This window comes from Poecile atricapillus, chromosome 1, assembly GCF_030490865.1.
Source record: "Poecile atricapillus isolate bPoeAtr1 chromosome 1, bPoeAtr1.hap1, whole genome shotgun sequence".
Classification (NCBI taxonomy): domain Eukaryota; kingdom Metazoa; phylum Chordata; class Aves; order Passeriformes; family Paridae; genus Poecile; species Poecile atricapillus.
The window spans coordinates 90,686,746-90,800,764 of record NC_081249.1 but is presented as its reverse complement, the minus strand read 5'-3'; the positions used below and the strand labels follow the sequence as shown (position 1 = coordinate 90,800,764).

Genomic DNA, 114,019 nt, shown 5'->3' with positions numbered 1-114,019 from the left:
ATCACTGCCCTGGTCCTGCTGGGCATACTAGGACACAAACCACAATGCTCTGGGCCTTCTTAGTAGAGGCATCCACAGGCTATGCAGTTTTCAGGTGGTGGCTGCTGGTCTCCGCACAGAAAAGCAACGACCTCAAATTTCAGCAGTGAGTTTCCAAACAAACTCTCAGTTCAAAGTCCTCTGGAGGGTTTTTCCGCATTCACTAGTGGCTTTAAAGTTAATTTTTATATCAGCTGCTTCCAGGTGGGTTCATGGTTGATCATTTCCTTTGACTGTGCTGCAGTATTTCCCAGCCCCAGAGCAAAGTGTTATTCTAAACACGTTTTGGGGGTGGGGAGAGGTTTTGACCCATATTTAATAGGTTCCCTAGAGCGTGCTTGTCTCCCCCCTTGTCCCAGCGTGTAGATGCCGTGGGATGTACTCGGTGTTTGCCGGCACACCCGGCGTGGCAGCAGCAACACCTGCTGCGAGAGCTGCAGAACTGCAGGCGGCTGGCAGGCGATGGGGACGGAGATCCCGAGTCCCACTGCAGGGAGCCACCGGGCTCCCGAGTTTGCCCTGCACAGGCAGGGGACCCTCCCAGCCAGTGCGTTTCTCCCAGGCCAGAGCCGTAAGTGGTCAGAAAAAAAAAAAAAATAAATAAATAAAAAAAAAAATATATATATATATAAATATAAAATTACACTTTGTTTGGGGTGTTTCCATTTTAAAAGCAAACGGGGCTGTGGGAATATTGCTCCTCATAAGGTTACTGAGTTTGGTGATTTGCCCTACATGCAAACTTGGAAAACTGCAAAGGCAACAGGAGAAAAAAAGGTGGCACCAGTGAAGGGAAAGAGAAGTGAGGGGTTTCACCATCATAAAGGGTAATGGAAAGAGCAGTGCTAACACTGCTTCCTTCAAAACCAGCTCTGGGATTCCTCTGACACCTGCTCTTTTAATCAAGCTTTTCTCCAGAAGGTTTATATTGCACTGGGCATCAGGTCTCAGCATCCTGAACTCCTGTGGAGGCAACGATAAGCTCAAATGCCATGATAAATACCCCCAAAAAGGCACACACACACTGGATTTACTGTTCTTGGTGTTTCTAAGATAAAAATTAAACAGAGCATATTAATTCAAACAAACCTTATTCCAGACTACATCATCCATACAAAGACGGACAGAAGGGCACAAGACCCAGAAATCAAGGTAAAAAAATAAACCCCTTTTCAGATCCTCCTTTACAATGGCTGGCTTGTCTTTCCCTTCAGTTCTGACCTGAGTCTACCCTACAACGATGCTCCTGAAAAACACAAAATGCAAAGACACCTCCACGGACATGACCTTTGGACTCCATTTTCTCATTTGGATGCTACAAGAAACCCACTGAAACCCAAAAGTTTGCTGTGCACACCCCGTTCCAAAGTCCTTGCTTTGCCTGGAAGCAGCAAACCCCAGGTGAGTGGCAGCCTGCAACTGCTTCTGGCGTCTGTCTCCCATCCCCAGCTGGGGGTGATGCAGTGGGATGCTCTCTCTGCTTGAGCAGCCTCAGGGGAAGGAGGCCTCTGTTGGTCCATATGGAGTGGTGTGCAGGAAGCAGTGGCTGTTTCTGAGGCAGGATACTGCTCCCTGCCAGTAGGAATCACACAGGTCTCACAGGAAAAGCTCTCTGAGGAGATGAAGTTTGGGCTCTCCCAGACCCCCAGCCCCAGTTTTGCCACTGCTGGCACCAGGATGGACAGAACTGCTGGTTACCTGTGGGACACAGAGTAGCCAGGACAAGGCCACCACCACCTCCCTGAGTGCTGCCAACCCCTTCTCAGCCAAACTCAGGCTGCAGTCACAGCTGACCAGGATGGGGCTGACACTGCAAATCAGAACGGGGCAAGGTTTATTCCCAATCCCCAAATTCCAGAACACGGCACATTCCCCAGAGGGACGTGTGGGCTTTAGCATTGCTGAAAACACTCAGTGTTTCAGGGGAGAAGGGCACTTGCTTTTGGGGTAGGGGTGCTTCCAGTCACACAAAAGTGGGTTTCAGATCGTCTTTGAAATTCACCACAGGCTGGGGCCCACCGTGGTGCTCTGTCTGGTGATCCTCGCAGTCACTGGGCTCTGTGTCCGTGTCCGTGCTGCTGCTGTCCAGGGAGCCACGTGGGCTCTGGAAGCAAACCTCGCAGCAGGGTCGGTGGCAGCCATGAAACATCTCCTCAGAGCTGCTGCTGCTGCTGGAGTCAGAGTCTGGGTAATAGTACAGTGAGCGCAGGGAGGGCTCAGCGGGTCCCCTCGGGGTGCCCTGCCACCGCCGCTGCTCCTGCGCGATGCACGATGAAGCACCCTGGGACTCGGACCATCCCAGCCACTCCTCTGGCTGGAGGCTGGCCTCCCTTGGGATGGCTGGAGGGGATGGTGCTGGGGGGTAAGGGAGCCTTCTGCCAGCCATCTCCCCTCCCTTTCCCAGGGAGTTATGGGCTGACTCCCCACGGCCCCAGCTGCCCACCTCCTTCACCCTGCTGCTGGCACGAGGTGATACGTGTCCGGGGAAGCGTGTGGAGGCAGGGGGTAATGGGATCCTCTGACGATGCCTTGCCAGGTAGGGGCTGAGGGGTGTCTGGATGCCTGGGTAGCCCTCCTGGCCCACCTGTGTTTCTCCCTGCTTGCCTGAGGTGCCCCGGTTGCCAAGCAGAGGTCCTGCAGATAAGGCTGGGCTGTAGTTTTTGCCATCTAGGCTTAACTCTTGCAAGATTTCCCACAGCTTCTCGCTGTTTACATAGCTGACTTTGGGGGACGACTCCCAGGCTACACCAGCTGAGTTGTCCTGGCCTGGCAGCTGCTCCGGAGGCTGCCCCTGCACTGCAGGTGTCCCACACTCCTGGACATCTCTCAGGCCATGTTCAGTGCTGTCCCCTGTATTAAAAAGCAGCACCTGAGAGTGAACAGGCTCCTGGGTTTCAGGCTTCTGGAGGGTCTGAGCATTGCTGCCAAGAGGCGATGTACTCAGCAAGCAGGGCAGCTGCCACCCATCCCTCTCTGTATCCAGGGGGCAGCAGTCCCCTGGTGCATCCCCAGGCTGCTCTGAGCTCCAGGTGCAGGGAGCTGCTGGCAGCGCATGGGGCTCGCAGCCACTCTCCGCAGACATCAGCCTCATCAGCTTCTCCTTGGCGCTGCTCACTTGCTCCTGCAGGCTTTCAATCACGGCGTTTTTCTGTGTCAAACAAATAAGCCTGTCAAGTGTGGGGCGGGCAGAGAGCAGGAAAACACTGCCAATTTGGAAGCAGGCACTGCCAGAAAACAAATCGCCCCTCTCTGCCTGGCAAGAGCCACACCGGCAGCATGTGTGACCTCAGCCTCCCCTGCAGCCCCCCAGACGTGTGTGTGGGAAGGGGCTCACTGGGCGGGCAGCTCTTCAGGCTGGGGTGCTCCTGCCCATGCAGTGCAGGTGAGGGAGCAGGAGGCTGGGGGCTCTTCTGAGACAGAGCATCTCCCCTCTAAATTAACCATGTTTGACAAGGCTGTGGGAACCAAGCTCTCTTGCACTCCTCCCTACAGAATTTTTTTAAGCCCTCCAAATTATGCCTAAATTGTGGTGCTTTGGAGTGCAACAAAACAAAGCAGCTCTTTCCCTCAGGAAGGAAGAGGCTGGTGAGGGATCACCAGTGTGGACAGGGGTGTAAAGAAGGGCTTCCCACCCTGCAAAGCCTTCAGCCCACAAAAGGGAAGGAGAGAAGCTGGAGGAGGGGGGCCGGCAGAGCCCCGTACCTCGGTGAGCAACCGCTTCATAGAGTTTTTCTCCCCTATGAGCTGGTAGAGTTGCTCCTCGCTGTACATTGAGCGGCAGCTCCTGCTCGGGCTGGTGAAATATTTTGCCATGTAGCTCATGGTTTGGCTTTCTTCTTCAAAGGCTTTCCACTGCTTGAGCTGGGGAGTAGAAGAGGGTGTTATCCACAGAGCCCCAGCCGACACAGCGGGAGGCAGACACAGCTTAAGCGCGGAGGAGACAAAGGGATGGAGAGGGGGAGACAAAGGCAGGGTGTGACCGGGGAGCTGAGACAGCCAGCTAGAGATGGCTGGGCGAGGGGCTGCAGTGTCACTTGGAGCCTCCCACCCATCTGAGCCCTACCCAGGCTCCAGCTTTTAATGCAGGAGAGCGTCAGTGCCTGGCTGCACTGAGACTGCTGAGCACACTGTAAACGCCCCCTCCCTCCCTCTTCTCCCCACTCCCTGACAAAGACAGTGCCATGCATGCCCCCTTATCCCTGAATCACTGGTGACAAGCTGAAAACCAGCAATGTTTAGTATCTCTTTTCTCATCTAGTGTCTGCCTAGAAGCTTTTGTGCAGCCCAGCTCCAGCTGTTTATCGATCTCAGATGAGCCACAGAAAAGCAAGCCCATTAGGAAAAACAAGGTAATGAATTAAAATATCCAAGTTAAATAAAATGTTCAAGGGCCCCAGGCTCCCACAGAAGAATGGTGCAGGCAGAATACAAGTACAGCTCATCAGCTTCTCCACCCTCAGTCCTAGAGACCTGAAGCTTGGCAGAACATGGCCAGCAGGCCTGATGCTCACCAGAGGAGGTTTGGATCCCTGCTCCCAAAGGCTGCTCATCTAAGGGTCTGGGGCTCTGCAGTTACACTGTCTCAACTGAGACAGGAAGGGATCTCTGGAAATCATCCCAACTCATTGCTCAAGCAATGTCAGATGGAGCAACCTGCTCACAACTTTGTCCAGCTGGGCCTTGAGTATCTCCAAGGATGGAGACTCCACAACCTCTCTGGGCATTCTGCTGCAATGCTTTACAACTTCAGCCAAAAAAACTCCAGCCATTTCCTTATGTTTAAATAGAATTTCCTGTGTTTCAGTTTGTGCCCATTGTCCCCTGTCCTGTCAGTGGATACCACTGAGAAGAGCCTTGCTCCCCCATCGATATTTATATACATTGCTGAGATCCCCTGAGCCCTCCCTTGCACAGATGTGCTTTCGTCAGCTTCACCTCTTCCTCCCTTTCTCACCTCACGTCCTTGAGCCCAAACATCCCTCCAAACATTCAATTAAGTAAATAACTGTTTCCTCTCCCTCTAACAATGGGAGCATTATTCCCACTAACGTGATGGCCAGGCACACCAGGCTGCTCCTGGAGGACACAGGAAGCAGAAGCGCCTCACCTAACCACAAAAGGCTTCCTTTAAACACCTCCACCTCCTCCTCCTCGCCTGTGGCAAAGCTCAGCTTCCTTCTCCAAAAGTGCAGAGGAGGACAGCCTCCCCTGGGGACCACCAACAGCAAAGAAGTCTCTGAGAGTGGCTGGGCTATCTGGATGGTCTGTGCCCAGCTCCATCCCTACCAGTGGCAGAAGCTCCTGGTGTGAGTGGCCATGTGAGGTAAGAGGAATGGACAACTGCACAAAGGACACATCCCAGCACCTGCATGGAGCAGGAGGCCGGTGGCTGCCTCATCTCATGTGTGCTGTGTGGCTGTCACCTGTGGCACGCTCCTGCAGGAGGGTTTCTGAGCAGCAGTGCTGCACTCCTTGGAGACTTTCCAGGACATAAAGGGGACAAGGGACAAGAAAGCTGGAGATGGACATTTTACAAGGACATAGTGATAGGACAAAGCAGAATGATTTTAAACTGAAAGAGGGTAGGTTTAGATTAGACATAAGGAAGAAATTCTTCACTGCAAGAGTGGTGAGACCTTGGAACAGGCTTTCCCAGGGAAGTTGTGTATGGCCCAATCCCTGAAAATGTTTAAGGGCAGGCTGAACAGCACTTCAAGCAACCTGGTCTGGTGGAAGCTTCCCTGCCCACAGCAAGGGTGTTGGAACTAAATGATCTTTAGGTCCCTTCCAATACAAACAATTCCGTGATTCTTTGAGACTCAGGGAACTTGCTTGGGGAAGCAGAACCACCAGGGTGGGGTGGGGTGGGGCTTGGAGAACGAGCTGTGCAGGTGAGTCCAAACATTTGGGGGAAAAAAGCAGGAAAGTGAGTGCATTGACACCCATGGCTGATGTTGTTAAACTCGGAAAATGTGCCCGATTCCAGCCAAGTGACAGGACAGAGGTGGCAGCATACCTGTGGCACAAAGATGAAGCAGTTGATCGTGGTTGTACACACAAAGATGCCTCCAGAGGTAAAACCAAATAGCAAATTGTGCCAAGTATGGAAGAAACGGTGAACTAAGCAGATGGTGCCAGCAGCCAGGAAAACGAGGTTGACCCCGACGATGAGTGTCAAGGACTGGTTGACTGGTGAGGAGCTGACATTGTCGGTCAGACCGGCCAAGTAGGTCCCATATAGCAGGAGGATACTCTGGAAGCAGAAAAAAGAGGTTTCCAGAGTGTGGAAAATTACAGCCTGATGGTGTCAACCCCCACCTCGCACCAAGCCCGGTGAGCTCAGATACACTCAGCGCAATCCTAATTAATGCTCTTTGATCTATAATGCAGACCTGGAGCATGCGGTGGTGATGCTGCGGCGAACACCCAGCACACTGCTGCAGGCCAGGAGCAGGGCTGGGGACACAGGGCAGGAGTGAGGCCACTGGTGGGCACAGGTGGTCCCAACCAAAGGGTGTGAAGAGCCAGGAGTCAAAGGTCAGCAGGTGCTGCCACAGAGCAGGGGATGGCTGGGAGAAATTGTGAAAACCGCCCCTTGGGCAGCCTGGAGCAGGAGAAGCAAAGGCAGGCAGACAGGAGGCAGAGGTCCCTGCAGGGATGCAGCAGTGGGCGCCATAAAGGAGCAACAGCATACCTCTGAAGGAGCAGGAAAAATATACAGAAGGAATTCAAAGAGGAAAGCAAGGAGAAATGGAAGTTTAGACCAGAGGGAAGAGGATGTACTTGGTGCCTCTTTAAATAGCAATAATTCAGGAAACTACCAGGTGCAATTCTTTTCCCTTCCCTTTGCTGTTTCCTGACGCCAGCAGCAGGGAAGGGCACTACAGAAGTGCTCTGTACACAGAGGCTCTCCCTCCCCCTGAGCAGAGCAGGCTGTCTCACCACCTTGCTCCTCAAGGGTCTCATACACGCGCTTTTCTAGTATGCTCAGGATAAAACTATCCAGCAGGATAAGCCACTCCTTCCCTAGGTGACACTAGCAGGAAACATCAAGTATTTTTTGCCTGCCTCCATAGAGCTGAGCATGGTCTGCCATCAGGATCATTTGGAAATACCATCTAACAAAGTCCCAGCTCTTGCAAGGACCTGGAATACAGGGAATATGACCTACATTATTCTTGTGCTACTCAGTAAGTGTCAGCCTTTTACTAAGAGTCATTGTTTTTTGGGTCTCAAGAAGTGCTTTGTGGCATGAGATGCAGATGTTTTTTAGACCCTTCTGAACCCCTCTGTGCTGTGGCTGTTTGATGACTGGGATGGCCACTGCCAGGGTTAAGGTCTGGAGGGACACAGACAAGAGAGGTTTATGTCCAGATTTCTGATGAGACTCCCAATTTCAGAGCAGTACAAAGTCTCAAGGTGTGGTTGTAAGAGTGAAACCTGCTTTGCTGGGAACTGGGCTGGCACCTGACCCTGCTTTGTAGAATCTTCACTGGAACATAATTGTGTCCACCATGGGGCACCTCAAAACAGCCCAAAGGCAAGCCAACCTCTAATCCCTAAGCAGGAAAAAACCAGTACCAAAGTCCCATTTAAATTCATACAGTCTATCTGGGACACAAACAACAGCGCTGCCATCTCATAAACTAGGACTCTCAGTAAGCACAGGAATAAGTGGCTTGTTTGTTTGTTTGTTTTAAACTTGAGCAGAGGACTTTGCTCCTAATTCCAGGCATGTCCTTGGCAAGTCATTTCTGTTCATTGCTCTGTGCCAGTAAAACCAGGATAATACACCGAGTGTCTTCCCAAAGGGCTGAGCACATTAATACTGTGGATGCTAAGAAGTGCTATGTACGCAGAGATAAAGCCTACTCTCACATTAGTGTAAATCCAGACTAACTCCAGAGAAACCACCAAGGAAGTACTCTATGACCCCAATAAGTAGGAAGGAACAGGGCCAGATTCAATGCAACATTAAAAAGATTACCTGAAACTGATAATGGGGATGTTTTATTTCCAAAAGGATTTTGTAAAGGCTGCAAGCAGAGACATTACCTCTCTAAACCCTAACACAAACTGCAAACAAAATCAGAGGTGAAGACACAGCACTTAAAGCCCAGGTAATGCCTAACACCATTCCCTAACACCAAAGGACTTTTAAGGACACTCTAGATTAATGTCTTTGAAATTAAATGTAGAAGGACTTGTCTGTGTTGAGGTCCCTTTCTGCTCTTTTTCCTATGATTCTGGGTAGATGGTCAGTGAGTATAACATTACAGTGAATCACAAAGGAGCTGCCTGTGCTGCACACAGAGATTAAGCCATTCCCAAAAAAAGGCTGTGATCTCAGAAGCTTCATCAACATCAGCTTTCTGAAATGTGTCCAGCCTCTGCCACACCAGAGACACATGAGACCACAGATAATTGCAGTGGTAATTATACCAACATAGTTACATCAGTATAACTAACACTGCTGGAAAAAGACTGGCCATGTGCAGAGATTCACCAGTGAAAGTGCACCTCAGAGGTATAATTAACCTGATAAGCATCCTGTAAAGGTGGGGACCAAGCACTTGTCATCAGCACCGCCTTGGTTTGAAGTCACAGGACTCAGGGCAGAGCCACCTGGTGTGCCTTGGCAGTGGCCTTTCACTGGAGTCTTTAGGGAATGAGTGTGACATAAAGAACAGCAAGGTGTGAGTTTCAAGGAGTGAGATGGATGAAGCTCAGGGGGTTGCTGGGAGAGATCAAGAGAGACTGACTGTATGTGCATAGTGTACATAAAGGAGATGGTGAGGCAAGGAGAAAGCAGCTAGCAGAGCTTTCACCCTTCCCAAGATGGGAAGGGCTGGAAATAGGAGGGTTTACGCAATGAACAGGAGTAGCTGGGATCTGCAATGGGCATGCAGCTTGAGAGGGCAGTGAAATCACAAATGCTGTGAAACAGTTTAGACTGAAAGACAGGGAGAAGGTGACATACAATGCAAGAAACAGTCAAGAGGTTACTTACCTTAAACCCTAAAATGAGAATGAGCCAGAGATCTGAATAGAGAGACGCGCAGGACTGTACCCGGCTCACGGAGCACGTCATGCCTTTCTCTGTCGCCTACAAGGCAAGGGAAAGGCAGAAGTGAAGGCTGCAGCCTGGCACAGACCAACGGCAAGATGCACCTAAGCTGGTCTCTTCTGTAAATTTCTGAAAGGAGAGGTCAAAGCTGGTGCTCTTAGGGGCAGAAGCTTCAAGTGAGAAGATTCTGGCCTCCTGCTGCCAACAGGGTTGGTTTAAGATTTCTCTAAAGCAGATGCCTTGGAGCCCTCCTGTGTCATGCAAGTGATCTCCACACACCTGGAAATTTTGCAGTGGACTCTGGCCTCTGTAATAGACCAAACATAAACCAAATCCAGTGTGCCCAGAAGGTTTTCTACCTCATTTTTCTTTCTGTTGTTTCTCAAAGACCACCTCAAATTGCCCAGCCCCCCACCAACTCTGTCCACGGAGTTCAGATAGGACATAGCAAAACCCTGCACTGGCCCTCCTCATCCTTTTACCCGCAGTGAGACGCTGAGGCTTCGGAAGCACTGGACTGGGTCAGAGAACACCCATGTCAAGAGCAAGACAGTGTCTGCCAGCACCAATGCTGCCACCATCGCCAGCAATTGCAGGTCTTTGATAATCTGCAAACACACAAGACGTGAAAGTTACTATGGGGAACAAATGGGCACCAATGACCTTCATCCCTCTTGGGTCCCTTTCTGTGGTTTCTTTCAAGTGACATGTCCATCCTAGTACTTCACCCTACATTTCACCTACATTTGAGTTGGCCACAAGATCTCTGTCTTCAACTCCCAAATTCTTGGAGACCTATACCAAGAGACCTGTCTTGAGACCAGGTATAAACCCTGCCTGATGGTGTGGATAGTAGGTAAATGCTATGAGAGAAAACAGTTCTTCCACAACTGTCATCCCTTATGACCATATCACATGCAGAGACAAAAAGGGTGGAGATAAACACCTGGTAGGATCATAATTTTGCCAGTTTAACACAGACCCCAGTGTGAAACAGAAGTCCTTGCTGGTCCCCAGTTCCCCTGCAAACCCTCTTGTCCCATCTTTCATCTGAGACCTACTTTTTTCACTGCTGAAAGTGACCACTGAAAGTTTTAAGTGCACCTTTTTGTGCACAAATTTTCCATTTCCCTCCCAGGTGCTGAATCCCCGTCCTTAAGTGCTGCAGAGGAGTGCCCAGCGCTCCCTTCCTGCCTTCAAGAGCAGATGGGATCCATCTGGGAATGGCCCCACATCAGATGCTTTTGAGGACACCTGGTTTACTTTCATCCCACAAAAACAATCAGCGCAGACCTGAATACAAACACTGGTGTGTAGAGTAATGAAGGCATGTGGCCAATGTAAAATGAGAGCATTTCTCAGTGATGGGGCTGGGACTCCACTGGGGAAGAGGCAGCCTGGCAGGGCACCCAGTTGCCTGTAGAGTGGGAAATCTCCAGCCTCATTGTGCAGGAATAAATGGCCATAAACACCATGCCCAGCCAGGTGTGAAACCAGGCCTGTGATTGTGGCATCCATCCCTGTCATATGCCATTTTTATCTGCTATCCCACACTGGTCTGTGACTTGCTGGTGTTTTCCCCCCATGGAAAGCCTCCCTTCCCACCTCAGATGCTGGTTACTCACCACCCGCTTGTCCGGCACCCGCTGGGTGAACACCTTGTAGAGCCGCCAGCTCTTCCCCAGGACAGGACCGAACACCAGGGAGGTCCCCACACACAGCAGGCACAGCCTCACCTGCCAGGGGTCAGAGCAAGGGGGCTGAAAGGGGCTCACAGGGACACCACACACCCTTCCGGCCTGGGCTGCAGTAAGGATGGCTGGGGACATGTCTACACTCTTCTGACTTCTGGAGGTGGATATCAGATACAAGAAAGCTGACCACAGGATGAAATAAATTCAAAGGCAAGTACTCCTCTGTAGGCATGCCTGCTGCCTACCTTTTCCTCCCCATCCCTAGACACTCTCATTGGAAGGACAGGCAGGGAGAGACAGGCAGCTTGTGAGCAGCAGGGGCACAGAAAGTCCCAGCACCCATAAATCACTTGCTGGCATCTCCGTTAATTATCCTCAGCCCAGTGGCTGAGCAGGATGCAGGGTGTGCACTGTCCCATGTCCCACTCCCCCACATGGATGCATGCTCAGTCTGGCAGGGTGGCTGCCCCAGGCCAGGACATGGGGGCTCATTACACAGGTGAGCATTTTAATGAAGATCTGCTCTGCAGCCAAAAAAACACGTGCGCTGTGTCAGGCAGTGGTGGCTGTGTGGAGGATCCCATCTCCCTTTGTGCTCCCCTCTGCCTGCTGCATTTCTACAGGCCCAGCAGCCTGCCTGTGGGACCTGTCCCCCGGGGGACCTGCCTCGAATCCCTTCCTCGGTGCAGATGTGGTTTGCAAAACAGCGAAGGCCATTCAGACAGAAAGTGTCTGGTTGCCATTTGCGTATGTGAAAGCCACAGCCCAGTTGAGCAACGTGGTGGTGACAGCCTGTGGCTGGGACAGAGCACGTACAGGTGACAGCTGGCTGGGAGAGAGCACATACTAACAGGCCTGTACATGTATCAAGGTGCCCATCCCAGCAAAAACCCCACTCACCTGAATAAGCTTTTCCATTGAGTCTCCAGATGGCAGGCTCTGCTCCTGAATCCCAAAGAGGTAAGCACTTGTGTAAGTCAAGCCACTGCCCAGCAGGGTCACAATGTTGAGATTGGGGCTGGACATCTTCACAATCCTTCAGGAAACAAAGCAGGGAATTTGGTGACAGTTACTGAGCACCATGACCTGGCAGCACAGGGGTGAGGTCCCCTTACAGGGATGATGACGGTCACACGGGATGCTGACACACTGTCCACCCCCAGCCTGCTCCAAAATTCAGCCACTACTCTATGGTCCCATCCTCTCCCCTTTCCTGCTGGAGTGCTTCACAATCCTTCAAGCATTCATTTAGCCCTATGCCAACACTTCTGCTGCAGAGGGGCACAGGTGGAAAACCACACCAACACAGCCCAGGGTGACTGTCCCCAGCAGTAAGCTTTGGGTACAAGAGCTACGTGTGCCCCCAGGAACATCCCTGTCCCACTGCTCCTTCCTCTGAGGAGATACCTCCACACTCAGCACAGTCTCAACTTCAGGAAGCTGCCAGCAACGTTCAGGTTACAGTCTCCCCTCTGTAATTTCACCTCATCACTCATAATCCTGTAACTGTATTCAGGGATGGGAGAATCAACCCACTGATCTCTCATGGCCTGTCACCCTTCCCCAGAAAGCCCATCGAGTGAAAGCTGTACCTCCTGCTATCCCGCCCAATAGCTCTGCCCTTCTGACCTGCTGCCAAGTCATTACTTTTCTCTCTCCTTGAGCTCCTTCCTGGCTTGCTGTCTTGCAGTCACAAAGCCTGGGGTTCAACCTGTCTCTCTCCTTCCTCACCATGTCTCAGCCCTTGGAGAAAGATATTCACCAGCTCATGCTCTCAGTTGCAGCTGAGAAAGGTCTCCTCTGCCCTGCCAGCTTCAGGAGGCAGACCAGTATTTATTTACAGCAGAGCAAATAAATAACACACATTCATTACAGCACGTTCTGAGAACATCAATTCAAGTGGCCAGCACCACTCAGTAAATAAAGCGCTTCAGACTGGGAAGCAGTTGGGATGCAGGTCATGCAGCTGCTGCAGCACAGCAGGCACAGGGCCCTCAACACAAGCCCTTATGGGCAGGACCCTCCCGACTGCACAGTGGTCGTCAGGAGCATTAAATTCCTTAAAGCCACCAGAGAAGTCAAACAACATCAGTCCAGGCTGCACTCAGATGCACACCTCTGTGAAACAATGGCACATTGAGAGCAAAGGCCTTGCCAGGTGAAGCCTGGGAGAGGGATGTATCCCTGGAGGAGGAAGCAGCTGAGATACCAAGGGACCAATGGGGCAGAGAAGGTGGTAGAGGAAGCAGAGACATCCAGAATTGCTGAGGAAGGCTCAGGACTAGCTGAGACACGTTGAGCTATGAGGAACTGCTGAGCCTTCTGCTGGATTTATGCTGCCTTCAGGGGAGCAGGACTTTTAATCTCCTCTGTACAGACTGAACAGCACCAAAAAAAGTCTACGCTTCTACAGCTTCTCTCACCAATGGAGATCACGTTCCCCAGCAATACGAGCAATCACCAAGAACAAAAAGGGTTATCAATATCTTCAAAGTATGAGTGGCCCAACAGCAGGAAGGACATGGCACACAGTGGGAAGTATGATGACCTTGCTATGGAGCTGTGCTGCTCAGAGCAATGCTCTCAAGCATGTGGAGCAGAAATGAGCTCTCTTTTTCCCCACTCCTGTTGATGATTTTATTGAGTAGCACCTCCAGGATGAGACCATGCATCACTGTCTGTGCCAGAGGGCACCCATAGAGTCACACAATCATTAAGTTTGGAAAAGACCTCAAAGACTATCAAGTGCAACCTTCAACCAAACACCACCATAAGAACTAAGCACACAGCACTAAGTGCCAGTCTTGAACACTTCCAGAAATGGTTACTCTACCACTTCCCTGGGCAGCCTGTTCCAATTCTTGACAACCTTTACAGTGAAAAAATTATTCCTGGTTCCCAACCTGAACCTCCCCTGATGCCATTTCCTGAGGCCATTTCCTTTCATCCTGTCTACAGCTCCATGCCTTAAGAAGGAAAGGAGCAGTCCGAACAGGACTGTCTCCAGCAGTGATCAAATCTCTGTGTGATGGAAAAAGCTGCAACATCCCTGGCACTACCCTTGCTTGCCCTGTCCTGCTTATTCAGGCTTACACCCTCCTGATCCTTAGCTGATCAACTCAGAGCTTGGTCCTGAAGGAGCCTGACTCCATTACTCCAGCTCAGGGAAAAACTCCCAAGAGAAGAGGGATGCCCTTACCTGTTTTTCCTGAAGCGAATTGTGAAGATGAGAAAGAAGAGTGCTAGCAGGACTCCTCCAGTCAGGAATGTCCACACAACTCCCAGGAGCCCAGCAGAGAAGGATGGGGAGCTCTTCACACTGCGGTCAAAAGATGTCTGTGGGAGGCAAAAGGGATAAGGAAGAAGAGGACATTGCTAGGACTGTCAGCAAAGGAGGTCCCTACTCCAGCATGATCACTCCCACAGTTATCCTGCTCAGCCAGAAACTACAGATCCCAGTAAGACACCAGACCAAGTAATGCAGGTAGGGCCGCTGAGATGTATGGGGACAGGATGTGTGCTCTGTCACTTGCTGAGTGCTCAGGAGAACACGGCAGTCCAAGAGCTCTCTTCTTATGGCCAACTAGCCAAATCCATAACGAAGTGATTCACAAACCTCAGGCAGCCCTGCCTCTGGGACACAGGAACACAGACAACAGTTCCCCACTGTCTTCTGGAAAAGAATCTTTGAAGAAAGGCCCCATGGGGCCCCAGTTGGTATCATGCTTCTCTAGATACTTCCTGGCTCTCACCCTTACCCCTCCCCGCAGCAGACAACTGATCCACTGGTGGACGTGACTGGAGCCAGCAGCAGAGCTGCCAGTCAGTGCAGGAGCACAGCAAAGGGAGTGTGACAGCGTTTTTCAGAGGTGGTGACACACCGAGCGGGAATCCACCCGTCTCCCAGCTGGCTGGAAACTAACTTGGTCCCAGGCACACATCAGCTGAGAACTGGCTTCTGAGGGACACTCCCAAAGTGGGAATGATGGAGGCACCTCTCTCCTTACACACAAACCACCCTATGGGTTTAAATCTCCATTTAAAAATATTCTCTGCTATCTCCTTATTAACATAAAACGGATAAAATGATCCTACGCGAAATAAGAAACCTACTTCCGCTGCTGATCTAAAATGCTCCAGCATTTTTAACAGGGTGTGCATGTGTGGGTTACCAACTTTTTTTTTTTTTCCTTGAAAAAAGCATCACTTTAATAAAAGTGCTGGCACATCCCCTTTAAGGGGGGAGGGAGAAAAATGGGGTTTGAGCTGGGATCACACACCTCCTCACTAACTTCTCTGGTGCTGACTCTTTCTCAGATATTCCTGCATCCAATTTCTATTGCAGAAGACTGTTTTTCCTGACAGTTGACACTGCCCCAAACTGCCAATTTTTACTTCAAGGTCTGAGCTGCTTCCAACCTTGCTAGAAATAAATCTTCAGGCAGAAGAAAGGTATTTGTTTAGAGCCAATGCCTCATGTCCCTCTTCCCCAGCCAGGCTTCATCTCCTCTGGGCGAGCAAGAACAACGCACAGCTTGCAGAATTAAAGCCACCACATAATTCTTGAAACAAAAACGTGTCACTGCCACACGAGCACAGCTGATCTGCAGGCTCCTGGCAGCTCACATGCTGGTGCCACGCTGGTCACAGGGCAACTGGGAAAGGCAAACCCCTGCCTGGGAGAGACATCCAGCTGAGAGCTGCTGCTGCTGGGATACAGCTGCGTGCACATCTCAGCCTCACTTTGCAGCAGTGTGGAGGGATCCCTGGGGGGATACTCATCTCCCTCCTGAAAACTGCTTCCCACCTCCTCTTCCCTCTTGCTATTCCCTGGGGAATCTTTTGCCTCTCTGGGAAATGAAAACCACACCAGATGGTAGAGATGGTCAGCCAGGTCAGTCCCCACTTACACCAGGACTCTCTGTGTAAAAACCCCATCATTCAGCACAGATCAGGCCCATCCTCCCCCTTTCCTGGAGCTGACAGGGCTGCTACAAGGCTGTAAGGATGTAAGGATATCTTGATCCAGACATTCTATTTCTGTGTCCTACCTGCTTGAGCCCAAGGGTAACACCTGGCTTCAGCCACTGAGGTGAGCAGGGCAAACTCAGCATTCTGGGGCTTCTGCACTTCACTCTCAGGTGCACCCACCAACAAAATCTTTTCACATCTGGCTACTGTCAAAAGTATTACTGCACCCTATTCCCAGCAACCACCCAGGGATCAGAAACACCCCTATGATCTCCACTTTTTCTCTCCCACACACCCTCCCACCTGACTGCTGTTTCCCTGGATGTTGATGCTACTTGATGGAGCGCTTTGCTGGCTGCTGAGCGGAGTAAATCCTGGTCCTGGCAGGGGGAATATTAATTGTAAGCCGGCTGCCAGAGCCAGAGGAGCCAAGCAGCTTACAGTCTTTTAATTAAAGGCCCATGGTCGTGCAGGACGTGAGGGAGAGCCGAGTGGGCCAAGCCTCGCCGCTCCGTCCAGCAGCCTCACGTGGTGCCAGCTGCAATTGAGTGCATCCCAGCGTCATTTCTACCGCCTTACTGGTGGAGGGGGGAAGGTACCATTTATTACAGATGATGACTTTTAATTAAATCCTGCTCTACTCATATTTGAAAAGCACTTTGAAGTTACAGGGGACAGGAAAGGTCAAGGGCAGATGGGGCCATCTCAGAACAATCCTGAGCAGCTGGCTGACAAGTGGCAAGGCTGCTTGACATGACTTGGCTGTCATGGATGCTTTCTCTCCACCTGGATAACTGCTGGGTGTCACCTAGACTGGGCATGTCTTGGGGTCCAACCAGGTCAGTGACAGTGTACTGCCTTCAGCTAGACTGGGACTGCTTGACAGCTGCAACCCCCTCATCTTCCCTCCCCCAAATCTACCTCTGCAGAGCAAACCTCGTACCCCAGCACACTCCCCTGCATCTACACACCCCGCTGCACCCATACATACCACTGTCACAGTGCAGAGCTCCTGCAGTGCCCGCTGCTGCTGCTCCTGGCTGCCAAAACTGGAGCTGCCGTCGCAGAGCTCAGAGCAGTTGAATCCCGGCTCCATAGCACATCCTCAGCCGTCATCCAGCCGTACCTTTGCCCTGCTGGAAGGATGAGCGTTGGTCTCCTCCAGTGAGAAGAAACCTCTGGCACACACCGCATCCTCCCTGTCAGCAGGGCAGGGTCTGAGGGCAGCCCGGGGCTGAGCTTACCCAAACTGATGTGATGCACATCCAGAGCCAGGACAGGGAGTACCCCCTACCAGTGTCCCTCGGGGTGTCCTCTGCAGCGAGGGGAGTCAGCTCGGGACCTGGCCTCCCATGGAGCACGGTGGCATCCCCAGCACTGCTACACCACCCTGCAAAACAGCACCTGTGGAGGGTCACAGTGGCCCCCAGCCCCTATATCCCATCTGGGAGCTGAAATGAGGTGCTGTGCTAGGCATGGCACCCTGAACCCCTGCATCTTTCCTTTGCCAATACATTGTCCTGCACTGGAGCAATTTCAGGGTCATTTTGGAAGTACCCTCCTTGTGCCAGAAGTGACTGCTGGTTTCATGGAACATCCCTTTCTTCCAGCAAAGAAACAGCCAGTGAAGACAACAACGAACAGCAACACATGTTGCCATCACTTAACAGGACCTACACCCAGGCCTGGTGCAAGAAGAGGGGGAAGGTGCTTGAACCCAGTGTTTTGGCTGACTCGGCCCGATGTTGCTACCTGAAGAGCCGGCTGTTTATTAAGGAGATTTAGAAGCCTGGCATCTCCATGCTCTCCCTCCCTCCCAGTGCTCTGGCTGCCAGGTATTGTCCCTGCCTGGTCCTGCTCCTTTTGCACCACCTTTGCCTCTGTTCCCCCTTTCATTTCTCCTTTTGGTGTGGATTTTAATAGGCCTCATTACCATTTTAGACATGAGGTCATACTTATCCTCAAGCATCCTTACTCAATTACCATTGTCACCAGGTTTAATTAGCTTCCAGTGCACGACCATAAGCAAGTCTCCCGTCGTTAGCAGCTGGGGAGGAGGCGCAATAGCTCGCTCCCTATTTGCTCCTAACAACAGGTGGGAGGAAAAAATTATCCCTATCGTGCTCCTCGGGGCTGCTCCCTGGCTGAGCATCCCCTGTGCCTGACTGGTGCTCCATCCCTCCCTGTCACTGCTCCTGACACTTTGATGCCCTCTGCTTCCAAGTCCTTTCTTTGGAAAAACTCCTGTCATTATGTGAGCAAAGAAAGAGTAAATTAAAAAGAAGCACAGTCGCTGGGACCTAGTCTGAAACTTGATGTTCATCACAGGGCACAATTGGGATTCAAATGACAGAAAAGCTACAGGTGTTGTTCTCAGCTCGAGTGTACACTGATTTTTCAGCTTTAGAGTAGTTGCTTACAAGTCCCAGCCCGAGCACATCAAAGAAAGAAGGCTACTTGTCCAAAATTAGCAGACCCACCTCTGAAGCAATAACCCCAGCTCTCCCGCTGGCAGAAGCCTTCATGTACTGCAGGTCCGGGCACCGTCCTGCCCCTGCCAGAACTTCACCCAGCGTGAGATCAGCTCGCTCTGTCCTACAAACACAGTATCACACTTCAGCCAGACTGAAGATTTTACACACATGGTGTGTAAAGACGTGTTTTTCAAGAGTGCTGACACCACCCAACTCCATCAAGCCTCCTTCCCTCTAGCTTGTAGCAAACCATGGTGGTGTTTCCCCACTCCAGCAGGATCATCCTCTGGGAGTTCGTATGCCCTCCATAGCTCAGGCTCAGTGACTGGAAAAGAGCCATGGCTGCAGGAGATATCCAGCCGCTGCAGTGAATGCCAGGATTGCTACAATGCTGGAAATGCAATGGAAAGGAGGAGACAGGCTCCAGCTGAACAATTCAGAGACCGATGGACAGTGTGGAGGGACTGGGTGGGGATGGGGGTAGGAGAGGGGCACTGAACCTTTGATGCTGGCAAGATCTGAAGGTGAGCACTGCCCAGCCTCCAAGGGGCTCAGCTCCTCCCCATGCCCCTAGGTGGGTTTAAAGACAAAAACCCCTATAATTCCTTGTAACCTTCTGCCATGTCAGAGGGGGAACACACCTGGCAGGTGGACCACTACCAAGGTGGGCATGAGGCCAGCAGGCACAGCCTTCCTGTGGCTCACAAATGGAGGTGCTACCACAAGGAATTCAGCCCTCATCCACCCAGGAGGCCACTCCGAGAAGGGCAGAAGCCCCTTGGGGTCTCCCCAACCCCCACCCCTGCATTCTGCAAACGGCTCCCACACCATGCTGATAACAAGCCAAGGCCAATTAGTGTTCATTAGTATGCAACAAAGCAAGCACCAGTGCAGTTGTCGCTGAAAGGCAACAGGCATTTCCAGCCCAGCTCCTGCCTCCTGTGAGAGCTGGCAGGAATGCTTCTCTGTAGGCTGGAGAGGATCCAAGGGGGACCAGCACTTTGGGGGGGTCACTGACCTTCAGGGTGAGGCTAGGTAATGTTTGTCAGGACAGGCAACAACACAGGTAAAACCCCACATCCTTAAAACAGAAGGATCTGTTGAGAACAGAGACTTGTGGGGTATGGTTTTTTGGGGGTGTTTTTAAGACCAAAATGCCAACCAGTTCCCATGGATGACTTGCAGAGCAGAATCACAGAACAGCTTGGGTTGGAAGGACCCAACAGCTCTGCTTGCCTTGCTTTCCCCTTGCTGCCCTCGGTCTCTGTGGCCTTGCACCTGCTGCCTGTTTGGGACATGGTGAAGAGTATTTGGCCACAGAGGAACACCGGCTTGTACACAGACATGATCCACAAAGACAAAACTCAATAGGAAACAAGTGACTGGACCACGTGAAAAATATTAGCACCATCATCTTCTAAGATAAAAGGGAAGCACTGACTGCTAGAAACAGTATTTGGATAAAAGCAATTTGTTGTCACCTCAATGGTTGATCTCCAGGCCTGGAAAACCTGTTTCCTTAGATCTGTTGAGACCCAGGAATACTTAGCATAAAATCATTTAGTTTGGAAAAGAGTTCCTAGATCATCAAGTCCAACAATTAACCCAACACTGCCAACCCCTCCACTAAACCATGTCCTTATGCATGGCATCTACATGTCTGCTGAACACTTCCAGGGACAGATACAGAATCATAGAATCACTAAGGCCGGAAAATACCTGGAAGATCCAGAGTCCAATATCTAACAATGCTGAATAACTGCAGACTAATGCATAAATAGCCCTCAAAATAGTTGCAGTTGATGTCATCTCAATGCACATCTTGACTCTCTCAAAGTTTCTTCTTCCCTTTCAAAACATTTCTTTTGGAAAAAAACACAGAGGGAAAAGAAACCTTTAAAGAAGCTGAAAAATTGGCACAGCATGTATAGACCCACAGCGCGCAGAATGAACTTTTCACCCCACCAGGTTCATTTTGATGTAGTGTTGAAAGAGAGGCTTCTTCCCAAGGGTGACATCACTGCTCGGTGAATCAAAAGGTGGAAAACAGAAGATGCCAAATCACAGACAACAGAACAATTGCATTCAGAAATGTGCCAGTCTTCATGAGCTCTGCAATCCTGTCTGGTCACACCAGCCTTGACAGAGAAAGTGTACATGCACACCTCTCTAAGGAGCACATCTGGAGAAACATCTGCTGAGAAGACCTTTTGGGATGGTGGCTGTGTGGCCAGAGGTAGAGAAGAGCAATTGGGGAGAAGGAGCAATGCGCAAAGGGCAGAGCCATTCCTGCTGCCTCAGGAGGGGAGCAGGAGACCTTGGCTCACCCACGATGACTCTGTGCTCCTACTGCCAGTCCTGGTGGGAGATGGAGCTCTGCTGGTGCGGAGCAGCCTCGGCTGACAGGACACCGGGCTGCACACTGACAGTGGGAAATCATCCGGATAACTGTTCCGCCAACACGAACACCGTGGAATGGGGTTTTGCAATTCAGAAATCTGTTGCTTCCGAGACAGGCTCCTGCTTTTTCCTTCTGCTTTTCTTGTCCAACAAGATCCCTTCTTGTCTGGCCTGAGAAACCTGCAATATTGCCATCCCCAAGGCGATCAAAAAAGTCACAAGCCAGACTTACTGCAACACCCCCTGCAATGAAGCTACTTTAAAACTGTGAGTTAAAACACACAGCATATATGAAGATTATTTTTAATTTGTATTTAAAACTTCCACACTGACATTTTCATGCTTTCTCCTACAAACACAAAAGGAAAAAGAAAGAAAACCAAGAAACCCTGCTTATCACATCATCCTAAAACCTAGGTTTCAAAGGCTCAATCTCCAGGAACACTGGGGAGCTACAAAGTTGTCACCCTTCTTCTCAGGGAATGCCCTGTGCTCCTGCTTCATTCTGCTCCTGTCACTGGGATTTCCAAAGCCACTTCCAGGCCCCTGATATCTTCATACCTCACCGACAGCAAGCTCAGTGAGGATAACCACCAGGAGCTGCAGGACCCACTGCACACAAAGGAGGGAGGTGCAGGACAAGGTGCTTCTGATTCTGCATGCATGGGGAGCACGCTGTGTGACTGAAACCTGAAAATTTGGCTGAAGCTAGGTGTGATTTTCAAGCCTCCTACCATTTTGAAAAGCATGTCCCAATATCACAAAGGCAGTAATTTCTGAATGCTGATCTTACTGCTTGTCTGTCCACTGTAGCTCCGTCAGCTACGTGGAGGATGGCATGAGGCTGGCACATTTAGCTCTGCCTCTAGACTATTTAACTTTAGAACTGCAGGTTGAATACCCACATGGCTTTTTTCAGTTCCATGGTTTACATTTTGAATTAAAGAAACCCCCATGCAAAAAAAAAAAAACAAAACCCCACATTACTTATTTTGAACCACCACACAGTCCTGCAATGAGCTGACTCACACTTCCCCCACTAAGGAGCTGATAAGGCTTTTAACTCTCTAACCATAATTGCTATACAATGATAGGCATGTGAGAAACAGAGACAAAAGAGATTGGAGATGCTCAAAGGAAGGAAAATTAGGAGGGAATACCAAGAGGCATAGGGAGCATGCCACAGATGAGGCCAATATGACCAGAGCTGATGGGGGGGTAAACCAAATCCTTGGAGCTGCCAAGGAGCAACTTCGTGCCACTCAAAGATCTGAGCCCTCCCTCGTGTCCAGCTGCAGCAGCTGCTGAGCAGCATGTGAATGAAATGAGCAGAAACCTCCAGGTTTCTGCCTCCTCAAAATGGCTGGGAGCCCACCGCCCCTCGTGCTGAGCTCATCCCTGCTTGGCCGGGTGGCCTGGCAGGCTCTTCACACAGAGCCAAGCGACAGCAGGAAACAGCCAGAAATTTAGTGACACCATGGTACCCCCAGGTGGAAGCTCACCTTCCTGCAGCCAGTGAGGGAAGCAGTGGGATCTCTGCTGTGAAACAGCAGCCCCACCACTTGGGGCCAAGGAGGGCACGGCTGCCTCCCCCAGAAACAGGCAGAGGACAGACCCAAGCACCATTCTGAGAAGGAGCAGTGCTGCTGCCATGCCCTTCCCATGCCCAAGCCTCTGCCCACAGCTGGGGGCTGGGGTGCATGATGCTCCAGCAGCTGTGCTGCATGGACAGGAAGGACACGCAGAGGCTTTTCACCACTTCGGGAAAAATCCTGGGTTGTCATTACTCTGTAACAACTTCATCAATTATTTCATTTATTAGTGGGAGACCACACCTGTAGGTGTTGTTCTGCCTCCATGGGACAACCTCTGCTTGTTCCCAAGCCTGGGTCAGGAAGGTCTCCATCCCAAGTGCTGGGCATGTGGCAGATGGTGTGAAAGTGAGATGTTACAGGCCGCCTCTCCAGAAACACACAGCCAATTTCATGCTGCACTGCACCTTCACTACAAAGAAGCAGAAGTGGTGAGAGCTGGCTACAGGGCCAAACTGTGTGGCCACCATGCCCCATGGCCACAGAAAGGCAGTTCCTGCCTGCCACACTGCCAGGCACAGCCAAGGAGAAGAAATGTTGGAGGTGTGCAAATATCCCCAAGCATCTGCTTCACAGTTTGCCCTGCAAATAGTTGCTGCAGGCAAACCACAAGTTGTTCCCCCCATCTGCCAGGCTGGTCAATCCTGAATCCCTGCCAGGGATCACACCCACATCCCTGCCCCAGAGAGGCTGGCACCTTGTCACAGGACAGGAGTCTGCAGGACTCCACTGTGGCTGTATGACACTTGCACTTTTCCACCAGGACGCTGCTTCAAGGCACTGTGACTGGTGCAGCATTACCAGGTCTCAGGGCTCTGTGCCCATTCCTGGTGCCTCTTGTTGCCTTATACCTGCTCCCATCCATCCACATGCATGACCTGCCTCAGAAAGCTGCCTTTTTCCCAGGCCATTCCCATCAAATGCTGCTACTTTCTCCTTTGGGCACATGCCCCAATATGCTGCTCTGAGGCACAGCTCAGCCCCAAGCACCACTGCTGGAGGCTCCAACATCCCTTCCTTCCATAAGCTCCCTCTGCCTTCCAGGTGTTAGCACCAGCCTAACAAACAGGAACATGCTAAACAGCCTTATAGGAAGATGTAGCTTGTGATTTTTTACTGTCTTTCTGTCCCATCTTTAGAGACCCACCACGAATGAGAGGTAAAAAAGCCTGATTATTTAGAATTTTGATTTACAAGGGAGATCTACCTTGTGGTTGAGGTGTGTATGACTTAATTAAAAGCAGAAGCTCACCCCCACTGAAGCTGTTCGCTGCTGAGCTATCAAATGCAGAGGAGGAAGAGACCTCAGAAGGAGTATTTCCATAAAGTTATGCTTCACATTAAGCATATGCCTTCAAGAGTTCTCCCTTTCCAAAGCTGGCAAAAGCTTCAGCTGCTCCTTCATGCAATCAGACACCATCCCCTCACAGCCCTCACAGCACCAGCACACCTGTGTTTTCACAAACAGGGCTAGGATGGCCAGGCTGCAAAGCCACACAGACCCAAGCATAGGGACAGCTTCTAGCCCTAACAAGGTCAGCAAGTTTTTTCTCTATTTAGCTTTTTTTCTTTCAAATTTGGCAGGATTTTGGAAATCAAGTGACACGTTTAGTCCTTAAAGAGGCAGGAAAACAGAGCACTACAGCTCTTTCACCTTACCCCCGATGACCAAGCAGCAGGGAATATTTTCCCCTAGGAGACAGATTTGACTTAAGGCTCTGAAAGCCAGAGATGTCCACGGCTCCTCTGGCTCCCCTCCCGGGTACCACAGGCTGCCAAACTGCACCCAGCGCTGCCCTGCTCAGGCTTCTCAGGCTCTTTGTTGGGCAAAACAAGCCTCCCCACCAAGGGGCAGGGCCACATCAAGGTTTCCACGAGGTCTGCCAGCCTGGCTCCCTGCGGACAGCGGTGAGGCTTGCTCAGGGGTGGAGAGGGGCAGCTCCAAAACTGGAGGCACAACCAAACCCGTGTGGAAAGCGCTACTCGTAAGCGGTGTCAGCAAAGGCTCCGCAGTACGAGTGGAGTGCGCAGTGCCCAGCACCAGGTGGGTGAGGGGATGTGGCAGCTGCGCCAAGGCCGCATTAGAAATGCCAGCTGCAACTCAACACTGGCAGCTCCCGGTTACCTGGGATCTGGTTCCCTTGGCCTCCTCCCTGCCCCTCTGAGGATGCAGAGCACCTGTGGGGCAGCGGAAAATCCAGCTCTGGGTCCACGAGCCAACCCTCCCTGAGAGGTGACCGAGTCCCTGGGAGCTGTGTCATGCTCAACTCTGGCAGCCAAGGAGAAGCAAAGCAGATGGGTCCTGAAGTGTTTCCTGGGGGGGGTCTCACCCCTAAGCAGCACTGAATCCAGGGCTCAGGGGTCCCTTCTCTCTCCCTCTCCACCCAACAGGTTGCTGCACTGTGGAGTTGGTTGCAACTTTTCTCCTCCCCGTTTTTAACTCCCAAAGGCTCAGGGCTCGCCCAGGTAACAGCAGTTTGGTTAGCATAAACTGACCTAGCGCTGCAGCTTCACATCTTTGCATCCTGCCAGGCAGCCCTTTCCCATCACCAGGTGCCGGCAGGCTCCCGCTTCCACGGGCGCCTTCCGGGGCTGCTCGGAACCTTCGGGACGATGTTTTCTGGAGAGCTGCAAAACCCCGGCCCAAGCTCGCCCCGTATCGAGCTCAGGGGTGCACTCCGGGCACAGCCAAGCCAGCGAAGGGCGAACGAGGCGCTCTGCATCCCCCAAAAGCGCGCCCGGAGCACGGCTCGGTGCCTCAGGCGGGAGCGCCCGGGGGCTGCCAACCCATCCCGCGGCCTGTGGGGAAAGGGGCACGGGGAGCAAAACCACCACAGCGAACAGCGCCAGGGCAGGGTGGCAACTCGGGAGCTTTAACCTAGGCGCCCTCGTCTCAGCCATCCCGCTCGCAGCCCCAACCACGGCTGCCGGCCCCTCTCTCCCCACACCGCGCCCGGCGGAGCCCCCGACCCACCTGCGGGGACGGCACCCGGAGCCAGGGTGCCAACCTGCGGAAACCTGCGGGAGCGGGGCAGAGCGGGGCGGGAGCAGCCCCGTAGCCGCCGCGGGACGCGGAGCTCGGCGCCGGCGGCCGCCCCTCAGCGCCCCGGCTGCGGCCGCCCCTCAGCGCCCCGGCTGCGGCCGCCCCTCAGCGCCCCGGCTCCGCCCGGCCCGGCGCGGCCCGGCGGGGGCGGGCGGCGGGAGGGGCCCGGGCAGCCGCCCTCCTCCCGCCGGGGCGCCGACCCCGCTCCCGCCTGACCCGGGACAAAACTTCTCGGCAGCGGGAAAAAGCCCGGGGGCCCGAGCTGTCCCGGCAGGGCTGGACCCCGTTTCACGCCGGCGCCTCCTCCAGACAAGAGCAGAATCGAGCCCTCCCCAGAACGCCCCCGGAACCGGGAGAGCGGGACCCCCGGCACTGCCCCCCGGCTGACCTGGCCCCGCTAGCCCCGCGCTCCCGAGGCTGCGCTCGTCTCCGGCCCCTATCCCGCTGCTGCCGGCGGGATGCGCCCGGCTGGGATCAGACCGCCTCGCTCGGGTGCTCCTGGCAGCTGAGGCAGCACAAAGCCCCACGTCTGTGGCAAAACCGGCCCGAGAAGGTGAGTAAACGCGAGGGCGGCCAACCTCGTGCTCCGTGACCTGCTTGTGCCGCCCCATGGCTAGTGGTAGCCAGCGTGACTACTGCAGTAGGTATGTTTGTGTGAGCAGCGCTCGGTGTCTTGTGGACAGACCCACCGTCACTCTCAGCATCCCCGTGCTGACGTTTCCCTGTCTTGCCTCCCACGGTCCTGCAGCTCACTCTTATCAGCTTCGTGCTCTCTCCCCTCAAGACATCCACTCCATTTTATTGGGATTTTTCCCCAGATCTGAAAGCCAAAAGTTCTGCTCCAGCACTGTAGTTTCTCTCCCAGCCTGCAGCAAAGTGCCAGGTGCTGCTGGAAAGTGTTGTTTGCAGACAGGTGTAAGGCTGTGCAGGTTTTCTCACTTTACACCATTCTGTTTACCTCATTTACCCAGCTCTGCTAGGCCTTGGCATGAACAGCACTAATTTTTCACTCCTATCCATTCCCAGACCTGCAGAGCCATGGACCAGGGCAGCTGTGGTCTGAATGGGAGTGGAGAGGTTTGCACAACACTTTTGGAAACAAATGGTGATCTGTTACTTCCCAAGCCTGGTAAAAGCATCCAGTTTGCAGCCTCTGGTTCTGGCAGCAGCTCTCACTCCCCTTTACTAGATTTGACTGATGTCCCAGAGAAGCTGCTGTGGGACCCCTCCACTCCCTTCTCCATCCTCCTCTGACGTGAAACAGAGGCACATACGTTGTCCAGGGTGTCCAACACCACCCTCCAGAAAGTGTTTTCTAGCCTGGGCAGTGAAGGCTCAGTGGGGCCAAGGGTCACATCCAGAGCAGGTGAAAGGGGTAAGAGCCTTGTTACTGCCATGTACAAAGGAGAATGGAAAAGCCTCTTGGAAAGCCTTGGGAGACCAAAGTCTAACGATTTAAAAGATGGAGACCCATGGATTAACTCTGAATTTTGGCACTGAAAGCAGCCCTCCAATTTGCAGAGGTGCTGATTATCTGCAGCTCACAGTGGCTGTAATGAAGGTCCCCATATTGCAGTATTTCTGGAATTGATCACTTTTAAAACACACAGGCTCTTAGACTGAACTTAACACTCTGGTCTCCGCCTCCATAAAACCAGGACCGTAAGTAGAAACATCTCTCGGCAGGAAGTGAGGGGAGAGGAGTGAGACCCTGACTGTTCACATGGGAACAGGAGAGAACAGAAGTTATTTCTGGTTCCTCCCAAAGCTAGCAGAGAGCGCTCCTGTTGCCCCACTGACTCATGCTTATTACTAAGCACTTTGTAAACTGTGATAATGAGAAATGGCCGCTTTGTGCGTGCTTCAGTTTTGCTCCTGGGTTTTGCTCTCAAAAAAAATAAATAATCAGAGCTCTGGGGGGTATGGGCAGTTCCTTGGCAACTGCTACAGACACGTGGATATGCATTGTGGGACCGTAACCTCATCCCAGTGAGCTCTGCAGCCCTACAAGAGCTGGGACATCCTTCTGGGTGTCACTTGGCATGTGAGAACATTGTTCAGAGAACATGAAGTTGCAGCCAGGATATAGGGGAGTCCAGGAAAAATGCCTGGGTGTTTTGTCTGGAGGCAGGAAAGTGCCTGCTGCACTACAGGTATGCACCAAAGAAGGATTTGTGCTGCTGAGGAGGAAGGAATGGAGGTCTGGAAAGGCACAAGTGAGGGCAGAAAGCCCACAGTTAAGGTGAGTTGTGTTACAAACTCTGCAGGGACAAGGCCTGTGCTTAAAGCGCGGTCAGTAACTCTCATCTGGGAATGTACCAATCCATGCCACAAAATAACGAGCCCAGCAGCAGAGTGGCTGAGCCCAAGGCTGGGTCCTAGGAAGGGAAAGCAAAAGCTGAACTCATTTGAAACTGCCAGGGGAGGCAGGATGCAATTTTCTCCATCTGTCTTCTGTGTCTTTTCTCAGTCCTTGCTCCTTTTAAACAACCTGTTGAAGAGCTGGATTGCAGAGCTACCTGGAGGGGTTCAGTATCCATCACAATACTTCCTTATAAGAAGGATAAGCCACCTACTCATGCCTCTTCACTGCTGCTCTGGCTCTTCATCCTTAGCACCTTGTTCATCCTGCATGGAGCTACTTACATGTCACAGCTGCTGGATCCCTTGTGGGAGTTGTGATCACCTGGGACACAGCACCTCATTTGGAGGTCTGGCCCATGTCATTTGCTCCAAGACACACAATGGTTGTATACTTGAAGTTTCAAGTTTACTGTCGAAAAAAGGGGGCTTGGAGCTGATTTTTGTGGACTGAGACCTTCCTCCCTCCTGCTTGCCAGTCATTAGCAATAACACTTCTCTTCTGGGGTCTGGCTCAGGGTTTTAGCCCATTTAACACTTATGCTTTGTCCATCCTCAGGGGTTCACAACCAACCAGGGTGCCACACAGGACCATCAAAAATACCCTCTACTTTTACTGCAGCTTTTGGTCATCTGCTTAAACGCTTCTTAAGCAACTCATATTGCAGTCAGATTTCACTGAATTTGTCCAGGTTCTTTTTAGGATGAATTGCATTTGGTTTTTGCTTCATCTTGGGGAAAGTTAGTGTCTTGGAAAAGCCAAATTCATGTATGACTACCTGTGATTGTCCTGACTTTGCTCAAGTCCATTGCCACTGCTCAGCTCCACTGTCTCTAGCCATGATGATGACGACTCTAAAAGGGAGACAGGGTGTGCTGGATGGATGCATCCTCTGCTGGGAAATTATCATCCAGCACACTTAGAAACTCTCATGGGACTTGACTGTGGCCTGCAGGCAATCTCCACAGATGTGTCCCAGAATTAAATTATCTATGCAAATACAGTTTTCTTTTCACACGTTGCAAATGAGCCTGTAGAGAGAGATCCGTGCTGGGCCTCGTTTGATGAGGCAGTCAGGTACACACAGGCTTGCACACGGCGCTCCCTCTTGGGCTTTCCTGATCTACATAGTCTGCTGTGAGTCCCCGCTGTAGAACGGGTAAAGTTGCCATTAGCATGAAGCACCACCCTTCTCTCTTCCAGGCACTCTCTCCTTTCTCAGCATGCGGCAGCCAGCAGTTGTAACAGCCCCTCGAAAAAAACCATGTAGCCACACTTAGGAAATACAGGTTTTGTCTGATTCATTCCTAAAAGAGAACTTCTTCATGTTTTCCTCTTACAAAGTTTCCTATTTGGGAGTTTGAACAACTGATTCTTTTCTTTTCACATACCCACCTAGTCCATGGTCCCTTGGATGTAAATTGTTTAAGTTTCACCCATTTTGAAGGATCCTTAAAGCCATCCTGCTTTTCCCAGACCATTTCCAGGCCATGAGGTTGGGCACTGGACTGTGGACAGGCAGCCATCAGAGAACCAGGGCTAAGTGCCCCACACAGTGAAGCTTCTCAGCGAACATCAGCCACTTCAACCTTCAGGAGTTTCTGTTCTCCAGATCTCAGCAGCAGGGCCTTGGACTTTCTTCTACATTCCTGAAATTTCTGAGGGCTTGAACAATCTTTTGGTGTTCCCACACCATCCTGTTGTCTTTCTGACACCTTCCAAACAATCTCTTCTAACCTCCTCTTCATTCCCCTTGACAGAAGTTCCCCATTACAACCACTTACCTTGATAGGGCAACTGGGAACATGTGTGGACTATTCTTACACAAAGAACTGCCCTCAGGGAGGTTCCCACTGCTCACTCTGTTCCTCCCAGTACATCCTGGAAGACTGTCCATTCAGATGATGAAATCTCTGCCAGGAGTAGTTAGGTGCAGCTGAGGACACGAGTATGAACTGGGTCACATTCCCTTTAATACCCATTTTCCATGGCTCTATGCTTTAAGAAAATTGTGCCGTGGAAAATTTTGAGCCCAGTTAGTGCCTCTCCATCCAGGGCAATTTAAAAAACCTTCCTTTGTAGTACAAAGTTCTGCATCCTTTCCAGATTTGAAGCAGTCTCTCAGAAAGATGATCTTTGTATGGTTGATGTGGACCCCACTGTTGCTAGACGGACAAGCCAAGATCTTAGGAGTGATCTAGGTGGAAAAAGAAATAGGAAAGAGTGGGGAAAAACAGGGGGATCAAGAATATGGTGGAAGAAAAGCACCATGTGAAAAAAAGTGGCATGTGACCCACATCCCCTTGTAGCAGAAGCTACAGCACTTTGAACTTGTCTAGGGCAGGAAGATCAGTGTGGCTTCTACCATGCTTAGAACTGCAGCTCACTCCCACCAGTGAAAACTGGTTTGTTAGCAACACCCTGCTCATCCTGCCTGTCTCTTATGCAAAGTTAGGCTAATCCCAGAATCACCTGACAGGGGTCCAGGTCAGAAAGTCACAGAGGGCTGGGGCCTGAGACATGACCTCCTTCAAGATGCCATTTGGCAGCTCCCTGTAAAAGTGAAGGTGGTGCTCACCACTGGAAGAAAGGCTGGTCTGCTTCAACTCTCCCTAATCCTTTCTTGCTCCGTCCATGAAGCCCATCTGTGGGGTGTTAGAAACCCTCTGTGTGAAGACTTTTTGCAACCTGCCAGTGGCAATGCTGGATGGGGACCAGCTGGATGGAGAAAACCCTCAGTCAGTCTCTCGGATGTGGGAGAGAGGCTGACAACCTTTTGTAAGCTGGTTTCCCACATGCTTTCTAATTATTGTTTTTTTGGGGGATAGCATCAAGGGGAAAACACGAGGTTATGAATTAGGTACTGTGGCAAGGAAAAGGGAGCCAGGGTAGAGCTTCTGAGAAAGCAGCAGGATGATCCTATGCCGCAGTGTGTGGGAATCAAGTGAGGCTGTGACCAAGCTGTCTGGTGGAGGAGGCACCAAGCAGCTCTCTGGCTCTGACAAACAAGGGGGTGTTCACCCAGATTTGGTCCTGGGACTCAGACACAAATGGCCTCATCTTTGATGAGATCCTTTCCAAACAGTTAGGACCATCACTTCAAATGTCCCCCCATTCCTCTTTCTTCCCTCCACTTTGCATACGGAGCATGATGTCATAGGGTCTTCAATATCCCTTTGGTCAGTTGGGGTCACCTGTCCTGTCTGTATCTCCTCCCAACCCCCCAGGACCCCCCAGCCTGGCAGCATGAAAAGCAGGAAAGGCCTTGGTTCTGTGTAAGATCTGCTCAGCAATAACAAGAACATCTCCATATTATCAACCCTATGGACAGCACAAATTCAAAATACAGCCCCATACCAGTCACTGTGAAGAAAGTTTACCCCAGCCAAAACCAGCACAAAGGGAAGAGAGAAACTTGGTGGATCATTCTCTCTCCCACATGGGGCAGGAGCACATGCACAGCTTTTATTAAATGTCAGCAAATCCCTCTTACAGGGTTGGGAGCGGGCAGAATCATAACTTTATGGCAAAGCACAGGTTCTGACGGTGGGAGGACAGGGCATCCTTGACTGAGCTGTCCACAGGTTGACAGGTTTTATTTACCATAATTATAAAAAATAGTGTAGGAGGGTGGGCAGGTGGGATGGAGAGAAGCAGAAGAACCACACAGTTTTCTTCTTGTTTTTTTCCACTTGTATTTTCTGTTGGAGTCTTGGTTTTCATCAGTCCCTGTTTTTGGTGAGGGAGTAACAAAAGCCCTCCAAGGTTAGATGGTGCTTCAGTGAAAGGTCATACCTGGTACCACACTTCAGAAAAACTTCCAGAGGTCTGAGCTCCTGAAGGACCAGCCAGGCTCTGCCCAAGCTCTAGTGTGTGCTGACACAGGAGACCAGGAGTTCAGCTAATTTTAGGTAAGGGACTGGTCATTCCAGATACAGTCAGTAAGCTTGCCCACTCTTTCCTTTCATACTGAGTCTTAATGTAGGATTTTTATTAAATGTTTAGCATGAGCTGGATCCCAGAGGAAGCATTCAGCCTTTTTGATGCTAATCTGAACCACCAAAGCGCTTAAGGTTCACTTGGTGCTGCCAGAAACACCCAGTGCCAGCAGTGATTAGTGGTCTCCTGGGAGGTATCTCAGCCTCTTAGGATTTGACAGGGAAACAATAAAGTTTGCAGTGGAGCCGAGTTTCAGCTGTGCCCATCTGCTAAATAACAAGTGGTAAATGATAGTTTCCTTCAATTGTAGCAGTCCATGACTACTCATGAAGTCATATAATGATCTCATCTCAGTTACTCACCATGTTCTTTCTTCTACCTGACACAGTGAAGATGTTTTTCTTTCTAACAGTAGAGAGCAAAACCAAACCCAAATCCCCATTAATACAGATATAATGCACATGCAGTGCACAACAGAAGCACCTCTTGTTTCTGGCTCTAGCTGGCACATCTGAAGTATTTTCCCATCTAAGAGCTGGAAAGACAGGCCACTGCCTTCCTTTTAAGGTGTTCCCTTGTCACAGCAGGGGCCTGGCACTCGTCTTCCTGGATGCTAAGCACTCTGCTACCAGGTAAGGACTGTGCATCCCTGTTTCCTGATCCTCACAGACAATGCCCTCTTGCTCATGGCAGTCCTTAGAAACAAAGACTTCAGGCTGAGGCTGAAAACCATGTGGTACAGAGGGAGATGTTCATCACTCAAAATTAGTTCCTGATGCTGGTGGGAACGTGTTGAATGAGGAGGTTCCCACATCCATCCTGAATAGGCTATCCAGGGGCAGAGACCAGCTGTGTCCTTATCTGTCCCCATGGGGACAGCTATGGAGTGCTGGGGGCCAGCTGTGGAAGGTGGTTTTGGGGTCACTAGGAGGAAGAAGAGGAGGCACTAAGATGTGAGGACAGAAGGAAAGGCCACCAATGACTTGCACCAATAAGCCCTGTAGAAAAGCACGTCCATGAGAGTGGGCTCCTTGGCATAGTGGATGTCTATGCTGGCTGCCAGAGAAGGGGCTGCTCTGTGAGGAATGGAAGGGAAAAGGGTTACCAGGGGGCCATGGAAAAATCCTTGTGCAGAAGAAAGAACAAGAAGACAGGAAGGAGGTGCTGTGTGGAGGCAAATGGGAGTAAAGATAAGCCAGTAATGCTGAAAAGCTGAACCAGTCTGCTAAATCAGTGCAAAGCCTTGGCTTTCACAAGGACAGCACTGCAGACTTCAGAGACAAAGGCAGAAGGGGTTATGAGAAACAGAGCCAGGAAGTGGAAGTTACCACCATCTGTTTTTGGGCATCCATAATGTCAAGAATAACTTAGTAAATAGGAAGTTAAAAGCCAGGAGCCCGTCAGCTGAACCGAACAAGGAAAGTAGAGCAGGAACAGGAGAGATGACAACTGAGAAATAAGCCTGGCATGCAAGGAAATGCTTGTTTCTTATTCTCTGTAAAAGCTGGGACAAACAAATTTCAGAAACAGAACTACCATTTCCAATAAAGCTTTCCATTGAAGTGCAACATCCAATTTAACAACCATCAAAGTACACCTTACCCTTGGTGGATGCTGATCTAAATATGCCCACATTTTACAAGTCACCTGATAGATCTTCCATGGCCTTTAAAGCTATTTTGAGTCAAGGACATGTACCTGAAAAATCACAGACCTTTAGTACAGAATTTTTAACTAAGCTGTGAAGCACTTTGATCAATAAGCTCACTGCTTTGTTGCCACTAAGAAATTCAAAGCAGCAACTTCTGATTGCTTTACCTCAACATGTAGAATCTGAGATGGGAAAATATTGTACAACTCACAAGAGTTTTTTGCTTATTGTCCTTTAAAGGGATTATAATCACAGGCTTCATAGGACGACACACACCAGCCCTGAAGTTGTGAACTCAGTTTCTCTGAAGGTTCTGAAAGCCCATTCATCATGAGCTGCTTTAAAAATAAAAGAAACACACCTTTCTTTTCTTAAAAAGAAATTGAAAAAATGGATGCCTTTGAAAAAGTTTGACTACATGTTTGCCAATGAAATTTGCATGAAGAAGACACTTGTTGCTGAATAAAAGATTGTAAAGACAAGACATTTGTCAGCTTTTTCCACCCTGGAGAATTCTGAAGAAAAATTAATGACAAAAGTAACAGGACTTACAAGTATGAAAAGGTTGTTACTGTAAAAAGAAAGGAGAGAAGAGGGAAGGAAATGGCTGGGCTGCCACGCACAACTCAACAGACATGGAAAGCTCTCAGATCTGGGATGTTCAGGCACGTTATGACAAGGAGAAAACACAGGCAAGGGAGGATGTTTTTATCACTGTAGCCGGGAGTGCCAGCATTGATGTCTTCTCATGAAACAGCGGCTCAGCTTCTGCAATGGTTAGTTAAACCCAAGGATGTACCAGGTTTCTGGGAAGCAGGCTTGGGAAAATACATTATGCTGGCACCTGGAGCAGTAGCAAAAAATGACTGGAACAGTTCTTTCAACTGTCATTCCAGCCTTTCTGTTGCCAGGCTATTATTCTGGACTTCAGGAATGAATGCACTGAATGAGCAAAGTTACTGCAGACCCATGGTCAACTCCTGTGCTTGCCTGGACCAAGACTATAACCAAATAAAGTTGTCTGCAGAACCTGTGGAAGGACAAAAAGCTTTTCTGCTGGTGATGAACCAGCTATCACCCTAAAGATTTGCTGGGTCATGGTAACCATCAACCTCCTATCCCAGACATCACTGGAGGATTCATCTGTTGGTGCATTAATGAATGTGAAAGGATTATTTCCATATTCCTACATCCCTGTCCATAGAAAAAGCAACATGTGTTATCTTTACATGTGGCAAAATACGTTCTACTCTATCCAAAGGCCCTTTGTCACACCACTGTTGCTGTTTAGTCATGTCAGACCAGGGTGTCATTTTGTCATGTCAAATTATCATCAGGCTTCACCTCTGGCCACAGAAATCTGGGGACAACACCATGATGGTTTAAAAAGCATCATGTGAGACACCCTCATTAGACACTTTTGATGTGTGGAATGGTGTAGAAGGCATATTTATTGAAAAGCTGTCTGAAGAGGGAGTGGCATTCAGAAAATGCCATTAAAGAGGATGTTTCCTGCTCACTCACCTGGTACAGAAACCACCTTCAGAGCCCATGATGGATGGCATAGATCACCCTTGGTGTTCTCCTTTTGCCAGGAGACTACAAATGATGTTGGAAGGTGTTCTCTGTCAGAACACGCTTTGTTCAGAAGCTGGTGTTGGGTTTGAGGAATTACCCTGGGGTCAATCTTATTTCATAATGTGAATCCCCAGAAACTTAGGTAACTGGCAGTGTGACACAGAAGTGACATTTTTGCCACTCATTTTCAGTATGCTTCTCAAAGGGAGTCACTTTGGAGGGGCAGATCTGTGACTGTGGAAGCAAAGCTCCTGTGACAACCCAGAGCAGAAGCAGGCACCACTGGTGAACCTCTTTCTCCAAGAGAAATGATCTTTTCAATGCAAAAACTCAACTACATAACAGCAAAGGCATCTGCCATTCCCCAATCCTAAGGAGGCACCTCACATGAGCCTCCCTTGGACCATGCGTGGATGGGCCCTTTTGACATCCTTACCAGCAGCCGGGCCAGCTCTTAGGAGAACTTGTTTTTGGGCCAGCCACCTGCAGCATCAGCAGCAATTACAGTAAGTAACACCCCCTCTCTCCTTGCACAGGCCCTTTTCCAGGCTGTTGGTGGAAGACAAGCCCTGCTAATCCCCTCCTGTGCAAATGGCATTTATGTGCAACTGGTGCAGGTAAACTAGCACAAGCTCAGGCTCCTCCTTGCTGCAGGAACACGCTGGTGGCCCTGGGAGACGCCCTGCCTTTGCCCTCTTTCCTGTGGGGAATTCACTAGCCACAATGCCCTGCTTGAAGTGGGAGCAGGAATATACCCCATCAGGGCTTTGCCAGCCACTATTAATGCAGATGGTATTTACAGCAATAAACCAAAGCAGATACCTTATTCACTCAGAGTTTAAATGTAACATGCCCACAGCCCTCCATCAAGAGGTGTGGAAGCAAACAAGATGCTCCTGGACATGCTGCACAGTGGTTTTCTTCTTCATGGCCCACAGTTGTAGGGACCTCTGAGCACAGGGATGAAAATACCACACCTGGTATATACACACCTGGTGTATGCCAGCTGTCAGCTTTCAGTCAAGGGTAGTTTTTGCCTCCCAAGGCCATCCTTCTCCCCTCCATATACACACCAAACAAAATCTGTTTTCCTAGAAGCACTTCGAAGTGTTTCTAGGCAGGATTCTTGGAGGGCTGTGTGTGGGGCTAGGGATGAGCCGTGGCCAGGCACCACAGTGTGGGCTTTCCCTACAAACCATGGCAAAGGGTCATCTCTGAACAGGTTTTTCAAAGTGCAAGGCAGCCAGATGGGGTTGCAAGTTGTGAAAGACCAACATAAAGTTTCAGACATTCCTGGACCATTTCAAAACGTGTTTTGACGAGCCCAGTTGCATGGGGTTTTCTGCAAGGCCTTTTATGATTGTATCTCTCAGTAGAAGACTCAGGACTGCTTTAAAGAAAGAAAAACAAACAAAAAGATGCAATTTAACTCCAAATACCTGAAGAGAGTAAGTAGGGAACCCAACTTTGGAAAACACACTGCAGTGTTTATTTGAAGATAAAAACCACTGCTGCAAACCACTCGGGTCTGATTTAGATTACGAGGGGTGTTTGTTTATAAAAAAGCAAAGGGATGTTTTAAAGTCTTCCAGCAAGGCCCTTTCAGCAGTGCTACTCACAACAGAAACAAAGTGCTGGGTTCAGCCAGTGCTTTCACCAGGCCCCCTCTGCCTGTGGGGAGGTTTTATGAGCAGGGGTTGAGTTGAGGGCCCTCTGAGGGAGAGCAGGAGAATACACAGGGAAACAAAGCACTGTCCTGAGTGGCCCAGAGGGATCCTCTGCCAAGGAAGTACAAGACTTGCAGTGACCCGTTAACCTGATGAAAAGGATTTCTCCAAAAGGACAGATTTACCCCAGCCTTCAATACCCAGCATGTTTGAAGCAGAGTGTTATTGCTAAGGGAAAAGCAAGGTCCCTGATTTCTAGATCCAGGTCCCCATCCATATTCCACCCCATTCCCATGAAATGCCAGTTTGGTCAAGATTTGTTCAGTGTTACCCCGCTCACAAGGAGCATCTGTTAGGTCACCTACATCCATCACAGGGTTCCTGAGGAACCACAAGCTGCCCTCCCGAGTCAACAAATAGCATTTGCAAAGCAAGGCTTTAGAGCAGCCACGTAACATTGGCTGGCAAAAAGGACATTGCTCAATATTGTGCATGTGTGTTACACTAACTTTTACTAGGGATGCCAGAACACCAGGAATTACTGAAGAACTTTTTTCCACAATGGCATTTTCCTATCCATTTCCAAAGCTCTAAGGCTGAAATTTACTCTTTCAGGGACAACCCCCAAACAAAACAATGTTGTGCATTTCATGCATGTCCTTTCACCAGCAGTAAATGTCTGTGTCCTTGCAGATGCAAAGGGTGACCTACTGGGCTCACTCTGTGACCCCCTGCCCCCAGCTAAGCTATCACCCAGATAAAGGGTTTGTTTGCCCTTCCAACTCACCTGTTCATCAGTGCCCAAGTCAAGCTCAGGCAAGGACCCTGTCACACTCTGGTCTGTCTCATTCCCTTACAGGAGTGACAAAACTCAATGAAATAATTTATTTGGCAACACAATGGTCTTCAGAGGTGTGTAAAATGGCAGCCAGCCTTTTGGACACTCTGGTGAAAGGGTAATATTTGGGATAAATATACAACTCAATTACCAGTACTAACTTTGGGTCCTGCTTTTTCCATAGAGTCAAGAAGGGGTTACAGACAGGGCACTTGGACAGCACTCTGAAAATACCTTTATCCTTTTCCATTCTGAGAGTAGCTTTGAACGGCTACCAGTAAGTCCCAGGCCAGGACAAAGAGACACCCTGCCCTTCTTCAATGCAGCACTTGGACTGTCTCCCAAATTATTTTTTTTTAAACATGGGCAACTGCAACTCACAACCTTAGTGCAGAGAAAAAGGTGTATACATTCAGCTCTAGCTGTCTTGATCACCTAAGGCAGCATGTCTGAGTAAGAGAAGTACAGCTCTGCTTTATGATGACGCACTTCCAATGCATCAACATAATGCTTCCCTTTAGATCTGTGCAACTGCATGAGCCTAAAATGTCAATCTGGCATTCTGAGCATCTGGTTCAGCCATCTACATCACTCACATTTCCTCTGCACTCTTCCCGCTGTTTTACTGCTAAAGGCAGAAGAGAGGGTCTGAGAGGAAGAGAGCCAAGATTTACTCCTAAAGACTAAAATGTGGGCAACTCATGTCAGGAATCATCACTTCAAGGATTTTGTTTCCAAATATAAGGTAGGCATTAAGAAGGCAAAGAAAAGGCTATTCTTAAATTTGTTAACAAAAAGGAGTAAGAATATTCTCAGCCTGGCTATTACTGCAAGGTCACTGCACTTGTCTGTACTTTATGTTACTCAAAACGGAGCTGCTGCATAATTTGAGAGGTTTTTCCTTACACATGAAGTGGAACCATCTCTGAAATAGCTCCTGCTGAAGTTAATACCAAGTCATTCTTGTTTCCCACTGTCCCATTTTCCAATACACCACATTTCTGCACTGACAACTGGTAATTGCATGGCAGGATCTGAAACATTTTGGCAATAGATCACAAAACTCTTCAGGATGTAGGAGGAAACATGGGATTACTCAAGAAATGGGAACACATTAGCCAGTTAACACGATCAGAAAATTAGCATTCAAAAAGTCATTTACAGGTTTCAAGGTTAGCATAATAAGAGGGAGACAATTCATGAAGTTTAGAACTGCTGTTTCTTATTGCTGGACAACTCTACCATGACACCACCCACTCTTGTTTGGTATTTATTGTCTGTGAGTTACTTCTGCCTTTGAACTGTGGAGCAAATCTCTGCAACAGTCTTCCAGAAGTAAAACAGGGTCTGGTTCTGTAACACACACTGGTCTGTCAACAGCAGGCTCCAAGTCCCAGGAGTTTCAGCAGCAGTCCTTTTGGAAGTCTCACCTGCTCTTGGGTTTACCCAGCACAGATCAAATCCCATCCACTCCCAGACCACGTCCAGCCCCATTTTGATGCTTCCAATCCTACAAGAGTTCTGTCTGCAGAAACACCAGAACTGAGATGTCGAAAAATAATGGACAGACAACAGCAGAAATAATGTTTTTGTAGGTTTAGTGTTTGCAATTTGTTTTACAGTTTATAATGAAATACTGTTAGAGATAGTCTACATTCATATGTTTCAGGCAAAATACAGTTTTAAAATCGTAAGGCACTTTAAGATGTCATAAAACAAATGCTTAAATAAAAATTCAACAAGAGGGCTGGATGAGAACCCTTTCTACCCTTAGTGTTCTGGTCAGTAAATGATCAATTCTCTAGTCAGGCAAGCAAGTGAAATAATCAATAGAAAGGTTTCCAAGACAGAGTTACTGCTGTATTAGTGTGCACTCTGGAGTAGTCTATTTGAAGTGTCTTCAGTTGGGGAGGGAGGGCATGGTGTGAATAAGATACATTAAAATAGTTCTTTGAACTGGGCAACAAAGATGCATTGCAAGGATTAAGTTTCATTACTTTCATTGGATTAAATTCCTTCCATTCATTATTGCCAACAAGAGTAAGGAACAAAAAAGGAGTTGGTTCTCCCCTCCCTCCCCCCCAGTCCCATTATAATTCAACAGAAGATTTCAAAGACTTAAAATGACCAGGACAGAAGCCCATGAAAAACTGCATCTGGCCACTTCAGAGTACGTTTAAATATTCATTACGGACTTCCTCAGGTCTCACCTCTTATTAAAGAAAGACAAACATAAAAGAATTGGCAACTGTCTAAGTTGCTTCCCATCAAATTGATATTTTGCTTCTATTTAACACAACCCCACTGTTCCCATCAAGTACCTGCATTCAGAAACACACCAGCAGCTCTCTTGGGCAGAAGCTTGGTGTGGCAGGGGATGAACACAGGCAGGGCCCCAGGCCCCACAGGGAAGAAGGAATGAGCAACTTTGCTTAACACACTTGTGTCTCAGCTTAAGAACAGCTTCAAAAGCTGGTCATGCTGGGCTGCTGTAGCAACAAGGGGGCTGATACCAAAACACTGACTGAAGACTCCACTTGAAGATGCATCTTTAGGAGCTGAAATCTGCTAAAAACTGACAGAAAACAAACAAACTGACAGTGGCAAAAACACTGCCTACTTCTCAGGGTCCCTGAGAAGGGGATGGTAGAAACTAGTGCCTATCATCCATCTGTGTATTTTCAAGTTGTGTCTCACCTATTTTATTGCCCAGTACATTTTCAAGTCTTTGGGGGCCAACAATTGCTGAAAAACAACTCACAGGGGCTCAATGTGTTAGGCACTACAGTATATATCTGCATCCCTAGTCCTCTCAAAACTACCTCAGAGGGAAAAAGACCTCAAACCCAAACAACCATTTGTTTTCCTTACAAACTTGATTGTTTTAAATTCTGACCTCCTTGAATTGCACTTTAAAGCCCAGCAGCAAAAAGAAAACTTGGTAGCTATATTCAGGAATATATATATATGTAAAATTTTTAAGAGACATTTTATCAAGTCTAAAAACGCATAGATATCAACTGCATAAGCTGTCAAGTTTTGACCTGGCTACACTGAAGAATCTGTGAAAAAAAAAGGATTACCCTAATAGACCATATAATATTTGGGCAGAAGTGGGATGCCTGTTCAGTTAGGAAAGAAACTGCGGTTAAGGATCGAGCTAAGTTAGAACCAGCCACCACTGGTCTGAACTCATCACACACAGAGGTGCTACTGTGCAAACAGGAACTCTGATGAAATCTAGCTTTGTGAAGTGAAAAAATGCATGACTTCAAGGCAGCTGCTGCTAAAGACAGGAAAGAAAGGTGGTACCTCATGGCCCTGAGCTCAAAAGATCTGGAGATCTCAACTTGTGTGGCTCACTTTTGCTGGCAAGAGAGTCAAGCTCTAGATCACTCTGTTGATTGCTACAGTTATACCAGCAGGCAAGTTAAAATTGTGGCTCTGGAATCATCTTACTGTCATTCAGCATTGCTGTGACTATGTTCACTTCAGACGGCAAGAAGCATCTGCAAGAGGAGATGAACAGAACAGGCCACTCACTGGTTGCAATTTCACTAACAGCATGCAGTTGGTTTCTTTCAAAACCTGTAGGTTCCTCTTCCCAAGCAAACATCATAGAATCTGCTAAAGTGCATCCAGTTGCTTGGCACATACACCTCATTGTGTCTTAAAAATATACTTTAAAAAAAATTATTTGGAAAGGCATAGAGCACTTGCAATTAATTCCTTGTGGATCAATGCACACAGGGAATCACATGTGTGTGAGGGAACTAAGTTGCAATGATTAACAATAGAACAATGGACAGGGTACTATTTTACTATCAGATAATTTCTTTCAAATTCCAGTTCTTTCCAAGGGAAACTGGGAAAATAAAGAGTTCTGTCAAGGAAATGCAAGGCAAGAAATTCAACCTGCACACCAAGACAGACTGGAACATACAAAGTTTCACAGACCTTGTTCTTCAGGTCACATGAAAGCAAAAATTGTAGTCTAATTAAAAAAAAAATCACTAAAGCTAGTTACAAAGAGCAGAATTATCAAAGTGCTTTAATACATAAAGTGTCAAACATAATTAAACAGGACCATTAACACAGAGCTGCCATAAGATGTTCAAATAGGTACAGGTGTTTTCTGAATGCAGAAGAGAAGCACAGGTTTTTAAATTACCCTGCAGGGCCAAAGTGGGTTAAGAAAGCTTTTCTTGTTCATTTCAGCTTCTTAACATGACGGTTTTGCTCTGTTCATGCATTCAAAGGCACAGTTGGATTTGCTCTATCAGAAACTGCATCAAAAGGACTGTTCAGCATGAAATATTAATGAAGGGGCAGCTCTCACTGAGTGAAGCACACAACAGCCTCATAAAGCAGATTTATCAATACCTGACAATTTGTAATATTAGTTTTATACGGTATTTCTTGATGCTTAAAAATTCTGAGCTATTTTCTGCACCTTTCCTTTAAACATAGTTTAAGATAACTGAGTGTGTTATTTGAACCATCAACAGACTGCCAAAGCTATTGCAACAAGAGCAAATGCAAACAAATAAATAAGGAAGACGTTTCAAAAGCACTTCGTGCAAGAAGCCCAGATAACATACCTTTGTCTCCCTACCAGCTTTTCCTCTCCTGTTAGGAATCAGGAAAAAAGACATTCTCCAAAGCACTTTTCTGGGTACTTTCAATTCACTGAGCTGCTATGTACATGACCTTAAAGATGGAAAGTAACTCTACCAAGCACAGCAGAGCAAACTGCAGTGGGGAAATGTGGCTGTTTATAAACAAAAAATGTCAGTCAGGACCTTTCCTGTAATTCATAACTGTAAAAGCAAATTTGCTCCAGTAAGCTGAGACTCAAAAGTATGACACAGAGCATCACATCTGGTCCCTTGCACAGGCCACAGGTCTGAAGTAATACCAATTATAACAGAACAACTTGTCTGTTTTCTGAAGGCACTATAAAGACAGCAGCACTTCAGGTGTAATGGGAAGAGGAAGGAGGAGAAAAAATAACAAATACTGTTAGAAAGAGACACTAAGAGCAGCTTAGTATAACAAGGGAGAAAAAAGGTGGCTCAGTTCTATGACGGCTATGACATCTTTAACAGTACAGAAACCCTACACCTCTAGGCAAAGGAAGAGTAACCAGAGTTTGGAAAAATCTAGTCCTGAATAAAAAAGAATTCAACTTTCATTTTCAGTGGATGGGTGTAAAATCTGTAACTGAGATCAAAGGAGACAGAAAGGAATCAAACTGCTATATAAAACACTGGGGTCCAGACATACTCACATGGCATCATTAACCTGTTTCTGATTTACCACAGTGTTAAAGGATCTGGACAGTCTCCTTTGCTCTGCAGGATGACTGAAGTCCAGTCAAGTTTCATATATTAAAATCCTTCTGAATCAGCCAGTGAGAACAAATCCCTCTCCCAGCCCCTGGGAGGGAGGGGGGTGCCTCCCAGACAGGAGACATTTCTAACAACCCCAGGCAACCTACAGGCAGCACGTTACTGAGTTAGATCTCCTAAGCAGCACTGCACCAAGCAAGTCCAGGCTTGCTAAGGTGTTCTGTCCCTGCAAGGACTTGAGGACAATTTCTCATGAGCCCTTCAGGCCAGGGGCTCATGCTTCACAATTCCATTATTGCTTTTCAAATCCATTTTCCTTCCCGTCTTCCCCTCTGGCTCCCCATTATCCCAGAAGGACTTTCTGCATCCTGTGCGCAGCAACGCTGGCTTCATCCTCTGAGTCAGACTCGCTCTGGGAAGTGGAGCTCTGGGAGGCAGAGCTGAAGGGAGTGGAGCACTCTGGGGAGCACAGGTAGTGCATCAGCGGGAGCCGATACTTCCCACAGAAGTCAACAAACTTGATCTGTCTGACGCAGCTGTCAAAGTACACACCTGTGAGGGAGAGGGAACAGAAAAACATGAGACCCTGTGCCCAGGGACCTGCAAACTGCAGGGCTCTTGTGCCTGGAGCATATGCCTTGAATTAGAATTTAGCTGGCACTGCACTGGATGGAAGAGCATGAGGGCTACTGGTGGAAGGGACCAGGATACTTCTGAAAATGTGAAATTTCTTTTTTGGTAAAAAACTCCCGTGAAACTGTATTTGGTAGGTGATTCATAACAGCACACTCTTCACGTGAAGATACAGGGCAGTTACTTCCAAAATAACGCGGCAATTTCTTCTAACCATTAGGGAGAATGGCTGGGAATTTGCAAACTTCTTAAATGTCAAATGAATTAATGCACTCTATTTTCAAACTTGTAAAACCTCTTCTACCAGCTAGTAAAAATGCATTCACAAATAGACCTTCACAGCTCTACTTTTCTTCTGCTTGAGTGAAGCCACCATGCTGAGCTTGGATGCTACTTTCCATGGCAACAGTCTTGCTGTAACACACAATTATGTTCTCTTCCTGTCACAGCAAGTGATTTTAGACGCTGACATTTTCAGAAGTTTCCAGCAGTGTTTTAAGTCCTAGCTGCTCAGGAGTAAGCTTTTCTCCTGCAGTGCTAGAGCAATGCTGCAGTACTGTGCAAGTTCCTAAGGCATAGTGAAAAAGCACAAAACCAATCTACCGTTATCCAAACTGTGCAATACTCTTAAAAAAAGAAACTTTTCTTTCCCACCCAATCTATGTCCCAACCCTTCCATCTTTGTTTATGGAGCATGCTTTGATACTGTCCTGTAAGAAGATAACAGCTTGCGTTATGACTACAGGGTAGATACTAATTAATGGGTTTTTTTCCTCCTTAATCTTCTAAATGCTAAATGTGCAGGTAATTTACTCTGGTTAAAGATTAAGCATTGAGCCAAATTAAGCCCTATATATTCCAGGCTGTTTTATAAAGTCCTCTCCTTCCAATAACTACAGGCTAGTGGTCCCAAGCTAGAGCTAAACAAGTTGCTGTTGGTAACTGCTAAGCACTAGAGCCACTCTCCTCTTTTCCACCCAGAAATGATGCTCACCATTCAGCAAGAGTGTGGGCAAAAGTTCTGCTGTCCATTACTTGCTCTGAGCTATTTCAGGGCAAATGGATCGGAAACTTCAGACCATAAAACCACAGTGGAGTGCTGGGATGAGCTACAAAGACTCTGACACAAGTGCTGTCTTACATTCCCATGCAAATCCAGTAAACCAGCGCTACAACTCTGAATACTGTTCCTAACTGAACAAGGCTCCTTAAAGACAAGTTTCCAGGAGACCTGGAGCCAGGACAATACGGCCAGAATGTGGCTGCAGTAAATAACACTTTGAACCTGAGTGAGCTTATAAAGTCAGGGCAAGTCGGAGGGAAAGGAATCCATCAGGTAAGAGCAGGAAGCAGAGCTGTAAAGGTGAACTTACCCCCGCATTTAGGATTGGGGCAGTTGCTGGCCAAGCTCAGGTAGCGGACAAGACTGTCTGGGAGATCGCTGGGAGCGTAGGGAACGTTGCGAGTTTTCACCGTGCGTCCAGCCAGCTCCTGAAGGCTCGGGGGATTGTAGGTCAGGTCACGCACAAAGCGCACCACCAGCGGGTTCCCACGCAAGCTCAGCTCTTCGAGGTGAACCAAGTTAAGGATCTCTCGGGGAAGGTAAGTCAGCAGGTTATTGTGCAGGCTAAGGGAACGCAGGGAATGCAGCCTAAGGATGGAGATGGATATCCCGTCAAGATGTGCAAGCAAAATTGCCCCACAGCTGCATTAAGCAGTACTCTCCCTGCTCCCACCAATTTCTTTTTCTTTGGCTTTTCTCCCTTATAAAACACAAATTGATGCGAAAAGAACTGCTCTTACTCCAGTACACACTGCACTAAATGCACTAAAAGTCAGCTCAGCACCAGAATACCTGCTAAAGAAACAGTCTGAAACATGCTGCTATCCCTCCCGGTATTCCCCACACAGACCCCCCCAAAAAACGGTAGAACAAAAGTGTATACAAACTGAGTGCTTTCAGGGGACATCACGTTTCCTTGTACCCAGGGCATGCATCAGGAACAGTCCCATGCAGTGCTCTGAATAAGTCACCTGCTCTGCCTCATGCATTAAAGATGATTGTTGGGAGGCAGCCAGCCCTGGAAAGCCCCATGTTTTCATTGCTTGAGGCTGCACCACCTCGCGCTGATACCACCAGATCTGAGCGAGGTCAGGCCAGGCCAGCAGCGGCACAGGGGACAAGCAATTTTTGCTTTTGGACGAGGCTTTCCCCTCTCGGGAAGCACAAAGAAATGCTCCAGCACAGCATCCAGGGCTGCTCCCAAAGTTGTAAAAGTTACAAGACATTGTACTTTAAGAATAATCCCACTACACCATCAAATTCCAACTTAGAGAACTCCATGCTCAGTTGTTTTTAGGGTTACAGCTACACCTCCCATGTTCCTTAGGTTACACATACAAAACCGCAGTGTCCTCTTTCCCCCCATTACGAACAGGTAAAGCAGTAACCTAGCCACTAAAACTGTACTGTAGGATTACACAAATACTCTGAGATCCTAAGGTAAGGAATGCCAAGGGAACACAGGGGATGGTACCAGACAAAAGTACACATAAAAAGGTTTTGGGTGAAAGGCAAAACCCATCAAGCATTCATTACTAATAAAACAGTACCATTCTCACCTCTTAAGGTACCAATTTATCTTTTCTGAGTTGCCCAGGTACTTTTCAGGGTCCTCTATACAAATCTATTAATTCACTGTAAGGTGCAATCTTAGTGATGTTTTTTAACATAAACCTTTCATTGAGTTTTCCAGCTCATATATTAATGGTCTGCCTGCAGTGCACCAAGCCAAGGACATTCTTTTTCAAATCCAGACACATTAACAAACTAAAGGACAAATAGGTCCTCCCTATTTTCTTCACAGAAGAAAAAGTTCAAAGAGTTAATTACAGCTGCTGGTTGATGACAGTAAATACTCACTGTGCCAGCTGAGGTGGAATGCTCTGGATCTTGTTGTCACACAGAACTAGATACCTTAGAGAAGGCAGTTTTGCTAATTCAGGTGGAATTGCCATAATGAAATTCCCTCCAAGGTACAGAAACTCTAAACTGAAAAACAGAAGAGAAAAGAGTGCATTATTTCATTAATTTCAAGTTTCATTTAATACCTAGGTTTTCACAGCTGCTATATTTCTTAAAGGAAACTGACAGATGATTACCTATGAGATAATTTGCTGAGAGCAAGAAAAAAAAGGCTGAGTTGCACATCAAAATTACAACAGAGCTGCTATTTCACAATAGATAATGTTGAGATTTTACCTCCAGACTCCTGCAGTCACCATTCCACCTGCAGGTAGGCACCAGACAACTGTGTATTCCTACACCAACCCCTTATGCAAAGCTCCTGCTCCTATTTCCAAGGATGTGCAGCCTGCACACACAGGGTCTGCCACAGATCCTGTTGCAGCCAGTGGAAGCTCTCAGTTTCAGCAAGAGTGAAGCACGAGCACAGTGTTTCTCCCTGGAAATCCTGGCCCTGCACCAGCACTAGCTGCTCTTTGTGGAATCACCTGACTCCTCGGTGACTAACTGGAACCTTTCAGCATTAGTCAGAGGCAGCCAGTCCCCCTTTGATACAATTCACACACCAACACCACAGCTGCAACAGCACCGAGTGCACCTAAGTCACACGAGTACACAATTTCTCAAAGAGATTGATTTCACTGCTCTGAAGTCATGAAGCCCAAAGCTACCAGAAACCATAGCTGGGCTTCACTGCAGTTTGGGCCCAAATAAAAGAATCACTGGATGTCCTGTGAAAAATCAGTGGATCGGAAACAGGAACAGAGAGAGGTGCTAGATCCCTTCTGGCAGGTGGATGCTGTGCATCTCTGCCCTTCTAGGAAGAACAATTGGCAAGCATTTGTCTCTGACATAATAGCCTCAAGTCCCCATTCCACAGACTCAAGTAGCTTTCTTTCCCTATTCTCAGATGTTGTCTGAAAGAGGAACAAAGGCAGGCTCAGTACTAGGTACTTCTTGCTAATCACAGCCCAGCCAAGACTTTTTCCATGTTTGAAAAAGGTGGATCCCACAGTCCTGGTTCAGTATCTCCAACACACTCTCAGGTTGCCTAACTATAATGTACCTTGGCCTTCTCTAATCCAGCAAGCATTGCCCACAGGCCAGGGAAAGTGAACTCATCCAGGCTCCACCAGCCTTTCTTTAAGTATAGGTTTTAACTTCCTTGGAGTAGGAGACACCTTCATCTCACCCCAGCAATGAGAAATGCCATGGATACAACTGGCACAGAAACACAGGAACAGAGCACCCAAGGGACACAGTGGTCCACCCAGACAAGGTCTGAGCCCTGAAACTGTGCCACAGCATATGTGGAGCACACAGAAGTTCCCCCCTGAGACCTCCCCTGGGATGGAGCAGGAGAACAGCAGAGAGAGTCTATTTCACTCAGTTCTTGCAAGAAACTTGAACCCCAGAGATCCAATGACAGCATCTGCTTGGGCTACAGAGGCCACTACTGCAGCACAAATGCACGTGCCCAACAGCGAAGGACAGAATGACAGACCTTTGCAACACACCAGGAGATGCTTGCAGGGCTCAGCTTTCCCTGGATTCCCTTGTATTTTTGGAGTATGTCAAAGGCAAGCTAAATAATTGAAATTGGACAAAGTGGACAGAAAATTAAGCCTTAAACTGAATTTGATTATATGGAAGGCAGTAACTACAGACCAAGTGGGACAGCACACTTGGAGGCTGCTCTGAATGTGCAAGAAAAAGCACAGTGAAAAACCACCACCAATTGCCACAGCTTCAAAGTAACCTTAACCTCTCTTCTACTCAGACAACCTGTATGTTGAGGAGTGGGGGGAGGAGGAAGGCTGCTGTGCAGAGACCATGTCAAGGAGAGATTATTTTTAATTAACTTTTGATCCACTAACAAAGCCCTGAGTTTTAACCAAAATTCCTCCTTCAAACCTCCATTGTCTCCCGAGGTGGATTTAGGCTGCTTGGCTCTCACTAGGGACTTAACTGCTGAGTATACAGTTCCATACAATTCCTAACTCCATACCATTACTGGAGCCCACACCAAAAGCTGTTGGGCAAGGGAATTCTAGAAATGTGGATTTTTAAGGTTTAGATGTGTACAAGTTTGCACTTCCTAGGAAAAGCGAATAATTACCTCCTCATCCTTTGTGTTTGAGGACACTAAAGTGTCCTGTAAAGTGACATGGCATAAAAACACCTCCTAACATGGAAGAAGAGGGCACAAGTTGTACAGTAAAAATGTTTAGGGATATCATTTCAAGCCATAAAATGCATATGTTTCAAGAGCAGCCTACTGTTCAAACTGTGTGTGCAAAAAAACTGCCTACAAACTTCTTACAGCTTCAAATCTGTTCTTTGTAAAGTCTGTAATGAGAACACTTAGTCATATCAGGAAGGATATAAAGACCTAACATCAGAATACAAACTGTCTCTAACTAAAAATCCACTAAATAAGATAACTCCTTCACTGGCAACAAAATGCTTCTTAAAAAATGTTTTCTTTTTACCATCTTCTGAATCACCTTTTTGGGGTCAGTAGACTAAAAATTCATGGGGCCCAGTCTGGTACAGCAAATTCAGAATTTACACATCAACTTACGGTATTAATTAGATGGTTAATTTATTAGAAAACCACAGGGAGGAGGTTCTGAAGCTACAGAGGAACTTATTTAAAACACAGGAAAGATATTCTTATAGCTTCCACTGAAACATTGCTCAGCAGGAAAACAAAATCCATAACTCCCATCCCTCAAAGTACAATTTGCTAGGAAGAAGGATCTAGCCTAGTCTTGGCTAAGCAAGGTGAAGGAATTAACAGCAGCCATTTCTGCATCAAAATAAAGTATCAAGAACAGTCTGAACAAAGCTAATCACAATACAGGAAAGGATTTTCAAGAGGCACAACCCTTTTATCAAGAGCTCTGAGCACAGCACTGGGATGCAGTTTGCTCCCAGCTCATCTGCTGCTGGCCTGATTCTCATGTCACACTCATACTAAGCCTGTATCTGAAGGCAAAGCTGATGCTGGCTCTCGAGTTGTCCTACGCAGCGCAGGGCAGTTTGCTGCTTGGTAAGACAAGCAAAGGCACTGCTCAGCTCTGCCCTCTTCACACAAGAGCCTGCAAGTAAGGCAATCCACAACATTCACCCAGCACGAGGATCACAGCAAGGATGGCACTGAGCTTAGTGAATGCTTCTAACTAACCTTTCACACTTAGACCTAGTCCTTCTGACAATCATTAATCTGTACAGTCATTTTGATTGATCAGCTAAGGTCTTGTAAACTGCTGTGTACACAGAGGTAGAACAGGATTTTTTTCCGCACTTGCAAAAGTCCAGAATCTTTGAAAAGCCAGAGATCAACTATCATCAAACATAAGCTCAGTTCCAATTTTTTGAGTTAGAATGAGTGATTTACTTTCAACCTGCCACACAGACTCCAGCTGACTGAATTTCAAGAGGGGAAAAACACTAACAAAATCAATCTCAACAGAATCTGAAAAAAACCCCAACAACCATGTGACAGAGTTACTAATGAGGGTTGACACTTTCTCTCCTGCCTTTTAGCAATGTTGACAAATACACTTGTAAAAGGCCAGAACCCCTTTCAGCCTCACAACTAGCAGCCCCCTGCTCAGCACGACCAGTCTTAATCACTGAGCCCATCATGTGGTGCTCCTCTCTCACACCACTGGGCTGTAGGGTGGCAATGAAAATAGGCAATACCTTTACTTACTAGGAAAGGAGTGGAGAAATGCTCAAACAACTATGATCAATTCAGGGAGTGGCAGCAAAGTTTAATATGCAAAGAGACTGTACCTTCTTGCTTGAGTATGTCCTTGATGTTTTCAGGTCATCATCTAGCACAAATCAAATCCAAAGCCCCCAAACACTGTGTAAATAAGAAGAGCCACTCTAAGCACTAGAGGTATTTTTTATACCCTATCAATTACCACAGCACTGCCACAGTCATATTTCAAGAGGATAATATCTTCAGGCATAGGAGATACTCAAATTTTCAATCCACCCTGTTTCCCCACAGATGCTTCTTCGGATAAAATTTAACAGCTGACATCAAACAGATGCATCTAAATAGGTAATATAAAAAAAACCCAAACCAAAACGGTGCCTGAAATAGCTCCGGGTCTTTTTAAGATAAACTTTTTAGCAATAAATTTCCAGGGCAGTTTTGAGGCTCATGCAAGGGAGGAATTTCAAAGCAGCCCACAATACACTCCTGTTAACCCTGTTCTACGATTTGCTAATTCCTGAGAGAACTGCATAGCCTTTGCTGACACGCAAATTTAAGATCAAACGGTCGTCTGAACACTATTTGCAAAACGTTTGAAGAGGGGAAGAAGAAGGGAGACAGCAAGCAGATTTCCTAATGCTGTATCTTTATCAAAGCTCTGCTTGCCCTTTTTCCCACACTAACAGCTGTCCTTTAAGCGTATGCTTGTCTAACATGCTTAATACTACCCACGAATGAAAGCAATCGCTCTGGTTTTCAATGCATCTAAGCCTTTACACAAACCTTGCATGAATCCAGTTAGGCGTTTGAGGTCTTTGATCCCAGCCCTCGTACAACCGGGCTTTATTTGAGGAATACCAGTAAGAAGGAAAGGAATACACATGGGTCTTTTCCAAGCTCTGCCTGCTCCTGGTGCTCTACAGAGCATGAGAGTATTCACTTAGGAGAGTATGACTAAACTCAAAATTCCCATGGGAAACTTGAAGTATCAGCTGCATTTCGCTAAGCCCTTGAGAATTATTCATTTTGCAGGACACTTGCAGGACCTTTCCCCAGGCCTGCACACTGATCAGGGCAAACCTTGCACCCTTTAAGCCAAAACTCAGTTGCACCATAAAGATCAGAGCTATGTTTTACCAGATTTGCCCTACAGATTTTGTGCCAGGATGGGCACAAGTAGATGGCCACATTTCTGGCTCACCAGCTGTAACACACCTTGCCCCACAGTGCATCCCCAGTTGGATCAGCAGAGGGAGGATATACAGAACCAATGCAGCAGTGGGATCTCTATGCAGATCACAGCTCAGGAGCTGCTGTGAATTGAGTCTGAGAGAGAGTGACCGACCATAACATCTCCCACTGAAAACACAGCAAGGTCAGCAGGGAGAACTACAGAGAAGATAACACCTGTGTCTGCCTATGCTAAACTCGCATTTTATCTGGCAACAAACAGGAAAGCAATGCAAAGAAGGCTGCTCTCACATGTCTGGTGCTTTCCTCACTCTAAATTCACAGCAAGAGCCAATGCTCAGGTCTTGCACTGTACTGACACACCAGCTGACAGGAACTGGGGATGTTGAGCATACAGGAGCACCTGGCACAGCCTCAAGATGATCAAGAAAAAGCTCTCAGCACGGTCAACACATGCATTTCTCAGAAACACACAAGGCTATTGCTGGTCACGCTCGATGCTTACAGTGAAACTACAGTGAAAGAGCACTGACTTTTCCTAATGGAAAACATGAAGCAAAAGCTATTCATCCCTGGTGCCAGTTTGCTATGATCAGCATCATCCTACTGCCATCACCAGAGCAATCAGGATCACACACTTATGAAGCCATGCAAAGGAAACTTCAAGCATATTGGTGGTCCTTCCACAACAGCCTAGGAGATAACAAATAAACAGGAACACAGCATTCACTTTTCCTGCAGGATCTTGCATGCACACAAAACACCTGTGTGGGCAAGGATGGGGCAAATGGCTGAAGCCAGGAGGAGCAAGACAAGACTTCTTATCACCAAGTTCATTAACTTGCCACGTCACCAGGTACATGCCAGGGAAAAGTTTCTGCATAATATGCTTGACCCAAATACTGCCTGTGTGAAGTGGTGGATTTATTATATTCCTGTGAGTAACAACGCACGGCACACACCTCCGGTTCCAGGACCTTTGCATTCATAGTCACCAGCATGTTCCTTTTCCTTTGACAGCATAGACCCACCAGCTTTTTATACTTTATAAAAAGCTATATACTATATACTGCTAAATTCCTGGCCTTCACTAAAACTGACATGCTGTCCCCTCAAAAACTAAACCAGGAAACTATGGGGTGCAGAGGAAAGACATAAAGCTTAGTTATCAAGAGTATTTAAAAAAAAAATAAAATCTCATCACAGTTCAGACATTCCCTGGAAATCTAAGAAGCATTTCTAGATTTCTGCTAGTCTGATCTGCTCTATAATCAGTGACTGGAGCAAATGGGAAGCTGCCAGGGTCACGTGAAGAGAACTGCTGGTCTCAGGAACTCTAGTAGCAGCAGGAGGAACTTGATCAGTAAAAGTGCTGCCTGCACTCCCCTGTGGTCTCAGAGCCCCTAAGATAAAAGAAAAAATTATTTTTATGAGATATTGCACATGGAAAAAGGGTCTTGGCTTGTCAGCAACAGCAACACTGGCATTTGCAGGCTGAGCTGTGAGGTCAATAGAACACCAGGTCCCACCTCCAACTTCTAGAGCTCAGAAACTAACAGAGGTCTTTGTGTTGCTGTGCTGTAACAGCTGGCTCTGCTCTGTCCTTGCTCAGGCTCATTTTACCCACTTCCACAACAAGCACACTCACGCTGAGGACACCTCTCTTGTCAGCAGGTAGAAGCAGAGTCTGGAAGCAATTTCTCTCCAGAATGCACCTTCTATGTTTTTGGCATGGGTCACTGCTTATCTGGGTCCCAATGAACAGATTCAGGATTCCCTCTGGAGGAACAACACGTTATAAAGTGTTGTTTTCTCCCAGTGCTGGCAAAGCTGTGTGCAGTTCCCTTTTGTTACTTAAGCAGTCCCAGATACAGAAATCACAGAAAGCAGAGTGGTAAAGAAGCTGACAATCCTGGTGGGGCACAGATTTGCTATCTTGAGCTAAAGTTCAATTATATCATGTTGACATGTTAGCAGAAGTTCAGTGAGGTAGCAGTGGTGACGTAGGCAGCAGACAGAAGCTGTATCAAAGTGTAATTTTTCCACCCAACACATCACTTCGCAATGAGTTCAACAGTTTTGTCTGCATTTGCTCTCTCCAAATTCTCCTTCTGGGGGTTCCAGAATGACCAGTCCAAACAAAGCTGCAGGACAGGACAACAAGGAGCCCTGCTTCAGGCCAGGTCAGAGGAACAAAGCAAGTGACAGAGGTAACAACATGCAGCACAGGTCACAGCCTGCTCAGGCACCATGTGTGGTGCCACACAGCCCAGTACCTTCCTGGGGACATCACAGAAGAAAAGCAGGGCTAAGGTTTGTTTTCTTGGGGAAAAATGAAAGAAAAGAAAGAGAAAAAAACCCACAACCCACAGAGACCATATAAACAGCAGCAGGGAGCCTCTGACTAAGAGGTGGGAGCAATAATCAGATCCCAACCACATCCTGGATGCTATTAGACATGCTATGGAGACAGTGTGGATCATCTTCCTCATGCAACTACCCTCCTCCACTGACCTCTTCTCCCTTGCCTCATTTCCTTTTTCATTCCTGAAGCATCTGTTCCCAGACAGAAAAAAACCTTCCTCATGACAGCCCCAACCCAGGATATATCTCAACTCTGCCAAGAAGGATATGGACATTCTCCATCACTCAAAATGTCTCCTAGCATCTCTGAGCCCAGAGAGCTTAACCCAGAATTGCTCCAAATCCTTAACAAGTACATGCTATGCCACCTGGACAAAAGCTGCAAACACAATTGTATTATACTGCAGCAGACAAAACCGTTCCCCACCAGCACTCAAACAGTTCTGGTACCTTCCACCTACCCCCATGGGAGACATCACTCCACACAGAACTTGTGCTCTGTCCTGTGCTTCCACTGGATAGAGCTCTGCTGAGCCATCAGAGTGAATCCAGGTATTTAGGGTCAAGGGTGCTGGAATTTGCATAAGAGAGGCTGTCTGGCAAATCCCTTGGCAAAGAGCTGGAGCAAACAAAGTTTAGATCCAATGTCTCAGCAGAGAGCCACACAGAGGCCAGCCTGAGGCTTGGGAATCCAGCAGAACACACTGAGGTGCCTGTGTCACTTAAGCCACAACAAGCATCCTGCTTGCCCAGGAAGACACCAGGCCTCAGGAGCACCCAGCCCATGCAGGCAGCCAATACCCAGTGCTGTCCAGGGCCTATTCCCATCTCACCACTGCTCCCAGTTGTTGTGACTGAGACCTAAGTTTCTGTATGACTGGCCCACGGTGGCCAGATACAGCCCCAGAGCCAGATGTACCACTGCACCCGAGCACAGTCTGGGGCTCCATGCTTCAGGTCTGTCAGTATCTGTCAAATCTATAGAAGTCAATGGGCTGAGAGAAACACCACAAAACCTCATCCATGACAGCAAACCTCCAGTGAGACCACAGCTGTATGGGCAGCAAGGCCTCGTTGTTTGCACGAGCTACAAACACATCTTTTATCCTCCTGAGCAACCCATCGTGCAGCCATGAGCTGCAGGACACACGGGGTTTATCTCGCTGTCACCCAGAGATGTGTGTGAGAGGAAAACCATGGAGAGCCTTCCTCATGCCAGAACTCACACCAACCACACCACCACCAGGAGAGCAGCTCTGCACTAGGGGCACAGGGGCTGCCAGGGCAGTCCAGGGACTGGGCAGTGCCAAGAGTCACCCAGTCTGTGAGCACAGCAGGCCCATCGTCGCCTGAACAATACACAGGATTGGTTGGGTTGGAAGGGACCACAGCAGGTCCTCTGTTCCAACCTCCCTGCTCAAGCAGGGTCATCCTAGAGCACATGGCACAGAATTGTCTCCACTGGAACACCTTTGGTGAGGGAGACTCCACAACCACTCTGGGCAAGTCGGTTCCAGTGGTTGGTCACCTCCACAGTAAAGCTCTCCCTCCTGTTTTAGGAGGAACTTCCTGTGCATCATCATTTTCTGCCTGCTGCCTCTTGTCCTATTGCTTGGCATCACCAAGAGCCTGCCTTCATCTTCAACACCCACCCTTTAGGTACTTTTATATATGTGGATGAGGTAAATACCGTCCTGGAGTTTTGCTAACTCAACATGACGAAGAGGAAGAGCCACATTCGCGGCAGCAGTGCTTGGAGACTACCTGAGGCTGGAGAGAACTGACCCCCCGAGGAGGAACGTGGCAGAAAACCCGGCTGGGCTTGCCGGGGCGGTCCCTGTTCCCGCGGGGCCCGTCCCTCACCTGCGGAGCTCCTGGATGTCGGGCGGGATGCTGTGGAGCCGGTTGCCGCCGAGGCTGAGGCTGCGCAGCCCGCGGACCTGCAGCAGCTCGGGCGGCACCTCGGAGAAGCGGTTCCCGCTGAGGTTGAGGACGCGGAGGGAGCGGGCGAGCGGCGCCTGCCCCAACCCCTTGGGCAGCGAGCCGGGCCCGCCGAGCCGATTGTTCTTGGCCAGCAACGTGTGGAGGCACGGCAGGGACAGCAGCTCCGTGCCCATCTCCGCCAGCCCCGTCCCGCTCACGTCCAGCACCTCCAGCGCCGGGAACCACTGCGACAGCCCGGCGGGCAGCGGGCCCGACAGCCGCCGCGGCGACAGCACCAGCCGCCGCGCCTCCGCGCTGCGCCGCGCCGACAGCTCCGCCGCCAGCGCCGGCTCGGACTCGGGCTCCGGCTCGGGCTCCATCGCCAGCCCCGGTGCCGGCTCCAGCTCGGGGCCCTCCCCGCTCGCCGCCGCCGCCATCCCGCCCGCACCGCCTGACGGCCCCGGCGTCACCCCCGGCCCTCCGCGCCTCGCCCCGCCCCGGAACCTGCATAGCCCCGCCGCCCCCCGCGTCATGCTCGATCCCGGGCGCGCCCCCGGCCGGGGCCACAGCGGCCGCAGAGAGGCGAGCGCTTATGCAGGTTGCGGGGCGCCTGCGGGTGGGCGGCGGAGGGAGAGGGGGCGTTCGGCGGCCCCGGAACGAGCACGGGAGGGCGGCGCGCAGGCGGGGCTGGAGGCGGCCCCGGGGCTGCCCCGGTCCCGCTGCTCGCCCCGGGTGCCGCCACAGTCCGCAGCCGGCGGGCCTGGCCTGCCGGACTGGTGCGGAACCGGCGGCTGGAGGTGCCACCTGCTCCTTGCCAAGTGTGTTACACCGAGCAAGGGACACCAGAGCTGCTAAATGTTAAATTAAACCGTATCCTTTCCTCTGTCCCATTTGGTCATCCCCGGAGCCCGAAGGAGGGGTGCTGCCTGAGCCCGTGTGCCCCATGGCCTCTCTGTGGTTGGCAGCTGCTGGGGGAGCCTGGCCCAGCCTCCCCTGTCAGCGGGTGTTTTGTCCAAGGGTTGATCTGCTTTGGTCCCTGCAGAACAGGGAGGCTGGAACTGAGCGACCTCTGAGGTCCCTTCCAACCCAAGCCGTGGAGCACCAGGACGGAGATATTCCCAGAAGTGCCTCAGTGCCTGTCCTTGCCTGGGTGTGAAGACAGCCTTGGTCTCGAGCCAGGGCATTAGCAGGAGTTAATCAGTAGGACACGAGTACGTCAGGCGAAGCGGTCTGATGTTGGTCACTGATCAACATGGAGCTGACCGCTGTTGTACTGTACACAGACAAACAGGCAAGTCGGGATCTGTGATTTCAGTTCATTGCTCTTTGAACATAGGTTAACATCAGTGTAGTCAGTAAGCATCAGAAGAAGCAGCAGCTATGTGTGATGTAACTATGAGAAGATTCACAACCCAAGGGAACTTTTGCCTTGACTAAGTCCAGGCTTAAGAAGCAGACTCGCTTCCTTATGATGCATAGAGAAGCCAAAAAGAAGGGAATAGCAACCTCACACCTGCTTAAAACACCTGATGTACACAAAAGTCTCTGGTCATTTTAGACTGGAAGAAACACAAACAAAATCAGTTTGTGTGTACCAGCCAAGAGTTTAAAACAACGTGTGAAGTAGCAACAATGTTGAGTTCAAAGTTGTCCAGAATACTGTGGACAAAAACCATGGTCCACATGTCCTTCCTTTGGCGCTCTTACAAACTCTGGATTTTAGCACCACAAATAATTTGAAGTGACAGCTTGCGTTGCTGAGAGGAAGAAGTTGTCAGGGCTATGCCCAGCCTTCAGGAAAGTGTGTTGTAGTGGGTAGGAATGAACAGGTCAGTTTCCATTGGACTTGTTTAATTTGTTTTCCAAGAGTCTGTGGATTCACAAATGTAAGCCCTGATGTGAACCCAGAGATAGCTGCAGAACAGACGCTGCACCAGTATCGTCAACTTCTTATCAACGTAATTTTTCCCGCTCTCCAAACATTGTGCTGTTCCAGGACATTTTTAGGAGAGTTTATGTAAGCACAAGAGTAAGGTCATCTGGATTTTGCTCGTCTTCTGTAGTGCTTTAAGCCTGGCTCTCACAGGTGTGTCCTGTGACATGGTTCAGAAACCAAGTCTTATAGATCAGTCTGCTCCTGTCTTCAGAACTGAAGTTAATAAATACCTTACAAATGCAGTTGAGAGTCTTGATCAACCACTTAAATAGCCTATTTCTCAACCTGAAGCTTAACAGCACTGAAGAATTGTGATTAAGGGTGTGTAACTATAGTACAGCAATTTAATACTCAGATGTGCTTGACTCCATAAACAGGTCAGAGCTTTTCCCAGGCCTCTACAAGCAGCAGGCAAAAGAATTTTTGCGTTTCCTCTTTCCCACCTCAAAACCACTTTGCTTCAGTAAATATGCATGGAGCACACGGCAAAGTATTTGTAGCGCCACCTAGGAAAATTTGTGGCTGCCACTTCCATTCAGATCTTCTCAAAATCCCGAGAAATTCTAGCAGTAGAAATTGCAGTAATAAAGCAGCCTCACTTTGCAGTTGAGCAGTGAATGGGCAGGGAATTCCACAGAAAAGACCGCATGTGCAGCAGCTGGTACATGCTAAAGAGGCCATTTGGTGTGAAAAATAACATGGAAGAGCCAATGTTTGTGAGTTGTTTGGGTTTTTTTTTTTAAACAGCTTTGGAAGGAGCACAAAACATGGAGCAAAGCAAGGCCACTTTCTCTTCTGTCAGACCATTTTCTGCACAGAAGCACTCACAGTAGTGGCATTACACTTACAGGGGAGATGAATAGTAGGATACTTCCTCCTGTCATCCAACACCATTGAACGCTATTTCACCATTCAGTCACATTTGCAAGGCCTTTAGTTATTGTTTTTACTTGCCTATGGGTTCTTTCCACCTGATTCCCCACCTATAAAACAGAAACAGTCATGCCTCACATTTGTCCAACACACTGAAATTTGTGTAAGAACATGCAAAGACAGATGATTTTTTTTGAAAACAAGTTGTGTGGCTTGTGAAAAATAAACCAAACAAGTGTTATTTTTTAAATTTTGTTTCATTTATTTGGCAGTAATATCCAAACCCCCCTGCTTCAAAAAAAAAATTACAAAAATCAAGTAAAATAAGTGCACTAAGGAAACCTACAGAATACTGATAAATTTCACACACGTACAGGAGGGAATATAAAGGGAGGAGTGGGACATTTTTCTTTGTTGCTTAAATTTGGTTTTTTGTGAAAAACAAAACAAAACAAAACACCTTCCCTGCCCCTTGTAGTCTGTACAGCAATCATCCCAGAGGGCAATGGCTGAAATTCAGCACTTCCTTCCCCAGCAGCCAGGTCACCCTGCAGGAGTTACTGACTGACCAGCCTAGAGAAGCCTGAGCATTGCTCAGTCTGGTCTGCCCTTCCCCTCTGTGCAGGGAGCCGAGATGTTTTGGTCCCCTTTGAGAACTGCTGCCCTTAGGAAGGGCCCCGCCTTCCACCGGGTCCCTTAGTGGGAGCACAAGGAGAAGAGGCTCCGCAGGCAGCAGCCCTGTCCAGAGGCGCTGTTGCTGCACTCCCAGCCTGCTGCCTGAGGCTACCCTGGGATCTTTGTATGGCTTCTCGGAGAGCTCAGCTTGCCGGAGACTGCAGCCCATCCCTCCACCTTCAGTGCAAGAGCAAGTTCTGTAAACCTCTGCTGCCAGCACACGTCTCTGGCTGCCCCAGCAGCCACCCCATCCACACGGCTGCACAGCCTCAGCAGGCAGGAGAGGACAGAGAACACATCACAGTGCAGCCTACAGAAGCCCTGAAGCCGTGCATTTGCCTCCCATTCCTGCACGTGCTCTGGTTTCCACAGCTGGAGATATTCCTGACTGAACAAGATGTTATCCCCATCCAGGGAAAGCCTTTAAGGCAAGCTGTTGTGTTTCTCTAAGGCACTTTAATAATGCAAGCTGGAAGGAAGTGATCTGGGAGACACTAACTACCTTTTAGAGCAGGCCTGGAATAAAGCAAAACCTTTATTAACAATGTTCCTGTGACTCCAGATCCAGCACATGAAGCCCTTTCTCTCATACTCTTGGGAAGGAGCAAGCCTATATCTAATGGGTGCTCCTATTTCACCAACCACTTCTTCCAGTGCCACCAGAACACAAACAATGACTCTGTCCCAGTGTAGCATTGTCCACATTAGCCTCAGCTCCTATGGACTCATTCCTCTCACCTTCACAGGTGACAGCTGCTCAAATCCAGGCCCTCATGAGAAAAAAATGCCCAGTCTCCTTCTGTATTTATGATGCCAAAAGCTCCATGGCAGGGTACACTATAGTTCTCACTGGAAAAGTGGCACTGTGCCAAAGTTAATGGAAGTCCTCTGGCTTCACATCAGGAAAACAGCTCAAAGACCAAACAGCCTCTCACACATCTGGCTCATGGGGAAGAGCACAGGAGGGACCAAGCTTTCTTCTTTTCCTATACTTCTAGGTACCAGCTCATTCCTCCTCTCCAGGGAAAGCACTGTGCAAAAAGGGGAAGGTTGGGACAAAAGTACTGCTGATCTTCACTCAAACCGGACATACTTTAGCAGATGCAAGTGGAATTTTGCTTGAGTAAGCAATAGGGACTGCAAGATACACAGCAACAACTGCTGAAGTTGCTCACAAACAGAAAGTTGGAAGTCACAAGCAGTCAATCAGGGCACATGCAACTGCTTGGGAAGCACAGCACAGACATGAAGGGAACATGGATATTCAGGGGTACATGAAGTACATTTGACAACTGCATGAGAAAATCAGCTGGGCTTCAGGCTACAGAGGTGACTATCAACAAAACAGCATTTCATTTATATTTAGGACCAGTGCTCTGAGAAATGTGTGGGATGAAACTGGCCCATGAAGGAATGTGAGAGTGGTCAAAGGTGGTCTGATCAATGACATTGAGGAATGTGCCAGTAATGAGGCTTCCAGCCTTGGCTCCAAATTCACACCTGGAATCAAAGAATAATGCTGCTGCCTCACCCCAGAGGAAGATGAAAAGCCCAAGATGATGCCAACGGCTACAACAACTAAACAGTTTTATACATAGTTAAGCTTTTTAAGATAATGTACTAATGGGATTGCCTGGTCCCTCTGCCTCTAGACAGCTTTGAGCAATTTAGAGAGACACGAGCACAGACTTTGAGCACATGGTCAATGCTAGCTAAGGGAGCGAGAGCTAGAGAGCTGCAGTGGCAATCTGTGTCTGGTGAAACTAATTACATCCAGCCCTGTCTCTTCTTCCCACGAGGGACACTGCTATCCCCAGCTGGGAAATACCCTGTAGTGCAAGGCTCACAATTCGCCTGTGGTGTTTGTGGCGGCTGAGTGCAGTGCGATACAAACTGTGCATGGGCATTACAGCACTGTCAACAACAAAAACCCACACGCTGGGTTTTTTTTAAAGATCTAGAGCTACAAAACATACAAAAGCTGAATCACTACCATAGGAAATAAAATAATAAAAAACCCAAAACAAAAAAAAAAAAAAAAAAAAGGGGGAGTCAGCATGTGAATGTGGTAAGAAAAAATACGATAGCACCTCTAAGGAGGGGGCAGGGAGAGTAAGAGTGAGATGAGGTCAAAAGGAACCATGTTGTGTTGGAGCCCACAATGTACTGGAGGAGCTGCTGGGGACAGTCTGATGGAAAGCAAGGAGGAATGTGCTGGACTCATGCCAGCAGCATGGCACCACGTCTCCCAGGCGTCACACCAGGCAGACCAGCTTTGAGGAGCTCGAAGCAAAGGGTAAAGTCCTTGGATAATGATGCCCTGCAGCACACGTGTTCAGCCACAAAACTGCCAGGCCTGTATTTCTGCAGCCAAGGCTGGTGCTGACAATTGTATTGACTAAAGACCCCCTTTTCTATCCAGCATTGACCTCCATCCTTTCCCCAGATCTAGGGGAACGAGAAATCCCTGTTAGTTCTTGGAGGGAGCAGTGGTCTGCTCTGGGAAAGGGTCCCAGAAGCTGCTCTAAGTCCCTCCCAGCCTTCCAAGGTCCCAGCAATGAAGCTCCCTGAACAGGTGGGCTCTGCTCCCCTTTCCTGGCCCCATTCTTTGTGTATTACAAAACAAATAACCCATCGCTATACATGTAAATATCTGTGACTGGGCAACTGTAGCAGACACTTGTGCATACTGAGATCAGCACTGGAGGACAGGGTGGCAGGTTGGGCCCGTCCTCCTGGGCTCCTCCGCTGTGGAGGCCCCTTACATCTCCTTGGCGCTCATTCTCTTGGTCTTCTCAGCCGTCTCCTGGAGAAAGAGAGCACAGAAGTCAAACTCTGTGCTGACACAGAAATTGGTAGCACTCTGAAGTCTTTGGTCCATCCACAGGAAGTGCCAACACTGGCTTATATCTTAAAACCCCACAGCTGTATCTGTCCCCACAGTCAAGAGATTTCTACCTTCTCCCCCTTCTACCAGAAGTCTCCAAGTGACAGAACAGAAGGAACCCGTCTGGCAAGAGGAGGCTTAGTGCAAGCAGACCTTCCCAGCCTCATGCTAACCTGATGCTTCTGCAGTTCTTCAACATATCTGGCCATCTCTTCCTCAGTCAAATCTTGATCAGGTCGGTGTCTCTGAGCAGGCACCTTTTCATTCCTCCCTGGAAGCAGAAATGGAGTTTAGTGTTTCACAAATAGGGGATGCCAATTTCAGATGCTGAACCATGAAGAACAAAGAGAGGCAGGTCAGCCACAGCATCTCTCAAGCTTAGGAAGCCTTTACTGGACAATGGTATGGGTTGGCCTCTTAGAAAGAGAACAGGCCTTGTGGCTGCCTGGGACTTCACAACTTGGGTTTGGGTGTGTAGTCTGTCCCTGTCCCTCCCTCCCATGTGATTGATAATAAAGCCACATGGAAGAGGCTGCATATTATTCAAAAGAAACACCTATAATTAGTTCAAACATCTTGGCCTCTTGTAGGGAATAAATGGAAGCTCAGTGCTACCCAAGTACAATAACTGATATCTAATGAAGAGGTAATTTCGTTCAATGAAGCTGTAACTTGCGGATGTGTTTGATCTGATTCTTCAGTTTCATTATTCCTCTAACAATAGCCTCTAACCCCTCTGCTGCTCTGACATGGGCAGAAAGTCAAGCAATTGTTATCTTCTGTCATGGATGCAGGGAACAAAGTAGGCAGCAAGAAAAGGTGTTGCATAGCAACTTTGAAGGTTGTTTCTGGAGAGGCAACAAAAAGAGTCTCTCATTCTGTTGCTTAATCTATGACACCTACACACAGCTCTTCTGGCAGCTCTATTAATACTACAGTTCTTTTCTAAGGTGAGTTCCTGCTGCTACAGCTAAGTCTGAGCTGAGGTGATCTTGAAGCCTCTGCTGCAAAAGATCAGATAAACATGAAAAGCTCTGTACACACTGCTGCCGTTTCCCTCTCTCCTACTCTGCCCAAGCTACTGACTATAGATCTGAACCAGTATACTTCTGGCAGGTCCCCTACAGCATTGAAACAGAGCTCCTGCAAGGGCCTGGTTTCTAGGGAAGAAGGATATAAGAATGCAGAAAGGGCTGGGTTTCTAGGGACAAAGGCCAGAAAAATGCAGCACCATGCTGGGAGAATGGATGCGGCTCCTTGGGAAGAACCCATGCATTTGCTAGCACAGGGGAAAGGTGGCATTCCACTGGCCCTGGACTATGTGTGAGAAGGTGAAACAGAGAGCTGTTCACAACTGCACCATGACTTCTCACAATTGGCTGTGCAAGTTTAAGGGCCTTCCAAAGGAGGAGCAAACAACCCTGCCTTACTATGAGCACCACCTCCCTTCATCACTATTATGCTGCAGTTTTGTGGCAAGAAGCTGAAGTGCTTTCTTGGCATTGGATGAAGGTTCTTATATCCCCTCTTGATCAAGACAGGATCCTAGATCCTGTTTTACAAATTCCATAAGCACACATACAGTGAGGACATGGACACATACAGAAAGCTGACTTGCTCACACCTACCCATACAGTAGCAGCCAGTGACCTATTTGGTCTGCACCATCTGGATGCAGAGTAGATCTGGTCTGGAAGATTTAGTGCTGAATTTTCATGACACCAAATCCAAACTACAAACCCCAGCAGTACTGCCCTGGGCCCAGTTACACACTTTCTGAATACTGGAACAGTACCAGCTTGGGTTTCACTGACATGGAACATGTGAGGGTTATGCAGAAACTGCCCATGGAGAAGCTGACAGGTGAGAGAGTGAGACAGAGTGAGAATTCCTTTTGTCCAAACCCAAACAGTAATTTTGTGGACAGCATACGGACCCTCGCACGTCATTGCAGTGCACACCCAGTTTCCACAGGCACAGACACAGCGGTTGCACTCCACCTCGGTCTCTGCTCCATCCTCATAGGTCTCATCTTCCAGGGCACACTCTGAAGAGGCACAAAACAAGGGCAGTGCTTGTGAGAGAGAGAGAGCAGGCTAAAGACAACATACTTTGGAGATGCCTTGAGAGAGAATATGAGGTTTAAGGGGAAGCCTTCCTTCCCCTAACCACCAGAAGTTTCCTTATGACTAAAATATTCATGCTGAATTTGGTGAATGAAGTAAAGCAAAATATAATTTGGGAAAGTCAAACCCTTTGTTTTTCTTCCTCAGAAGAACACATTTCAATTTCTCAATTCCAAATGAAATGTCAATGTAGGATTTGTTTGAATTTCCTTATCTGTTATGCAAAGAAAAGAACCCCTGAAATGAAAGCTTGGGTAACTCTGATCCAGGTGGGGATAAGCTGGGGAAATGATTTGGAAGGATAGTGAGATGGTAGTCAGGCAGGCTCTCTGTGTGAAAGGCAGAGCATAGCAGGACTTTGGTCTGGTCTGACTTTCGTAAGTTATCCGGCCATGAACTCCTCACATGATTGACCTCTGCACTGTTAAATACATGCCTTGACCTTACAAGCATACCATATCCATTCAACCTACGTCCTTGCTTCTAAAATCCAAACCTTTCTCATTACAAGAGCTGCAGGAGCTCTGAAACAGTAAAAGGAGTACTTTCAACAATGCAGGGACAAAGGGTGCTGTTGGATGAGAGGCAGGCATGTATTAAAATTATCTCTGGCAGTGGAGTTACAGCACCCAATGTCTGGCCTGAAGCTGATCTCTTTTCTTTCCTCCCTTCCCAGGACCCCTCTTGTTCCCCAAGATGAGTGAGGAGTTCCTACTTTTCTCAGGTGGGTTGAAGGATGGGCTGAGGCACTTGAGAAATTCATTGAAGCTGAGCTTCCAGTCAGCATTTTCATCTGACAGTTCGATGAGGGCATCTACGCAGAGTCCCCTGAAAGGAAACACAGAGGCTTGTTCAGCACAGGGCTGTGCTAGGCCAGTCCCTGCTCTGCTGTCTTCAGAGTGCAGGTGAGTAAAACCAGTGATAACTAGGGAGACTCCAAGATGTCTGGCAGAGGTGGCTTCTCTAAGGAACCTCATGGGATACAGAGAAAAGAAAAACAAAATACTCTCTGTCTGGCAACAGGCTGGGCAGTGGGGCGATATTCACAACATCAGGAATGGGACATCCACATTTGTTGACATCTACATGCTGACAGAGATGCAAGGTAGAGATGCAAGCACAGCATAACCACAAGCAGCCTTTTTTCACACAGTGGCAGACAAAGAAAGAGGGAAACCTCTCAAATTATGGACTGTGTATAAATGGTGTTTTCCCACCATCTTCCTTGCACTGGATCTATTAGGAAAAAGGTGAGGGGAGTCCCCAGGCAAGCTAATTTATTAGGAAATAGAAGATAACAAACCTTCTGTTACCCAACTCCTCTCTGGCTGCACAAGTGCTAGATTTAAGGCAAAAGAGGGTTGGAATACGTGCCTAACATGAAAAGTAGAGATAGGACTGCTCCTTTTGTGGTGTTCACACCTATTTAAGTAAGAAGCCACTTCATACACAGTTAACTCTGACACTGCAAGCCCTAACTGATACCTGCCATGAGTGAATTTCCATGTTCCAGTCTACCACATCTGCCCCCATGGCCCTCCCTCTGGCATCATGTCCAGTGCCCACCTGAGCAACTTGTTTGTCTCCTGGTCCATGTAGGTGGTGATGTTGATGGCAGTCTCATTCTGCTCCACAAATTTCAGGAATTCAGTGGAGTCCAAGCGAGAATCACCATCATCAAAGCTCTGTAGGGGAAGATGGGAAGATGTGAGAGGCTCTCATTTATCAGTTCAAAGCACGCCTTCCTTCTTCTTCTTCCATATGTACATAGCATTTTGAAACTTTAGTAAGACAAGTTCCATTATCCCTGTTTTTCTCAAAGAAAGAGGCTCAGAGAAAAGCAGCAACATATCCACATTAGCCTCAGAGTGAGAGAGATATGATCCTAGCCTTGTTCTCACAGATAAGCTACACTGACTCTCATTCACCTCCTGCTGCTTGATTTATGGCTCTAACCCTATTTCTTCTCTTTGTTTCAGCCAGCTCTTAGCTTTCTTATATACCTCCTGCCTTAAAGCAGACCAGCTGCATTCAAAGAGGTGTCAGCTTTCCAATATGTGTAAATCCAAAGCTGTGCCTGGACTCTGAGAGTGGCAAAAGGGAAAAATCACAGGAAGTAATTTTCTGCTGATACCAGGGAAAAATTTTAATGCAATAGCACAACACCTCACCATCAACTTCGACTCCTGGCACTGAAGAGCAGCGTTTTTAGCCCCAAAATCCTGGCTGTACTCCCAAAGAAGTAATTGCATTTTGCTTTCCTGTTTGGAGCTGTGACACCGCAGTGCTGGGCACTCAGCAGGAACTGCTGTGCCCCCTCAGAGACAGCTGCATTGCTGTGAGTGGAAAATTAATCCTGCACACAGACTGCTGCCACCTAATTTTTGCTGTGTGATTGGGGCAGGTCGCTGTGGCTCCTCGTGTAGTGTTCTCAGGAATGCTGGAATAGACACTGCCAGTTGTTACCTCTATGTGTTTCAGGAGAAACATCTAGGGCTAGGGAAATTATCCTGCACAACTGTTCCACATGTCAACTCCCACTAGACTTTGAAGCCTCTTGTCCTGCATTTTTTTGTGAAAATGACTACAGTTCTCTTAATGGCCCAGTCTGTTAAGTGAGTTGCCTTTCAAAGCTATGGTCTATATTAAGGCACTCCCACAGAGATCCTCCAAAATGGAGCAGCTTCCCACTACCGGCCTTGTTCCTCTTTGAAATAATGTCCTTCAATGTCATGGCCTGCCTGAAGAACAGTGCACATCTCAGTGAGCCCCACAAGTCAGGCCTCCAGGAGGGAAATAGCTTAAAGCCACATCTACAAACCTCCCCATCCAGAAGAAAAGGGAAAAGCTTCATTTCGACTATGCCTCCAGTGTTTCCTACATACAGGACAGGAATCAGGCCATTTGCAGGAATGCAGGGCATGAAGAGCACCGCATCTTGGCATGACAAAATGCCTCCAGTGACAACAGACACTTGTTGCTGACACAAGTCTCTGTGTGTTAGAAGCCATTTAGTTTGCTTTGCTTTGATTTATCCCGAGTTGTTTCAAACTCTGGATTCTGCTTAAAAAATGTTCCAAAGCCTTAAGAATAAGGTATTTTAAAAGGTGGATTACCACCTGACAGAGAATCACAGAATCATTAAGGCTGGAAAAGACCTCCAGGATCAGAGTACAACCTCTGATCGACCACCATCTTATCAACTAAACTACAGCACCAAGTGTCACATCTAGTTGTTTCTTGAACCCTTCCAAGCATGGTGACTCCACCACCTCCCTTGGCAGCCACTCCTTCCCCAGCCTGTAGCACTGCCTGGGATTGTTGTGACCCAAATGCAGGACCTGGCACTTGCCCTTACTGAACCTCATACTGTTGACCTTTGCCATGGAAATTCTCCCTTTGGTACAAGCAGAGGTACTTCTTTGCCTTAAGAACTCTCACCCAGTAGCTGGAATCAGTGCTCCAGAAAAAATGGGACAGTAAAGAGAACATGAAGCTGCCTGCACCTCAGCTGCAGCCTCAGGACATCACCAGTACACTGACAGGCATGGGGACAGCAGGTGTGAATGGCTTGTGCTGTGACAGTCAAACAAGCCTGTGGCTGGCTCATGCATTTCACCAAAGCCCATGACCTGGGGAGACCCTGCAAAAGTGGCTGGGGACAGCACATTTGCAGGGAGAGGGACTGACACAGGACACTGCCACTTTTGGGTGCTGGAAGGCACTGACAGGAGTGCCCAGGGCAGTGGATTTTCAGACAGAGCAGCATTAAAGGCTGCAAATGTGAGGATGCTCTGTGGAGAGAGGGGACCAGCTCCTCTGTCTCACCAGGGGATGCCATTGCCATGGCAAATTTGCTTGCAGTGCTAACTCCTGTCAGGCACCATTAATCTCTTGCTGTCAACAGCTCATGATTTAAATGCTCTCCCCTCTTCCCCACCTGCTCCTCCAGCTCTATCCTGAATGCTTTGAAGTCTCTGTCAGGAGGCAGGCATGAGGGGGAGGAACACAGCAGTGCATGTGGCAGGAGCATGGGAGAAGCTTGGGATCTGTTGTTTACAGAAGGTGGTGTGGATGGGCTGAGTGACAGACTGGAACAGGATTATTGCAAGGCCCAAGACTCAAGGGGCTCCTTTCACTCTGCAGAGTACTAGGGAACTGCCAGCTCTCAGCCACAACTGGGACATATTCCTTGAAGCCCCCAAGTGTCCCCTATACCCATCTCAGCATGGTCTTGGGACTATCTGAAACAAAAGACCCTGCCACAGCTTCCTGCATTTCCAGCACTTTCACCTTTTTTCCTCTGGCTTTCACCCCTGAGATTAGTTCTCTACTCTGCTACAGGTACATGTGGCTTGCCCTCCTCCTTTTCCCCAGAGCGGGTCAGACATCAGGAGCCAGAGATGCTCCACATCTGATTGTCACAAGCTGTGTCAGTGGCTCAGTCAGTGGCTGCTGCAGGCAGCCCATAACACATCAGGCTGTAGGACTTAGCAGATCCCTCCGGTCCCCAGTTCCACAGGCATGTCACACACTGGAGCCTCTCAGCTGGGGGCACAGCAGCTGTTATGCAGTGACAAGGCAAGAAATGTTGTCTGGGCTCTGAGGCAGCTGCTGGTCTACTTGCCTTGAAATATTTGTCCAGGACTTCACTGTAGTTACTGCCCTTGGAGAACCACCCATCTGGGATAATCTCAGCTTCCAGCCACTGGATGACCCGGCGACGAAGCTCGTCCCTGTCCGACTGGTAGCAGACAACTGTAATGGGAGACGGTGCAGTAGAAGGAAAAACAAGAGTGAGAGAAATCAAGCTGGCAGGGAGATCACAGAGAGAGGACTGGAGATAAAAGCCAGCCAGCCAGCCATCCTGATGGCAGCTTGCAGCCCCACCGTCCGGTCCTTGGAGCTACATCACTGCCAGATCCATGCAGATGTGTCATGTGCTGAATAGTGGATGGGCTGTTGGTGACACCATGTGGCAAGACTGGAAAACAACACTCCTGCCAAAGCTTTTCCTTCCCATTCCTGAAGCTTGTGGAAGAACAAACCGGAGCTGACTCATCTTGGTGTGAGGAGTCCCAGACTGAGGCAGAAAGGTAACTGACAATGTCCCCAGGCTTCCCAACACTGCGTAGAATTGTCATTCAGCTGTCAACCCTAAAATACCAAAACTTCTATCTTCTGCAAGGGTGAAGACCAGACTAAGCAAGGCTTTCTACCACTCTGTCTCCAGAATTTTAAGGCCTACTCTCTCAGGAAATACTGTTCCTTCAAAGCCCTGATCAGTCCACTCTGACGAAACAAGAGGGGGTCAAGTTGGGCTTGTTCACTCACAGCGCTTGCCAGTGTCACAGGTTTCCCCAGGGTGGTTATCACTTCATGTGAAGTACAAACTGTGCATTTAGAAACAAAACTGAAAGCCTAGCTGTGAATTGTCACACCTGCCCAGTGGTAAGTGAAGCCAGAAAAGGAATCAGTGTGCATTCATGTCACTTACACACACTAAGGATCTTCTGAATCCAGTGACTACTATCACAACCAGATGGAGAGATGAAAAAACCCAGCTCTGTAGGGACTCTGCATGTTTAATTTTGTACTTCTTTAGAACTGCTTTAGGGTGGTGGCCGTGCTCTGACATGGTCCTTCCTCTTTAGTTTGTATGAGGTTTTGCTCTCATCTGTCCTAGGAAGCTGAAGTTGATGATTATACAGCTCCAGTACTTAGAGGTCATGAATGGGAAAAGGCTCTCCTGAGCCATGACAAGCCATGGCTCTAAAATCCAGTGTTAAATACACATGGCAATACATAAGGGGAAAAAACAAGCACAGGGAATCAAAGAGACTTATAATTTAGGTGATCATAGAATCGTTTAGGTCAGAAGAGACTCTCAAGATCATCTTGTTGGCTGATGGTAGAGGCAGTTCAGCTGTACCTCCGGACGCTGCCTCTGCACCTATTGGTTCATCACTCCTAAAGCAAAGTTTCCTTTTAAAATGAGTGCTCCTGGAACTGGGGACAACAGCTCCACAGTTATGATCTTAGATCCCCAATGAAGGAGGTAAAAGAGTGCTCCATCCCGCAGTCTGGGTGATGAGCACAGATTGAGTCCCTGGGGGCAAAATGGGTTTCATTGCACCTTGTCTATGCTGAGTCCCTGAGATATTCCAGCACAGTGAAAAGCCCAGGAGATGTATGTGCTCTGAAAGGTTACCCAAGAGTAAAGAGTTGGGCAATCACATTTCAGCTCATTTATCAACTCAAACTCTTTAACAGCCCATGCAGGATATGACTTACACAGAGCTCTGCACTCCCCCAGCATACCCTCCTGCCCATCTCCCAGAGAACACAAATTCATACAGAGACCTCAGCCAAACAGGAGACAGCTTCTTACCTGGACTTGCAGCTGGATTCTCAGACTTCTTCTCTGTTAATGGAAAGACAGAAGAGGACATTTCTGAATCAATGTGATACAAATCTCTTCCCACCATGGGTAATAGCAAAGAAACCTGGGAGTTTTTGGATGTATGAGGGCCACATACATGATAGAGGGCCTGGAATCCCCTTGACCCCCTAGGAGATACTGAGGACAGTTTAGGCTGAAGAACTGAAGACTCAAGGACAATCTCATCAATGTTTATAAATCTGATGGAAGGAAATGAGGAAGACAGCACCAGACTTTCATCCATGGTATCCAGTGACAGGACAAGAGACAGTGGGCACACATTTAAACACACAAAACTCTGAACACAAGAAAACCATGCAGCTGTGTGTATGTGTGAGAGAGAGTTAAACACCCCCACTTACGAGGCAAAATCCTTGCTCCAAAAATTACTGAGGTTCCTTTTGAACATGGATGATAGTATTGGTTTTATGAGTTTATCCTCAGAGCATAACTTTTCCTAAGCAGTTAAACTGAGACACTTACCTGGCTGAATCCAAAAGCTTAGAGTGAGGCAGCAGAAGCAAAAATTTGCCCTGCTCTCCTGAGTGCCACACTCCCAGAAGCTTAGGGAGTCAATAGCTCTGAGGTTGCCCCATAGTCAAGGTGTCAGGGCTTTGAGTGCACTAATAAAGGCCTTAACAACCCTGCTAGCCTCACCTAGAGCCTCCATCCATGCTCTCTAACCGTGAGCCATGAGGCTTCATTTCATATCTGATGCCTCAATTCCTAATCCTTGCCTGTGGTTATTATGTTGTAGGCAAGCCTGTCTCCAGCTCTTTGCAACCACTCTTCCATAGACTGTATTCCCACCTTGATCTCTGCTACAGACTGCATCACTGTGAGCTCATCTGGCTGTTGTCTGATTCTGGTTACCTGAATCACCAGCCCTCATTCATTACTTGATTTCAGGCTTACTTCATCACTGCCAGCTAGCCTGGTCATTTGGACTCGTGCTTGAATCTAGTTACTGTTCAGAGGCTTGCCTTGTTTACCCCGCTCAGCAACTGTGGGACAAGGTCTTGGCTGGTGAGGCCTCTGCCTTGCCTTGTTATCATGCTTCCCTTCCAACTCTTTGTCCTTGACTGTGCAGCCAGCCCTCCTTGCCAGGGTTACCTTTGCAGTGGCCATCGTAATCCACCTGGATCTTGGAGCCGGTGAGGCAGGCGTCACGGTGCAGCTCACAGTGGTTCAGGTACGTCTTGCCATTGCTCCCGCACACAGGCCTCTTGTGAGGTTTGCATTTCTGTGGGAGAGCCAGAGAACACAGCATTTCACCTGCCTTCTTGGGACAGCTAGAGGGAGGCAGGTGAGTCCAGCCATCAGCCCAGCTCAAGAGAAGTCCTTGGCATAGTCCCCTTGGCCCTGTGTTTGGAACAGGCTAACTCAGCCATCATCACCCCAGAAAAACTCACACAGGGAAGTCTGTGGGTGTGAGTTCAAAGGCCTCACTTCATCCCAGTTTCCATGACCACCAGCATGTCAGGAGTCTTTCTGAAAGCAGACTCCTGCAGAGAAATCAGTGCTCAGCATAAATATGGAGCATCATCCTGCAATTGCTGCTCCATGTGCCACGGCCATGCCTGCCCAGAGGTATTTCTGTGCCTCTGCTTTATGCACCTGCGCTTGCTTGGCCCTATTGCATCTCTCTGCAGACTGCTTCATCCTTCTGCATCCAAATGGCAGAATAAGCCATCAGCCATGAATAAACAGCACAGCCTACAGCAAAGACAGAGCTTACCAGTACCACTGTTTAGGCTATGAACTTCTTTCTTCTGCCCCTTTTGGTCTGGCCAAGCCTATCCAGAGTGACAGACTCTTTTCCTATTAACGGGGCATTTCACTCTCCAGTGCTCAGGCTGGTCATGCCAGAGCTGCAAGCTCTGAGGGAACGGGGAACAAAGAGCCACATGGCCATTCCCAGGAGCCAGGCAGAAATGTTTTGAAGGCATGGGGCAGAGTGGAGTAAGGAGACACAGTGTCTCTACAGCTGGGAAAAACTCTTCTAATAATCTCTGACTCCCTGCTGGATAAAGCAATTCATCCTTACAGCACTCTACCACAATTATTTCCATTTTAGAAAAGCTCATTTTTAGTAGGGTGCTTGTAACCTCCTCAAACAAGACGCTAGTGAGGGCAGGCTGCCTTGGAGCTCACAGACCGCTCCCTAGAGTGCCCTTCAAAGCCAGCTGCATATCCACACCTCAGTGGACTTTCCCAACAAAAGACCTCCAGTCAAGTCTCCTGTGCATGTAAAGACTCTAGGCAGCCCTGCAAGCAGCACAGCTGTGAGTCCCAGACTCTGTTGACTCTTCGGGGCTCTTCCCCCACACAACACTGGAAACAGTCCTGCTGTTGAAGAGCCACTGTAAATCTGCAGCTGCTTCAAAACAGCCATAGCCTTATTCCATCACGGAATCCTTCCAGTGACAGAAGCCCATCAGGGGGTGATGGTGGTGACACCTGTCCCAGACACAGAACCTGTGCTGCTCCCGTACCTCAATGCAGAGGCAGGTTGGCTCTCCCTTCTCTGTCACTGCACACTCACGCCCAGCTCCACAGAAAACATTGGCACAGATCTTAGATTTGCTCCTTGGCTCTTCCTGCAAGATACAAAGTCAGAGACACAAAATACATCATTATGAGTAACAACATGGTTTAAAGAAAAAATAACACATTTAACTGGTATCAGGACCAAAAGGTACCACAGTGTAAAGGTGGGGATGACAGAACGAGAGAGACATGACTTCAATAGATGGGCAGCTCAGACAATAAGAAGGAACAGACACAAGAATAAGGGCTACAGTCCCAAGAATAGAGGGTTTCCTTCAGGTCATTCCTGGAAAATCACCTGGGAGAATTGGAGCAAACATGAGTAAGAGAAAATCTAGCAAGAATGGCAAAAATAATTTGCTTATGTCAAGGACTGCTGTCTTTAAAATTTCTTTTCATGGAGGGTTGAGAGCAGAAATGTCTTTGCTTGAGACATTTAGGAAGAAGGAGAACATATCCCTAGAGAAAGGTACAATACAAACAGGCAGAAGAAATTGCCATCAGGCACCAGATAATGTCCTTGTCACAAAAAAGTCACAAAACTACATGACCAATTATCTTGCTTTCACTGGTCAAGATTAAACACTTTAAAAGAAGAACACTGTCATGGATGAGATAATTATCCAGTAATCCTCCCATAATGAAAATTCCTTCCTGGTTTCTGATAGAGTGCAGTTGACTTTTGCCCTGCAGCACAATTTATATGCTTTACAGTTTTCTCTTAGCCAAAGTCATCACAAGTATTGTTGTTCACATAACTGTCAAATTTTTTTTTTTTTTTCTTGGAGTCCCACAGCATTCCTAAACTGATGACACCTAGCATGGAATATTTCCATAGTTTAATCATGTTTTTGATACAACTACCACTTATTTTTATCCATTTAATGCCTTTTTTAATAGACTTTTAACAGAGAAGTTAGTTCCAGGGGTTCAGACTTTGAAAAGTCTGGCTTAATTCCCTGCTTTGTCATTAATTTCCTTTGTGATTCTCATTTCATCTAACATTTTCCACCTGTATGTTGAGTATCTGATTTATGCCAGCCAACTGGCTTCTGCAACAGTTTTGCATCAGAAAGAAGATTGAGGAATGGAAAATAATCACTGAGATCAGTGTGAGATCAGTCACATCTGCTGTGTTTCTTCCTCCTAATACAGAAATGTTCTTTCACCTTCTCATCCGAGTATTCTTATTCCTATACTCTGCTCATTTGTGGCATCTTTGTACCTCCATCATATGCTTTTGAAAAGAGGTGATGAAAAAGGAACAGAATTTGTCAGAAGAGCAGGCATTATTGACAAATGCTGAACACATTTTTCCTCCTGTTTCTTCTTTATCCTAATTTTTGTTTGTTTTGCTTTTAAACCACAATTTCACAGAGAATTGCTGTCTTTACTGAACAGCCCACAGAGACAGCCAGATCATTTTCTGAATAACCTTGTCCTGGTCTTCAGAATAGTTTGTTTGCTGGCCCGCTGCACAATTCATCAAACCTGAGAAGGTATTTTCAAAGCACTGCAGGAATCCCCCACGTTCACATAGTGACAAACATCTTTCATACTCTCTGCAGGTGTTTCTATTTTGCTGCTTATTCTGTCAAATACAGTATTTGGACATGCTTAGCTGAGAAATGTATCCCATGTCCCAGGCCTGTTCTCCCCATAAAGACAGCCCCCCTCCTTCTTCCTTTTCATCTCCTTTCACATATTGTTTCTGAGCTACAAGGGACACGCACTCCCTTCTGCTGCATCCACCTCTTTCTAAGTCACTTTCCAGTGGAAGGCTGGGGTAAATGACCTGGGCACTTCTGGGGTGGGATGGAACAATGGGAGTACTTCACTGCACAAAGCAACCTCAGGCAACTCAGGGCAGGGAAGGAAGAAAAGTTCATTTTGCAAAATGCACAAAGGAAAACCCAAATTGTCCACGATTGGAGTCTGACTTTGGGGCACTCATACAGCTAAAATGCACTGTAGCTACCAAAGTGCTGATCCATGGTAGGGGGTATGAACAACTCGTCAATCCCTTCAAGCAGTCAAAGACAGAAAAAACCAGATGGGCACAGCTTTGTACGGCCACCCAGCGAGGTCTGTAATCCAGGTGCCTGGCAATAGATGGCAGCACTCTGCCTCTCCCATGGACAGGCAGGACTGCCAGCAGCCACCTCCTGTCCAAGCCGACCAATGCCAAACCTGGCTTTTGACTCCTGGCTAGGACTTCAAGCACTGCTACAATGCAGCCGGCCTCAACGAGCATCCACAGTGCCCAAGGTCAGCTTGCAGGACTCCTCTCCCCACTCACTTGGAAACCCAGTCTCCAATGTGGCCATCCACAGCTCCCTCCCTGGTAGTGCTAAAGCCCAGGAACCATCCCTCTTCCATTGGAACCTGGATTGGGGATGCTGGCAGGGTGACACTGCCAGAGCAGCTTCTGAAGACACCCTGCCACCTGCCAGGCTAGAAGACCACATTACTCTGATTTTTCTTATTAATCAAAGCAATACAATTTAGTGGTTGCTTCTTCTTATTGCCTTAAGTTGCCATAGGCTGGCAGAGGGTTGGAGCTGATTGCCACATTCCAACATGGCTTTCTCTACCTCAGGATTCAGCCAGAGGAAGAAAGGAAGCAAGCTGCTCTGCCTGCCTGCCCTCTCACTCTGGCACAGGGTTTCTCAAACCCAGCTGTGGCATACCACAGGGTGGGAGCTCTTTCTAGCAGCTCCTGGCTGCCTTCCCAGTAAATGTGGAAGTCTCCTGTGCACGAATGAGAGTGTAACAGGGACAGAGGTGGATGGCTAGATGAGTACAGTGGGGGTCCATGAATGAGGCTCTATAATCTCTCAGTTCTGTGGTGATTTCCCAGAAGCTACCAGCCAGACTGGTTCCTTGTGACAGATACTCTGATCTTACTTTGGACCTTGTCATGTTTGCTCTTTATAAAGCTTCACCTGCTGGAGTCATGTGAGTTAGGATGGCAGCTGCCACTTTAATATTAAATAGCTCATCCTTGCACCTGCCTTGTAAAAGCTTTAAAACGGGAACTGCAAATTTTTAACTTTTTTAATTTTTAATTTTACAAAAAGACTCCACAGTGTTTCAACATCATTGCCCTTAAATGAATGAATATCAGGATTTGGGGGCTGGAATCACAGCTTTTACACTGCTTTGTCCCTGAGAGCTGCCACTGCCTTTTCTGTCATCCTGTGCTTGGGAAGTGTCACCCGTTCCGGTCCACAGCGCGCTCGGGCAGGCGGAAGGGAAAGGGCAGAGAGTTGTTATTAATGGCTGCACCGTGGCATTCCCTGCAAGCCTTGGCAAGGCAGTTCCTCTCTTCTGCCTCGAGTGAGGTGCCCAAGCTCTCTCTGGGCAACACTTTTACATACTCCTCTGCTGCCCAGAGAGCAAGTGGGAAGGTGTAAAAGCAGCGAGGATGAAGCCAGGGCAGGAGCGCCTGTGCCTTTGGAATGTCTGCCACAGTACAGGGGCATGACCTTCCCAGACATTTTCTCTGGCAAAGACCATGGAGAAAGCTGTTCCCAACAACTCAAGGGCCAGAAGTTCAGGGCAGCGTCATGTAGGCATAGCCCAACTTGCCTACTGAATGGGGATGGGAATGCACAATGCTTTTGGAGGGCTGGGAAGTGCAACCCCATGGATGAAGGTTCTTGCATGTTAACAGGCAAACAGTAAACAGAAGACCTGAGCTGACAGTGCAGAGAGTTGCATGCAATGACTCTGCCTCAGCTGTTGCCTCCTGAGAAGGAAGGAGGAAAAAGACATTTCCAAGGCACCCGGAGGCAAGAAAGCCAGAGGCAATGCCAGCGGTGAAGGATCACTATGGCAACCAGCAATGTGGGGCCTCAAGGTGGAGAGCTAAAATTAGAAAATTAGGCAATGGAAAGGGCTGCTTCTCATCTCTGGCAGCATCTGGTGCTGAAGAGTTGGACCCCAACACAGAGTAAGCACAGATGTCCGGAGCATTTCCAAGTCCCTGCCTGCGCCCGGATGTCCAGGACCGAGTGTGACTCGACACACCAACGCAGTGCCACATGCAGGTCTGCATGGGATCCCAAGGTCCTGCAAGGTGTTGTGCCTGCTCTGCACTGATGGGACTGCATGGAAACAATGCAGTGTCTGCAGTGAGATACGAGTGATTGCACACCTGACAGAAAAGAGGTATAACAGCTCTTTGCCTTTGCAAGGGAACTGCCCACTGCATCTCTCCCTTGGCTGCCTCCTCCCCCGGCCCCTGTTGAGCCATGACTGTCTAGGGCCCCTTGGTGGGGATTGGGACTTTTCCAACCAGCCTGTGAAAGTTGAAACCACAAACAATTCAGTGACAAAATACCTTCGTAAGGAAAAACAAGCTTCCACCTGAAGAGAAGAGCTATGCATGCAGCTCCATGTCCACAGTGTCCTGCTGCCCAAAGAAAGCAGCAGGCATTACTGCCATCACACACATTCTGGGAAACAAGCAGAAAGATTGCCCTGCTACCAGGTCGGGAGTTAATGTGCTTCACAACAACCCCTCACACTGCCTTGTTTCTGCATATCTTTCCATACAAAATCTCCTCTTTGCTCTTTTTCTCAGCAGCCCACACTGCACTTGAGAAATACTACCTACCGTCCTGCTCCTATTGATATAAGTAACAACCTTTTCTGCTATCAGCAGCGAGGGCAGGTCTTTTTTTCTTTTGGCATCACTTTCTGGAAATCCATAAAATTACTTGACCCTCACATAATGCTCTGTGCTGTTTGCTGTAAAATCAAGGCTTTGTGGTTTTGCCTTGCGTGATTTGTGAGGAAATCAAAGTGCTCTAAAGCACTGAAAAATCAAAGTGCTGGAGCACTGAAAGCTCCTATGAGAGGCAATCCCATGTATTATACAAACTGGAGTATTATACAGATAAGGCAAAAACTAAAGGCCACCAAAATGATGTCTGGGATTGCAAGACATGCACAGATTCTCAAGTCTCAGGGAAGGCAGCAGCAAAAGCTGGGTGCAGGTTTTCGGGTATCATCAGTACAATTTGCAATAGACTCCCCTCCATGCAGTCAGAGAGAAATAAGCTATGCACCTATGTATTTCTGCCAGTCCTCCCTACATCTTCCCTTCCACATCCTTTTGCCTGTTCCCTGCCACAACTAACATGAGAGTAGGGATATAAGGGATCTCTGAACATGCCAAGGTGCCACCTATAAACTTCATAGCCTGCACATTTTTTAAAACAATTCAACATGCAGCCATGAAATCTAGTGCCTTCTCTAGCTGTTGTCTTGGCAATGTTTGTTTCTGAATGCAGAAAGATGTGGAAACACAGGGCAGTAGGTCAGCGATGCAAAAAGCTGAGATAAGATACGTCTCCTGACTCCCAAACCTCCCTCCCCTCCTGTTGTGGAGCTGAGGGAGAAGCACTACATTGTGCTGCAACTTTCAGAAAGAGAGGGCTGGGCAGCAAAGCAGCTCGGGGGGAGTCAGGAAAATTTAGCAACTCCTGTAGAGTGATGGCACTGAGAAAGCATTTGGCTTGTGCATTTCATCCCATTACCCAAGAGTTTCTCCAGGCAGAACAGCTCTTTCAGCAGCAGTGTCCTCCTGCAGAGCTCCAGGGAGAGCAGATCCCATGTTCCCTGGAGGGCACAAAGGGGCAGCCAGCTTGTCACCTCTGGTCATTTGTGCAGCTGGCTCTGGCAGCACGTTTGTTCCGTTGTTCTGGTTTGCAACTAACAAGCAAAGCACTCGTTCTTCCCTGCAAACCTGACCCAATTCCTGTGGCAGCTCCCTGGATCCACTAACACTCTGGTGTGATGGTGCGGAAATTTGGCAGCAGCATAAACTGAGCAGATTAGTGTGAGACAAGCAGGCACCCCAGACACTGGATTTGCCATAAATAGATAGGTAAGGTGACTGTTACAGCTTTTCTTCCTTTGGCTCAGGTTGGAAGAAAATCCACACAAATTATCTTAAATTCTTACTTGGAAGGCTTGAGTTTCATTTAGCAAAAAATAAGATGGAGATAAGCCCAGCAAGTGGGGATTGAATCATGCAATTCCCAGCTCAGTTTCCCAGTAAAACCAGACATCATCAGGACAATCCCACGACATCATTACTATTGGGATGGTACAGTAGGCTGTGGAATAATACATACTCCACTCTGTAAGGAAACCTGCTGCCAGAGGTTGCTGTATACACTGGTGCAGGGTCATCTCTTGCAGTCTTCTTTTGGTCTGGTGTTATCTGGACTCTAAGTGGCACCCTCTGGAGCTCCTCCCTGCCCTGCTGCAGGAGTTCCCCACTGGTCTCAGGGAGGCACATGGTAGGTGTCCTGCTGCTCACACCAACAAAGGTATTGCTGGGGAGCTGGAAAGGCTCAAAAACAGGCTATCCCCAAGTTACTTAGTTAAAAAAGAAGAGACGTTTGTCAGGCAAAGTCTGGACCAGCCTGGATTCCCCAAAGGACTGTGACCAGCTGCATTTGACAATGCTCCCGAAGCTAAAAATATCCTGTTTGAAGGGTGTTGGTATGGGGTCCATGTTGGATGCAGAGGAGTCTAGTGCCATTTAAACAACAGGATTCCTCCTCCCCCAAATCCTAAAGCTATCCTGCAAGCAGCAGAACTAATGAAGGCCAGTTTCCAACAGTTCTCTCTGCATGGCCTGTCTGTCAGCTAGTTACTGGGCAGCTCATGGACTCCTTCCTCAGGGGAGGTCTTCGCGGGCCCCTCTCATTAAGGCAGTCACCTAGAGTCACAAAACCAGCTGGATCCCATTATCTTGGAGGCCTCCACCGCTTTATCAGCTGTGCCGGAAACAGGCTGATAGATTCAAGACTCGCTGGAGGCCAGAGACAGGCAGGCAGGCACAGACAGCCTGCTGACATAGCTTTGCTTCCTTAGGGAACCAGGCAGTAATTCCTTTGCAGAGCCCCACAGAACACTTCTCTGGCTCAGCCTCTCCTCTTGACAGACTCAGCGTCACTGCTGCTTGCAGTCCTGAGGACAGGTCCTCACTCCAGCCCCCTGCCATGAATCCAGGCCCCCTGCTATTTCCCTGCCACTGACCCTTGTGCTTCCCCTACAGCATTTTCTTTGTGTTGGAGGTCAGACCCCATCTCACTTCTGCCCCCTCAGAGCTCCCATCACTAGGATATTTCAGCCAGTTTCAATTGAGGGCTGTGAACAGCGATCTGGACACAGTGTCAGGAGCTACTGCACTCCCTGTGGGATGCCTACTGTGGAGGAGCATGTGCCCCAGTCCACACACCTACACATCAGCCAACCCCTCTTTCAAATACTTTGCCCATATCTCTTTCTATTCTCAACTGACAGCTAGGACTGGCTCTCTTAAAACATCAGGCCAAGTGCAACCCCTTAAAGGCTTTTGAATGCTTGCAAGATGAATATTTAATGGCAGCTGACTTTCACTAATGGGAAACAAGCCAGACCATACATCTCTGCACATGCTGGGAATCAGGGCGTGTTCCCAGAAAATCTGGACGCTGAGAAAAGAAGGCAATAGAGGAAAGGAACTGCAACTCCCAGAGCTCAGAGGAGGATCCCTCTCTGCAAACCCATACCTCACCCATTTTTGTGAGACCCTCCCTGACTTGCTGGCTGCTCACTCCATGATCCAGGGATCAGATGTGTCCATCATATGAGCACTGAGCAGGAGAGCAGCTGAGGTTCTGACTGACCTCTGTGATAAAGTGGGGCCATCAGGTCAGTGACCTCTACATGAGGCCATGGAAAAACAACATGGCTTGTGAAAACCTGCTTGTAGGAGTTTGTCTGTGACTCTGTCAGGGAGACGAAGATGAAGATGTCTGATGCTTGTACTGCTACTAAAAAAGACTGCCTGGGCAGCACTGCCTTGCAGACATTGGCAGGATCTACCTCCTCACTGATCCCTGTGGAGACATGGCCTGGACTGCTGGCAGGGACAGCAGCCCTCACACGCCAACCATGGCTTTCCCATGTCCCACTGGGAGCAGGCAGAAATTGGTACCTGCACAGAAAGGGAAGCAAGAATTGGGAAGAAGGAGGGTTTTCTCCCCACAACCTGATCAAGAGCAGAAAGGGCATTTGCCAAACAGCTGATGTATTTTACAGCGTGATGCTGCTAAAACAGTTACAGAGCCAGGCACACCTCTCGGGGACTCCGCTGCGCAAGGACTCTGTTTTCTCTTTTAAGCTGGAAGGAATGTCTGTGCTCTGGCCCCCACAACCTCATATTTTCCACCACAAGGCAATGACCGGTGAGGCCCATTAGGGGAACAATGACATGAGAGTCTGGGGAAGAGGAAATCTCTCCTGCAAACAAGTCTGGAAAATGGCTGCTAGAAGGAAGGGAGCTTGCATTTGGCAGCACTCACTCCACTGTTCAGGCAAAAACACTCATATTCACAGCTTTCCAAAGTGTCATGGCCTGAAGCTGCAGTGTCCCTCAGCACTGTTGCCTACACCTATCCCTACAGCATCTCTGGAAGAAGGAGCTTGATTCCCTTCTGCTCCATCATGTGGTGAAATTGCCAGCTTTTCCACAACCACCGGGATCTTTCTTGCTAGTGCTGGCTTCCAGCAAGGCATGGCGGCCGGGGTTCACAGACTGGCTGATTGTGCGTACCAAACCAGCTGAAGAGGCTTCAGATGTAAGCAGGGCAGAATCAGTCCCACAGGAGGAGAGAACATGATGCTCTGCTGCACCATGGTTCTTAGAGGGAGGAATCAAGTTAATCACTTAGTATTTAGATCGAAAAATAACCTTTGTGCACAGGAAAGCATCTCAGTGTACATGAAAGGTCCTAATTGAAGTTAGTCCCACAGAGCCTTAGGGATGAGATTGGTATCATCCTCTCATGTGACAAGACTGGAAGAGGAAGGTCCAAGGGACAAGACTTGTTCAAGAATGACCAGAAGAAAGCAGCTCAGCTCCCTGGTCTAGAGCTAGGAGCACTTCACTGTATGATACACAAGTCAAACTCCTGACTGGGGCATGATTCTTCTTCCCAGATCCTGAGTGCCCTGGGCCAGTGCCATGGCTGAGCTCCTAGGAATTACAATTCTCCATCCTATTTTGTTTAAAACAAAAATTAGGACAAGACCAGCATTGACTCCTGAATTCCAGCAGGAGGGTGATGTTCTGTATGTGGGTAGCACATGGGACAAGTCATAGCACTTAAGAGTGGTCAGAGGAAGCCCTTGACAACAGGAGGATGAGGAGTTCACCCTCAGGGCCTCCCCACCAGAGAAGAGCTGTGCACCACAAACTATTGCTAGCAACTAAACATAAGTGCCACCACCTCTCTCTCTCTCTAAGCACACCCAGGCTCAACTGTAGAAGGGAGGTTTCTGCCAGATGGCATTTCCCCAAAGGTGTATGCTCCTTTCTTCATCTGCCCCATTCTGAGGTGCACTCCCACAGCTGCCTGTCCCCACACCCATTACCCAGTCTGAGGCAGTTTGTGCCATACACAACCTCAAATGTTCCCTTTTCAGCCCCTAAATCTGTGTTAACCCAAAGCTTTCTGTATCATGGCAGTCCCTCTTTTTTCATCCTTCATTCCACTAATTTCCCACACTCTGAAGTTCTGCAGGTTATACTGGTCCTGTCAGTAAGTTTTGTTGCCTCTTTTTTTCTGACCAGGGATGATTTATTTCTGAACGGAATCCAAATCTGGCACATTTCTCAGCCATCACCTGGCTCCAACAGAGAGAAGGAAAGAGTGAGGTAAGCAATGGGAGGAATTTACAACCCTATGGCATATCCACACCCCTTCCAGTAACAGGATACACAGGAGGAATGTAGATTGCAGGAAATGCTGAGGTTTACCAGCAGCCTCCATCTTCTTGTGCAAGAGTCCTCAGTGGTTTTGTTCCCCTCACTGGATGGGAATCCAATTGCAATGGATTTGATGATCCCTCTTCCCAGCTCTGTGCCTTAGTCCTTCTTTACTCGCCTTCTACCACAGCACATTGCAATTAAAGCAATGGAAATCACTGTGTGATTGGGGGGAAACACTGAGTCAGCCTCAGTGTGGGAGAGTGAGAACAGAGCTGGACATAAGCCAGTTCTGCACTTCCCATTTTCTAGCCTTGCTGAAGGATTTGCTCAGGTCCTTGTTAATGCAGAGCAGCTTTGGGTCTGCTCCACCCAATGGCTCTGCTGGAGGCGGCTCTGGAAGAGTTAATCCCCAGGGGACATTGTTCTGTCACAGTAATTTCTCTCCTTTGACACTCCTCTACTACATGCAGTCATGAAATCCCCTTTACACAATGAGAACAGTGAAGAAGGCTCAGAAAATGCCTCATTATTAGGCATTACTTTGTGTAGACAACTTTTCTTGGTCTGTGGTACTGAGGGAGCATCCATCCCCTTCCTGAAATCATAAAGCTGGGAATGGTTATCAGACTAACTGGAACACCTGAAAACAGAAGTAAAGTAAGGCAAACCTGCAAGAGAGGAAAAGTTTGAGTAGGCTGTGGAAGTAACCTGGGGTCTGCTCATTAGTGGTGCATCTGCCAAAAAGGCAAGGCTCCATCCAAGGTTAAACTGTGTCCCTGTAGGCAGAGGGAGCTGAAGGCAAGGTTGCCAAAGCTCTATCATACTGCAGCCTGCAAAATGCAAACCAGGATTTCAGGAGATGACCTGACAACTGGCAGGTGTGTGCACCTACTGATTGGTATTGGAAAAAGGAGAGAGAAAACTGCTGTAAAAAATAAGTGAAAATCCTTCCTGCAACTGGGACATTGGGAAGGCTTCAGAGGTACACAGGGAGAGACGTGCATGTGTTCACTGCTCTCAGAAACATCACATCAGCAACAAGCAAATCCTATTAAACTGCAAGGGCAGTCACCCACACTGAGATCAGGAAGTAGCAATGTTGGGCCATGTGGAACCCAAGGGGAACTGTGACCCGTTATGATCAGCGCATTCTTTTCAACTTCTGCTGCCCCTATTATCCTTCAGAAGGATCCAGTCAAGTCACCAGCACCTGAAACCATCCCCAGGCAGTGCTAACACCATTTCATGCCTATCCTCAAGATATTTCCTTCTGTGGTAGGGAAAGCTCTGTAAGTCTCCCTGACTTGCACTTAATGACTGACCTCTTCACTGAGGCAGCCAAGAAGAAGCTCTGATAAGGCAAGAAGGCCATAAGAAAACTGGCAGCATCACTATGAAATAGGCTATAAAACACAGTCACTATGGAAACTGCCACAGCTGGAAGGACAGAAAAAAACCTTCTGGGAGTTTTCGGCCTTCCCATGGATGCCCCAAGGATGGGTGTCTCTCCAGGCTATCAGCACCACAGCCAACAGTGGCCCCTTTGCCCTTGCACTGCTCCCTGCAGCTTCTGCTGGACCCATTGTCATTCAAGAAGATTGGTCAAACATGGAGGCTTTTTCTTAGGCAAGCTGCTTGTGCTTATACTGGTGTGCCCTCGTGGGTCCCCTGCCTCATTTCTGATTTAACACAGCCTAAACAGAAAGGGAACAAGAGAGAACTATGTTGTGTGGACTATCAGTGAGGAAGTTGGATGGTATTTCCCCAACCCCCCAACCTGTTAGCTTATGATGTGTTGCTTGGAAGATTTACTTATCATGACCACAGTCCCTCTCCCAGCATTGGAGCAGTATAGAAAATGAAGGGGAAAATGAAGCAAATAACCTCTGCTGTGCTCATTAGAAATGGCACATCCCGTACCCACATGTGTAGTCTCGGGGAATCAGACTCAGTCACCACCACTTCTGCCAGAGCAGAGCTTCCCTTATGTCCCCATGACTGACAGTACAGATTTGCCAGTATTTGCAGCCCAAAGGCAATTCTGTGATTAAGAAACAAGAGAAGTGACCATTGATTTCCTATAACTCCTAAATAAGGCAGGGTAACGTTTTTCAGACAGATCTAATTCACTAGAAAATGCAATTTGAGGTAGACCAAAACTATTTGGAAATTTGTGCCTAGTTCAGGGAACAGCTTTGATTCCAAAATGATTTCTAAGATGAAGTGAACTGTTTTCCCTTCCATTTTTTAAAATATATTTCACGAAGTTACGTATGTAAGCTTAAAGGTCAAAGAAAGCAAAATAAAAACAAGTTTTGGTAAGCTTAGCAACTTTGCTTGCCCAGTTATTTTTTTTCCGTGTGAAATAAAACATGAATTTCAACTGACCTAAAATGCAATCTTTGTGTTAACTCTTTGATTCAGTTAGGAAATTAAAAAAAACAAACCAAATAAGTTATTCCAATGGCTTTATTCCTATAACATTGTAATTCGGTGTCTAAAGCAACCTATTATTCTAATTCTTTCATCTCCTTCCATGTGGCTCTTTGTGACTGTGTCTGGAAATAAAGAAGAACTGTTGCAGACATCTCTCTCCCTCTCTCTCTGCAACCATGGAATTTTTTTCCTGTCTGGTTGGGAAGGCTTTGGATACCGACTCCCATGGCTTGACTTTCAAAAACAAACAAACAAAAATAAAGTCACGTCTCCATTTGGTGATTATGAGAACCCAGAGAGATGCTGCTTCAGGGAAAGCATCCCCTCTTCTGAGTCACTCCAGAAAAGCAGTGATTTAATGAGGCAGCTCCCAGTCTGAACTGCACCAGGGCTGCAAATGCCGTTCCTGCTCTGCTCCACTCTCAAACACTCGGTCCTGCTCCATTGCTCCCCATCCTTCAGATGCCCGTGCCTGCCTCCTGAGACACACAACGAGTGCTGCAGCTGTCAGCAGAGGAGGATATCATTGCCCTGCTGGCCCCATCCAAACCCAGCTAGGCAAGCTAATGGGCATCGGGAGGTTTGCATGCAGAAGCTTAAATGGGAGGCTGATATGTGCACTACAGAGATACACAGGCTTGCCTGGAGAAGCAGAGTGCACCCAGGACTCGTGCAGGGACAACACGGCACTGCCTCCAGCCGGGGAGCAGGTGCCTGGGTCTTCCCAGCTCTCCTCCCGTGATGAGTAATTGCAAGAGACACTGCCACCACCTCTACACACACCCAGAGGTGACAACCTGCAGAGACATAAAGGACCTGAGTACATCACTGCAGTCACTTAAACACGGGGCTTTTGAACTCCACTAGCCTATCTTGCCCCAAACCAGCAACAAGTGCCAGCCACATGTGATGAGGACAATCTGAGCACTTGCTCATGTCACCTTTCATCCTGCCCTGGAGACAGTGACAAGGCATCAGAGACTTGCTATGAGCTTCAGTAATGCCCTGGGCTAGAAGGAGAGGGCTCCAAGCCCTGCTAGTGACCCAGAGGCTCTCCATGCCTCCTGCAGCCTGCGTTCCTAGAAGAGGGATCACTGCTTGAATCACCTCCAGCAGCATGAACTATTCTCTAATACTTCCTGAGCCCTTCCCAGGACGTTTTTCTTTTTGCCCTGTGGCCTGGCTGGGCCGCATTTCAGAGATGAAAGGCTGTGAGCGCACACAGATGCCGGCATCCTTACGCATTCCTGGCTCGAAAGCTTTCCTCGAAGCAGCTGCACTGCCAGGGAGCAGCAGCTGCCTCCCAGCCCAGAAGAGAGGGCTGCAAACCCCAGCTTGCCAGGTATGCTGCAAGATCCCAGCACAAACCCCTCTGGCTTTGGGACCAGCTGTGACCCCCTCGGGCCCCCAACTAGCTCAGCAGAAACCAAGACAGCTTTCTTGCTTTCCCTGAGAGTTACAACTGCCTTAAGGAGACACAGTGCAAAATGTAGAGGCCATGATGCTATCAGCACGCAAACTTGCTCAATAAAAACATGTGTTTCTCATTGGTTTTGTCCTCATGGCTCCCAGAGCTCGTCACAGATCAAGCATGTGAAGCACCACTGCCCACAGCTGGGAAATGTGTGCTATAGGGAGGGGACCCAAAGAGCACTTGAGGTCTTGGGCAGAAAAATCAGGATTTGTGCAACACCAAAGTAGTCAGTAGGGCAGGCACCTGGGGGGCTCCAATACAGACATCTGCATGCATCTATCTCCCCTGCCCAGTTCTAGCACAAGCCAAACCAAATTCCCAACCCCAGATGCTCAAGGGAAGCTTTTTCGTAGTCTCAGCATGCAGCTCAGCCCCATCACAATGTTACAGGGGGAGATCCTGCCAGTGGCCTGGCATAATTTCTGCCCAACACACTGTCCCCGCAGTGATTCCCACTTAAATTCAGCATTGGTGCAGGAGCTCAGCCTTGACCCTCCAAAACCAGCAAGAAAAGGTGTCTCCCTGAATGATGGCCTCCTCTGTACTCCTCCAAATATAGCCCTTCACTCTGACAGGGTGAAGCTGGCACAGCTAGGAGATTGGAAGGGAGCTCTCAAGAAACACACCAGCCCGTGGCACCAGCTGCTGGCAGAGATAAGCTCAGAGCCTGGGTGGAAGATGCTGCCCTCTCTCACATAACCAAGATAGAGAATTATAAACACAACCCTATAAAAAAAAAGAATACAACACAAACCCACCAGAACCTATGGAAGAGTAACCACTAAACCAGCTGGATCCAATGTCTTCGGGAGATCTTAATACCCTCATGCTTTGTGCATACAAACCAGAGGCACACCAACAGATGTGGGGCAAAGACCTCTTAGAAAATCCATGGTAGTCCCTTAGCTGGCCACTCAGCACATTCCTTTTTGCTCGGCAGTCCCTGTCACATGGGCTGTTGTGAATGCTCTGAAAAGCCATGTCCTTGCAGTTGTTGTGTATCATATAGTATGAGGCAAGTGCTTCCCTATTTCCCTCCCCTGTCATGTCTCAGAGGTGGCTGAATTAATTGCATGGGCTTTTTCTGTAAGTGTATAAACTGCACCACTGCCATATGCACACAAGACAATTTATCACCAGAGTAAAGAAGTGGCTCTTTTTGTGTGTCCTCTTTACACAGGTCCTTTCTCCTAATATTTCCCCAAGACAATTATTTTTTTCATACCACCCAAGCAGTCAAATGTGTGAATGGCCCCATTATCATACCACCTTACCAAAGTCACAAGGCAAGAAAAGGTGACTTTGTGCTGCCTAACTGATCACTAAAACAACTCATAACTGCTGTAGGAGCTGTGGATGGCAGAGCTCTGTCCCTGCATCCCACTGCTGCTGAACCTCTCGTCCCCTGGCACTGTCCTTTCCACCTCAGTCTTGCCCTGTACAAGGGAACCCCAGGCAGAAACAGCAAAAGCACCATTCCAGAGGAGAAATGTGTTTTTTCCTTCACACCACCACTGCAATGTGGGGTTTTCAACAAGGATGCTCCTGGTAATAAACTCAATCACCTGGAGTGTCTCTCTGCTACACAACCATTTCTGCTGTCCACAGGCTGTTTAATTTCTCTCTGGAGTGCCAGAGCTTCTGTTCATTAGTACTGAACTTTCTCCAGTTGCCAGCAGCTCTCATTGCTCTGTGTTGTCAAACTGTAGACTGCTTCCTGTCCTTTGTCATCCCCTCTCATGATTGATTTTCACTCCTGTAACTTTGTCCTTGTGGAAACTTCATTTCCTCAAGGTGTTTGGGCAGTCACACAGTCTTTGATATCTTTCTGATGCTTTGGAGTAAGACGAAATTCATCTCTCTACTCCCTGCTTGTCCAGATGACTTTCCTTGCCCACTTTCCCAGCACACTGGTGCTCCTGCCCTCCAGCAATAGTCCCTGTCACCAACCCTTACCTTGAATGGGATCACACAGAAGAACACAGGGCTGGGAGGCTCTTTGTGAGACACCAAGTCCATTTCCATATTATGGGTGCTCCCTTTTTGCCCAGCTCCATTTACATGGTACTTAATAAAGGCTGTTATTTTTGGCTGTCTCACACCCACGGAAAGCCTGGTCTCAAAACTCTCTTACAGTTATAAGCCTTCCCCTAATGTCAAGGCTGACTGTATTCATGGCTGATTCATACATATTTATTCACACTGGCATAGGAATAAATTCTATGCTTTAGCTAATCTAAGCATACGCATTCTACTCATAAGCATTCTATACTTAAACAACATATTCCCTCCCTGGCATTTCATTCTCTTGCTCAGCATAAGGGAGGAAAAGAGAGAGGAAAAACAGATGTCTGACTTAATAAATAATGCTCTTTTATAAAAGTAATCTCTGTTTTGATTATCAACAATAATTTTAAAGAAGCATGATATCCAAAAATCTCCTATTGCATTGAAATCTGAGGGACAGGCCAAATCAGCGGTGAAAATATGCAGTTTTAAACCATTTCATGACCAGAAGAGGGCAAGGAAAGGTTACAAAACTGAATTTAGTATTTTCACTACAGTGCAAGTTTAGCTAAGGTTCTAATCAGGACAGTAAACCATGATCATCAAATTCCTGTTCCTTCCAGGGAAAAAGAATCCTCTGTATAAGATGTGACATGCAAGATTAGGGATGGAGACAAAGCAGAATGGATTTACTCATGGTTACAATAGTCTGGGAACAAACAGAACAACATGAGGCAGCTCTAGTTTTGCTTCAGAGAGGGAACAGCCACCTCCAGAACTAAATCCCCTACTGTTTTGGAGCTGATATCCATTATTGGGCATGCTGTTACCTCAGTGGGCAGCTGAGAGACAAAAGACAGCATTTTCCCCACATTGTAAACCTTCTCCAATAAACCAGGGCTGTGTTTCAAAGTATTTGTAATTGCCTCTAAACCTGCAATTAAAAATGCCATGCTACAGGCAACAATTGCCATGGATGCTTGCGATCTCAGCAGGTATCTAAGCGCCCATGCACCACAGATAGAGCATGCAGAGATTCCAGGAACAATTCCTGAGACCCAGGGAGGAGGAGGAGGGTAGAGATGCTGCCACAGACCAGCTCATATCTGGCTCTCCCACTTTTTCCCCCTAGCTTTAATTCCCACGGAAAGAAGCAAATTTTTTTGTGCAGGCTTCAGTGGGACCATACGTTTGTCTTCCTTGTTCCTCGAACAGCCCTTGTGATCCTGCTTCCCAGAAAGCTGGTTAAGCACAGATGGATTCAGACACCCTTGCCAGCCCTTTGCCTCCCACAGCCCAGGCAGGCATCCCACACTTCTCCCCAGCACGGGGACCTGACCCCGAGGAACTGGAGACCTCCAGCAAATCCTCTGCTGGCATCTCCAACAGAAGGCAGCAGACCACACAGACTTAGTTGTCCTCTCTTTGATGAAGAATGCTCCCTTCTGGGAAAATTTGAGGCTTGTTTTGGGAATGCAGGAGGGATGCAGAGGATAGAGAAAAAGGGAGGGAGGAAAGCTGCATTGTTGTCTCTCCATTCTTGGCTGCTCTTTGGATAAATAATGGACTTCTGTCTCCAGGGCTGCTAATCAGCTCTAAATGCCCTCAAAGAAAGCAAACAACAGCACAATAGGAGAGCCCAGAAATAAATCCATTTCATTATAAATTCATTTTGTTTTCATTCCATTTTTCTTGCTAGCAAAAAATTTAGGTTAAGCTAAGCACTTTCTTTTCCCAGCAATCTCTGCTGGCTGTCGGCTAATGTAACAGAAAATTAGGCTTTTGACAGTATAATGGCTTTGTTATGAAAAAAATGCAATTATATTATTTCCCAAGACAAATTCTACAGCATTAAGTGTCTGTGCAATACAGTACTGTCCTTGAAGCTGTTGGTGAAGGAATTTTACATGAAGAAATATCAGGACGAGCAGCCTTCACGGGAGATTCATTTTACTGCATAGCTCTCCACTGCTCAGAAACACAGACAAGATTTCATAGCAGGGACACAACCCATATACAGAAAAGCGTGTTACACAAGTTTTTACCCCTATGCTACTTGGAGTTGTATCACCAGAACTGGAGATTGAAGACTCCTCCATGGCACACAATAAATTATGTCAATTCATCGTGAGGTGTCAGCTCATCTCCGTGCTGGTGTTTCTAACAAACTCGTAAGCAATAGCTAAGGCTGATAATTCAGAAGTAAGGAGGAAGAGTTTAGAGCACTAAATGGAGTGAATTCATAACAGATATCACAGATATTTCAGTAATCCTCCATGTCTAGGCTAATCCCAGCAAAGCTTCTTGAAGTTCAGCTGTGGACAGGAATACCCTGAGGCAGTAGGAGAAGCCACCAAGGGCTGACAGAGCGCAATCCACTCCTGAAAACCACAAAGGGAAAAATTGAGGAACTCTATGGTTTTGGGACGGGCCCAGAGCACCAAGGCTCAGAGGCTGTGCTTACCTTGGGAAATTCAAGAGATCAGGCACTAGCAGGAAAATCCCAGAAATCTAAGCTCAGAGAATAGGGCCAATGGTGTGGTCTGTAAGTTCTCAGACATGGTTTAGGGGTTAGCACAGACCCCCAGTAACCAAGAAGTAATTCACATGCATCTCTAAATAAGAGCTAAGACAGTCTAACAGCAGCATAGATGTTGGCCATTCAGTCTCCCTTGGCCCCACAGTTGGCAAATAATCCTGTACAAGTTTAATTTAATAATGCAGACATTGCCAAAGCCATGGCAGAATCTCAGCCACAGCCTGTAAGGAGTCAAGTACCATGATGGGAAATGTAGTAAAGGCCAAGGTAAAGGCACAGTTTTCCACACATCTGGTATTTGCAAGACATCCTTGTGACTGGAAAATACAAAGACATGCCAAGCTGTGTATATGAAACAGCAGCTCTGATTCCCCTCCAACTCCAGTTTGTACTCCACAGCCTGACCTCCTCTAAAGGTCCTCTGAGAAATGGAGAGCAGCTGAGCCAGCAGATTCACAGAATTCAAGGTGTCACCCACTGTTATGGGTGTCACAGGTAGCACCCTAATGCTTAAAAGCAGCCTGACACTTTCTCTTATGAAGACATCTTTTCCACTACTGAGAACTTTGCCAGCACTGAGCTGCTCAGGTTGAAATGTTTCCATGTCAGAAGTTTGCCTGAGGGTGACTTTTCCTTTTCAAGTGTCAACAGAAAAAGGTCAATGGTTTCTAAGAGCAAGATTAAGTTGTTTTGTCCCTGTTCAAGAAATTGTTAAAGTTGTGCTCAAAACACAGAGCAGACATCAGCAGCTCTGCAAGAGCCTGAATTTGGTGGGAGAGTCACCCTGCTGCCTCTTGCTTGTGGGGAGATGGCTGCATCTCTCAAGGACTGTAGCAATTTAGTGTGTGTTTGTGGAAATCACCAATTTACACACAGTGACCGTTTTAGCACCTTTTTACTTCTGTCTCTTCTTTTAACTTCAGTCTCTGCTGAGAACAATTTTTCCCATTACAGCTCACAGATCCAAATCACATTGCTCATACATGAACTAAACAGGAATGCCAAACGAGCTCTCTTCTGGGATTGAGGATTTTGCAGGCATCTTCTGCTTGGGGGTACAGCGTGAAGTGATGAAATGAAAGGCAGTGGGGCTACATCTCCCTTTCAGGTCATCCGTCATTACAGATGGCAAGGCTGAGGCCAGAAGAAAACAGGACAAATAGTACAAAGGTGAAGAACTGAATCAGCAGGCAGTTTCATAGAAGGGGCAGGGGCAGGATATGACTGAGAGCACAGAGAAGAGGCAGGGCAGGTAGGACATGGCCATCCCCTGGAGCTAGGGTCCCCTTGGAACCTGGATTGTGTGGCAGCAGATCCCAGTATGCGCTTTATATTCCTTCATCAAGCAACCACATCATGGGATGAAGTTCAGGACCTGAAAGAGTGCAGCAGCAGTCTGAATTCACAGGTACTACAAACCCTTTGCCTGTGAAGGTGGCTGAGCTACTGCTGCTCCACTCATGAAAATTCCCTCTTAGTTTACTGGGTAAGCAAGCACTGTGGGGCCGAGCACACAGGCAGCTCACACCCCCATGTTTGGCCTTCATCTTTTCTAATTTGTATTTTCTCAAAAGAGAAGCATAGCCCTGTGCTCTTAACAGTACAGAGTCAGTGGTTACCACCACATCTCTCGACAAAGGATGAAAACCACCTGGATGTGAGGACTTTATTTGCTTGTCTTTGCTTAAAGTAAGAAAGATGTAGCAACAGCCTACCTTTCATAGGTTTGACATCTGCTCAAGTAATTAAGCAGCAAATTAAGCAGCAAAAAGTCTGGTGACTAGTGATAGCACCTGAGGAAATGGCATGAAAATGCATCAGGGGAGGTTAAGATTAGATATTTGGAAAAGGTTCTCACCCAGAAGGGTGGTTGGGCACTGGAACAGGCTCCCAGAAAAGTGGTCACAGCACCAAGCCTGACAGAGTTCAAGAAGTGTTTGGACAACACTCTTGGGTGCAGGGTGTGACTCTTAGGGTGTCTTGTGCAGGGTCAGGAGCTGGACTTGATGATTCTTCTGGGTCCTTTCCAACTCAGGGTATTCTATGATTTTAAATGCTCTAATGGGCTGAGATTGATGATGCAGCAGACAGCAAAATAAAATTATAGATGCTCTGGACTGCATAAGAAAAAAACATTGAGAAATAACAAACCAGCTGCAGCCAGAGCTCAGGACTACAGGTCCTAGGTGTCTTCCTCCCCGATACCAGAACAGCACTCACCTGCAGTAATTCACCCCTAGAAGGGCCAGGGTCTTTCTGGGTAGCCAGGTCTTGCCAACACAAGGCACCACCTTCAAAAGTGCCATTTTCCCTGATCACACAAACAGCAGCCACACAAGCAGCACATATCTCCCCCCATGAAAAAACTAATTTTTCACAGCAGCTGGAGCTGCAGGTCAGCAGATTTACACTTTCCAGCTCAGGAACATGGGATAGGGGAGTATTCAAGGAAAAAAGAAGGTGGTAGAAAAAGATACATGACAATGTATCTTGCAGTGGCCCCCACAGATGTGAGAGGTACTCACACAGCAGCAATTCCTCCCTAAGCAATGAACGCGATTGTACCAGACTTTGGGAAATGTCCCAGAAACCTAGAAGTTTATAGCGGCAGTGGAAGCCAAGATCTCTGCACAGACAACAGGTCTCTAATAACCAAAGCCAGGTCAGTTGGCTTAGCAACAGGTTATTTCCATGGGGTTTTTTTGCTTGTTCATTTAATGGTAATATTTTTTATGTGTCTCTGTTTTCCCATACAACAGCAAAAAGCCAGACATTGTGAATTTTTGGTCTCCCTAATCAGAGTGAGTGTCTGTGATACAACATGCAAACACAATCCTACCCATGCTTTCAACCACTGGGGCTCCCAACTGCTACTCCTTGAATCAGAGGTGACACCACTGATGATCTGAGCTTGGCTTTCCATCCTCCTGTGAACCATACTACAGAAGACTGACTTTTACCTTTTGTATCTAGCCCTGCATGCCTCCCTTTAACCTCCTCCCTCAAAGAGAAAATCATCTGATCTTCTTCAGTTCTTCAGCCAGGGGAGAACATTCCTCCAAACAGCCTGACATTCACAGATGTTGGAAATGCTTAGTGATACAGAAAAGAAACAAAAGCCTTCAGCCTCGCTGGAAACACAGCCCAAAGCACCAGCCTAACACTGCCTGAAAATATCCCCTCTGATCTGAAGAGCTCAGCTCCACAAAGCAAGGGCAGTGGCCCATGCTCTCCCTTTGCAAAAATGCAGAAATGGCTGAGCTCATGTTTCTCCACAAATCTCCTTGTTTGTGGAACTATATAGACACCAGAAAGACAAGTGTGGCAGGCTGAAACTTGGTGTTTTTCATGCTTTATGTCAAAATCAAATCAAGGGCAGGGAAGCGCATTTAGTTTGGACATATTTTAAGTTAAACAAGCATAAAATATTTGGCAAACCTCCCTTGCTTAATGCAGTATAAACAATTTTGGTATTCCACAGAAAATTTCCCATTTAATGAATGCAGTGAGTAACTAAAAAGAAGGTCACACTATTCTTGCAGTCTTGATTAAGCATGGGACAGCCCCAGCTTCTGCCACAACTTCAGCAAAGTCCATGTATGACATTAAGTGTCTCATTTGCAACCGGGGCTGCACTGGGGGGTGAAAGGAAATATCCCTGTAGGATGTTAGCTTCTCCTGCAGAACCCAAGTGAAGACGAGCCAGTTTTTGCCATTACTTTCTAAGGGGAAAAAATAAACTCTGATAGACACAAACCAGAGGCAGACTATAGGTTTCAGAAGGCAGCATCTGGCAAATCCAACTGCAGCAGTTTAAGACATTAGCTTGCACAGCTGTCTGCCAGCCTTGGCTGTCCACCTTTTTGGCCAGCCAGAATTTATTGCTCCTCTAATAAAGTCAGCAGAAAGAAACACATGCTTCTGCCTCAGCCACTACAATTTGCAGCCCAGCATATTAGACTGCACTGCTGACGAGTGGTGAGATCCCAGACTGTACATTGAAGGAGGGAAAGAACAGATAAGTACAGAATAAAATGTCTTCCTTGCCATGAAAGGCCTAGAAGAGACTTGAAAAAAAAGAGGCAAATAAAGGGGCTACAGAGGTAATTAAAGATATTTATTCTACAGAAATTGATGCAGCATTCTTTGCTGTTGGAAAGGCTGGTTTGGCTAGCTACTGCTCCGCATGAGGGCAGGGAGCTGTAGGTGCAAAAGATAAAGCCAGGTCTGCCAGAGTTATCAGCACTGCTCATGCTCCCACTAGCTCAGAGCCTACTGTAAAAGCAGAAGCATCCTCCACCACCTAATTTGGTACAAGAAAGCCCTCCTGACCCTAATACCTGCACTACTGACACCACCCTCCCCTTCCAGGAATGACATCACCTGAATGTAGAAGCAGTCTGCTTTTACAATTCCCAATGCAACCAGACCCTCTGCTCCTATGCAGAGCAGATTTCAGATGTAAAATGCAATGTGTTGAAAGAAATTAAGACAGGAAACTTAGAAGGGACAATAGGTTTTATTTTTTGACAAAGATATAAGAAAACCCAGGAAGTTCACACACCCAAAGCATTTATTAAAATATGTCCCCAGAGCCAGCTTTGACTTAAGCATGCCAGGAAATCACTGGTAGCCTTTGAATACTGAGAAAAAACCTTAAAAGTACATATCATTGTGTATTGTAGACATAAATCTTATGTATTAGATGTCCCATTTGCTTTGTTAAACAAAGCTACACTAGACACTACCTGTACTAATGTGCAGGTTGTAGGAAATCTATTAAGATAACATGATTGGTTTCACCCAAAACTATTTTAGAAATAGCATGTGATACTGCAGCAATGTATTGCACCACAGTTAACCAATGTAAGGTGCGGCAGGCCATCTGGAAATTTTGCAATTACTGAAAGTCTAATGCTGTGCAATGAAAGGTTCAGGAACTCAACACAGAACTTTTTGAGTATTGGTTTGCTTTGCAAAGAAAGCCAATCTTACTGCTCAGTAACTTACTAACTTACTGATTTAAGTTAATGTTCAGTAACTTGGGTTAGCTCAGTTTGAAATAACCTGAAAACAAGAAAACAAACAAAGCCAAAAATACCCTCTCAAAAAACCCCACTACCCCAAGAAGCCCCACAAGTTCCTTACTGAAGGTCTAACAGCGCTCCTAGAATAAAACTTGCAAACCAGTCCTTCCCTGCCAAACACCCAGACCTTCTGAGGGTGTAGGCACTTCAGGTCAGACACAGGCAAGACACCAGCCCTAGAAAGTTGTCTCACCAAGCTGAAGGGATGGTATGTGTCTGCTCCTTTAGTTTATGGCAAAGGCAAGTATGGTAAATAATCTTAGCCTGTAATGAAAGATTTATTGCAATCACAACACTGAACAACTTCATTGGAGCCTAGGCAAATCCAACTGCTGGCTCCATGTTCCTACTTGTGCTTTAAGTGCTCCAGCACTTCTAATTCCTGAGCCACTTCAATACAGTAATTCAGAAGGAAACAGTCCTCACCAAAGAGAGGCTAAATATCTTACTGTGGACGTGAACGTCTTCCACATTTGTGCTGATCTTTAGGAGCCTGCCACTCATGAGGCCTTGACACCAATTCTCACCTACTGGGTGAACAACAACCCCCTTACCCATGCGTGTATTGCTTGCTCTTGCCCTTGGCAACCCTGATACTGTGAAACATGTACACAAACACAGTCTAGTCCCAGCAGTGAACCTTAACACAAGAAGCCTTTAATGTTTCAGTCAGCAACATTAAGTCCAGGGTGTGGATGAAAATCAAGTCTCTAAAAGGGACATTGTGACTGCTTCCCTCTCTCCTTTAGCAATGAATTTGTGCTCAACAGCGAAGGTATCACAACTTTGGTTGTGGAGCATTTCCTGCTGAGGTGTTCCAGCTCACTGCTTCATCTCCCTTGATACAGCTGCCCCACACTTTACTAGTGCATTACCTGTGCACACTCTGCCATAAGCACTGCAGGACATGCTCATGACCTGTCCAGTCATCCCTGCTGCGTGATAGCAATCTCAGCCAAAGGCTGCCGCAGGTGGCTGTGGCCACGCTGCACTTCAGCTGTCCAAGCCTAATCCTCCAAGTCCTTTGTTACAGCAAAACACAATTGACTTTCATGAGCCTCATATCCTCCAAAATGCCAGGATAGCCCTGCTATAAGGGATGTTGTTCTTCCAGTCATATTAATGTTCCATTAAATCTTGTTCCTTCACCTTCTCATATGTCATCAAACAGAGCAAGCAACAGTTTGTGAAACACATGCTTTACACATCTGCATTCTCCATGCATGGACTTCACCATATTTCTTCATCTTACCTAAGTTTTGTATCTTCATCTGAGCCAAGACATTTTAATTCCTCCCTTCCCCACTACCCTGTCGGAAACCATTCAACTGCAAAGAGATCAGACTATACTAACACTGGGACAGCAGCCAGCAGTATGCAGTGTGCCTGGCTTTTAACAGCTAAATCCTATAAAAAATAATGATGCAAATATGGGCACTGCTCCCCGAGACATCCTAATGCTTTCAACAACCTCTTAGGAGCACATAATGCTGCTGGATGGGACAGAGGCTGAAAGGAACTAATTTGGGGCTCCTGGTACTTACTGTGTGAACACCTGCTGGCTAAACAAACAGGCCTAGGTATGAAAGCTGAGATAGCTGTATGCACACTCTCCACTGCTCTATCAGATAGCTGCTTCCTGAAAGCAGGCATGAACTACACTGCATTATCACCTCAATGGGGTCATGGGGTAGAAAGCTCTCCTTTAAGAATCTTACACACTAACACAGGACCAGGAAAATTCTACCAAAACACCCATCTTGAAGTACTTAGGCTCAGACCACTATCATCATTTAAGAGACTAAATGAATGTTAGCTACATTATCTGTCTTCAGCTCTAATCCAGTACCACACAGGAAGTCTGTGGGAAGCCTTTCAAGTCCTGCCAGGTAAGCCCACCCTCACCTTCCACCAACAACTGCAGTTGTTCCCTTGACACTATCCTACCATGCACTGCATGAGTATGAGCAAGGACACAGAATTAAGCTGATGAATGCTTCTGTATCCACCCTTCAGTTATGGTACCTTATGTCCTTGAGCACATCACTAGTGACCTCCTGCAATAAATGAACACTTGACAAGTTCCCCATTCCAGCAGGAGACCATGGATAAATATCCCGTGGAGAAGTGGAAATCCCCCCTCACCTGTACACTGCTGGAGGCTCCAAAGCAGTGGTTTTATGTGAGAGGAACCATGGGGACAGACCACAGCTTCTCTGAAAAAGCATTAATGTTCTCCTGCATCCAAAAGACAGAGCAGCCAACAAAGTGCGTCTGTCACAGGGGCTGTAGGGAATGTGATGGAGCAGAGAGGGAGGGCACCCCTTTTGCACTCCCTATGCTCTGTTTTGCAATGTTTTCACTCATGCCTGTAAAGATAAAAAACTATCTTCACCCTCATCCCCAACATCCAGAGTTATTCTGGGGGCAGAGTTCAGTTTTCAGCTGCCTAAGGGCAGAGGAAAAAGAAGAGGGAGCACAAAGACAAAGCAGCACAGGAGATGCTCACCTTTCTTCAGGGCAGCTCACAGGCAGAGCAACTCACACACTCTGTAACCACTCTTTTAGATGCATGTCTTTAGGAAGTTTGGCTCTAAGTCTAAAAATCACAGCCCTGAGAAATTTGGCTTCGTTGCATCTTGCCAGAATTTTATTGAAAATTATCTTCAAGCTTGCAGCAGAGCACAGGGTGAAAGCATCACCTCAGGAAAGGGAACTATCTTCTTTCACCTCTCATCACTGACAAAAAAAGACTTCCAACTAGCTTGGCCACAGAAAAAGTGCATGAGCTCTCTTTATCTGAATGCCTCTGCTGCCATGTAAAGACTGTCATGCAGGGAGATGCCTTAAAGCTGCGAAAGCACAAACTTTCAGCCTTGCCCATTTAGTCTTTCCGAGATGTGAACCAGAAGGGACCTGAGGCCAAGAAACACAGACAGCCTCCTACTTTCTCTCAGAGGAGAAGAAAATCCAACATCCCTACTTAAAGACAAAGGGACACCATCCTCAGGGCTGGGGAGCACAGGAGCCCCAGCAAGCTTCAGCTGAGGCTGCCTGAGGACAGGCTCCAGCTGGCTGAAGAGATGCAGTTTGGTCTCTTGCCTGCTACAGGACACAAGCTGTGCTGAACCCACCTCCTGGCCCCCAGACCAGTCAAATCTCATCTGTGAAGTGAAGAGGGTCAGAAAGCCTCCAAATATTGACCTTTAACTTAAGCATGTATTTTTGGAAACTCAAAACCAAGGCTTTAGCTGGTAACAACAACAGCACATTTGTGTAGTAGGGGAGCACCCCCCTCCCCCCCCCCCATTGTGAAAGCTTTACCAGCTGTGCTTCCTGATGGTGGCTGTGTTAATGTGTATAAACTCCCTAGCAGTAAATTAGGGCACATAGTGGTTTTGCCTTTCTGCTTTTCACAATTTATATTGCCCAGTATTTATGGATTCCCAGTAACATGCAGGTGCCCTGCCATCACGGAAGGAGCACTAGCACACTGGCAAAGGCGATGCATTGCATGGAGACCCGGTACTGAGCAAGAGGTTAGGAAACTCCCCTTGCCAGTGGATGGCTTGAGGAGCTCAGACTGTTCAGTTTGCCAAAGGCAAGTCTGGGAGCAGTCCTTGTGCAGACCACAGTTACAGCAGCGGGGAACAGACACACTGGACTAAAGGTTCTTCTGTTTAGTGGATTAAACAGAAGATTCAGCATCTACACATCAAGACTAGACAAATGCAAGCCAGAAATTAGGTGTAACAGCATGTGGGTAATTAACCACTGTAGCAACATACCAAACACAGTGGTATTTTCCATTTGTAGTAATTACTTAATCAAGACTAGATGTTTTTTAAATCACATTGTAGAGTCCAGAGCAAATGGAATTAATAAAAACCTAGATATTTGGGCTGTATTAGGCAAGAGGACAGAACTAAAGCACAATAGCTCCTGGCCTCTCCATCTAATCTAATCTAATCTAATCTAATCTAATCTAATCTATGGGGAAAATTGCCCCTTCTAGTGTCAGTGGAGTTGGTAGACAGCCATATTTTTAGCAACAAGACATGCTGATGTTTACATGAAATAGTAATAATAATATATTGTGTTACACCCACACCTCTAATCTGAAATTCTCTAAGCTCTTCACCATCACTATGTCAGCAAGCCTGACAAATCACTGGCTGATAAATTGGCATTATCATCCCCCTTTTATCCAGCTTGTGCTTTTTCAGAGTAGCTAATCATCTGCAAATGGTCACATGGGTACCTTGCAGAAGCTGTCAGGGTGGAAAGCAGCTAAGTGCACAAAACTGCCCAGCAGCTGCCCTACTTCAGATGCTCATCCCCAATACAAACTTTACAGCATTCATAAACTGTATACAAACTTCCCTAGGAAAATTCTGCTAACAAAGTACTTTTGAAGAGCAGAAGTCAGCAATTAAAGTGTTAAAAACAAAACAGAGAGAAAAAGAATGCTGCCTAGTTGTTTTAACAAAATCTTCATATACAATAGACAGAAAAAAAGAGTAATTTCCATTAGTTTCCATGACAACCAATGGAAATCACTAACCCATCTTCTCTGCCTTGTCAACCTCTGGCAGACCTGTCAGGGAAAACAAGGGGGCTATGCCCTGTGTAAGGTTCTCTACTTAACCAGAACACTGGGAAACCTACATTGCCATAATGTCAAGTGCTGCCCTTACAGCACAGCTCTAGTTTTTTTCCTCTGAGATACTAGGGGATGGAGAGGTGCTTACTGCTTTCCTGAGAGAGCAAGTGCACCCCAGAAGTGCAATCCCCTCTGAGACACCCCAGCTCTCCCACTTCATGTCCTGCTTCTTTCTCTCTTTGGCTTCATCAAAACATTCAACCACCTCTTTTCCAGCTGTAAGCCATTGGCTCACACCTTCAAGGTGGCCCATATTAAGCCCTTTTTGCACATCTTTACTGGCTGGCAAGAAATTGCTGTATCACCCAGTAACTCTGGTGCATATTTTGTGTCCATTTTTCTTACTATTGTTATTGGTGTGGGCAAGGAAAATGAACCTCTGCAATTCCTGCTGCATCTTCTACATGACAGCTTTTAAACTTTTCTTAACAAGAATGCATTCAGCTTTATAAACCCAGCTATGAGGCACAGCATCATTGTTATCCTTGTTTTACAGATGTGAGCACCACAGCTTAGAGGAATAAGGTACCTTGCCCAAAGCCTACATACAAATCATGGCATCATGCTAATAGTGAGGACAAATTGGTCTGCAAAGAGTCTGTTTGCATTTTCTTGATGCCCACAGGCTCTAAAGTGTTTGAACCACAGATGCTTAGAGTCTGCTGTAGTCCCTCCACCCTGCCAAAACCCCACAGCAAATAAATACTAACCTGAAACAAAACCAAAACACCCAAACCTCAAATAGTTGTCTCTGTTTAATCCTGGTTTACTGTTGACCTCGCATCTGCAGCCAGGATGGCCTAACTCACCCCAGCCTCTGGATGTATGCCACTGCACTGCAGAAAAGTTTGGCAGTGATTTGCGAGGAGGTGTTGACATCCAGCTGTTCTCCCATCTCTTTCAGTTTTCACGTGCACAAAGCCAGGAGTGGCCCAGGCACGGTGCTGGCACTGTGTAAGTTCAAGCTTTTCACATACCACAGTGAGATTTAACACTCACTCGGCAAGATAGAAAATCCACAAATAATCCACATTGACTGGAAATTTTGCTACATCCTCCATTCTCCCATCCCAGGCCTGGGTTGCAGGAGTTACTGGAAAGTAACATGACTGAGCACAGTGGCTCTGTGTGCATGGGTGTGGGTGCACAGGAGGTGCAACAAACCACATTTTGTGCCCTCTGATTAGCTATGCTTTGGCTCAGTTTCCTCCACAACACCCTCCTGGTGGACTGCACACAGCTCTGAGCGCCAAAGAGGAGAAGACAAAGCACTGAGTTCCAAGTTGAGCAACAGTAAGTTGCTCTACAAACTGCTTCCTGCAGATTGCTGTCTTGAGGCTGATGGCATTTAGTGGCTATAAAGGTATGAACCAAAATCGCTGGGGAATGCACATAAATTGCTTCTCTGGCCAGCAGTAGAAGCTGATCTCACACTCAAGCTTTTCTGTCTGGCAATGCAGTAGTAAGTGCACCTACTCTCACAAAACTTAGAGCAACATTGTATCCTATAGGAAATTAACAAACTTCACTAAACACGGCTGAAACGAGCTTTTTGGTTCAAAAGTTGTTTGAGAAGGTTCAAAGGTAACACCAAACAGAGAATAAGATCACATACATCTCTATTTCCTTTCCTGCACTGACAGGAGGAAGGGAGCTAGGAGGAGATTAAAAGAGGCATGCTAAGCACTGAGCTGAGGGGGTCCCATAAACTGGCTACATGTACAAGGTGGAGATAATGGCATGGGGGAGGCACTGATTATCATTGAACACCGGGGTGTAATTAGGACGGTTGGGAGAGAATAAAAAGATTAATGGTCTACTTGCTCACAGAAAAGGACTGTGAAGATAAACTTACTAACTCTGAGATATTCCAGAGCATGGTATCATTTTTCATAGAACAGGAAGGGGGCATCACTTATCAGGGATGTGTAAAACTGGATTTGACAAGACACTAATGGCTATGGTTTGTACAAGCAGCTACTAATCCCAGAGCATGAAGTGATACCTTGTAGAAAAACCAGTCTGTTTTTTTGAACAAGCAAAGAATAAAAAAGTACTCCCTTCTTAACCTCCTCCTTACCCTCACACATCACCCTCTACAATCAGGTCCAAGCCCCGGTCCTGGGGATGACAGAAAAAGAGCTTTGTGAAAAACTGAGCCTTTGATGCAACCTGACTTCTCCATCATCCATCCACAGGGCAATTGGAGAGGGAGAGCATTGCATGAACATTAGGCTGACACTATTCATGTGGCATTCATTGTCTTAGGACTGGAATACCCCAGAGCTTGCATCATGTGGAGCAAACACGCTGTCCTCAGACAGGAACACCGCAGCTTTTCTGCCAAGCTGAAGGCGATGCCTCCGACATGAATGCTTGGTCCCTTGCCACCTTCATCTTCCAGAGCCCTGGGTCTGAATGCATGAACTGCAGACCAGAGCTCGGTCACAACCTTTACAGTTATCCCTGAGGAATTTTACTCACCCAGACAACTAAATGATCCAGACATTGCAAAAATTCCCCAATGAAATCGCTTCCTCCTACATATAGGAAACGAGACAACAATTCCAATCCCTCATACTTAAGCTTCCTTGAACATAAACATGAAAAAGCAGCCAAAACCGGGAGGGGAAAGAAAGTCCCAGAGCAGCAAGAAGTACATATGCAAGGAGTTACATCATGCAGAAGGAAAGCTCTTGGCTTCAGGCTAAAATTACCAGTGCTTAAATGGCAGGGGCTGCTCTAGCATGGAGGGGCACCTTCCTAGGAACAGTGCTCCAGATCAATTCATTATCAGGAAAACAGCAACAGGCTTTGCTGTCAAATCCATCCCTGGACAACACAGCGCTGGAGGCCAACGTATCAGCTGGCCAGTGCCTGCCAAAGCCCATCCTGGTGGATGGATGGAAATTCCATGTTCTGCCTCTCTGACACTCAAGCCCCAAAATACCTCACCACAGCAGCAGGGTGACAAAGAAAAGGCAGACAAAGATAGCATTTCTGATGGCAGGAAGTACACGCAGGCCCTGAGCTCTTTCATTAGGACAAAGTTCACCAATTCATCTCTCCATCAGAGGCAGGTACCTTTGCCATCCCACTCCTGTCACCCCACTCTTGCTTCCCTCTTATTGAAGACTTTAACGTCCTCTGCTCCCCTCCCATGACTTGGAAGACTTTCAGGTTTGAGTCATACTACTGCCATGGGTAACTCCACAGCAAGTCTTTCCATGACCTCTCTAGGTCTCCTCACAGATACAAAACTAAAAAAATTGTTTCTGGCTATAAAACAAATCTTCAAATCACTGTTTCTTGAAAACGTTAGTTGTTGGGAAAAAGCTGATTAAGCACTGGAAGCTCCACCAGCATTCATATTCCCCCGGTCTCTTGATCCTATCTCAGGACTCTAAGCAAGAAGCAGGGATGGGATCAGAAGGAACATGTACTGGCTAGGGACAGCCAGCAGTGGATAACAAATAGCTGTCAAAACAGCTCTCCTATGCTTGGAGCATAAGGTGTGCAAATCCTCTCCTCCTGCTAATAAAACACAGCAGCTCTGTCTTGGTGGGTTTTTATCTGTTTCTCTCCATTATTCCTTCAAGCTGGTTTGTTGCTCTTTGCAGTGCAAAAGGGAACTACTAAGAACAGGAAAAGCTGGGTTCTATGGGGCCCATTACACAGTATTAAGGTATTTTGAGAAAGTGGTTAGAGGTCCATCTCTGGGACAGCAGTTGAGAGGGTACAGCCAAGGAAAACACTGTTTGACTGTCAAACTCTGGAAATATAGGATTCACTTCCAGCTGAAGTTAACAAGATACTAAACTCCTCCCCAGTCATCCACCCCAAATCCTTTGCTCTTTCCAAGGTATTTGTCCAAGAGAAGCCTCCAATTTGTTTCTAGCTTATAGGCCTCCTGATGCACTCCAAACAAGGTGCAGACGTCTGCAAGAAATTCCACATTTGCAGACTGAAGCATGAATTTGCTTTTCTTCAACTCTTACAGGCAGCCTTCATCTAAAGCACTGCCCCAAGCAACCACAGGGCCCATGCCAAAACAAAGAGGTACACTGTAATAAGTGACAAAAGTACAGCACAGTAGTAAAATTTCACAGAAGCTTATATGAACTTCACTTCTGGGTAGCTGGTTTGCAAGGTAGAGAAAAGACAGCCACTCATTGCTGCAGCCTGGTGTCTTCAGCCCAGATCAGTACTGAAGCACACTTGAGAAAAAGTAGCAAGAAAATGTCACACAATCGCAGCTTGTGCTACAGTTATCTGTACTTTAATGGAACATTGAAGCCTCCAGACTTGTTTATTTGCCATTTGTTTATTTACTCCTGAGGAGTTGAAATCAGAACCTCACAGTTGAGAGCAAATACACCCCTGCTCGAACCAGCTCACATCTAACTGTACACAGTTGTGGCAAAACCTACAAACCCTGGTAAAATCCAGATGTGTATAACCCCTTGTCTACCATCCAGATGCAGCTGTGGAAGGAAGTACGCTTCACAGCACAACAGCATGCTGCTCTTTTTGCTTGCTAAACTCAGAGACAATGCTGGGAGAGAAATCTCTCCAAGGAAATGCTGGTTATTCACAGATTAGCATAGCTATCACAGTAAAGCAGAAGCTAACCTCCCTGCAATGATAGATGCGACCCAGGTAAACAAGGCATTTCTGGGAACCAATCTCATCTAGCTCACAGGATATATGGTGGAAACACATACGGTTAATGGGAGTCTCATCAGTCTGGGAAGAGACATCTGGCCCAGACTTGTGACAAAATATCTTCTGTACAAAGAGAAACACTCCTCAGCTCATGTAACAGCACACAAGAAAGATCAAAGGTGCCCCGAAGCCTCCCGATGGGTAAGCAGCTGTACCAATAACAGCAGCTGGAAAATGCAACAGGAGACTCAGCCAGTCCCTTCCTCCTGTGCTGGGAGCAGAGCTGCCTCCTCGGCAGCCCCCAGCAGCAGCCCCCTGTTAATTACCGGCAAGGAATTTGCACTCCGGCAGATAAAGTCATTCACTCAGCCACTGGCGCGTTTGCACAAAGCAGCTCGGCTCTGACAGCAGCTCCATCTGAGAAGCAACATTTGGGTGCCACGCACATGTAAGTGCTACACGACATCACGTCTGCTGCAGAGTTTGTGCCACACATGCTGCGGCTCAGAGCTTACAGCCCCTTCAGAACAGCCGGGGAGGTTGTTTAAACACTCCTACACAGGGCATTTGGACAGTGACATCAGCACAATGAGGTGCCTTGGACAGAACCACTTGGTCCCTCTCCCTGACTCCAATTCCTGGGACATCTGCAGCACAGCAGCTGTCTGGTGCACAGCACACACCTTAAAAAATAGGTTTTGCACAGATGAGCCTTTGCTGTGCTCCCAGGGAAGAATTACTTCTTCCCTGCCTCCCCACTTAAAAGGTGCTTATTGTCTTGAGATGCAACTCCAGCAACGCCTGCTCTGGCACTCAAGGGAAGGATTTCAAGAAGGAAGACACCTATCATTCCAAAACCAGCTCAAGGAGTAAAAATGGATGCAATCTTTCCTTCCACTGAAGATATGCTTGCTAGAGTATACCTAGGAAGTCACTTTTATTAAATTATTTTATGAATGTGTTACTGGTGGGTTTTATTGCACAAAGCCAGCGCACATAAAAAACCAGCCTGATCTACCCACACGATTGGCACCATGCAGCCTTTTCTGTCCACTGTCCTGGCTAAATTATCAGTGAAAGCAGGACTGAACTATTCATAAAGTCTCTATAATTTAATTTCAAAAGGCAAACTTATTAAAATGATGGCTTCAGGGCCAATACAGCTATGCAATGCATAAAGATCTCAATTTAAATTCAATCCTTTTCATTTACTAAGACATCAGTTTTCAGGTTTTGTCCATTGCAAAAACATGGGAAAAGTTTGACCAAGGCAAGCTCCTGATGCTGGCCACACTATGTGAACAGCCCAGTGGGAGGAAGTACACCAAGTCCTGTGAAGACCATCTGAATTCCCAGCTCCGAATCCCCTGGTGCACACAAGTACTCTGCTGGCAAAGGGCACAAGTCTTGGAAAGGGTGAAGAGCTGCTCTCCTTACATGAAAAAGTAGCCAAGTCAGATCAAGAGGAAGCACTTAGGTGAGTTCAGCAAACAGAAACCTCTGCCTTTTCTCTCCCCTTTCACATCCCTTTTCAGCTTTTCATATAGAAAAATTACACAGAGGGAAACGGAGGTCAGGTGAAAAAAAAAAATCATCCCAAGGTTACAAAAGATGTAGACACTGCAAACACCATGCTTTTAGAAAAGGTTATAAATCTGCCTCCAGATATTTGTCACCACTGTTGCTGCTCAGGATTTATAGTGCCTCAGATCTGTCTGTACATCTCCTCACAAGAGGGGAGTCGCTGGCCTTCCTCTGCTTGCCCTTTTTAGCCAAAATGAGACAAGTCAGATTAAACCATTTACACATAACTCCATCCAAAGGCTGGCTCATTTGGCCAGAAATGGGTTAAGGATAGTTCAGAAGAACAGCTACAGGCCCCAGAGATTATTCTGAATGGCCAGAAAACATGCAAGGAGCCAGAAGGCAGGCCAGGTCAGTGACCTCTCCTCTTGGCAAGGCTTTTATTCAAGAAAAGACTTGTATCCACAGCTCACACCAATATACTCATGCTGGCTTAAACCTCTTTGCTAATATCTAAAATTCAGGGTGAAAATAACTTTCTCAAAGATTCTAAATGAGGTTTAAGCGAAAATAAAAACAAGAAAACCCCTCACTCTTATTGTGAACCAAGTATCCTGCTGGGACACAGACTGATACTGCTATAGAAGTGGTCCCACACACCACCCTTCAGCCCTCAATGGGCAGAGTCAAATAGCAACTGGACTCCTCTCCAGTGTTAACTAGGTAACTTACTCCAGCAGGATGTGAACTACTGATTGACTTTTAACACATTCAACCGACATTTCAAGCCTCTCCCTTTTCCTCTGTCGTGATGGATGTTTCCCAAAAAACACTCCATATGCTTTGGGAGCCCTAGCTGAGAATATGAGTAACTTCACATCTGTAGCATCCCTGTTAATACGAGTGAACAGCCACCTCATTGAGTCTGACCCAGGAAGAGAGAGATAAAAGGGGCTGTCTGAAGCTGGTGGCTGGCCTCCATCCGAGGAGTACAGTTCACCGTCTATTGCTCTTGTGACTATTACTGAACCAGGCCAAGAAAAGCTCCCAAGTTCTGGCACGCCTCAGATTTTCCAGTCTGCACAAAGTTATGCCAGGAACATTTACTGAAGCATTTTCTTTCTTTCTTTAAAGACTCTAATTATGCACCTAACAATGCTGTAGAAATGAATGTTGTACAAAAACCCCAGTACAACTCAGAGTTTTGCTAACAAAAGGATTAGAAGCTTAAGGCTCAGTGTTAATATTCCAAATGTACTGAAAGGGACAAAGTGCAAGCTGCAGCAAAACCAGAAGGCATAGAGAGGGTTATCACTTCCAAAATCTGGAAAGGAAAACCGCACAGGAAAATGCCACACTAATCTTACTGAATGCCAGTGATGCAGTAAAGTAGTAACAAGTTACATTTAGAAGTGGGCAACCATCAAAGCTGTCTCTGAATTACAAGCAGCTCACCTTCAAGCACATCCCACTCCCCAGAAAATGAGAAGGTCTAAATATCCCTGAGGGTGGGATGCTACCTGTAACTGAACTGATATTGACAGCTACCAGCAAAGAGGAATTAAAGAGAACCCCAAAACAAAGTTGCCTGAAGTGTCCATTTTCCCTGAAACCAGACCCAGAACTCAGTCATCAGTCTCAAGTTTTGCTGAACTTAGACTGGAATCAAACTAAAATGTTCACTGGTTTGCCATTTGGATCATTATCTCTGAAGCCAGTCATAATAATTTATTTATTCACTCAAGCAGGAATCGGCCTTTAAAACCAAGTTTCGGACATGATGACTGTACATTTTTCTTACTTTCAGTTTGCAGGTGAGACACAGAGACATGACAGTACTTACATCTGGGCAGCTATCCAGGTACTACAAATTAGAGAACATTAGGAAAAAAGCAGGATTTAGCACTTCGACAATCTTAGTGACACCAATGAAATCACAAATGCAGGGCCAAACATATTTTGGCTGTTTCTCTGGGTTACCAATCCCAGAAGGCTTTACTCAGACCAGTGTCATCATTATTTAGCTGTTAATGTAATTTTTCTTACGGACGCTGGACACCTCCTTCCCACAGAGGTTTTGGTGTACATTGATTAAGGTTTATTTAGGCTTCCTAAGAAAATGAATAAACATGATTTGGCTTATTCAGGACAGTGTTGGAGAGGGCGCATGGAAACGCTCACTGCATGAGTATGTCATGCTTTGGGAAGAATGTGTATTACAGTATTACCATGTACAGGCAGATGCGAAATGCTGGTCCATACTACAGCTCAGTCCCACTCCCCTTGGTTTTAAAGACAGCAGCGACCAGAGCCCAACAGTGCTGGCTAACAACCACCCCGTCTCAATTCTGCTCCTCACCGGGCTGTTGCAGGGAATTCACAAAGAGCTTTGCGCGAGGAGAGAGAGCAACAGCGATGGGCTCCATCCTAAACCCCACTCTTTACCATAACCCGGGCAGCACAGTCCACGGATGGGAGGCAGAAAAAGAGGGAACCAGACGTGTTTATGTTTTGCTGGGTTTTTTTAATGGAGCCAAACTGCGATGCTCTAGGGTGGGTCTCGCCATCTGGGAGAAATATGTAGGGAGAAAAAATGCAGGGAGGGAGGACGAGCTGCCCCCCGAGCGGGACCGCTTTCCTCCGAAGGCAGGCTCGGCCTCCCTTCCCAGCCCAGCTTGAGTTCATTTTCCTCAAATCACTTCCACATTTCCCCTGCCGTAATTATCAAATATTTTGTTTCTGACTTCACTTTTTAGGGAGGCCGCCGCAACCGGGAATGCAGGCACCGTTTGTTTTCTGTCAACAGAGCTGGGGGGGTTGCAGCTGGGGGCTTTCAAAGGTTTTCAATGTCATTGCAATGAAAGAAAGGAAGAAAAGAAGAGAGAGAGAAAGAGCGCGCGGGAGAGAGAAGAAGGGAGGGATGGTGAAAAGGAGGGAGGGAGGAAAGGGGGCTGCCCCAGGGAGCCCGTCCCGGAGACGGGATGCAGGGGTCCGGCCCCGGAGCGGACACAGCCCCTCGGCCCCACCGAGGCGCCCGTCGGCTCCGCAACTTCCCTCTCCGCCCCGGCTGCCACTTTCCCCGGTCCCGACTGCTCCCCGGCGGGCGCCGCGGCGCCCCCGTTGTCCCCACCCCGTCCCGTCCCGTTCCCCGTCCCGCCGCCGGGGCCCCGCGCCTACCTCGGCTCGCAGGCGGGCGGCGGCCAGCAGGGCGCAGAGCAGCGGGAGAGTTTTCCAGATCTGCAAGAGAGGGAGCGGGGAGGCGGTGAGCGCGGCCCGGGCCGGGGCCGGCGGGGCGGCCGCCGCCGCCGAACTTCCCGCCCGGAGACCCCTCTCACCATGCTGCGGGCGGCGGGCGGCACCGGCGGGGCAGGAGGAGTTGCGGAGGCGCCTTCCCCGGCTCCGGCTCGCTCGTGAAGGGAAGGGGAGGGCTCCCCCTCGCCCCGACCCGCCAGCCCGCGGCTCCACCCCCGGCCCGGCCCGACCCCCGCCCCGGGGCCGACTCCTCCCCGGCCCCCGCCCGCTCTCCGCCGCCCCTCGGCGGTGCCCCCGTCCCTCCCGCCGCCGGCCCCTCGGCGCCCCACGGCGACCTCGGCGGCCTTTGAAGGCAGCGGGAGGCTGAGGGGCGTCCAGGGGACTCGGCTGCCGCCCCACAACGCCCGGCTTCGCACCCCCGCCGTGCGGAACACGGGGCCGGGGAGGCTCCCCGAGCCCTGCCCCGGTGGGGGCTCAGGAGGACTGGCGACAGCCGTGCCAGAGCGCGGATGCCCGCCAGCCCGGCCAAGAGCATCCTGCCGAGGGGTCGCAGCCGCCTCCCACATTATCACAAAAATGGGGAAACTGAGGCACGAGGTGGCTTCTCCACAGGCGGGACTCACTCACGGACTCAACCCACTGTCCTCCCACGCTTCAGCCCTGAGGCCACTGAAGTGCTGGCCACAGCTACAGGTGTCACTCAGGTCGGGATGTGGGCAGGTTTAAAAATAAGGGTTTAAACCCATATATCTTAGGATCCAAATGTTCTCTAAGCAAAACAGGCAGCCAGGGCTTCGTGCCAGGCACAGGGGCTCAAAATTCCACCTTAAATGCCTGGTGGTGCTCATTTGTGTATAAATACTTGTGATCCTCTTGTTTTATCTCTTCATCTCTGAATTTCAGTAGCCTCCAGTAGCTAGAACGAAGGATCTGACAATGCAAAGAGACCCATTTCCTTGGGCACGTACAGAAATCTCTGTCACAGCAAGCAACACTATGACACCGTTTGTCAAAGGCATTTTCTCGAGTTTTGAGGTTTGTTGTAACCAAAAATGACACCCCTGGCTTTAAAATACCATCTCACTCTGACCAAGCGTGCCCATGAACTGTCTTCTTCTCCTGCTTTACTCTGTGCCCTCAATGCAGACAGGCACCAAGGGAGATGCTGGCATGTGTACCCTCATTCACAAAGAACAAAGAGTATTCCAGCATCCTGCTGCAAGGAGAAAACTCTGGGAAGAGTTACCCTAGATCAGCCCTCATCTGGTCTGTTCACGGCAGCTGTGCCAGTTTTCTGTGCTTCCTCAGGCTTTGCTTCCTTACTCAGTTTTGTTTTTAGGACTACTGTTACTAATTTTGCATTTCTAAAGCATCCACCCCAGCAAGTTCTTCTTCTGCCTGTGAATGGTACTAGTCTATAAATCCATCCTGAAGAGATGTCTAATTATTTCACTGCTGATGCTGAGCAACGTGGCTTTCATTGCTTGGTTTTGTTTTTCGTTTTTTTTTAAACCCACCTTTCATGATGTACCTCTCTGTTTTGGAGTCATTGATTGCCCTGCCTCATGATACAGGACAGGCATAGTTATGGCTCAAATCAGCCGGCCTCTAGTTTGCAGAAGCTCACCCTGAGTCACCCTGAAGTGAGTGCCACCATAAGAAAAAACAAATGGCAAATGATAAATACATTTTAAAAGATTCATCAGTTTCTGTGCCCTTGATGTTCAGCTCTGTGGAAGCTGTGTTACATGAGGAGGCTCTCTATTTCCATAGAGCAAAAGTGACTCATATCAGTCTTCAGAGCAGGGCTCAAGCAGGGGTCTCCCAGAGCCCGCATTCCCTCCCTGATACCACTGGCAGTCTCCTCATGCAGGTGTGATTAGGCACTGTGCTGGATTATGTAGGTCACTGTGAGCATGGGTTTTTCTTCTGTGTACTCACTCAAAGGACTAAATATGGAACAGAAAGTAGAGGATTAAATCTCCCATTCTGTGTTGACATTCAGGTACATGAAAATGTATTTCTTCAGGTTAGTTTCTATCATGTGGAAATGGGTAGAAGTTAAAACCAAAAAGCATCTCTCATGCAAGCATCAGAAAACGTGAGTACAAGACAAAACAATCTCACTGCAGACACCAGAGCCTTATTGCTGTACAAAGGCACACATTTTATAACCAAATACATGGTATCCAACAATCTTTCACCGTTTAAAACTGAAAACTGCAAAGGAACAATTTGTACAACCCGAGTGCATGACAAATAAATCTGATGGGAATCTCTGCTCTTTCGTGATGGAACCAAAACATGCAGCTTGAATCAGAAGCAGTAGAATAAGGGGAAAGAAAATGCATTTATGGTTGTGTTTTCAAGCTGTGGCCGTAATGGATAAGGTAATTCATCATTTCTGGCTACACAACGAAAGTATCATAAAAATGCTTTCAGCTAAAAGCTTCATTATAAGAGTGAACGATGTTTGCTTGAAATTTTGAAGGCTGCAATGCTCTGGTGGGCCAAAGAAATTGGGAATCATTGCTCTACAGAGAAGATGTTGTTCTATTACATACACCAGTATTTCATTTCTGCTGATGCTTATTTTCCAGTCACTGGTATTTCTAAAACAAACATTTTGTTATACATTTGGGATTGCAAATTTTGAGATACATGCTTATCCCCACAACTGAAATCCAGTAACAAGTTGCCTGAGAAACAGATCAAGGGAAGCCTGGACACATGCAAGTGTACATCTCATGGGTGGATACATTCTCCTGTGTTTAATAAAATGCAGGCTTCAACAGAGGTTTTCTCCATTCTTGGGGCACTGTCAAGATCACTCCCCTGGATCTCTGGTGCCTCATGAGGGTTTCTCTGAAGGCTCAGCCTCTCCCTTATTACAGCATGTGCACACATATACACCCAAAATGATACTGTAAGCCTTGTTTCCCAGGGAAATAAGGCTAAACACGCCAAAATTTACTTCTTTAGGCCCCATCCAACCCTTGTGGTTGTACCATGATATCACCCTCTCCACATTACCTCACTCCTATCCACCACCCACATCCTTCATGCCTCCCCATTTCCCCTGCTGTATGAAACATCTGCCCTAAGGGATGGGGTTGTGTTCACAGTGCTGTGATGAAGTCAGTGATTTCCCTGCCTGCACTGTGTTTTAGGTTACAATTCAAGAAACCAGCTTGTTTGGCAAGTGGCCTCTGTGACAGGACAATAGTTGCCTGAGTGGTGGGATAACAGTCTGTCCCACTGAAGAGTAAGAAATTTGCAGCAACATTATTTGGTGGAATTAAGAAGCAGGGTATTATTTTTGAGTAGCAAACCTGTTAGGGTTGCAGCTGAGAAGGCTCAGCTCTTGTGGCACTGGAGACATCTGTGTTGTCTTGAGCTGTGTGAGCAGTAACTCCTCACTGACCAGACTGCTAGCACCTGAGGAAGGGCCAAGGGATACCTGGGTTTTCACAGGAGACAAAGGCCAAGACTGAAAGACATGCAGGGAAAGCCTGGTGCAGGGTTATATCCTCAAAGATGTGGGCACCAAACCCAAATGAACTCTAG

The 114,019-nt window shown here is 47.8% G+C and overlaps 3 protein-coding genes and 1 long non-coding RNA gene across 6 annotated transcripts; 1 reads left to right on the top strand and 3 right to left on the bottom strand.

The window, feature by feature from the left end:
• Positions 1 to 703: 703 nt before the first annotated feature.
• On the bottom strand, positions 704 to 25,801 carry GPR156 (G protein-coupled receptor 156). Of its 3 annotated transcripts, none has more exons than XM_058856019.1 (12): positions 25,669 to 25,801; positions 18,252 to 18,366; positions 17,016 to 17,161; positions 16,763 to 16,907; positions 14,000 to 14,136; positions 11,701 to 11,836; positions 10,732 to 10,842; positions 9,589 to 9,714; positions 9,050 to 9,145; positions 6,056 to 6,292; positions 3,742 to 3,900; positions 704 to 3,187 (listed from the first exon to the last, which is right to left on the bottom strand). In XM_058856019.1, exons 4-12 carry the CDS (start codon positions 16,865 to 16,867, stop codon positions 2,003 to 2,005), a joined length of 2,292 nt encoding a protein of 763 aa, XP_058712002.1. In that variant the 5' UTR covers positions 16,868 to 16,907; positions 17,016 to 17,161; positions 18,252 to 18,366; positions 25,669 to 25,801; the 3' UTR covers positions 704 to 2,002. The 3 variants fall into 3 exon arrangements, with proteins under 3 accessions (XP_058712002.1, XP_058711994.1, XP_058712011.1); XM_058856011.1 differs by lacking the exon at positions 25,669 to 25,801 and adding an exon at positions 25,212 to 25,281; XM_058856028.1 differs by lacking the exon at positions 25,669 to 25,801 and adding an exon at positions 25,212 to 25,281 and having other exon boundaries at positions 16,763 to 16,904.
• A 13,095-nt stretch (positions 25,802 to 38,896) lies between these two features.
• Positions 38,897 to 56,086, bottom strand: LRRC58 (leucine rich repeat containing 58). The gene is made up of 4 exons (XM_058856068.1): positions 55,479 to 56,086; positions 46,223 to 46,351; positions 44,673 to 44,950; positions 38,897 to 43,218 (listed from the first exon to the last, which is right to left on the bottom strand). The coding sequence occupies exons 1-4, from the start codon at positions 56,069 to 56,071 to the stop codon at positions 43,010 to 43,012; spliced, it is 1,209 nt and encodes a 402-aa protein (XP_058712051.1). The 5' UTR covers positions 56,072 to 56,086; the 3' UTR covers positions 38,897 to 43,009.
• A 2,499-nt stretch (positions 56,087 to 58,585) lies between these two features.
• Positions 58,586 to 110,666, bottom strand: FSTL1 (follistatin like 1). The gene is made up of 11 exons (XM_058853064.1): positions 110,536 to 110,666; positions 110,378 to 110,437; positions 72,973 to 73,077; positions 71,591 to 71,720; positions 70,427 to 70,459; positions 68,663 to 68,793; positions 65,602 to 65,720; positions 64,751 to 64,863; positions 63,846 to 63,956; positions 62,083 to 62,180; positions 58,586 to 61,828 (listed from the first exon to the last, which is right to left on the bottom strand). The coding sequence occupies exons 1-11, from the start codon at positions 110,536 to 110,538 to the stop codon at positions 61,784 to 61,786; spliced, it is 948 nt and encodes a 315-aa protein (XP_058709047.1). The 5' UTR covers positions 110,539 to 110,666; the 3' UTR covers positions 58,586 to 61,783.
• LOC131586191 (uncharacterized) lies at positions 64,807 to 86,782 on the top strand. Its single transcript, XR_009279110.1, has 3 exons — positions 64,807 to 64,940; positions 82,668 to 82,751; positions 85,376 to 86,782. It is a non-coding gene; the product is annotated as an uncharacterized LOC131586191 (long non-coding RNA).
• Positions 110,667 to 114,019: the final 3,353 nt, after the last annotated feature.

What these genes read in the sequence shown, in the direction of transcription:
- GPR156 (XM_058856019.1), bottom strand. Translation starts at nt 16,867, where the DNA reads ATGGAGCCGGGATTCAACTGCTCTGAGCTCTGCGACGGCAGCTCCAGT. An exon ending in GCCTCAGCGTCTCACTGCGG is followed by an intron (nt 9,146 to 9,588) that starts GTAAAAGGATGA and finishes CTTGCCTTGTAG; the next exon opens with GCGACAGAGAAAGGCATGAC. An exon ending in TGAAGCGGTTGCTCACCGAG is followed by an intron (nt 3,188 to 3,741) that starts GTACGGGGCTCT and finishes TGTTTGACACAG; the next exon opens with AAAAACGCCGTGATTGAAAG.
- LRRC58 (XM_058856068.1), bottom strand. Translation starts at nt 56,071, where the DNA reads ATGACGCGGGGGGCGGCGGGGCTATGCAGGTTCCGGGGCGGGGCGAGG. An exon ending in GACATCCAGGAGCTCCGCAG is followed by an intron (nt 46,352 to 55,478) that starts GTGAGGGACGGG and finishes TCTGTTTTTCAG; the next exon opens with TTTAGAGTTTCTGTACCTTG. An exon ending in CCCCAATCCTAAATGCGGGG is followed by an intron (nt 43,219 to 44,672) that starts GTAAGTTCACCT and finishes TCTCCCTCACAG; the next exon opens with GTGTGTACTTTGACAGCTGC.
- FSTL1 (XM_058853064.1), bottom strand. An exon ending in CAACCTGCCTCTGCATTGAG is followed by an intron (nt 71,721 to 72,972) that starts GTACGGGAGCAG and finishes GCTCTCCCACAG; the next exon opens with AAATGCAAACCTCACAAGAG. An exon ending in TTACGATGGCCACTGCAAAG is followed by an intron (nt 70,460 to 71,590) that starts GTAACCCTGGCA and finishes TTCCATTAACAG; the next exon opens with AGAAGAAGTCTGAGAATCCA.